Source organism: Salvelinus alpinus, chromosome 23 (assembly GCF_045679555.1).
Source record: "Salvelinus alpinus chromosome 23, SLU_Salpinus.1, whole genome shotgun sequence".
Taxonomy (NCBI): Eukaryota; Metazoa; Chordata; class Actinopteri; order Salmoniformes; family Salmonidae; genus Salvelinus; species Salvelinus alpinus.
Genome location: NC_092108.1, coordinates 567204 through 711382, shown reverse-complemented (window position 1 = coordinate 711382; position 144179 = coordinate 567204). Strand labels below are relative to the sequence as shown.

The following is a 144179-nucleotide window of genomic DNA, read 5'->3' as shown; positions in this document are numbered from 1 at the left end:
TGGTAGAACAGATCCAACCCAACGAGCAGTTTAGTGGTAGAACAGATCCAACCCAACGTGCAGTTTAGTGGTAGAACAGATCCAACGTGCAGTTTAGTGGTAGAACAGAGCCAACGAGCAGTTTAGTGGTAGAACAGAGCCAACGAGCAGTTTAGTGGTAGAACAGATCCAACGTGCAGTTTAGTGGTAGAACAGATCCAACGAGCAGTTTAGTGGTAGAACAGATCCAACGAGCAGTTTAGTGGTAGAACAGATCCAACGAGCAGTTTAGTGGTAGAACAGATCCAACGAGCAGTTTAGTGGTAGAACAGATCCAACGAGCAGTTTAGTGGTAGAACAGATCCAACGTGCAGTTTAGTGGTAGAACAGATCCAACGTGCAGTTTAGTGGTAGAACAGATCCAACGTGCAGTTTAGTGGTAGAACAGATCCAACCCAACGAGCAGTTTAGTGGTAGAACAGATCCAACGAGCAGTTTAGTGGTAGAACAGATCCAACGAGCAGTTTAGTGGTAGAACAGATCCAACGAGCAGTTTAGTGGTAGAACAGATCCAACCCAATGAGCAGTTTAGTGGTAGAACAGGTCCAACGAGCAGTTTAGTGGTAGAACAGATCCAACGAGCAGTTTAGTGGTAGAACAGATCCAACGAGCAGTTTAGTGGTAGAACAGATCCAACGAGCAGTTTAGTGGTAGAACAGATCCAACGAGCAGTTTAGTGGTAGAACAGATCCAACGAGCAGTTTAGTGGTAGAACAGATCCAACGAGCAGTTTAGTGGTAGAACAGATCCAACGAGCAGTTTAGTGGTAGAACAGATCCAACGAGCAGTTTAGTGGTAGAACAGATCCAACGAGCAGTTTAGTGGAAGAACAGATCCAACGAGCAGTTTAGTGGTAGAACAGATCCAACGAGCAGTTTAGTGGTAGAACAGATCCAACGAGCAGTTTAGTGGTAGAACAGATCCAACGAGCAGTTTAGTGGTAGAACAGATCCAACGAGCAGTTTAGTGGTAGAACAGATCCAACGAGCAGTTTAGTGGTAGAACAGATCCAACGAGCAGTTTAGTGGTAGAACAGATCCAACGAGCAGTTTAGTGGTAGAACAGATCCAACGTGCAGTTTAGTGGTAGAACAGATCCAACGAGCAGTTTAGTGGTAGAACAGATCCAACCCAACGAGCAGTTTAGTGGTAGAACAGATCCAACGAGCAGTTTAGTGGTAGAACAGATCCAACGGGCAGTTTAGTGGTAGAACAGATCCAACCCAACGAGCAGTTTAGTGGTAGAACAGATCCAACCCAACGAGCAGTTTAGTGGTAGAACAGATCCAACGAGCAGTTTAGTGGTAGAACAGATCCAACGAGCAGTTTAGTGGTAGAACAGATCCAACCCAACGTGCAGTTTAGTGGTAGAACAGATCCAACGTGCAGTTTAGTGGTAGAACAGATCCAACCCAACGAGCAGTTTAGTGGTAGAACAGATCCAACCCAACGAGCAGTTTAGTGGTAGAACAGATCCAACGAGCAGTTTAGTGGTAGAACAGATCCAACCCAACGAGCAGTTTAGTGGTAGAACAGATCCAACGAGCAGTTTAGTGGTAGAACAGATCCAACCCAACGTGCAGTTTAGTGGTAGAACAGATCCAACGAGCAGTTTAGTGGTAGAACAGATCCAACGTGCAGTTTAGTGGTAGAACAGATCCAACGAGCAGTTTAGTGGTAGAACAGATCCAACCCAACGAGCAGTTTAGTGGTAGAACAGATCCAACGAGCAGTTTAGTGGTAGAACAGATCCAACGGGCAGTTTAGTGGTAGAACAGATCCAACCCAATGAGCAGTTTAGTGGTAGAACAGAGCCAACGAGCAGTTTAGTGGTAGAACAGATCCAACGTGCAGTTTAGTGGTAGAACAGATCCAACGAGCAGTTTAGTGGTAGAACAGATCCAACGAGCAGTTTAGTGGTAGAACAGATCCAACGTGCAGTTTAGTGGTAGAACAGATCCAACCCAACGAGCAGTTTAGTGGTAGAACAGATCCAACCCAACGAGCAGTTTAGTGGTAGAACAGATCCAACGAGCAGTTTAGTGGTAGAACAGATCCAACGAGCAGTTTAGTGGTAGAACAGATCCAACGAGCAGTTTAGTGGTAGAACAGATCCAACGTGCAGTTTAGTGGTAGAACAGATCCAACATGCAGTTTAGTGGTAGAACAGATCCAACGAGCAGTTTAGTGGTAGAACAGATCCAACCCAACGAGCAGTTTAGTGGTAGAACAGATCCAACGAGCAGTTTAGTGGTAGAACAGATCCAACGAGCAGTTTAGTGGTAGAACAGATCCAACGTGCAGTTTAGTGGTAGAACAGATCCAACGAGCAGTTTAGTGGTAGAACAGATCCAACCCAACGAGCAGTTTAGTGGTAGAACAGATCCAACCCAACGTGCAGTTTAGTGGTAGAACAGATCCAACGTGCAGTTTAGTGGTAGAACAGAGCCAACGAGCAGTTTAGTGGTAGAACAGAGCCAACGAGCAGTTTAGTGGTAGAACAGATCCAACGTGCAGTTTAGTGGTAGAACAGATCCAACGAGCAGTTTAGTGGTAGAACAGATCCAACGAGCAGTTTAGTGGTAGAACAGATCCAACGTGCAGTTTAGTGGTAGAACAGATCCAACCCAACGAGCAGTTTAGTGGTAGAACAGATCCAACGAGCAGTTTAGTGGTAGAACAGATCCAACGAGCAGTTTAGTGGTAGAACAGATCCAACGAGCAGTTTAGTGGTAGAACAGATCCAACGAGCAGTTTAGTGGTAGAACAGATCCAACGAGCAGTTTAGTGGTAGAACAGATCCAACGAGCAGTTTAGTGGTAGAACAGATCCAACGTGCAGTTTAGTGGTAGAACAGATCCAACGTGCAGTTTAGTGGTAGAACAGATCCAACCCAACGAGCAGTTTAGTGGTAGAACAGAGCCAACGAGCAGTTTAGTGGTAGAACAGATCCAACCCAACGAGCAGTTTAGTGGTAGAACAGATCCAACGTGCAGTTTAGTGGTAGAACAGATCCAACGAGCAGTTTAGTGGTAGAACAGATCCAACCCAACGAGCAGTTTAGTGGTAGAACAGATCCAACGTGCAGTTTAGTGGTAGAACAGATCCAACGAGCAGTTTAGTGGTAGAACAGATCCAACCCAACGAGCAGTTTAGTGGTAGAACAGATCCAACCCAACGTGCAGTTTAGTGGTAGAACAGATCCAACGTGCAGTTTAGTGGTAGAACAGATCCAACGTGCAGTTTAGTGGTAGAACAGATCCAACCCAACGAGCAGTTTAGTGGTAGAACAGATCCAACCCAACGTGCAGTTTAGTGGTAGAACAGATCCAACGTGCAGTTTAGTGGTAGAACAGATCCAACGTGCAGTTTAGTGGTAGAACAGATCCAACGAGCAGTTTAGTGGTAGAACAGATCCAACCCAACGAGCAGTTTAGTGGTAGAACAGATCCAACGAGCAGTTTAGTGGTAGAACAGATCCAACGTGCAGTTTAGTGGTAGAACAGATCCAACGTGCAGTTTAGTGGTAGAACAGATCCAACGTGCAGTTTAGTGGTAGAACAGATCCAACGTGCAGTTTAGTGGTAGAACAGATCCAACCCAACGAGCAGTTTAGTGGTAGAACAGATCCAACGAGCAGTTTAGTGGTAGAACAGATCCAACGAGCAGTTTAGTGGTAGAACAGATCCAACGAGCAGTTTAGTGGTAGAACAGATCCAACCCAACGAGCAGTTTAGTGGTAGAACAGGTCCAACGAGCAGTTTAGTGGTAGAACAGATCCAACGAGCAGTTTAGTGGTAGAACAGATCCAACGAGCAGTTTAGTGGTAGAACAGATCCAACGAGCAGTTTAGTGGTAGAACAGATCCAACGAGCAGTTTAGTGGTAGAACAGATCCAACGAGCAGTTTAGTGGTAGAACAGATCCAACGAGCAGTTTAGTGGTAGAACAGATCCAACGAGCAGTTTAGTGGTAGAACAGATCCAACGAGCAGTTTAGTGGTAGAACAGATCCAACGAGCAGTTTAGTGGTAGAACAGATCCAACGAGCAGTTTAGTGGTAGAACAGATCCAACGAGCAGTTTAGTGGTAGAACAGATCCAACCCAACGTGCAGTTTAGTGGTAGAACAGATCCAACCCAACGTGCAGTTTAGTGGTAGAACAGATCCAACCCAACGTGCAGTTTAGTGGTAGAACAGATCCAACCCAACGAGCAGTTTAGTGGTAGAACAGATCCAACGAGCAGTTTAGTGGTAGAACAGATCCAACCCAACGAGCAGTTTAGTGGTAGAACAGATCCAACGAGCAGTTTAGTGGTAGAACAGATCCAACCCAACGTGCAGTTTAGTGGTAGAACAGATCCAACCCAACGTGCAGTTTAGTGGTAGAACAGATCCAACGTGCAGTTTAGTGGTAGAACAGATCCAACCCAACGAGCAGTTTAGTGGTAGAACAGATCCAACCCAACGAGCAGTTTAGTGGTAGAACAGATCCAACGTGCAGTTTAGTGGTAGAACAGATCCAACCCAACGAGCAGTTTAGTGGTAGAACAGATCCAACGAGCAGTTTAGTGGTAGAACAGATCCAACCCAACGTGCAGTTTAGTGGTAGAACAGATCCAACCCAACGTGCAGTTTAGTGGTAGAACAGATCCAACGTGCAGTTTAGTGGTAGAACAGATCCAACCCAACGAGCAGTTTAGTGGTAGAACAGATCCAACCCAACGAGCAGTTTAGTGGTAGAACAGATCCAACGAGCAGTTTAGTGGTAGAACAGATCCAACCCAACGTGCAGTTTAGTGGTAGAACAGATCCAACGTGCAGTTTAGTGGTAGAACAGATCCAACCCAACGAGCAGTTTAGTGGTAGAACAGATCCAACCCAACGAGCAGTTTAGTGGTAGAACAGATCCAACGAGCAGTTTAGTGGTAGAACAGATCCAACCCAACGAGCAGTTTAGTGGTAGAACAGATCCAACGAGCAGTTTAGTGGTAGAACAGATCCAACCCAACGTGCAGTTTAGTGGTAGAACAGATCCAACGAGCAGTTTAGTGGTAGAACAGATCCAACGTGCAGTTTAGTGGTAGAACAGATCCAACGAGCAGTTTAGTGGTAGAACAGATCCAACCCAATGAGCAGTTTAGTGGTAGAACAGAGCCAACGAGCAGTTTAGTGGTAGAACAGATCCAACGTGCAGTTTAGTGGTAGAACAGATCCAACGAGCAGTTTAGTGGTAGAACAGATCCAACGAGCAGTTTAGTGGTAGAACAGATCCAACGTGCAGTTTAGTGGTAGAACAGATCCAACCCAACGAGCAGTTTAGTGGTAGAACAGATCCAACCCAACGAGCAGTTTAGTGGTAGAACAGATCCAACGAGCAGTTTAGTGGTAGAACAGATCCAACGAGCAGTTTAGTGGTAGAACAGATCCAACGAGCAGTTTAGTGGTAGAACAGATCCAACGTGCAGTTTAGTGGTAGAACAGATCCAACCCAACGAGCAGTTTAGTGGTAGAACAGATCCAACGAGCAGTTTAGTGGTAGAACAGATCCAACGAGCAGTTTAGTGGTAGAACAGATCCAACGTGCAGTTTAGTGGTAGAACAGATCCAACCCAACGAGCAGTTTAGTGGTAGAACAGACCCAACGAGCAGTTTAGTGGTAGAACAGATCCAACCCAACGAGCAGTTTAGTGGTAGAACAGATCCAACGAGCAGTTTAGTGGTAGAACAGATCCAACGTGCAGTTTAGTGGTAGAACAGATCCAACGAGCAGTTTAGTGGTAGAACAGATCCAACCCAAAGAGCAGTTTAGTGGTAGAACAGATCCAACCCAACGAGCAGTTTAGTGGTAGAACAGATCCAACCCAACGAGCAGTTTAGTGGTAGAACAGATCCAACGAGCAGTTTAGTGGTAGAACAGATCCAACGTGCAGTTTAGTGGTAGAACAGATCCAACGTGCAGTTTAGTGGTAGAACAGATCCAACGTGCAGTTTAGTGGTAGAACAGATCCAACGTGCAGTTTAGTGGTAGAACAGATCCAACGTGCAGTTTAGTGGTAGAACAGATCCAACCCAACGAGCAGTTTAGTGGTAGAACAGATCCAACGAGCAGTTTAGTGGTAGAACAGATCCAACGAGCAGTTTAGTGGTAGAACAGATCCAACGTGCAGTTTAGTGGTAGAACAGATCCAACCCAACGAGCAGTTTAGTGGTAGAACAGATCCAACCCAACGAGCAGTTTAGTGGTAGAACAGATCCAACGAGCAGTTTAGTGGTAGAACAGATCCAACGAGCAGTTTAGTGGTAGAACAGATCCAACGAGCAGTTTAGTGGTAGAACAGATCCAACGTGCAGTTTAGTGGTAGAACAGATCCAACCCAACGAGCAGTTTAGTGGTAGAACAGATCCAACGAGCAGTTTAGTGGTAGAACAGATCCAACGAGCAGTTTAGTGGTAGAACAGATCCAACGTGCAGTTTAGTGGTAGAACAGATCCAACCCAACGAGCAGTTTAGTGGTAGAACAGACCCAACGAGCAGTTTAGTGGTAGAACAGATCCAACCCAACGAGCAGTTTAGTGGTAGAACAGATCCAACGAGCAGTTTAGTGGTAGAACAGATCCAACGTGCAGTTTAGTGGTAGAACAGATCCAACGAGCAGTTTAGTGGTAGAACAGATCCAACCCAACGAGCAGTTTAGTGGTAGAACAGATCCAACCCAACGAGCAGTTTAGTGGTAGAACAGATCCAACCCAACGAGCAGTTTAGTGGTAGAACAGATCCAACGAGCAGTTTAGTGGTAGAACAGATCCAACGTGCAGTTTAGTGGTAGAACAGATCCAACGTGCAGTTTAGTGGTAGAACAGATCCAACGTGCAGTTTAGTGGTAGAACAGATCCAACGTGCAGTTTAGTGGTAGAACAGATCCAACGAGCAGTTAAGTGGTAGAACAGATCCAACCCAACGAGCAGTTTAGTTGTAGAACAGATCCAACGAGCAGTTTAGTGGTAGAACAGATCCAACGAGCAGTTTAGTGGTAGAACAGATCCAACGTGCAGTTTAGTGGTAGAACAGATCCAACGTGCAGTTTAGTGGTAGAACAGATCCAACCCAACGAGCAGTTTAGTGGTAGAACAGATCCAACGAGCAGTTTAGTGGTAGAACAGATCCAACGAGCAGTTTAGTGGTAGAACAGATCCAACGAGCAGTTTAGTGGTAGAACAGATCCAACCCAACGAGCAGTTTAGTGGTAGAACAGGTCCAACGAGCAGTTTAGTGGTAGAACAGATCCAACGAGCAGTTTAGTGGTAGAACAGATCCAACGAGCAGTTTAGTGGTAGAACAGATCCAACGAGCAGTTTAGTGGTAGAACAGATCCAACGAGCAGTTTAGTGGTAGAACAGATCCAACGAGCAGTTTAGTGGTAGAACAGATCCAACGAGCAGTTTAGTGGTAGAACAGATCCAACGAGCAGTTTAGTGGTAGAACAGAACCAACGAGCAGTTTAGTGGTAGAACAGATCCAACGAGCAGTTTAGTGGTAGAACAGATCCAACGAGCAGTTTAGTGGTAGAACAGATCCAACCCAACGTGCAGTTTAGTGGTAGAACAGATCCAACGTGCAGTTTAGTGGTAGAACATATCCAACGAGCAGTTTAGTGGTAGAACAGATCCAACCCAACGTGCAGTTTAGTGGTAGAACAGATCCAACCCAACGAGCAGTTTAGTGGTAGAACAGATCCAACGAGCAGTTTAGTGGTAGAACAGATCCAACGAGCAGTTTAGTGGTAGAACAGATCCAACGAGCAGTTTAGTGGTAGAACAGATCCAACCCAACGTGCAGTTTAGTGGTAGAACAGATCCAACCCAACGAGCAGTTTAGTGGTAGAACAGATCCAACGAGCAGTTTAGTGGTAGAACAGATCCAACGAGCAGTTTAGTGGTAGAACAGATCCAACCCAACGAGCAGTTTAGTGGTAGAACAGATCCAACCCAACGAGCAGTTTAGTGGTAGAACAGATCCTACCCAACGAGCAGTTTAGTGGTAGAACAGATCCAACGAGCAGTTTAGTGGTAGAACAGATCCAACCCAACGAGCAGTTTAGTGGTAGAACAGATCCAACGAGCAGTTTAGTGGTAGAACAGATCCAACGAGCAGTTTAGTGGTAGAACAGATCCAACCCAACGAGCAGTTTAGTGGTAGAACAGATCCAACGAGCAGTTTAGTGGTAGAACAGATCCAACGAGCAGTTTAGTGGTAGAACAGATCCAACGAGCAGTTTAGTGGTAGAACAGATCCAACGAGCAGTTTAGTGGTAGAACAGATCCAACGTGCAGTTTAGTGGTAGAACAGATCCAACGAGCAGTTTAGTGGTAGAACAGATCCAACGAGCAGTTTAGTGGTAGAACAGATCCAACGAGCAGTTTAGTGGTAGAACAGATCCAACGAGCAGTTTAGTGGTAGAACAGATCCAACGAGCAGTTTAGTGGTAGAACAGATCCAACGAGCAGTTTAGTGGTAGAACAGATCCAAAGAGCAGTTTAGTGGTAGAACAGATCCAACCCAACGTGCAGTTTAGTGGTAGAACAGATCCAACGAGCAGTTTAGTGGTAGAACAGATCCAACCCAACGAGCAGTTTAGTGGTAGAACAGATCCAACGAGCAGTTTAGTGGTAGAACAGATCCAACGAGCAGTTTAGTGGTAGAACAGATCCAACCCAACGTGCAGTTTAGTGGTAGAACAGATCCAACGAGCAGTTTAGTGGTAGAACAGATCCAACGTGCAGTTTAGTGGTAGAACAGATCCAACGAGCAGTTTAGTGGTAGAACAGATCCAACCCAACGAGCAGTTTAGTGGTAGAACAGATCCAACCCAACGTGCAGTTTAGTGGTAGAACAGATCCAACGAGCAGTTTAGTGGTAGAACAGATCCAACGTGCAGTTTAGTGGTAGAACAGATCCAACGAGCAGTTTAGTGGTAGAACAGATCCAACGGGCAGTTTAGTGGTAGAACAGATCCAACCCAACGAGCAGTTTAGTGGTAGAACAGATCCAACCCAATGAGCAGTTTAGTGGTAGAACAGATCCAACGAGCAGTTTAGTGGTAGAACAGATCCAACGTGCAGTTTAGTGGTAGAACAGATCCAACGAGCAGTTTAGTGGTAGAACAGATCCAACGAGCAGTTTAGTGGTAGAACAGATCCAACGAGCAGTTTAGTGGTAGAACAGATCCAACGAGCAGTTTAGTGGTAGAACAGATCCAACGAGCAGTTTAGTGGTAGAACAGATCCAACGTGCAGTTTAGTGGTAGAACAGATCCAACCCAACGAGTAGTTTAGTGGTAGAACAGATCCAACGAGCAGTTTAGTGGTAGAACAAATCCAACGTGCAGTTTAGTGGTAGAACAGATCCAACGTGCAGTTTAGTGGTAGAACAGATCCAACGTGCAGTTTAGTGGTAGAACAGATCCAACGAGCAGTTTAGTGGTAGAACAGATCCAACGTGCAGTTTAGTGGTAGAACAGATCCAACCCAACGAGCAGTTTAGTGGTAGAACAGATCCAACGAGCAGTTTAGTGGTAGAACAGATCCAACCCAACGTGCAGTTTAGTGGTAGAACAGATCCAACGAGTAGTTTAGTGGTAGAACAGATCCAACCCAACGTGCAGTTTAGTGGTAGAACAGATCCAACGAGCAGTTTAGTGGTAGAACAGATCCAACGAGCAGTTTAGTGGTAGAACAGACCCAACGAGCAGTTTAGTGGTAGAACAGATCCAACGAGCAGTTTAGTGGTAGAACAGATCCAACGAGCAGTTTAGTGGTAGAACAGACCCAACGAGCAGTTTAGTGGTAGAACAGATCCAACGAGCAGTTTAGTGGTAGAACAGATCCAACGTGCAGTTTAGTGGTAGAACAGATCCAACGAGCAGTTTAGTGGTAGAACAGATCCAACCCAACGAGCAGTTTAGTGGTAGAACAGATCCAACCCAACGAGCAGTTTAGTGGTAGAACAGATCCAACGAGCAGTTTAGTGGTAGAACAGATCCAACGAGCAGTTTAGTGGTAGAACAGATCCAACGTGCAGTTTAGTGGTAGAACAGATCCAACGAGCAGTTTAGTGGTAGAACAGATCCAACCCAACGAGCAGTTTAGTGGTAGAACAGATCCAACCCAACGAGCAGTTTAGTGGTAGAACAGATCCAACGAGCAGTTTAGTGGTAGAACAGATCCAACGAGCAGTTTAGTGGTAGAACAGATCCAACGTGCAGTTTAGTGGTAGAACAGATCCAACGTGCAGTTTAGTGGTAGAACAGATCCAACGTGCAGTTTAGTGGTAGAACAGATCCAACCCAACGAGCAGTTTAGTGGTAGAACAGATCCAACGAGCAGTTTAGTGGTAGAACAGATCCAACGAGCAGTTTAGTGGTAGAACAGATCCAACGAGCAGTTTAGTGGTAGAACAGATCCAACCCAACGAGCAGTTTAGTGGTAGAACAGGTCCAACGAGCAGTTTAGTGGTAGAACAGATCCAACGAGCAGTTTAGTGGTAGAACAGATCCAACGAGCAGTTTAGTGGTAGAACAGATCCAACGAGCAGTTTAGTGGTAGAACAGATCCAACGAGCAGTTTAGTGGTAGAACAGATCCAACGAGCAGTTTAGTGGTAGAACAGATCCAACGTGCAGTTTAGTGGTAGAACAGATCCAACGAGCAGTTTAGTGGTAGAACAGATCCAACCCAACGAGCAGTTTAGTGGTAGAACAGATCCAACCCAACGAGCAGTTTAGTGGTAGAACAGATCCAACGAGCAGTTTAGTGGTAGAACAGATCCAACGAGCAGTTTAGTGGTAGAACAGATCCAACGTGCAGTTTAGTGGTAGAACAGATCCAACGAGCAGTTTAGTGGTAGAACAGATCCAACCCAACGAGCAGTTTAGTGGTAGAACAGATCCAACGAGCAGTTTAGTGGTAGAACAGATCCAACGAGCAGTTTAGTGGTAGAACAGATCCAACGAGCAGTTTAGTGGTAGAACAGATCCAACGTGCAGTTTAGTGGTAGAACAGATCCAACGAGCAGTTTAGTGGTAGAACAGATCCAACCCAACGAGCAGTTTAGTGGTAGAACAGATCCAACGAGCAGTTTAGTGGTAGAACAGATCCAACGAGCAGTTTAGTGGTAGAACAGATCCAACGTGCAGTTTAGTGGTAGAACAGATCCAACGTGCAGTTTAGTGGTAGAACAGATCCAACGTGCAGTTTAGTGGTAGAACAGATCCAACCCAACGAGCAGTTTAGTGGTAGAACAGATCCAACCCAACGAGCAGTTTAGTGGTAGAACAGATCCAACGAGCAGTTTAGTGGTAGAACAGATCCAACGAGCAGTTTAGTGGTAGAACAGATCCAACCCAACGAGCAGTTTAGTGGTAGAACAGGTCCAACGAGCAGTTTAGTGGTAGAACAGATCCAACGAGCAGTTTAGTGGTAGAACAGATCCAACGAGCAGTTTAGTGGTAGAACAGATCCAACGAGCAGTTTAGTGGTAGAACAGATCCAACGAGCAGTTTAGTGGTAGAACAGATCCAACGAGCAGTTTAGTGGTAGAACAGATCCAACGAGCAGTTTAGTGGTAGAACAGATCCAACGAGCAGTTTAGTGGTAGAACAGAACCAACGAGCAGTTTAGTGGTAGAACAGATCCAACGAGCAGTTTAGTGGTAGAACAGATCCAACGAGCAGTTTAGTGGTAGAACAGATCCAACCCAACGTGCAGTTTAGTGGTAGAACAGATCCAACGTGCAGTTTAGTGGTAGAACATATCCAACGAGCAGTTTAGTGGTAGAACAGATCCAACCCAACGTGCAGTTTAGTGGTAGAACAGATCCAACCCAACGAGCAGTTTAGTGGTAGAACAGATCCAACGAGCAGTTTAGTGGTAGAACAGATCCAACGAGCAGTTTAGTGGTAGAACAGATCCAACGAGCAGTTTAGTGGTAGAACAGATCCAACCCAACGAGCAGTTTAGTGGTAGAACAGATCCAACCCAACGAGCAGTTTAGTGGTAGAACAGATCCAACCCAACGAGCAGTTTAGTGGTACAACAGATCCTACCCAACGAGCAGTTTAGTGGTAGAACAGATCCAACGAGCAGTTTAGTGGTAGAACAGATCCAACCCAACGAGCAGTTTAGTGGTAGAACAGATCCAACCCAACGAGCAGTTTAGTGGTAGAACAGATCCAACGAGCAGTTTAGTGGTAGAACAGATCCAACGAGCAGTTTAGTGGTAGAACAGATCCAACGTGCAGTTTAGTGGTAGAACAGATCCAACGTGCAGTTTAGTGGTAGAACAGAACCAACGAGCAGTTTAGTGGTAGAACAGATCCAACGAGCAGTTTAGTGGTAGAACAGATCCAACGAGCAGTTTAGTGGTAGAACAGATCCAACCCAACGTGCAGTTTAGTGGTAGAACAGATCCAACGTGCAGTTTAGTGGTAGAACAGATCCAACGAGCAGTTTAGTGGTAGAACAGATCCAACCCAACGTGCAGTTTAGTGGTAGAACAGATCCAACCCAACGAGCAGTTTAGTGGTAGAACAGATCCAACGAGCAGTTTAGTGGTAGAACAGATCCAACGAGCAGTTTAGTGGTAGAACAGATCCAACGAGCAGTTTAGTGGTAGAACAGATCCAACCCAACGAGCAGTTTAGTGGTAGAACAGATCCAACCCAACGAGCAGTTTAGTGGTAGAACAGATCCAACCCAACGAGCAGTTTAGTGGTACAACAGATCCTACCCAACGAGCAGTTTAGTGGTAGAACAGATCCAACGAGCAGTTTAGTGGTAGAACAGATCCAACCCAACGAGCAGTTTAGTGGTAGAACAGATCCAACCCAACGAGCAGTTTAGTGGTAGAACAGATCCAACGAGCAGTTTAGTGGTAGAACAGATCCAACGAGCAGTTTAGTGGTAGAACAGATCCAACGTGCAGTTTAGTGGTAGAACAGATCCAACCCAACGAGCAGTTTAGTGGTAGAACAGATCCAACGTGCAGTTTAGTGGTAGAACAGATCCAACGAGCAGTTTAGTGGTAGAACAGATCCAACCCAATGTGCAGTTTAGTGGTAGAACAGATCCAACGAGCAGTTTAGTGGTAGAACAGATCCAACGAGCAGTTTAGTGGTAGAACAGATCCAACCCAACGTGCAGTTTAGTGGTAGAACAGATCCAACGAGCAGTTTAGTGGTAGAACAGATCCAACCCAACGAGCAGTTTAGTGGTAGAACAGATCCAACCCAACGAGCAGTTTAGTGGTAGAACAGATCCAACGAGCAGTTTAGTGGTAGAACAGATCCAACGAGCAGTTTAGTGGTAGAACAGATCCAACGTGCAGTTTAGTGGTAGAACAGATCCAACCCAACGAGCAGTTTAGTGGTAGAACAGATCCAACGTGCAGTTTAGTGGTAGAACAGATCCAACGAGCAGTTTAGTGGTAGAACAGATCCAACGAGCAGTTTAGTGGTAGAACAGATCCAACGAGCAGTTTAGTGGTAGAACAGATCCAACGAGCAGTTTAGTGGTAGAACAGATCCAACCCAACGAGCAGTTTAGTGGTAGAACAGATCCAACCCAACGAGCAGTTTAGTGGTAGAACAGATCCAACCCAACGAGCAGTTTAGTGGTACAACAGATCCTACCCAACGAGCAGTTTAGTGGTAGAACAGATCCAACGAGCAGTTTAGTGGTAGAACAGATCCAACCCAACGAGCAGTTTAGTGGTAGAACAGATCCAACGAGCAGTTTAGTGGTAGAACAGATCCAACCCAACGAGCAGTTTAGTGGTAGAACAGATCCAACGAGCAGTTTAGTGGTAGAACAGATCCAACGAGCAGTTTAGTGGTAGAACAGATCCAACGAGCAGTTTAGTGGTAGAACAGATCCAACGAGCAGTTTAGTGGTAGAACAGATCCAACGAGCAGTTTAGTGGTAGAACAGATCCAACGTGCAGTTTAGTGGTAGAACAGATCCAACGAGCAGTTTAGTGGTAGAACAGATCCAACGAGCAGTTTAGTGGTAGAACAGATCCAACGAGCAGTTTAGTGGTAGAACAGATCCAACGAGCAGTTTAGTGGTAGAACAGATCCAACGAGCAGTTTAGTGGTAGAACAGATCCAACGAGCAGTTTAGTGGTAGAACAGATCCAACGAGCAGTTTAGTGGTAGAACAGATCCAAAGAGCAGTTTAGTGGTAGAACAGATCCAACCCAACGTGCAGTTTAGTGGTAGAACAGATCCAACGAGCAGTTTAGTGGTAGAACAGATCCAACCCAACGAGCAGTTTAGTGGTAGAACAGATCCAACGAGCAGTTTAGTGGTAGAACAGATCCAACCCAACGTGCAGTTTAGTGGTAGAACAGATCCAACGAGCAGTTTAGTGGTAGAACAGATCCAACGTGCAGTTTAGTGGTAGAACAGATCCAACGAGCAGTTTAGTGGTAGAACAGATCCAACCCAACGAGCAGTTTAGTGGTAGAACAGATCCAACCCAACGTGCAGTTTAGTGGTAGAACAGATCCAACGAGCAGTTTAGTGGTAGAACAGATCCAACGTGCAGTTTAGTGGTAGAACAGATCCAACGAGCAGTTTAGTGGTAGAACAGATCCAACGGGCAGTTTAGTGGTAGAACAGATCCAACCCAACGAGCAGTTTAGTGGTAGAACAGATCCAACCCAATGAGCAGTTTAGTGGTAGAACAGATCCAACGAGCAGTTTAGTGGTAGAACAGATCCAACGTGCAGTTTAGTGGTAGAACAGATCCAACGAGCAGTTTAGTGGTAGAACAGATCCAACGAGCAGTTTAGTGGTAGAACAGATCCAACGAGCAGTTTAGTGGTAGAACAGATCCAACGAGCAGTTTAGTGGTAGAACAGATCCAACGAGCAGTTTAGTGGTAGAACAGATCCAACGTGCAGTTTAGTGGTAGAACAGATCCAACCCAACGAGTAGTTTAGTGGTAGAACAGATCCAACGAGCAGTTTAGTGGTAGAACAGATCCAACGTGCAGTTTAGTGGTAGAACAGATCCAACGTGCAGTTTAGTGGTAGAACAGATCCAACGTGCAGTTTAGTGGTAGAACAGATCCAACGAGCAGTTTAGTGGTAGAACAGATCCAACGTGCAGTTTAGTGGTAGAACAGATCCAACCCAACGAGCAGTTTAGTGGTAGAACAGATCCAACGAGCAGTTTAGTGGTAGAACAGATCCAACCCAACGTGCAGTTTAGTGGTAGAACAGATCCAACGAGTAGTTTAGTGGTAGAACAGATCCAACCCAACGTGCAGTTTAGTGGTAGAACAGATCCAACGAGCAGTTTAGTGGTAGAACAGATCCAACGAGCAGTTTAGTGGTAGAACAGATCCAACGAGCAGTTTAGTGGTAGAACAGATCCAACGAGCAGTTTAGTGGTAGAACAGATCCAACGAGCAGTTTAGTGGTAGAACAGACCCAACGAGCAGTTTAGTGGTAGAACAGATCCAACGAGCAGTTTAGTGGTAGAACAGATCCAACGAGCAGTTTAGTGGTAGAACAGATCCAACCCAACGAGCAGTTTAGTGGTAGAACAGATCCAACCCAACGAGCAGTTTAGTGGTAGAACAGATCCAACGAGCAGTTTAGTGGTAGAACAGATCCAACGAGCAGTTTAGTGGTAGAACAGATCCAACGTGCAGTTTAGTGGTAGAACAGATCCAACGTGCAGTTTAGTGGTAGAACAGATCCAACGAGCAGTTTAGTGGTAGAACAGATCCAACCCAACGAGCAGTTTAGTGGTAGAACAGACCCAACGAGCAGTTTAGTGGTAGAACAGATCCAACGAGCAGTTTAGTGGTAGAACAGATCCAACGGGCAGTTTAGTGGTAGAACAGATCCAACCCAACGAGCAGTTTAGTGGTAGAACAGATCCAACCCAATGAGCAGTTTAGTGGTAGAACAGATCCAACGAGCAGTTTAGTGGTAGAACAGATCCAACGTGCAGTTTAGTGGTAGAACAGATCCAACGAGCAGTTTAGTGGTAGAACAGATCCAACGAGCAGTTTAGTGGTAGAACAGATCCAACGAGCAGTTTAGTGGTAGAACAGATCCAACGAGCAGTTTAGTGGTAGAACAGATCCAACGAGCAGTTTAGTGGTAGAACAGATCCAACGTGCAGTTTAGTGGTAGAACAGATCCAACCCAACGAGTAGTTTAGTGGTAGAACAGATCCAACGAGCAGTTTAGTGGTAGAACAGATCCAACGTGCAGTTTAGTGGTAGAACAGATCCAACGTGCAGTTTAGTGGTAGAACAGATCCAACGTGCAGTTTAGTGGTAGAACAGATCCAACGAGCAGTTTAGTGGTAGAACAGATCCAACGTGCAGTTTAGTGGTAGAACAGATCCAACCCAACGAGCAGTTTAGTGGTAGAACAGATCCAACGAGCAGTTTAGTGGTAGAACAGATCCAACCCAACGTGCAGTTTAGTGGTAGAACAGATCCAACGAGTAGTTTAGTGGTAGAACAGATCCAACCCAACGTGCAGTTTAGTGGTAGAACAGATCCAACGAGCAGTTTAGTGGTAGAACAGATCCAACGAGCAGTTTAGTGGTAGAACAGATCCAACGAGCAGTTTAGTGGTAGAACAGATCCAACGAGCAGTTTAGTGGTAGAACAGATCCAACGAGCAGTTTAGTGGTAGAACAGACCCAACGAGCAGTTTAGTGGTAGAACAGATCCAACGAGCAGTTTAGTGGTAGAACAGATCCAACGAGCAGTTTAGTGGTAGAACAGATCCAACCCAACGAGCAGTTTAGTGGTAGAACAGATCCAACCCAACGAGCAGTTTAGTGGTAGAACAGATCCAACGAGCAGTTTAGTGGTAGAACAGATCCAACGAGCAGTTTAGTGGTAGAACAGATCCAACGTGCAGTTTAGTGGTAGAACAGATCCAACGTGCAGTTTAGTGGTAGAACAGATCCAACGAGCAGTTTAGTGGTAGAACAGATCCAACCCAACGAGCAGTTTAGTGGTAGAACAGATCCAACGAGCAGTTTAGTGGTAGAACAGATCCAACGTGCAGTTTAGTGGTAGAACAGATCCAACGTGCAGTTTAGTGGTAGAACAGATCCAACCCAACGTGCAGTTTAGTGGTAGAACAGATCCAACGTGCATTTTAGTGGTAGAACAGATCCAACGAGCAGTTTAGTGGTAGAACAGATCCAACCCAACGAGCAGTTTAGTGGTAGAACAGATCCAACGTGCAGTTTAGTGGTAGAACAGATCCAACGAGCAGTTTAGTGGTAGAACAGATCCAACGAGCAGTTTAGTGGTAGAACAGATCCAACGAGCAGTTTAGTGGTAGAACAGATCCAACGAGCAGTTTAGTGGTAGAACAGATCCAACGAGCAGTTTAGTGGTAGAACAGATCCAACGTGCAGTTTAGTGGTAGAACAGATCCAACCCAACGTGCAGTTTAGTGGTAGAACAGATCCAACGTGCAGTTTAGTGGTAGAACAGATCCAACGAGCAGTTTAGTGGTAGAACAGATCCAACGAGCAGTTTAGTGGTAGAACAGATCCAACGAGCAGTTTAGTGGTAGAACAGATCCAACGAGCAGTTTAGTGGTAGAACAGATCCAACCCAACGAGCAGTTTAGTGGTAGAACAGATCCAACGTGCAGTTTAGTGGTAGAACAGATCCAACGAGCAGTTTAGTGGTAGAACAGATCCAACGAGCAGTTTAGTGGTAGAACAGATCCAACGTGCAGTTTAGTGGTAGAACAGATCCAACCCAACGAGCAGTTTAGTGGTAGAACAGATCCAACGAGCAGTTTAGTGGTAGAACAGATCCAACCCAACGAGCAGTTTAGTGGTAGAACAGATCCAACGAGCAGTTTAGTGGTAGAACAGATCCAACGAGCAGTTTAGTGGTAGAACAGATCCAACGTGCAGTTTAGTGGTAGAACAGATCCAACCCAACGAGCAGTTTAGTGGTAGAACAGACCCAACGAGCAGTTTAGTGGTAGAACAGATCCAACCCAACGAGCAGTTTAGTGGTAGAACAGATCCAACGAGCAGTTTAGTGGTAGAACAGATCCAACGTGCAGTTTAGTGGTAGAACAGATCCAACGAGCAGTTTAGTGGTAGAACAGATCCAACCCAACGAGCAGTTTAGTGGTAGAACAGATCCAACCCAACGAGCAGTTTAGTGGTAGAACAGATCCAACGAGCAGTTTAGTGGTAGAACAGATCCAACGAGCAGTTTAGTGGTAGAACAGATCCAACGTGCAGTTTAGTGGTAGAACAGATCCAACGTGCAGTTTAGTGGTAGAACAGATCCAACGTGCAGTTTAGTGGTAGAACAGATCCAACGTGCAGTTTAGTGGTAGAACAGATCCAACGTGCAGTTAAGTGGTAGAACAGATCCAACGAGCAGTTAAGTGGTAGAACAGATCCAACCCAACGAGCAGTTTAGTTGTAGAACAGATCCAACGAGCAGTTTAGTGGTAGAACAGATCCAACGTGCAGTTTAGTGGTAGAACAGATCCAACGTGCAGTTTAGTGGTAGAACAGATCCAACGTGCAGTTTAGTGGTAGAACAGATCCAACCCAACGAGCAGTTTAGTGGTAGAACAGATCCAACGAGCAGTTTAGTGGTAGAACAGATCCAACGAGCAGTTTAGTGGTAGAACAGATCCAACGAGCAGTTTAGTGGTAGAACAGATCCAACCCAACGAGCAGTTTAGTGGTAGAACAGGTCCAACGAGCAGTTTAGTGGTAGAACAGATCCAACGAGCAGTTTAGTGGTAGAACAGATCCAACGAGCAGTTTAGTGGTAGAACAGATCCAACGAGCAGTTTAGTGGTAGAACAGATCCAACGAGCAGTTTAGTGGTAGAACAGATCCAACGAGCAGTTTAGTGGTAGAACAGATCCAACGAGCAGTTTAGTGGTAGAACAGAACCAACGAGCAGTTTAGTGGTAGAACAGATCCAACGAGCAGTTTAGTGGTAGAACAGATCCAACGAGCAGTTTAGTGGTAGAACAGATCCAACCCAACGAGCAGTTTAGTGGTAGAACAGGTCCAACGAGCAGTTTAGTGGTAGAACAGATCCAACGAGCAGTTTAGTGGTAGAACAGATCCAACGAGCAGTTTAGTGGTAGAACAGATCCAACGAGCAGTTTAGTGGTAGAACAGATCCAACGAGCAGTTTAGTGGTAGAACAGATCCAACGAGCAGTTTAGTGGTAGAACAGATCCAACGAGCAGTTTAGTGGTAGAACAGAACCAACGAGCAGTTTAGTGGTAGAACAGATCCAACGAGCAGTTTAGTGGTAGAACAGATCCAACGAGCAGTTTAGTGGTAGAACAGATCCAACCCAACGTGCAGTTTAGTGGTAGAACAGATCCAACGTGCAGTTTAGTGGTAGAACATATCCAACGAGCAGTTTAGTGGTAGAACAGATCCAACCCAACGTGCAGTTTAGTGGTAGAACAGATCCAACCCAACGAGCAGTTTAGTGGTAGAACAGATCCAACGAGCAGTTTAGTGGTAGAACAGATCCAACGAGCAGTTTAGTGGTAGAACAGATCCAACGAGCAGTTTAGTGGTAGAACAGATCCAACCCAACGAGCAGTTTAGTGGTAGAACAGATCCAACCCAACGAGCAGTTTAGTGGTAGAACAGATCCAACCCAACGAGCAGTTTAGTGGTAGAACAGATCCTACCCAACGAGCAGTTTAGTGGTAGAACAGATCCAACGAGCAGTTTAGTGGTAGAACAGATCCAACCCAACGAGCAGTTTAGTGGTAGAACAGATCCAACGAGCAGTTTAGTGGTAGAACAGATCCAACCCAACGAGCAGTTTAGTGGTAGAACAGATCCAACGAGCAGTTTAGTGGTAGAACAGATCCAACGAGCAGTTTAGTGGTAGAACAGATCCAACGAGCAGTTTAGTGGTAGAACAGATCCAACGAGCAGTTTAGTGGTAGAACAGATCCAACGAGCAGTTTAGTGGTAGAACAGATCCAACGAGCAGTTTAGTGGTAGAACAGATCCAACGTGCAGTTTAGTGGTAGAACAGATCCAACGAGCAGTTTAGTGGTAGAACAGATCCAACGAGCAGTTTAGTGGTAGAACAGATCCAACGAGCAGTTTAGTGGTAGAACAGATCCAACGAGCAGTTTAGTGGTAGAACAGATCCAAAGAGCAGTTTAGTGGTAGAACAGATCCAACCCAACGTGCAGTTTAGTGGTAGAACAGATCCAACGAGCAGTTTAGTGGTAGAACAGATCCAACCCAACGAGCAGTTTAGTGGTAGAACAGATCCAACGAGCAGTTTAGTGGTAGAACAGATCCAACGAGCAGTTTAGTGGTAGAACAGATCCAACCCAACGTGCAGTTTAGTGGTAGAACAGATCCAACGAGCAGTTTAGTGGTAGAACAGATCCAACGTGCAGTTTAGTGGTAGAACAGATCCAACGAGCAGTTTAGTGGTAGAACAGATCCAACCCAACGAGCAGTTTAGTGGTAGAACAGATCCAACGAGCAGTTTAGTGGTAGAACAGATCCAACGGGCAGTTTAGTGGTAGAACAGATCCAACCCAACGAGCAGTTTAGTGGTAGAACAGATCCAACCCAATGAGCAGTTTAGTGGTAGAACAGATGCAACGAGCAGTTTAGTGGTAGAACAGATGCAACGAGCAGTTTAGTGGTAGAACAGATCCAACGTGCAGTTTAGTGGTAGAACAGATCCAACGAGCAGTTTAGTGGTAGAACAGATCCAACGAGCAGTTTAGTGGTAGAACAGATCCAACGAGCAGTTTAGTGGTAGAACAGATCCAACGAGCAGTTTAGTGGTAGAACAGATCCAACGTGCAGTTTAGTGGTAGAACAGATCCAACCCAACGAGCAGTTTAGTGGTAGAACAGATCCAACGAGCAGTTTAGTGGTAGAACAGATCCAACGTGCAGTTTAGTGGTAGAACAGATCCAACGTGCAGTGTAGTGGTAGAACAGATCCAACGAGCAGTTTAGTGGTAGAACAGATCCAACGAGCAGTTTAGTGGTAGAACAGATCCAACCCAACGAGCAGTTTAGTGGTAGAACAGATCCAACGAGCAGTTTAGTGGTAGAACAGATCCAACCCAACGAGCAGTTTAGTGGTAGAACAGATCCAACGAGCAGTTTAGTGGTAGAACAGATCCAACGAGCAGTTTAGTGGTAGAACAGATCCAACGAGCAGTTTAGTGGTAGAACAGATCCAACGAGCAGTTTAGTGGTAGAACAGATCCAACGAGCAGTTTAGTGGTAGAACAGATCCAACGTGCAGTTTAGTGGTAGAACAGATCCAACGAGCAGTTTAGTGGTAGAACAGATCCAACGAGCAGTTTAGTGGTAGAACAGATCCAACGAGCAGTTTAGTGGTAGAACAGATCCAACGAGCAGTTTAGTGGTAGAACAGATCCAACGAGCAGTTTAGTGGTAGAACAGATCCAAAGAGCAGTTTAGTGGTAGAACAGATCCAACCCAACGTGCAGTTTAGTGGTAGAACAGATCCAACGAGCAGTTTAGTGGTAGAACAGATCCAACCCAACGAGCAGTTTAGTGGTAGAACAGATCCAACGAGCAGTTTAGTGGTAGAACAGATCCAACGAGCAGTTTAGTGGTAGAACAGATCCAACCCAACGTGCAGTTTAGTGGTAGAACAGATCCAACGAGCAGTTTAGTGGTAGAACAGATCCAACGTGCAGTTTAGTGGTAGAACAGATCCAACGAGCAGTTTAGTGGTAGAACAGATCCAACCCAACGAGCAGTTTAGTGGTAGAACAGATCCAACGAGCAGTTTAGTGGTAGAACAGATCCAACGGGCAGTTTAGTGGTAGAACAGATCCAACCCAACGAGCAGTTTAGTGGTAGAACAGATCCAACCCAATGAGCAGTTTAGTGGTAGAACAGATGCAACGAGCAGTTTAGTGGTAGAACAGATGCAACGAGCAGTTTAGTGGTAGAACAGATCCAACGTGCAGTTTAGTGGTAGAACAGATCCAACGAGCAGTTTAGTGGTAGAACAGATCCAACGAGCAGTTTAGTGGTAGAACAGATCCAACGAGCAGTTTAGTGGTAGAACAGATCCAACGAGCAGTTTAGTGGTAGAACAGATCCAACGTGCAGTTTAGTGGTAGAACAGATCCAACCCAACGAGCAGTTTAGTGGTAGAACAGATCCAACGAGCAGTTTAGTGGTAGAACAGATCCAACGTGCAGTTTAGTGGTAGAACAGATCCAACGTGCAGTTTAGTGGTAGAACAGATCCAACGAGCAGTTTAGTGGTAGAACAGATCCAACGTGCAGTTTAGTGGTAGAACAGATCCAACGTGCAGTTTAGTGGTAGAACAGATCCAACCCAACGAGCAGTTTAGTGGTAGAACAGATCCAACGAGCAGTTTAGTGGTAGAACAGATCCAACCCAACGTGCAGTTTAGTGGTAGAACAGATCCAACGAGTAGTTTAGTGGTAGAACAGATCCAACGAGCAGTTTAGTGGTAGAACAGATCCAACGAGCAGTTTAGTGGTAGAACAGATCCAACGAGCAGTTTAGTGGTAGAACAGACCCAACGAGCAGTTTAGTGGTAGAACAGATCCAACGAGCAGTTTAGTGGTAGAACAGATCCAACGAGCAGTTTAGTGGTAGAACAGACCCAACGAGCAGTTTAGTGGTAGAACAGATCCAACGAGCAGTTTAGTGGTAGAACAGATCCAACGTGCAGTTTAGTGGTAGAACAGATCCAACGAGCAGTTTAGTGGTAGAACAGATCCAACCCAACGAGCAGTTTAGTGGTAGAACAGATCCAACGAGCAGTTTAGTGGTAGAACAGATCCAACGAGCAGTTTAGTGGTAGAACAGATCCAACGTGCAGTTTAGTGGTAGAACAGATCCAACGTGCAGTTTAGTGGTAGAACAGATCCAACGTGCAGTTTAGTGGTAGAACAGATCCAACGAGCAGTTTAGTGGTAGAACAGATCCAACGAGCAGTTTAGTGGTAGAACAGATCCAACGAGCAGTTTAGTGGTAGAACAGATCCAACGTGCAGTTTAGTGGTAGAACAGATCCAACGAGCAGTTTAGTGGTAGAACAGATCCAACCCAACGAGCAGTTTAGTGGTAGAACAGATCCAACGTGCAGTTTAGTGGTAGAACAGATCCAACGAGCAGTTTAGTGGTAGAACAGATCCAACGAGCAGTTTAGTGGTAGAACAGATCCAACGAGCAGTTTAGTGGTAGAACAGATCCAACGAGCAGTTTAGTGGTAGAACAGATCCAACGAGCAGTTTAGTGGTAGAACAGATCCAACGTGCAGTTTAGTGGTAGAACAGATCCAACCCAACGTGCAGTTTAGTGGTAGAACAGATCCAACGTGCAGTTTAGTGGTAGAACAGATCCAACGAGCAGTTTAGTGGTAGAACAGATCCAACGAGCAGTTTAGTGGTAGAACAGATCCAACGAGCAGTTTAGTGGTAGAACAGATCCAACGAGCAGTTTAGTGGTAGAACAGATCCAACGAGCAGTTTAGTGGTATAACAGATCCAACGAGCAGTTTAGTGGTAGAACAGATCCAACGAGCAGTTTAGTGGTAGAACAGATCCAACGAGCAGTTTAGTGGTAGAACAGATCCAACGAGCAGTTTAGTGGTAGAACAGATCCAACCCAACGAGCAGTTTAGTGGTAGAACAGATCCAACGAGCAGTTTAGTGGTAGAACAGATCCAACGAGCAGTTTAGTGGTAGAACAGATCCAACGAGCAGTTTAGTGGTAGAACAGATCCAACGAGCAGTTTAGTGGTAGAACAGATCCAACGAGCAGTTTAGTGGTAGAACAGATCCAACGAGCAGTTTAGTGGTAGAACAGATCCAACGAGCAGTTTAGTGGTAGAACAGATCCAACGAGCAGTTTAGTGGTAGAACAGATCCAACGTGCAGTTTAGTGGTAGAACAGATCCAACCCAACGAGCAGTTTAGTGGTAGAACAGATCCAACGAGCAGTTTAGTGGTAGAACAGATCCAACGTGCAGTTTAGTGGTAGAACAGATCCAACGTGCAGTTTAGTGGTAGAACAGATCCAACGTGCAGTTTAGTGGTAGAACAGATCCAACGAGCAGTTTAGTGGTAGAACAGATCCAACGTGCAGTTTAGTGGTAGAACAGATCCAACCCAACGAGCAGTTTAGTGGTAGAACAGATCCAACGAGCAGTTTAGTGGTAGAACAGATCCAACCCAACGTGCAGTTTAGTGGTAGAACAGATCCAACGAGTAGTTTAGTGGTAGAACAGATCCAACCCAACGTGCAGTTTAGTGGTAGAACAGATCCAACGAGCAGTTTAGTGGTAGAACAGATCCAACGAGCAGTTTAGTGGTAGAACAGACCCAACGAGCAGTTTAGTGGTAGAACAGATCCAACGAGCAGTTTAGTGGTAGAACAGATCCAACGAGCAGTTTAGTGGTAGAACAGACCCAACGAGCAGTTTAGTGGTAGAACAGATCCAACGAGCAGTTTAGTGGTAGAACAGATCCAACGTGCAGTTTAGTGGTAGAACAGATCCAACGAGCAGTTTAGTGGTAGAACAGATCCAACCCAACGAGCAGTTTAGTGGTAGAACAGATCCAACCCAACGAGCAGTTTAGTGGTAGAACAGATCCAACGAGCAGTTTAGTGGTAGAACAGATCCAACGAGCAGTTTAGTGGTAGAACAGATCCAACGTGCAGTTTAGTGGTAGAACAGATCCAACGTGCAGTTTAGTGGTAGAACAGATCCAACGTGCAGTTTAGTGGTAGAACAGATCCAACGAGCAGTTTAGTGGTAGAACAGATCCAACCCAACGAGCAGTTTAGTGGTAGAACAGATCCAACGAGCAGTTTAGTGGTAGAACAGATCCAACGTGCAGTTTAGTGGTAGAACAGATCCAACGTGCAGTTTAGTGGTAGAACAGATCCAACCCAACGTGCAGTTTAGTGGTAGAACAGATCCAACGTGCATTTTAGTGGTAGAACAGATCCAACGAGCAGTTTAGTGGTAGAACAGATCCAACCCAACGAGCAGTTTAGTGGTAGAACAGATCCAACGTGCAGTTTAGTGGTAGAACAGATCCAACGAGCAGTTTAGTGGTAGAACAGATCCAACGAGCAGTTTAGTGGTAGAACAGATCCAACGAGCAGTTTAGTGGTAGAACAGATCCAACGAGCAGTTTAGTGGTAGAACAGATCCAACGTGCAGTTTAGTGGTAGAACAGATCCAACCCAACGTGCAGTTTAGTGGTAGAACAGATCCAACGTGCAGTTTAGTGGTAGAACAGATCCAACGAGCAGTTTAGTGGTAGAACAGATCCAACGAGCAGTTTAGTGGTAGAACAGATCCAACGAGCAGTTTAGTGGTAGAACAGATCCAACGAGCAGTTTAGTGGTAGAACAGATCCAACGAGCAGTTTAGTGGTAGAACAGATCCAACCCAACGAGCAGTTTAGTGGTAGAACAGATCCAACGAGCAGTTTAGTGGTAGAACAGATCCAACGAGCAGTTTAGTGGTAGAACAGATCCAACGAGCAGTTTAGTGGTAGAACAGATCCAACGAGCAGTTTAGTGGTAGAACAGATCCAACGAGCAGTTTAGTGGTAGAACAGATCCAACGAGCAGTTTAGTGGTAGAACAGATCCAACGAGCAGTTTAGTGGTAGAACAGATCCAACCCAACGAGCAGTTTAGTGGTAGAACAGATCCAACGTGCAGTTTAGTGGTAGAACAGATCCAACGAGCAGTTTAGTGGTAGAACAGATCCAACGAGCAGTTTAGTGGTAGAACAGATCCAACGAGCAGTTTAGTGGTAGAACAGATCCAACGAGCAGTTTAGTGGTAGAACAGATCCAACCCAACGAGCAGTTTAGTGGTAGAACAGATCCAACGAGCAGTTTAGTGGTAGAACAGATCCAACGAGCAGTTTAGTGGTAGAACAGATCCAACGAGCAGTTTAGTGGTAGAACAGATCCAACGAGCAGTTTAGTGGTAGAACAGATCCAACGTGCAGTTTAGTGGTAGAACAGATCCAACGAGCAGTTTAGTGGTAGAACAGATCCAACCCAACGAGCAGTTTAGTGGTAGAACAGATCCAACGAGCAGTTTAGTGGTAGAACAGATCCAACGGGCAGTTTAGTGGTAGAACAGATCCAACCCAACGAGCAGTTTAGTGGTAGAACAGATCCAACGAGCAGTTTAGTGGTAGAACAGATCCAACGAGCAGTTTAGTGGTAGAACAGATCCAACGAGCAGTTTAGTGGTAGAACAGATCCAACGAGCAGTTTAGTGGTAGAACAGATCCAACGAGCAGTTTAGTGGTAGAACAGATCCAACGAGCAGTTTAGTGGTAGAACAGATCCAACGAGCAGTTTAGTGGTAGAACAGATCCAACGTGCAGTTTAGTGGTAGAACAGATCCAACCCAACGAGCAGTTTAGTGGTAGAACAGATCCAACGAGCAGTTTAGTGGTAGAACAGATCCAACGTGCAGTTTAGTGGTAGAACAGATCCAACGTGCAGTTTAGTGGTAGAACAGATCCAACGTGCAGTTTAGTGGTAGAACAGATCCAACGAGCAGTTTAGTGGTAGAACAGATCCAACGTGCAGTTTAGTGGTAGAACAGATCCAACCCAACGAGCAGTTTAGTGGTAGAACAGATCCAACGAGCAGTTTAGTGGTAGAACAGATCCAACCCAACGTGCAGTTTAGTGGTAGAACAGATCCAACGAGTAGTTTAGTGGTAGAACAGATCCAACCCAACGTGCATTTTAGTGGTAGAACAGATCCAACGAGCAGTTTAGTGGTAGAACAGATCCAACGAGCAGTTTAGTGGTAGAACAGACCCAACGAGCAGTTTAGTGGTAGAACAGATCCAACGAGCAGTTTAGTGGTAGAACAGATCCAACGAGCAGTTTAGTGGTAGAACAGACCCAACGAGCAGTTTAGTGGTAGAACAGATCCAACGAGCAGTTTAGTGGTAGAACAGATCCAACGTGCAGTTTAGTGGTAGAACAGATCCAACCCAACGAGCAGTTTAGTGGTAGAACAGATCCAACCCAACGAGCAGTTTAGTGGTAGAACAGATCCAACGGGCAGTTTAGTGGTAGAACAGATCCAACCCAACGAGCAGTTTAGTGGTAGAACAGATCCAACGAGCAGTTTAGTGGTAGAACAGATCCAACGAGCAGTTTAGTGGTAGAACAGATCCAACGAGCAGTTTAGTGGTAGAACAGATCCAACGAGCAGTTTAGTGGTAGAACAGATCCAACGAGCAGTTTAGTGGTAGAACAGATCCAACGAGCAGTTTAGTGGTAGAACAGATCCAACGAGCAGTTTAGTGGTAGAACAGATCCAACGTGCAGTTTAGTGGTAGAACAGATCCAACCCAACGAGCAGTTTAGTGGTAGAACAGATCCAACGAGCAGTTTAGTGGTAGAACAGATCCAACGTGCAGTTTAGTGGTAGAACAGATCCAACGTGCAGTTTAGTGGTAGAACAGATCCAACGTGCAGTTTAGTGGTAGAACAGATCCAACGAGCAGTTTAGTGGTAGAACAGATCCAACGTGCAGTTTAGTGGTAGAACAGATCCAACCCAACGAGCAGTTTAGTGGTAGAACAGATCCAACGAGCAGTTTAGTGGTAGAACAGATCCAACCCAACGTGCAGTTTAGTGGTAGAACAGATCCAACGAGTAGTTTAGTGGTAGAACAGATCCAACCCAACGTGCATTTTAGTGGTAGAACAGATCCAACGAGCAGTTTAGTGGTAGAACAGATCCAACGAGCAGTTTAGTGGTAGAACAGACCCAACGAGCAGTTTAGTGGTAGAACAGATCCAACGAGCAGTTTAGTGGTAGAACAGATCCAACGAGCAGTTTAGTGGTAGAACAGACCCAACGAGCAGTTTAGTGGTAGAACAGATCCAACGAGCAGTTTAGTGGTAGAACAGATCCAACGTGCAGTTTAGTGGTAGAACAGATCCAACCCAACGAGCAGTTTAGTGGTAGAACAGATCCAACCCAACGAGCAGTTTAGTGGTAGAACAGATCCAACGAGCAGTTTAGTGGTAGAACAGATCCAACGAGCAGTTTAGTGGTAGAACAGATCCAACGTGCAGTTTAGTGGTAGAACAGATCCAACGTGCAGTTTAGTGGTAGAACAGATCCAACGTGCAGTTTAGTGGTAGAACAGATCCAACGTGCAGTTTAGTGGTAGAACAGATCCAACCCAACGAGCAGTTTAGTGGTAGAACAGATCCAACGAGCAGTTTAGTGGTAGAACAGATCCAACGTGCAGTTTAGTGGTAGAACAGATCCAACGTGCAGTTTAGTGGTAGAACAGATCCAACGTGCAGTTTCGTGGTAGAACAGATCCAACGAGCAGTTTAGTGGTAGAACAGATCCAACGTGCAGTTTAGTGGTAGAACAGATCCAACCCAACGAGCAGTTTAGTGGTAGAACAGATCCAACGAGCAGTTTAGTGGTAGAACAGATCCAACCCAACGTGCAGTTTAGTGGTAGAACAGATCCAACGAGTAGTTTAGTGGTAGAACAGATCCAACCCAACGTGCAGTTTAGTGGTAGAACAGATCCAACGAGCAGTTTAGTGGTAGAACAGATCCAACGAGCAGTTTAGTGGTAGAACAGACCCAACGAGCAGTTTAGTGGTAGAACAGATCCAACGAGCAGTTTAGTGGTAGAACAGATCCAACGAGCAGTTTAGTGGTAGAACAGACCCAACGAGCAGTTTAGTGGTAGAACAGATCCAACGAGCAGTTTAGTGGTAGAACAGATCCAACGTGCAGTTTAGTGGTAGAACAGATCCAACGAGCAGTTTAGTGGTAGAACAGATCCAACCCAACGAGCAGTTTAGTGGTAGAACAGATCCAACCCAACGAGCAGTTTAGTGGTAGAACAGATCCAACGAGCAGTTTAGTGGTAGAACAGATCCAACGAGCAGTTTAGTGGTAGAACAGATCCAACGTGCAGTTTAGTGGTAGAACAGATCCAACGTGCAGTTTAGTGGTAGAACAGATCCAACGTGCAGTTTAGTGGTAGAACAGATCCAACGAGCAGTTTAGTGGTAGAACAGATCCAACCCAACGAGCAGTTTAGTGGTAGAACAGATCCAACGTGCAGTTTAGTGGTAGAACAGATCCAACGTGCAGTTTAGTGGTAGAACAGATCCAACCCAACGTGCAGTTTAGTGGTAGAACAGATCCAACGTGCATTTTAGTGGTAGAACAGATCCAACGAGCAGTTTAGTGGTAGAACAGATCCAACCCAACGAGCAGTTTAGTGGTAGAACAGATCCAACGTGCAGTTTAGTGGTAGAACAGATCCAACGAGCAGTTTAGTGGTAGAACAGATCCAACGAGCAGTTTAGTGGTAGAACAGATCCAACGAGCAGTTTAGTGGTAGAACAGATCCAACGAGCAGTTTAGTGGTAGAACAGATCCAACGTGCAGTTTAGTGGTAGAACAGATCCAACCCAACGTGCAGTTTAGTGGTAGAACAGATCCAACGTGCAGTTTAGTGGTAGAACAGATCCAACGAGCAGTTTAGTGGTAGAACAGATCCAACGAGCAGTTTAGTGGTAGAACAGATCCAACGAGCAGTTTAGTGGTAGAACAGATCCAACGAGCAGTTTAGTGGTAGAACAGATCCAACCCAACGAGCAGTTTAGTGGTAGAACAGATCCAACGTGCAGTTTAGTGGTAGAACAGATCCAACGAGCAGTTTAGTGGTAGAACAGATCCAACGAGCAGTTTAGTGGTAGAACAGATCCAACGAGCAGTTTAGTGGTAGAACAGATCCAACGAGCAGTTTAGTGGTAGAACAGATCCAACGAGCAGTTTAGTGGTAGAACAGATCCAACCCAACGAGCAGTTTAGTGGTAGAACAGATCCAACGAGCAGTTTAGTGGTAGAACAGATCCAACGAGCAGTTTAGTGGTAGAACAGATCCAACGAGCAGTTTAGTGGTAGAACAGATCCAACGAGCAGTTTAGTGGTAGAACAGATCCAACGAGCAGTTTAGTGGTAGAACAGATCCAACCCAACGTGCAGTTTAGTGGTAGAACAGATCCAACCCAACGTGCAGTTTAGTGGTAGAACAGATCCAACGAGCAGTTTAGTGGTAGAACAAACGGTTTGACTTTTGTAGGCTACGTCTGAACACTGAAATTCAGTTTATAAAGAACACCACATTGCAGAATAAATTTCTCATTCGTTTTCCGGCCATGAGTTCATATTCCCGAAGTAGCCATAAAACAAATGATTGTGTGCATCCCATGTAATTGGTCCTATCATATTCTAAACAAAAATCTAAACACATGTTTCATGAGCTGAAATGAAAAAACCTAGAAATTAGCATTTCTCCTTTGTCAAAATAATCCATACACCTGACTGGTGTGGCATATCAAGAAGCTGATTAAACAGCATTACACAGGTGCAACTTGTGCTGGGGACAATAAAAGGCCACTTTAATATGTGCAGTTTTGTCACACAACAAAATGCCACAAATGTCTCATGGAGTGTTCAATTGGCAAGAGAATTGAATGTTAATTTCTCTACCGTAGCTGCCTCCAATGTCATTTTAGAGAATTTGGCAGTACGTCCAACTGGCCTCACAATGTAATCACGTCAGACCAGGACCTCCACATCCGGCTTCTTCACCTGCAGGATCGTCTGAGGGGAGGGGGAGTATTTCTGTCTGTAATAAAGCCCTTTTGTGGGGAAAACTCATCATTCTGATTGGCTGGGCCTGGCTCCCCAGTAGGTGGAGCCAGGCCCAGTTTCCCTCCCCAGTCATGTGAAATCCATAAATTTATTTTAATTGACTGATTTCCTTTTATATGAACTCAGTAAAATCTTTGAAGTTGTTGCATGTTGCGTTTATACTTTTGTTCAGTATAATTTCAAGTTTTTTCTCTATGAGGACAGGGTGTACGGTTTATAACAGGTGACCAGACCGGTGATATATTGAACTGTTTAGGCTCCACTGTAAGTAGGCCGACCGTAGTACATGTTCTCCCCTAGTAGATCATGTTGCAGAATTCATGGGCAGTGCAGCATATTTAGGTTCAGGAAAAAGTGAATGCAAAACATTAGGGAGCCGTCAATGTACACAATTTGTTACCAGGAGGAAAATGGAGGGTCATGCTGTTCCAATTTCAATCAAGGGCAGGGTTTGTTTTTGTTTTTTATTCCAGGGGGGGGTCATGTAATTTGTAATTGATTTAAAGTCCTATTGCTCGGGGTTTGAGAATGAGTTGCTTATTTTAGTATTTTGTGTCCCGATGAGGCCCTTCATCCTTGACTGTCTGCTGGGCAGGAATATCAAGTGGTTCTAGTGTGGGCTCAATCAAGTTACACAGCCCATACTATAGACCAGTGGTTCAAAACTGGGGGGGTGTACGAGACCCCCCCCCACATGTACAGTACCAGTCAAAAGTTTAGACACACCTACTCATGTAAGTTTTAAAACTATTTTCTACTTTGTAGAATAATAGTGAAGATATAAAAACTATGAAATAACACATATGGAATCATGTAGTAACCAAAAATGTATTAAACAAATCAAAATATATATTTTATTTTTCAAAGTAGCCACTCTTTGCCTTGACACTAGTCACTCAGCAACAGCACATCCCCCTCCATCCCCACCAGTCACTCAGCAACAGCCTGAGTCAGCAGGTCACAGTAAAATGAATAGATGGTGGCTGCAGTGCAATTTAGAAGTAGCCTAATTTACAGGAAAACTGCAAACATGGAAACCCTGGTTGTGTGCCTTTTTCAGAGAGTAATACTATTACCAACACAACACAACCAGCCATTTAGAGGATGAAAACACTCAACATTTATTATACAGAAAGAACATCTGATCCGGTTGTGTTCTGAAGCGTTCTGGGGTCAGAGGTCAGTGGTCAGACTTCTTGGGGGGGAAGAGAGCGTACTCTACAGTCAGAGCCACAGCGAAGGCAACGAAGCCCCATTTAAAACCCCTCAGCATCACGTCTCCCAGGGATACAGGACGACTGAATCCTCCCACGTACCGCCACACCTCGTTACTGTGGGAGAGAAACATCAGTATCACTCACACAGAGCCTTCGGGAACTATTCAGACCGCTTTCCCACAGTCTACACATAAAACCCCATAATGACAAAGCAAAAATATATTTTTAATTTTTGCTCATTTATAAAAACAAATAAAATGGAAACATTACATTTACACAAGTATTCAGACCCTTTACTCAGTACTTTGTTGAAGCACCTTTAGCAGCGATTAAAGCATTGAGTCTTGGGTATGAAGCTACAAGCTTGGCACACCTGTATTTGGGGAGTTTCTCCCATTCTTCTCTGCAGATCCTCTCAAGCTCTGTCAGGTTGGATGGGGAGCGTCGCTGCACAGATATTTTCAGGTCTCTCCAGAGATGTTCGATCGGGTTCAAGTCCAGGCTCTGGCTGGGCCACAAAGACACTCTTATGGTCGTTCTGTTGGAAGGAACCTTTGCCCCAGTCTGAGGTCCTGAGCTCTCTGGAGCAGATTTTCATCTAGGATCTCTCTGTACTTTGCTCCGTTCATCTTTGCCTCGATCCTGACTAGTCTCCCAGTCCCTCCCACTGAAAAACATCCCCACAGCATGATGATGCCACCACCGTGCTTCACCGTAGGGATGGTTCCAGGTTTCCTCCAGACGTGACGCTTGGCATTCAGGCCAAAGAGTTCAATCTTGGTCTCATCAGACTAGAGAATCTTGTTTCTCATGGTCTGAGAGTCTTTAGGTGCCTTTTGGCAAATTCAAAGCGTCTGTCATGTGCCTTTTACTGAGGAGTGGCTTCCATCTGGCCACTACTATAAAGGCCTGATTGGTGGAGTGCTGCAGAGATCATTGTCCTTCTGGAAGGTTCTCCCAACTACACAGAGGAACTCTAGAGCTCTGTCAGAGTGACCAATGGGTTCTTTGTCACCTCCCTGACCAAGGCCCTTCTCCCCCGATTGCTCAGTTTGGCCGAGTCTCATAGCAAAGGGTCTGAATACTTTGTAAATAAGTTATTTGTTTTTCTATTTTTTATGAATTTGCAAACATTTCTATGGGGTATTGTGTGTAGATTGCTGGGGTTTATTTTTATTTAACCCATTTTAGAATAAGGTTGTATTTTAACAAAATGTGGAAAAAGTCAAGGGGTCTGAATACTTTCCGAAGGCACTTTACATGTACACATCTTTAACGCAAAGCTCTCCCTCTCTCTCACCGTGCCCATGGGTCCTTCAGTCCTCTAGCTGCCAGTCTCTGCTGTGTGAACTCCAGAGGTGTTCCCTCTACCTTCCACTGCTTGAAGTCTGGCAGGTTTAGTTTACTGCCGTGGTCTCCTCCCATCCTGACACACAGCATCAGGGGGGTTGAGTTGTGGAACTAGCTAGCTAAATTAGTTCATGAAAGCATACAGGACACACCACAGATTGTAATAATATTTCATAGTACCATAGAGATGTTAGGTTTCCAAGAGTATCTGATCATGGAAACCTAACATTGTACTGTAGTTAGCTAGATAACGTTAACTAGCACAGCCAGCTAGTTAGCCTGCTATTTAACGTCAGCAGTGTACCTCGGGTAGCAGCAATGACACATTTAACCATGAAACAATACAATCTGTCTTCAGTAGTACAACATATTTATATATCAAACACTTACGTCTTATTTCATGTATTTGTAATAGTATAAACACGTTACAGCTGTACCTGTCTGATTGTGACCTCTGTTGTGGATGAAACACTTCGACAATTGCATCTGATGTACGGCACTGCTACGGTACACTAAAGAGACCACACTTAGTTCGTCTTAGACTTTTGTCGGAGCGCAAACAATCCAGTGTATTTGTAGGTCAGAACCATAGTCTGGACAGAATTAGGGATGTACGTTCCCTTTCAAGACGATACAGGAACGATACGGTTCAGTTTGATTAGAGAACCAATCGATGCAGTAACATCTGTTATATTTATTTAACTAGGCAAGTCAGTTAAGAACAAATTCTCATTTACAATGACGGCCTACCCCGGACGACGCTGGGCCAATTGTGCGCAACCCAATGGGACTCCCAATCACGGCCGATTGTGATATAGCCTGGATTCGAACCAGGGAGTCTGTACTGACGCCTCTAGCACTAAAATGCAGTGCCTTAGACCGCTGAACCAGGGTCTGTAGTGACGCCACTAGCACTAAAATGCAGTGCCTTAGACCACTGAACCAGGGTCTGTAGTGACGCCACTAGCACTAAAATGCAGTGCCTTAGACCGCTGAACCACTCGGGAGCCTGTAGTGACGCCTCTAGCACTGAGATGCAGTGCCTTAGACGAGATGCAGTGCCTTAGACCGCTGAACCAGGGTCTGTAGTGACGCCTCTAGCACTAAAATGCAGTGCCTTAGACCGCTGAACCACTCGGGAGCCTGTAGTGACGCCTCTAGCACTGAGATGCAGTGCCTTAGACGAGATGCAGTGCCTTAGACCGCTGAACCAGGGTCTGTAGTGACGCCTCTAGCACTAAAATGCAGTGCCTTAGACCGCTGAACCACTCGGGAGCCTGTAGTGACGCCTCTAGCACTGAGATGCAGTGCCTTAGACGAGATGCAGTGCCTTAGACCGCTGAACCAGGGTCTGTAGTGACGCCTCTAGCACTAAAATGCAGTGCCTTAGACCGCTGAACCAGGGTCTGTAGTGACGCCTCTAGCACTGAGATGCAGTGCCTTAGACCGCTGAACCAGGGTCTGTAGTGACGCCACTAGCACTAAAATGCAGTGCCTTAGACCGCTGAACCAGGGTCTGTAGTGACGCCACTAGCACTAAAATGCAGTGCCTTAGATCGCTGAACCAGGGTCTGTAGTGACGCCTCTAGCACTGAGATGCAGTGCCTTAGACCGCTGAACCAGGGTCTGTAGTGACGCCACTAGCACTGAGATGCAGTGCCTTAGACCGCTGAACCTGGGTCTGTAGTGACTCCTCTAGCACTGAGATGCAGTGCCTTAGACCACTGAACCAGGGTCTGTAGTGACGCCTCTAGCACTAAAATGCAGTGCCTTAGACCGCTGAACCAGGGTCTGTAGTGACGCCTCTAGCACTAAAATGCAGTGCCTTAGACTGCTGCGCCACTCGGGAGCCCAGACATTATACACATTAAAAGTTATATTCTAAATGACTGCTGCTGATGGAACTCATGAGCTGGGCCTCAATGACTGTGTGTGAGATGTAGTATGTATGTCTACGGTGTATGTACTATTGGTGTGTGTGTGTGTGTGTAAATGATGTATGTACTATGTAGGCACCTGAGCTGAGCCATAGGGGAGACAAGGCCTCTACCACCCCACTAGGGAGGGGGGGAATGTAGCCTGTTTTTGTCCCTCTACTATGTTTCTGAAATCACCATCACCCACTAATTAACTTGTCATTTTTGCAGATTAAATGTTTGAACTGGTAATTAAATCAATATTTATCGTTTGAATTAGCTATGACATAGCCAATGAATATAGAGCACAACTTTGGATTTCACCCCCATCTCAAAGCCGAATAATTTGACAGTCCGGGAAGGTTTTATGGCGTGATTATCTTCGGCCATGCATTGCAGCTCGCAAAAAGTGATTGTATCTTCGTTATGAAATTATCAACTTTACCCTGTATATTTAAAAATGACCCTATGTAACAGTTTAGCTTCTGTCCCTCTCCTCGCCCCTACCTGGGCTCCAACCAGGGTCCCTCTGCACACATCAACAACAGCCACATCGAAGCATCGTTACCCATCGCGCCACAAAAGCCGCGGCCCCTGCAGAGCAAGGGGAACAACTACTTCCAAGGTCTCAAGAGCGAGTGACGTTTGAAACGCTATTAGCGCGCACCACCGCTAACTAGCTAGCCATTTCACACCGGTTACACATATACACTGTTTGTTCAAAGCAAAACTAGCAAAACTAAACAAATCAAATCAAATGGATCGTAAAACCTCGTTCAGCAGGTAGAGACAGAAGAGTTCTCAGGTACTTTTATTCTGGTAAAACACAGTGCAGATAATAACCTAGCAAATTATATAGTTCTTTGCTCAACTAGTAAAGCCTCATGTCACCCAAGCCATTTATATGCTGAAGGTGTTGCGCAGAGCACAGGAGGTTGGTGGCACCATAATTGGGGAGGACAGGCTCGTGGTAATGGCTGGAGTGGAATAAGTGGAATGGTATCAAAACAAATGGGCTGCTCTTTTCCAGCCACTATGAGCCGTCTTCCCCTCAGTCTCCACTGGGGCGGACGTGACTGACCAGGAACGGGCCTGGCGTTGGTCAGAACGTGAACCTGTGCTCAGTTTGACTACACAACTGATGTTGCCTGGGATTGTTCGGCGTGTGAAACACTTGTAGATCGTCAACGGTTACAGGAAGAAGAGGACGCATCACAAAAGGTATTTTCAGAAGGTAGAGTGAAATACGAGCAACAACAACAAATTGTGGACCGGCAATTTGTAACGTTTGGATGGGATTTTCTGACCAATGCGTGCTCCATTTGGATCGGATTGGGGTCCGTGGACTGATGCACTTAAACATTTATAATCGGGGACTGATGCGTATTGGTGAATCATTACATCCCTAGTCAGAACCATAGACCGTCAGATCTGAGGGAGAAGTCAGTGTAAAGGGTGTTTATTGTAAGGCAGAGTTATGTTTCCTTATGAGACAAGAGTTAGTAAAAACATTATGGTTCATATTCAACATTCATCGGCACTGGCTGTGCATTATAAAAACACTAATAACAGCCAATAATCAGGAAAATTGTCACATAGGCCTATTACCATGTTAATAATATCTGAATTATCTACAATTATGTACAATACATGAGATACAGGGCGACACGGGGCGATACAGGGTCACACAGGGTCACACAGTACAGGGTCACACAGGGCGATACAGGGTCACACAGGGCGACACATCGTGACACAGGGCGATACAGGGTCACACAGGGCGACACAGGGTCACACAGGGTGATACAGGGTCACACAGGGTGATACAGGGTCACACAGGGTGATACAGGGTCACACAGGGCGATACAGGGTCACACAGGGCGATACAGGGTCACACAGGGCGATACAGGGTCACACAGGGTGATACAGGGTCACACAGGGCGATACAGGGTCACACAGGGCGATACAGGGTCACACAGGGGGATACAGGGTCACACAGGGCGATACAGGGTCACACAGGGCGATACAGGGTCACACAGGGCGACACAGGGTCACACAGGGGGATACAGGGTCACACAGGGCGATACAGAGTCACACAGGGTGATACAGGGTCACACAGGGCGACACAGGGGGATACAGGGTCACACAGGGTGATACAGGGTCACACAGTACAGGGTCACACAGGGCGATACAGGGCGACACATCGTGACACAGGGCGATACAGGGTCACACAGGGCGATACAGGGTCACACAGGATGATACAGGGTCACACAGGATGATACAGGGCCACACAGGGCGACACATCGTGACACAGGGCGATACAGGGTCACACAGGGCGATACAGGGCGATACAGGGTCACATAGGGCGATACAGGGTCACACAGGGCGATACAGGGTCACATAGGGCGATACAGGGTCACACAGGGTGATACAGGGTCACACAGGGCAACACAGGGCGACACAGGGTCACACAGGGTTACACGGCGACACAGGGTCACACAGGGGGATACAGGGTCACACAGGGTCACACAAGGCGATACAGGGTCACACAGTTGACATCAACCCTTCCATTAATTCATATTGATAGCTTTCTGATCAGCGTTCTCAAAAACAATTCTCTAAACATCTACTGTCTGTCTACAATCATACACCCGTCCGTCCGTTGCCACGGCTGGTCACCGCGGTGCTGGGTTGGTCTTCGTAGCGACGACCTTGTTTCCGTAGTGATAGTTAGAGCTTGGGTTTCAGCAACTCTTTCAGAGTGTCCAGATTCTCTCCCTCTGGGGCCTGGGGCCACGCACTGTGATCTACACACGCATGAGAGGGAGGTTATAAACTCATGTGTATAAGTGTACAAGTGAGTAACTGTGTGTGTGTTACCTACCTGGTATTTCCCACATAGAGTGGTAAAGACTCTGTCCAGCGTCCACCCTCAGAGTGGCTCCAGAGATGTAAGAGGCGCCAGGAGACAGGAGGAAGCACACTGCTGGAGAGATCTGAGAGAGAGACCATCAGTACACACAGAGAGAGAGAGAGACCATCAGTACACACAGAGAGAGAGAGAGACCATCAGTACACACAGAGAGAGAGAGAGACCATCAGAACACAGAGAGAGAGAGAGAGACCATCAGTACACACAGAGAGAGAGAGAGACCATCAGTACACACAGAGAGAGAGAGAGACCATCAGTACACACAGAGAGAGAGAGAGACCATCAGAACACAGAGAGAGAGACCATCAGTACACACAGAGAGAGAGAGAGACCATCAGAACACAGAGAGAGAGAGAGAGAGAGAGACTGTCAGAACACAGAGAGAGAGAGACCATCAGTACACAGAGAGAGAGAGAGACTGTCAGAACACAGAGAGAGAGACTGTCAGAACACAGAGAGAGAGACTGTCAGAACACAGAGAGAGAGACCATCAGTACACACAGAGAGAGAGAGAGACCATCAGAACACAGAGAGAGAGAGAGAGAGACTGTCAGAACACAGAGAGAGAGACTGTCAGAACACAGAGAGAGAGAGACTGTCAGAACACAGAGAGAGAGACTGTCAGAACACAGAGAGAGAGAGACCATCAGTACACAGAGAGAGAGAGACCATCAGTACACACAGAGAGAGAGAGAGACTGTCAGAACACAGAGAGAGAGAGAGACTGTCAGAACACAGAGAGAGAGAGAGACTGTCAGAACACAGAGAGAGAGACCATCAGTACACACAGAGAGAGAGAGAGACTGTCAGAACACAGAGAGAGAGAGACCATCAGAACACACAGAGAGAGAGAGACCATCAGAACACAGAGAGAGAGAGACCATCAGAACACACAGAGAGAGAGAGACCATCAGTACACACAGAGAGAGAGAGAGACCATCAGTACACACAGAGAGAGAGAGAGACTGTCAGAACACAGAGAGAGAGAGACCATCAGAACACACAGAGAGAGAGAGACCATCAGTACACACAGAGAGAGAGAGAGAGAGAGACTGTCAGAACACAGAGAGAGAGAGACCATCAGAACACACAGAGAGAGAGAGACCATCAGAACACACAGAGAGAGACCATCAGTACACACAGAGAGAGAGAGACTGTCAGAACACAGAGAGAGAGAGAGAGACTGTCAGAACACAGAGAGAGAGAGACCATCAGTACACACACAGAGAGAGAGAGACCATCAGTACACACAGAGAGAGATAGAGACTGTCAGAACACAGAGAGAGAGAGACCATCAGTACACACAGAGAGAGAGAGACTGTCAGAACACAGAGAGAGAGACTGTCAGAACACAGAGAGAGAGACTGTCAGAACACAGAGAGAGGGAGAGACCATCAGTACACACAGAGAGAGAGAGAGACTGTCAGAACACAGAGAGAGAGACCATCAGTACACACAGAGAGAGAGAGAGACCATCAGTACACACAGAGAGAGGGAGAGACTGTCAGAACACAGAGAGAGAGAGAGACTGTAGGAACACAGAGAGAGAGACCATCAGTACACACAGAGAGAGAGAGAGAGACCATCAGTACACACAGAGAGAGAGAGAGACCATCAGTACACACAGAGAGAGAGAGAGAGAGAGAGGGAGAGACTGTCAGTACACACAGAGAGAGAGAGAGACCATCAGTACACACAGAGAGAGAGAGAGAGGGAGAGACCATCAGTACACAGAGAGAGAGAGAGAGACCATCAGTACACACAGAGAGAGAGAGAGACCATCAGTACACACAGAGAGAGAGAGAGAGAGAGAGGGAGAGACTGTCAGTACACACAGAGAGAGAGAGAGACCATCAGTACACAGAGAGAGAGAGAGAGAGAGACCATCAGTACACACAGAGAGAGAGAGAGAGACCATCAGTACACAGAGAGAGAGAGAGAGACCATCAGTACACACAGAGAGAGGGAGAGAGACCATCAGTACACAGAGAGAGAGAGAGAGAGAGACCATCAGTACACACAGAGAGAGGGAGAGAGACTGTCAGAACACAGAGAGAGACCATCAGTACACACAGAGAGAGGGAGAGAGACCATCAGTACACAGAGAGAGAGAGAGAGAGAGACCATCAGTACACACAGAGAGAGGGAGAGAGACTGTCAGTACACAGAGAGAGAGAGAGAGAGACTGTCAGAACACAGAGAGAGACCATCAGTCTCACAGCGGTCTGAAGCACTGTGTGTACATAAATGATGTGTGTACCTCCTCTGGGACTCCCAGTCGTTTAGCAGGGCTGAAGGGAATAGACATCTTAAACAGTGTCGGTCCAAACTCCTTATAGTTCTCAACGGCTGTCTTGGAGACGATGGTACCCTGGAAGAGGTGACAGAGTGGCGTGAAACCCGGAGGTTTCTGTGGCTAGGTACCATAAGACTGGGTTAGCCCACTGAGCTTAAGGTAAGGCTTTGAGAGCAAACGCAAGTCTTCAGGTCAGTCATATTGTCACATCTCTGTGAACCCTCCTACGTACCGGTGCTATGGCGTTGACTCTGACTCCAGACACGGCCCACTCGATGGCCAGAGTCTTAGTGAGGTTGTCTACAGCAGCCCGCGCTGCTCCGGTATGACTGGAAAAACACAATGCAGACGTCAGGGGCCCCTCAGTAAGGTAGGTAGGTAGGTAGGTAGGTAGGTAGGTAGGTAGTGTGTAGAGGTGGTAGTAGGTAGGTAGGTAGGTAGGTAGTGTGTAGAGTTGGTGGTAGGTAGGTAGGTAGGTAGTGTGTAGAGCTGGTAGGTAGTGTGTAGAGTTGGTAGGTAGGTAGGTAGGTAGGTAGGTAGTGTGTAGAGCTGGTAGTAGGTAGGTAGGTAGGTAGTGTGTAGAGGTGGTAGGTAGGTAGGTAGGTAGTGTGTAGAGGTGGTAGGTAGGTAGGTAGGTAGTGTGTAGAGGTGGTAGTAGGTAGGTAGGTAGGTAGTGTGTAGAGGTGGTGGTAGGTAGGTAGGTAGTGTGTAGAGTTGGTGGTAGGTAGGTAGGTAGTGTGTATAGGTGGTAGTAGGTAGGTAGGTAGTGTGTAGAGGTGGTAGAGGTGTGAGAGACTCACGCCATGCCTGGGAAGCCCTTCCACATATCAGCGATGATGTTGACGATCACTCCTCCATTCTCCTTCATCCACGCAGCGTACACTACAAAAACACACACGTTACACACACACACACACACGTTACACCCCCCCCCCCCCCATCCTACCTTCCTTGCAGCAGTGGAAGGTTCCTGTGAGGTTGGTGTCTATGACAGCCTTCCACCCCTTAGATGAGGTGTGTTCTGCTGGGCTGCTGAACTGGCCTCCGCCGTTATTCACCAGGTAGTCTATACGACCATACTGCTGCAGGACTGACCGCACCAGAGACTTCACCTACAGCCACAGAGAGAGGTTTCCTTTGATACACCGTGGGATGCTGTGTGTACCCCTTCCTCACTGTGGACGTTACAGGATGCTGTGTGTACCCCTTCCTCACTGTGGACGTTACAGGACGCTGTGTGTACCCCTTCCTCACTGTGGACGTTACAGGACGCTGTGTGTACCCCTTCCTCACTGTGGACGTTACAGGACGCTGTGTGTACCCCTTCCTCACTGTGGACGTTACAGGACGCTGTGTGTACCCCTTCCTCACTGTGGACGTTACAGGATGCTGTGTGTACCCCTTCCTCACTGTGGACGTTACAGGACGCTGTGTGTACCCCTTCCTCACTGTGGACGTTACAGGATGCTGTGTGTACCCCTTCCTCACTGTGGACGTTACAGGATGCTGTGTGTACCCCTTCCTCACTGTGGACGTTACAGGACGCTGTGTGTACCCCTTCCTCACTGTGGACGTTACAGGATGCTGTGTGTACCCCTTCCTCACTGTGGACGTTACAGGATGCTGTGTGTACCCCTTCCTCACTGTGGACGATACAGGATGCTGTGTGTACCCCTTCCTCACTGTGGACGTTACAGGACGCTGTGTGTACCCCTTCCTCACTGTGGACGTTACAGGATGCTGTGTGTACCCCTTCCTCACTGTGGACGTTACAGGATGCTGTGTGTACCCCTTCCTCACTGTGGACGTTACAGGATGCTGTGTGTACCCCTTCCTCACTGTGGACGTTACAGGACGCTGTGTGTACCCCTTCCTCACTGTGGACGTTACAGGATGCTGTGTTGACCTACCTCCTCCTCGTTGCGTATGTTACAGACTATAGGGGTGACAGAGGCAGGGCTAGACTGGGGTATACTCTGTCTCAGCTCGTCAGCTGCAGCCTCCAACCTCTCCAACTTCCTGCTCGCGATCACCACGGTACACCCTGACACAGAGAGACATATGATCACCATGTTACAGCCTGACACAGAGACATATGATCACCATGTTACAGCCTGACACACAGAGACATATGATCACCATGTTACAGCCTGACACACAGAGACATATGATCACTATGATCACCATGTATGATCACATATCATGTAGAGACATGATCACCATGTATATCAGTCTGATCACGCAGAGACATATGATCACCATGTATATCAGTGTGATAGACAGAGACATATGATCACCATGTTACAGCCTGACACACAGAGACATATGATCACCATGTTACAGTCTGACACACAGAGACATATGATCACCATGTTACAGCCTGACACACAGAGACATATGATCACCATGTTACAGTCTGACACACAGAGACATATGATCACCATGTTACAGCCTGACACACAGAGACATATGATCACCATGTTACAGCCTGACACACAGAGACATATGATCACCATGTTACAGCCTGACACAGAGAGACATATGATCACCATGTTACAGCCTGACACACAGAGACATATGATCACCATGTTACAGCCTGACACACAGAGACATATGATCACCATGTTACAGCCTGACACACAGAGACATATGATCACCATGTTACAGCCTGACACACAGAGACATATGATCACCATGTTACAGCCTGACACACAGAGACATATGATCACCATGTTACAGCCTGACACACAGAGACATATGATCACTATGATCACCATGTATATCATATATCATGTATAGACAGACACCATGTATATCATATATCATGTATAGACAGACACCATGTATATCATGTGTAGACAGACACCATGTATATCATGTATAGACAGACACCATGTATATCATATATCATGTATAGACAGACACCATGTATATCATATATCATGTATAGACAGACACCATGTATATCATATATCATGTAGACAGACACCATGTATATCATATATCATGTATAGACAGACACCATGTATATCATATATCATGTATAGACAGACACCATGTATATCATATATCATGTATAGACAGACACCATGTATATCATATATCATGTAGACAGACACCATGTATATCATATATCATGTATAGACAGACACCATGTATATCATATATCATGTATAGACAGACACCATGTATATCATATATCATGTATAGACAGACACCATGTATATATCATGTGTAGACAGACACCATGTATATCATGTGTAGACAGACACCATGTATAGACAGACACCATGTATATCATATATCATGTATAGACAGACACCATGTATATCATATATCATGTATAGACAGACACCATGTATATCATATATCATGTGTAGACAGACACCATGTATATCATGTATAGACAGACACCATGTATATCATATATCATGTATAGACAGACACCATGTATATCATATATCATGTATAGACAGACACCATGTATATCATGTAGACAGACACCATGTATATCATATATCATGTATAGACAGACACCATGTATATCATATATCATGTATAGACAGACACCATGTATATCATATAGACAGACACCATGTATATCATATATCATGTATAGACAGACACCATGTATATCATATATCATGTGTAGACAGACAAATGTATATCATATATCATGTATAGACAGACACCATGTATATCATGTAGACAGACACCATGTATATCATATATCATGTATAGACAGACACCATGTATATCATATATCATGTAGACAGACACCATGTATATCATATATCATGTATAGACAGACACCATGTATATCATATATCATGTGTAGACAGACACCATGTATATCATATATCATGTATAGACAGACACCATGTATATCATATATCATGTATAGACAGACACCATGTATATCATATATCATGTATAGACAGACACCATGTATATCATATATCATGTATAGACAGACACCATGTATATCATATATCATGTAGACAGACACCCAGCTACACCTTCAGAAACCTCTCATCTAGATTTGTAAACTAAACTTGAATATCATATTGTGTGAGTACTAACCTTTACTGCCAATGGTATTCACACATGTAGCTGCTACTAAAACTCTGTGCCAATGTAATATTGTCTTTTGAACAGAGATCAGTGTATCTGGGCCGCCTTTCTTAAAGTATGGGTCGCGACGTGTCAGTGTACATTTCTAATTGTTTCATTACTGTAATTGATTTGGCCAAGTGCGTCTGCGCTCTCTGATCAGTGGCTTTCTGCTTAGCAGCGGTCTCTGCTCAGTTTGGCAGCTGCGCCAGTGGGACAGGGAGATGCCCGTGTGCTTCCCGGTTTACCAGATCTTTTTTCTGCAGTTTTGTTGAAGATCACTCCGTGACCCACACGACGCAGCGCTGTCGTCCAGGCGGCAGGCGATGCGCTGTCGTACAGGCGGCAGGCGATGCGCTGTCGTCCAGGCGGCAGGCGATGCGCTGTCGTCCAGGCGGCAGGCGATGCGCTGTCGTCCAGGCGGCAGGCGATGCGCTGTCGTCCAGGCGGCAGGCGATGCGCTGTCGTCCAGGCGACAGGCGATGCGCTGTCGTCCAGGCGGCAGGCGATGCGCTGTCGTCCAGGCGGCAGGCGATGCGCTGTCCGTTACTGACTTGTCATTCCCACTCGCCATCACTCACCTCTGTCATCAAATGGACTCAAACTAGCCACAAGTTCTGACTGGGCTCAATCATCATGAAACGCAAATACAGCGATCAGTTTCTCTCTTTCATACAAACTTATAACGAGGAGCGCCCACCGTGTGTTTTGTGTGTGGAAGTGCTTAGTAATGAGTCTCTCATAACGAACAAATTAATAAAACGACACGTCCTGACCAAACATCCACAGCATGATGGTAAACCCAGGGAGTTCTTTCAGAACAGGATGCTTCAGGAAACAGGGCTTCGACTGTGGACCAGTCAGTCAACTAGCAAGGCGTTGTTGTCATTTTATAACCGGTGATGATAAGCAGAAATAAGGCAGTACTAACTAACTCATAGTAGTAGATGTGAGTTTCTCTTTCAGACAATCCCCTGGCCTTCTACACAGCTAATAGCTAACGTTAGCCAAAGCAAGCTAGCTACTGATCGTGTAACCATAGTAACAGTACAGATGAAGATCTAGGTTGGAACTGTTGCAAGTAATATTTTTTATTCTTAACTGGAATAAACTGGTTGAAGCAAGATGCTTTTTGAGGCAAACACTCACACAGTTCTGGGTTGTTAATCTACAACAGGAAGTGGTTTCCTGCCTGACTGAGAAAGCAGTAGATGTTCAGGTCCAGTTTGGCACCACATACCAATGTGAGTCTGGGTTCTCAACTCTGACCTACTTATAAAACAAGTTCAGAAACAGTGTCAAGGCTGAGCATCACCTCAGTGTTCTCTGGTCTACAGATGTGATCAATCACTTTATTCCAGTTCAGATAAAAAAAATATGTATTAGATTTTAAACAGCAACAGTTCCAACCTAGACTTTCTTTCAACAGTAATTTCTACAGTGAGATGTACAGTAGGCCTGATCATTGTTCATCTGTACTGTTACTTAGGGTGGCACTATCAAAAAGCCTGTGTGTCTGTTCTGTTACTCATCTGTGTGATGTGATCAACCAGTTTATTCCTGTTCAGAATGAACATTATTTATTGAATTTTAAATGTTTTAAATGGGGGAAAATAAACATTAATACATATTCATATGGATATTTAATTTCATTATTTGTTTTTGTCTATATTGCATTTGTTTGAGGCATAAGGGGCAATGAAATGTACCGATATTTATGTATAGTTGCATATTTTCCTAAGCTTGGGTCGCAGGAAAACACAGAACTTCTCATTTGGGTCCCAGGCTGAAAAAGTTGAAGAACCCCTGATCTGGGGTAAAGTTCACTCAGTACTGCTATAACCTAACTAGCGACTCCCTGCCTGCGTCTAAACGCTGACACACACAGAGAGTAATCGATACGTCTGAACACAACATACTACCTACCCAGCTTCAGCAGGTCGGAGGAGATGGCTTTACCGATGCCGGTGCCTCCTCCCGTTACCACCGCCACTTTGTGGTTGAACAGACCCGCTTTGAACACACTGGAGACGGCCATGTTTCTCCCTGCTCCTGGGTGCTAGTCATGTGATCTGTCGTGTTCTCAGTGCCGTTGTGGCGCCCTCTCCAGGATACAGCGGGTGTTACAGCAACTGATAATGTCCTTCAGTGAAGGGCATTCCGGATCTGTTCAGTGAGACGGTCCAAACGGCTCTTTAAAAAAATATGTTTTGTATTTTTTCAAGTCAAACAGTTTGTGATAGTTTGACTATCATACTCTACCTTAACCACAATGTATTTAAAAATGCACTGGTTTGTTATGAAAATAATCCTATTAAACATTTATATTTAAAGTATAACTTTTTAATGTATATGAACAAAGTGAATATAAATCTAACCATTCAAAACGAATACAATCTGAACAACATACAGTTGAAGTCAGAAGTTTACATACACTTAGGTTGGAGTCATTAAACCTCGTTTTTCAACCACTCCACAAACCCCTGAGAACCAGTCAGTCAGTAACATCAGACCCCTGAGAACCTGTCAGTCAGTTCACAGTGAGTGAACACTCTTTGCACAACAAATGTAGAGTTCTAATTTAGCGTTCTTACAGGGCATAAGGAAAGTATTCAGACCGCTTGACTTTTCCACTTTGTTACGTTACAGCCTTATTCTGTAATGGATTTAATGTCTCAGGATGGTAAGTTGGTTGTTGAAGATATCCCTCTAGTGGTGTGGGTGCTGTGCTTTGGCAAAGTGGGTGGGGTTATATCCTTCCTGTTTGGCCCTGTCCGGGGGTATCATCGGATGGGGCCACAGTGTCTCCCGACCCCTCCTGTCTCAGCCTCCAGTATTTATGCTGTAATAGTTTGTGTCAGGGGGCTAGGGTCAGTCTGTTATATCTGGAGTATTTATCCTGTCTTATCTGGTGTACTGTGTGAATTTAAGTATGCTCTCTCTAATTCTCTCTTTCTGAGGACCTGAGCCCTAGGACCATGCCTCAGGACTACTTGGCATGATGACTCCTTGCTGTCCCCAGTCCACCTGGCCGTGCTGCTGCTCCAGTTTCAACTGTTCTGCCTGTGGCTATGGAATCCTGACCTGTTCACCGGACGTGCTACCTGTCCCAGACCTGCTGTTTTCAACTCTCCAGAGACCGCAGGAGCGGTAGAGATACTCAACTGACATTTACTCCTGAGGTGCTGACCTGTTGCACCCTCTACAACCACTGTGATTATTATTATTTGACCCTGCTGGTCATCTATGAACATTTGAACATCTTGGCCATGTTCTGTTATAATCTCCACCCGGCACAGCCAGAAGAGGACTGGCCACCCCTCATAGCCTGGTTCCTCTCTAGGTTTCTTCCTAGGTTCCGGCCTTTCTAGGGAGTTTTTCCTAGCCACCGTGCTTCTACACCTGCATTGCTTGTTGTTTGGGGTTTTAGGCTGGGTTTCTGTACAGCACTTTGTGACATCAGCTGATATAAGAAGGGCTTTATAAATATATTTGATTGATTTAATTTAAAAAAAATCCTCATCAATATACACACACACACCCCATAATGACAAAGCAAAAACAGGTATAGAAATGTTTGCAAATGTACTCAAAATAAAACAAAAATACCTATTTACATAAGTTTTCAGACCCTTTACTACGAGACTCGAAATTGAGCTTAGGTGCATCCTGTTTCCATTGATCATCATTGAGATGTTTCTACAACTTGATTGGAGTCCACCTGTGGTAAATTCAATTGATTGGACATGATTTGGAAAGGCACACACCTGTCTATATAATGTCCCACAGTTGACAGTGCATGTCAGAGCAAAAACCAAGCAATGAGGTCAAAAGGAATTGTCCATTGAGCTCAGAGACAGGATTGTGTCGAGGCACAGATCTGGGGAAGGGTACCAAAAAATATCTGCAGTAATGAAGGTCCCCAAGAACACAGTGGCCTCCATCATTCTTAAATGGAAGAAGTTTGGAACCACTAAGACTCCTCCTAGAGCTGGCCGCCCGGCCAAACTGAGCAATCGGGGGAGAAGGGCCTTGGTTTGGGAGGTGACCAAGAACCCGATGGTCACTCTGACAGAGCTCCAGAGTTCATCTGTGGAGATGGGAGAACCTTCCAGAAGGACAACCATCTGTGCAGCACTCCACCAATCAGTCCTTTATGGTAGAGTGGCCAGACGGAAGCCACTCCTCAGTAAAAGGCACACGACAGCCTGCTTGGAGTTTGCCAAAAGGCACCTAAAGGACTCAGACCATGAGAAACATTCTCTCGTCTGATGAAACCAAGATAGAACTCTTTGGCCTGAATGCCAAGAGTCACGTCTGGAGGAAACCTGGCACCGTCCCTACGGTTAAGCATGGTGGTGGCAGCATCATGCTGTGGGGATGTTTTTCAGTGTTAGGGACTGGGAGACTAGTCAGGATTGAGGGAAAGATGAATGGAGCAAAATACAGAGATCCTTGATGAAAACCTGCTCCAGAGCGCTCAGGACCTCAGACTGGTGGGAAGGTTCAACTTCAACAGGACACCGACCCTAAGCACACAGCCAAGACAACGCAGGAGTGGCTTTGGGACAGAGCCTGGACTTGAACCCGATCGAACATCTATGGAGACCTGAAAATGGATGTGCAGCGACGCTGCCCATCCAACCTGACAGAGATGGAGAGGATCTGCAGCGAATGGGAGAAACGGCGCCAATAGATGCCCCAAATCCAATCAAATGTTATTTGTCACATACACATGGTTAGCAGATGTTAATGTGAGTGTAGCGAAATGCTTGTGCTTCTAGTTCCGACCACGCAGTAATAACCAACAAGTAATCTAACCTAACAATTCCACAACAACTACCTTATACACACAAGTGTAAAGGGATGAATAAGAATATGTACATATAAATATATGGATGAGCGATGGCCGAACGGCATAGGCAAGATGCAATAGATGGTATAGAGTACAGTATATACATATGAGATGAGTAATGTAGGATATGTAAACATTATATAAAGTGGCATTGTTTAAAGTGACTAGTGATACATTTATTACATCCAATTTATAATTATTAAAGTGGCAAGAGATTTGAGTCAGTATGTTGGCAGCAGCCTCTAAATGTTAGTGATGGCTGTTTAACAGTCTGATGGCCTTGAGATAGAAGCTGTTTTTCAGTCTCTCGGTCCCTGCTTTGATGCACCTGTACTGACCTCGCCTTCTGGATGATAGCCGGGGTGAACAGGCAGTGGCTCGGGTGGTTGTTGTCCATGATGATCTTTATGGCCTTCCTGTGACATCGGGTGGTGTAGGTGTCCTGGAGGGCAGGTAGTTTGCCCCCGGTGATGCGTTCTGCAGACCTCACTACCCTCTGGAAAGCCTTACGGTTGTAGGGCGGAGCAGTTGCCGTACCAGGTGGTGATACAGCCTGACAGGATGCTCTCGATTGTGCATCTGTAGAAGTTTGAGTGTTTTGGTGACAAGCCGAATTTCTTCAGCGTCCTGAGGTTGAAGAGGCACTGCTGCGCCTTCTTCACAACGCTGTCTGTGTGGGTGGAACATTTCAGTTTGTCCGTGATGTGTACGCCGAGGAACTTAAAACTTTCCACCTTCTCCACTACTGTCCCGTTGATGTGGATAGGGGGGTGCTCCCTCTGCTGTTTCCTGAAGTCCACAATCATCTCCTTCGTTTTGTTGACTGAGTGTGAGGTTATTTTCCTGACACCACACTCCGAGGGCCCTCACCTCCTCCCTGTAGGCCGTCTCGTTGTTCGTGGTAATCAAGCCTACCACTGTTGTCGTCTGCTAACTTGATGATTGAGTTGGAGACGTGCATGGCCACGCAGTCGTGGTTGAACAGGGAGTACAGGAGAGGTACCCCTGTGGGTTGAGGATCAGTGGGGTGGAGATGTTCCCTACCCTCACCACCTGGGGGCGGCCCGTCAGGAAGTCCAGGACCCAGTTGCACAGGGCGGGGTCGAGACCCAGGGTCTCAAGCTTAATGACGAGTTTGGAGGGTACTATGGTGTTAAATGCTGAGCTGTAGTCGATGAACAGCATTCTCACATAGGTATTCCTCTTGTCCACATGGGTTAGGGCAGTGTGCAGTGTGGTTGCGTCGTCTGTGGACCTATTGGACCAGTAAGCAAATTGGAGTGGGTCTAGGGTGTCAGGTAAGGTGGAAGTGATGTGATCCTTGACTAGCCTCTCAAAGCACTTCATGATGACAGAAGTGAGTGCTACGGGGCGATAGTCATTTAGTTCAATTACATTTGCCTTATTGGATACAGGAACAATGGTGGACATCTTAAAGCAAGTGGGGACAGCAGACTGGGATGGAGAGATTACAGACGTCTGTAAACACACCAGCCAGCTGGTCTGCGCATGCTCTGAGGACGCCAACAATGATGAGACAGCCTACAGGGAGGTGAGGGCTCTGGGAGTATCCTCAATATTCTTAATTATATTGCTGTGAAATTGTTAGATATTACTGCAGGGTTGGAGCTAGGAACATCTGCTAAACACATGTAACCAATAACATTTTATGTTGAACTCCCCAAATACAGGTGTGCCAAGCTTGTAGCGTCATACCCAAGAAGACTCGAGACTGTAATCACTGCCAAAGGTACTTCAACAAAGTACTGAGTAAAGGGTCTGAATACTTATCTAAATGTGATCATTTTTTATTGATTTATTTAAAACATTTCTAAGCCTTTCTTTGCTTTGTCATTATGGGGTAGTGTGTCGATTGAGGGGGAAAAAACAATTGTATCCATTTTAAAATAAGACTTTAACGTAACAAAATGTTTTAAAGAAGTCTGAATACTTTCCAATGTAACCCATCAGACCCCATCGATGTATCTTTTATCTGCACGTCCAATCCTCATATTTAGCTTCACAATTAAGTGTTTTACCATGTCCTTTTCTGTAATGCTTCCACTGTTTGGATCAGCTTTTCATTGCTTTTAAGAGCTTGTTAAATCATACAGAAAACAAATGGAACAACCCAGAAGTCTGGAGCTCAAACAATATTTCTAAAGGGCTAGAAGTCCAAAACACACTGCCGTTGTTTTGCCGTTACAGTGGGACTGTAGGAGGTAAGACACTCGGCTGAGGTGGCAGGCAACACACAGGGCTGTACTAACAGCAACACAAGCAGTACAAATAGACTCCGGTGTTTCAGCTCCAGAATGATTTTTATTGTGGTAGATGTTCGGCGTCCAGGTCAAACTGTACACAACAGTGACAGTCTGATCCTCCAGTAACAGTCTACTGCTCTTTCAGCTCCTTCAGTCTCCTGATGGCCGACTTCACTGTGACTGCAGACGTCGTGCTGGAACACAGGAACAATGATTTCTTACAGAGACCGAACACAGAGGGTGGTTTAGCACATACAGTGGAAACATACCAAACTCACACCAAGGACCAGGCAGTTTCCCCAGACGCAGGTTAAGTCTAGTCCTGAACCAAGAAGGCCCTTTCCATGAAGAATCTCCATTAAAGTGCTTTTAGACTAGGCTTAAATCTGTGTCTGGTAAACCAGTGGCCAATAGCAACGGGTGTAGATTTTGCCCTTGTGTTTTAGGTCATTGTCCTGCTGAAAGGTGACTTCTTCCTCTAGGATTTTGCCTGTGCTTAGTTTGTAACCTGAAACTCAATTACAAGGATACTCATAACATGATGCAGCCACTACTATGCTTGTAAATATGGAGAGTGGTAGTCAGTGCCCCAAACAGAGCACTTTGTATTCTGGGTAAAAACTTGAATTCTTTGCAGTATTACTTTATTGCAAACGGGACGAATGTTTCAACCCTCCGAACAAGGAAAAGTCAAGGTACATGACGCTGTGAATGTATTTCCAACTCTCAAGATGAATGTTTTCAGACATGGGCATCTCCAAGAGTGAATGAAAGTAGCGTTACTCCGTGGACGGAATACCGATGGTGCAAACTTTAGTTCTAGCCGTGCTGTAACACCAGTGCTGATGGAGAGGAAGCCACTAAACTATTGACATGTAGCCCTTTGCTCATTTCCACACAGGACAGATCATACCAGAGATGCTACCGGCTAATTCCAGCCTGGAGGGAAAATCACCATCATACCAGAGATGCTACCGGCTAATTCCAGTCTGGAGGGAAAAATCACCATCATACCAGAGATGCTACCGGCTAATTCCAGTCTGGAGGGAAAATCACCATCATACCAGAGATGCTACCGGCTAATTCCAGCCTGGAGGGAAAAATCACCATCATACCAGAGATGCTACCGGCTAATTCCAGTCTGGAGGGAAAAATCACCATCATACCAGAGATGCTACCGGCTAATTCCAGTCTGGAGGGGAAATCACCATCATACCAGAGATGCTACCAGCTAATTCCATCCTGGAGGGGAAATCACCATCATACCAGAGATGCTACCGGCTAATTCCAGTCTGGAGGGGAAAATCACCATCATACCAGAGATGCTACCAGCTAATTCCAGTCTGGAGGGAAAATCACCAGCATACCAGAGATGCTACCAGCTAATTCCAGCCTGAGGGGGAAATCACCATCATACCAGAGATGCTACCAGTTAATTCCAGTCTGGAGGGGAAATGCCCATCATACCAGAGATGCTACCAGCTAATTCCAGTCTGGAGGGGAAAATCACCATCATACCAGAGATGCTACCAGCTAATTCCAGTCTGGAGGGGAAATCACCATCATACCAGAGATGCTACCAGCTAATTCCAGCCTGGAGGGGAAAATCACCATCATACCAGAGATGCTACCAGCTAATTCCAGCCTGGAGGGGAAATCACCATCATACCAGAGATGCTACCGGCTAATTCCAGCCTGGAGGGGAAATCACCATCATACCAGAGATGCTACCAGCTAATTCCAGCCTGGAGGGGAAATCACCATCATACCAGAGATGCTACCGGCTAATTCCAGCCTGGAGGGAAAAATCACCATCATACCAGAGATGCTACCGGCTAATTCCAGTCTGGAGGGAAAAATCACCATCATACCAGAGATGCTACCGGCTAATTCCAGTCTGGAGGGAAAAATCACCATCATACCAGAGATGCTACCGGCTAATTCCAGTCTGGAGGGAAAAATCACCATCATACCAGAGATGCTACCGGCTAATTCCAGTCTGGAGGGGAAATCACCATCATACCAGAGATGCTACCAGCTAATTCCATCCTGGAGGGGAAATCACCATCATACCAGAGATGCTACCGGCTAATTCCAGTCTGGAGGGGAAAATCACCATCATACCAGAGATGCTACCAGCTAATTCCAGTCTGGAGGGAAAATCACCAGCATACCAGAGATGCTACCAGCTAATTCCAGCCTGAGGGGGAAATCACCATCATACCAGAGATGCTACCAGTTAATTCCAGTCTGGAGGGGAAATGCCCATCATACCAGAGATGCTACCAGCTAATTCCAGTCTGGAGGGGAAATCACCATCATACCAGAGATGCTACCGGCTAATTCCAGTCTGGAGGGAAAAATCACCATCATACCAGAGATGCTACCAGCTAATTCCAGTCTGGAGGGGAAATCACCATCATACCAGAGATGCTACCAGCTAATTCCAGCCTGGAGGGGAAATCACCATCATACCAGAGATGTTACCAGCTAATTCCAGCCTGGAGGGGAAATCACCATCATACCAGAGATGCTACCAGCTAATTCCAGCCTGGAGGGAAAATCACCATCATACCAGAGATGCTACCAGCTAATTCCAGCCTGGAGGGAAAATCACCATCATACCAAAGATGCTACCAGCTAATTCCAGTCTGGAGGGAAAAATCACCATCATACCAGAGATGCTACCAGCTAATTCCAGCCTGGAGGGGAAATCACCATCATACCAGAGATGCTACCGGCTAATTCCAGCCTGGAGGGGAAATCACCATCATACCAGAGATGCTACCAGCTAATTCCAGCCTGGAGGGGAAATCACCATCATACCAGAGATGCTACCAGCTAATTCCAGCCTGGAGGGGAAATCACCTCACATATTCTAGAATCCACATAAAGAACCAATCAGACTTGTTGTGGAGCAAAATCAGCATGTGATGACATAGTGATGACATAGTGCACAACATCTACTGTTTCATTTTGACGTACCGAATAAATATCTAAACTTAAGTGTTTCACCGCTTATTTTTTTAAGCAAAAACTTGTGTTAAAATAGCCTATTCCAGCCAACAGCAGGCAGATACAGTGCAGGTAGGCTAGTCTACATGAGATCATTATAGATAGACAGAATATTTGTATTTGTCAAATGGCAGTCAAGCATAGATCATCATTTCACCAGAATAAGGAAAAGGAGCATTAAGTTCATGACCTTTCACCACCCTGTGAAGTTCATAACTTATTTCATCTGTAGCCTAATAAACTGCATGCTTTCCCGTGTCGTAGTAGTAGGACCACACACCATATCATCACGTGACTCCAAGTTTACTTCGATATGATGGGTATCATATCAATATTTGGCAAACTGCCTTTTCTCGCATAATTCATTTTACCGACAGAAAAAGATACCATGTCAAACGAACAAATTGTCGCATTTATAAAATTGTACTAAAACTTCCTGTTTCCATCACAGCTGTCGAGATTTTTTTTTTTACCTCACATAAAAACTGTGGATAGAAACGTGGTTACAGACCCCTCGTCTAATCTGAGGGGGAGATTCAAGCAGGGGATAGATGGAGAAGGTACCCACACACAGTCTAGAAACACCGTTCCACTTACTTGTATGTCCAGGCGCCTCCAGCAACAGTCTTCATGCAGGACCCACAGTGCCAGATACCAACAGCCCTCCTCTTCATCTTGGTCTGAAGATTAAACACAAGTAACGTCAGTTCAATACTGGTATTAACCTCTAACAGTCTAAGCCGTCGTCGGGGGGGGCGGGGGGGGTTCTACTAAGCTAACATTTGGAATTGTTTTAAGATGGTGTTAGGAACACTAGTGAAGCTTAACCAAGTTTAATTCTCCCCAGAGGGTCGACACAGCTGTATTCAGACATGTCTTCCCCCGTGGTGGCATTCAGACAGACATGTCTTCCCCCGTGGCGGTATTCAGACAGACATGTCTTCCCCCGTGGCGGTATTCAGACAGACATGTCTTCCCCCGTGGCGGTATTCAGACAGACATGTCTTCCCCCGTGGCGGTATTCAGACAGACATGTCTTCCCCCGTGGCGGTATTCAGACAGACATGTCTTCCCCCGTGGCGGTATTCAGACAGACATGTCTTCCCCCGTGGCGGTATTCAGACAGACATGTCTTCCCCCGTGGTGGTATTCAGACAGACATGTCTTCCCCCGTGGTGGTATTCAGACAGACATGTCTTCCCCCGTGGTGGTATTCAGACAGACATGTCTTCCCCCGTGGTGGTATTCAGACAGACATGTCTTCCCCCGTGGTGGTATTCAGACAGACATGTCTTCCCCCGTGGTGGTATTCAGACAGACATGTCTTCCCCCGTGGTGGTATTCAGACAGACATGTCTTCCCCCGTGGTGGTATTCAGACAGACATGTCTTCCCCTGTGGTGGTATTCAGACAGACATGTCTTCCCCCGTGGTGGTATTCAGACAGACATGTCTTCCCCCGTGGTGGGTGGAGTCTCTTCCGTAGCTCTAAACATTGCATCCTTCTTGTTAAGCAGGGAACTTAGTGATATGAGCCTTCAACAGTTTCTCCCCGTACTGTCACATGCGGTTGTTTTCCCTGCACTCAGCCCCTCCCAAGCTTCATTATGTAACTAATGTTCCTATACTTCTGAGTAAAACCATGTTCAAAGTTTACCCCAGAATCCAACAACAGTCATACCAAGGAGCTGTTTGATCAAATGTAGGACTCCTTCAGGCATCGCAAAACAACAATTATTTGATGAATATTGAAAAAGGTTTTGAAGTGTGTCCTATACCTTAGAGATAAAAAAAACAATATTTCCTGAGCTTTCTTAACACATATTTAAGCACTTATTTCCCCCCGCACAAATCTACCTCCATACTTCTATTAATTTGTATGTGTTACCTTCAGACGAGTCCTGGGACACTTGTGGGGGGCCGTAGAGCAAAATAGAGAATAGTGTTGGTGAGAGTCGTCTTTCCATAGTGGTTATATTAGTATGTAGGCCAAATCTTTTGGACGCTACAAACATTTATGGGAAATAAATACATTTGATCCGTCTCAGTCTGACTAACAGCACTCTAGCTGTCACCACAGATGTGGAAGGCCGACCGAGGCAGAGAAAACTACATCTGCAGTTTAACCTGGCAGAGTTGGATGGGGATTGTTTTTATTATGTTACTTAGATTGACACACCAGTGGATCAACAGACTTAAGGATTAAGACGTCAGTAACCGTTCTGCAGGAACAAAACATTTTCGCCGTCCGTGTGTGAATCATGTATTTGGCATGCTGACTGTGGGTGTGTGGACTGTACCTTGCCACAGAAGGAGCAGGTGTACTTGGCGTGTTGGCTGTGGGTGTGTGGACTGTACCTTGCCACAGAAGGAGCAGGTGTACTTGGCGTGTTGGCTGTGGGTGTGTGGACTGTACCTTGCCACAGAAGGAGCAGGTATACTGGCTGTATGTGTTAGAGGTGTGGACTGTACCTTGCCACAGAAGGAGCAGGTGTACTGGCTGTATGTGTTAGAGGTGTGGACCGTACCTTGCCACAGAAGGAGCAGGTGTACTTGGCGTGTTGGCTGTGGGTGTGTGGACCGTACCTTGCCACAGAAGGAGCAGGTGTACTTGGCGTGTTGGCTGTGGGTGTGTGGACTGTACCTTGCCACAGAAGGAGCAGGTGTACTTGGCGTGTTGGCTGTGTGGACTGTACCTTGCCACAGAAGGAGCAGGTGTACTTGGCGTGTTGGCTGTGGGTGTGTGGACTGTACCTTGCCACAGAAGGAGCAGGTGTACTTGGCGTGTTGGCTGATCTCAATCTTCTTCACCATCTTCCTGAGCGACGCGCCGTAACGCGTGCCGTATTTACCCACAATCCCCACCTTCTTGGTGCGCTTGGCCTGAGGAAGAGGGAGACACCAAATTAACACACAACCTAGTCAAACTAGCAACCCCAATCTTACTGTTAGCCTTTATGGTAGGAAACACCACTCGTCCCATTACATAGACAAAAACCTCAACAAACATTTAGCTAACATTGGCAGTGTTATATATGGCCGGGTTGAACCAGCCTATGACCTGTCACGTGACCGGGCCAAGCCGGAACACACCACTCAAATCTGACACCAATCTGCACTGCTCGGGTTGTTGTCAACAAGGCAACATGATCCATCATTCAAACTGGAAAGGCAAAAAGCGTTTTAAATCAAAAGCAATCAATTTTGCATGTGAAAATACTGAATTCTACTCATTACACCACGTGATAACCTACATCACTTGTTTTGAGCAGACTTCGCCTTCAGCCTGAAAGGGGCATGCCCGAGAGACAGCTCGGTTCCTAAACGAATGCAATCCCTTTCCACCCAGTGCTAACACCTTTTACCCAGGCCAAGTTAATAGAATCCCCTCAATAACTAGCAAGGGAATGACCTCAACCAGCATTCTCAAACAATACACGGTCAAATTTGGCAAGCAAACTACCCAAATCTAGCTAAACATTCACTAGTTTTTATTTTATTTATTTATTTTTATTTAACCTTTATTTAACCAGGTAGGCAAATTGAGAACACGTTCTCATTTACAATTGCGACCTGGTCAAGATAAAGCAAAGCAGTTCGACACATACAACAACACATAGTTACACATGGAGTAAAACAAACATATAGTCAATGATACAGTGAAAAAAAAATAAGTCTATATACAATGTGAGCAAGTGAGGTGAGATAAGGGAGGTGAAGGCAAACAAATATATGTATAAATAAATAAAAATATAAAAAGGCCATGGTGGCGAAGTAAATACAACACAGCAAGTAAAATAAAAAATAAAAACACTGGAATGGTTGGTTTGCAGTGGAAGAAAGCGCAAAGTAGAGACAGAAATAATGGGGTGCAAAGGAGCAAAATAAATAAATAAATACAGTAGGGAAAGAGGTAGTTGTTTGGGCTAAATTATAGATGGGCTATGTACAGGTGCAGTTAGCTTACTACGCCGTTGATTTCTTGGCATATAGATAACATGGTGGATATAACTAACGTCTGCTCTACCATCACACTCGAGAAAACTGTTAGTTACATTTGTGAATCATTAGAGAACGTTAAGTTAGCATTAGTCTAGCTGGCACAGATGACTGCCGGCGAGGACACACCGTGACTAGTAACTAGCCTTTACAGATAGTTAAAGCAACTACCGTAGCTATTGACATAACCAAGCATGGTTTATGGTTGCTGCAGATAACGTTACAAAAACCACAAACACATATCTGTAACTAGCTTGCTAACGGGACCCAATTTTAAGCACTCGGTGCCGGCCAGAGGCCTTGACGCAAAACCGAGTGACATACACATACTGGGCGGCCATTTCTATGACTACCAGGTATGCGAACAGTAAAAACATGTATTTTGGCCATTCCCTTTCAAAAATATCTGCAATAACTTTTGGAGCTAATGGCGAATTATATAAACGGCCCATCAGATAAATTGTTATTCCATCATTCGCTTTGGATTAGTTAGATGGGTGTGGATTAGGAAAGGGACATTTTTGTCTCACCATTGTAGTTCTGGAGACGTAGGTCCAAAAAGGAAGCGCACAGGACGCAGGCGCAATTTACCCCTGTGGAATGTATTGCATTGTGGGATGTTGGCGCTGTTGCCTCTTCCCCTCTCACCAACGCTTCCACTGCTAGAGGTGCACGACTCCAGGATTTTTGGAGTCGACTCCAACTCCTATGATTGGAGTCGAAAGGAGTCGATTCTTGCTCGACTCCCAAAACACACTGAAACGGATGCGCACACACGTACACCATCTCATTATTGCAGTCCTACTAGTAAGACTACATTTGCGTTCTATAAAATGACTATTTTGTTTGAATATGGAAGTTGATGTGTAGGAACTAGAATATTTCAGTGATATTTCTGCTGTGTGCAGACTTGACGGATCCCATGGGATGATGCTGTGCACTCTATTCTGATAAACCTATTGTTTGCCATGTTATAGCCCTAGTTGGACTACTAGAGACGTTGGTTATGTAATTATTATCCAAGCATGTGCCTTATTCCAGAGGATGATACACACAGGATTCGTTTTTCCAAACTGCCCCCTGTAATCATTTTTTTGACTTTTTAGGATGATGTCGCTCCGGGAACAGGGTTGGAGTTTAAACCTACAGAAGGGTGTCTCTCCAGGAACAGGAGAGACACTCCAACCCTGTTCCTGGAGCGACATCATCCTGTAGGTTTTCACTCCAACCCTGTTCCTGGAGAGCGACATCCTCCTGTAGGTTTTCACTCCAACCCTGATCTAGCGCATCTGATTAATAATTAGCCGGTTGATAAACTGAATCAGGTTAGTTACAACTGGGGTTGGTGCAGAAACCTACAGGAAGGTTGGTAGCTGTCCAGGAACAGGGTTGGAGAGCCCTGACCTAGGACATCATCAGCCAGCCATGGACTTCACTGTTGTCCACTCATCGTTGTCAATAAAACTGTACTCGATTTACTTTTTTCATCTTCAAACAACACATCTGCTGCGCGCAAGCATCTTGGGAAGTGATGTTTTATAGAATCCCGCCTTCTGATTGGTCTAAACTAAAACGACGAACTTTGACTCAACACGTGGTTTAAAAACTTGCAGGCTGGCCCGCGGAAATCTGTCAGAGATCTTTCAAGCTGCGCGCACTTTGTAGACGTTTTTAACTTGACTTAGTGTAGTAGCTAATATTTGTCTTTTTCTTATAATTGTGTCTTCTACAAACGTGCACTATAACGTTAGTTAAAACAGCAGTCAGGCAAGTCCCTGCTTTTCGTGGCATATTGTTTCATTAGCTAGCCAACGATAGCGCATGTTTCTGTGTAATATTTCCGCGTTCAAAACATCTGGGAACTCGGAAATCTCCGACTTCAGTGCGTTCAAGACAACTCTTCATCCAACGCAGAATGCCTCATGGTGATTTCAAGACAACTGGGAACTCGGAGAAATACGAGGTCAAATCATGACGCCAGTGATCTTCAGGTCGGAGCTCTAGAAAGAGGCCCGAGGTTTCCGAGTTGGATGACCGTTCAAAATTACTTTTCTGTCGGAGGTTTTTTTTTTCTTTTCAAAGTTCCCAGTTGTCTGGAATGCACTGAAGTCGGAGATTTACAAGTTCCCATTTCCAAGTTTCCAGTTGTTTTGAACGCAGCATCAATTCAAGAGCTCCGAGTTCCCGGTTGTCTTAAACACTATGAGTGTTGTAGGTAGTAGTAGTGATGATGAGCATGACAGTGTGTTTGAAGCGGTGTGGTGATGAACGTGTGTTTCTGTGCAGTATGAGTATATTGGAGGTGAGGTTTGTGGGCGACGGAGATGCACTGGAACACATAGTGGACAAACGAGAAGGTAGGAGTCAGACCACACACACCATCACAAAGACCCACACACACACCATCACAAAGACCCACACACACACCATCACAAAGACCCACACACACACCATCACAAAGACCCACACACACGTACTGCTGACTGACTGACTGATTTGTTGGTTTTGCTGTGTGTGTAGATGTGCAGGGCAGCAGTATGCAGAGGTTGGTGACTCTGAGGAGTGAAGTGGAGAGGAGCGGTAGAGAGGAGGAGGCAGACCTTAGTGAGCTGAACTATGTCCAGGCCCTCGGAACAGACGGTGTGTGTTTTTGTCTCGGTCGGACGGTCTGTCATGACGAACAGCCCTACTGACTGCATATGTGTGTCCTGTCTGACTGTGTGTCCTGTCTGACTGTGTCCTGCCTGACTGTCTGACTGTGTGTGTGTGGGGAGACTGTCTGACTGTGTGTGTGACTGTGTGGGGAGAGACTGTCTGACTGTGTGTGTGACTGTGTGGGGAGAGACTGTCTGACTGTGTGTGTGACTGTGTGTGGGGAGAGACTGTCTGACTGTGTGTGGGGAGAGACTGTGTGACTGTGTGTGGGGAGAGACTGTGTGACTGTGTGTGGGGAGAGACTGTGTGACTGTGTGGGGAGACTCTGACTGTGTCCTGTCTAACTGTCCTGTCTGAAGAGGGGGAGAAGTGTGCAGCAGGAGGAGGGGCATCAGTGTTCCCCTTTCAGACGGTCAAACGCACCAACAGGATGGCCCAGATGGGTAAGTCTCTCCAAACGTTATCTATAATATTGACAACATAGTTGAGTCACTGCTCTAACTGGAATCACATGTCCTCAAAGATGGAAGCCAGGTGAGATCAGGTGGGACCATTCTAGCCAATGAGGTCAGGTGGGACCATTCTAGCCAATGAGGTCAGGTGTGACCATTCTAGCCAATGAGGTCAGGTGTGACCATTCTAGCCAATGAGGTCAGGTGTGACCATTCTAGCCAATGAGGTCAGGTGTGACCATTCTAGCCAATGAGGTCAGGTGTGACCATTCTAGCCAATGAGGTCAGGTGTGTGAACAACAGGCACAACTCCAATATAACGGGGTTTTTTTCTCCAAAGTTACTGAAATACCACGTGACCACTTCTATCAGTACACTGGTACCAACCTACCCATTACCATACACTGGTACCAACCTACCCATTACCAAACACTGGTACCGACCTACCCATTACCAAACACTGGTACCAACCTACCCATTACCATACACTGGTACCAACCTACCCATTACCAAACACTGGTACCGACCTACCCGTTACCAAACACTGGTACCGACCTACCCGTTACCAAACACTGGTACCAACCTACCCATTACCATACACTGGTACCAACCTACCCATTACCATACACTGGTACCAACCTACCCATTACCAAACACTGGTACCAACCTACCCATTACCATACACTGGTACCAACCTACCCATTACCATACACTGGTACCGACCTACCCGTTACCAAACACTGGTACCAACCTACCCATTACCATACACTGGTACCGACCTACCCATTACCATACACTGGTACCAACCTACCCATTACCAAACACTGGTACCGACCTACCCATTACCAAACACTGGTACCGACCTACCCGTTACCAAACACGGGTACCGACCTACCCGTTACCAAACACGGGTACCGACCTACCCATTACCATACACTGGTACCGACCTACCCGTTACCAAACACGGGTACCAACCTACCCATTACCATACACTGGTACCAACCTACCCGTTACCATACACTGGTACCAACCTACCCATTACCAAACACTGGTACCGACCTACCCGTTACCAAACACGGGTACCAACCTACCCATTACCATACACTGGTACCAACCTACCCGTTACCAAACACTGGTACCAACCTACCCATTACCAAACACTATTAGGTCAGATAAGCCTCATGCAGCATATTTTTTGTTCACCAAATTCAACACTCATCGTTATCTTATTTTCTTGGGCAGATTTTGGGCAGTCTTCTTATATTATTGTAAAGCCGCTCGCTTCGCCTTTTCCTGTCTGGTCTCTCTCGCTCTCTGGCTCGTAGAGTAACAACTCGTGTGTGTGTGTGTGTGTGTGTGTGTGTGTAGCGTCTGAGCTGGCTCGGACCCCAGTGAGGAGTGTGACCTTCAGAACAACACCTGACCCTTCTGGCCCTGCCCACAATGGCTGCAGTGAGTCCCTCTTTCATCCATCTCTTCCTTCCTGTTTCCTCATCCTCATTCTCATCCATCTCCTCTTTCCTGTTTCCTCATCCTCGTTCTCATCCATTTCCTTCCTGTTTCCTCATCCTCATTCTCATCCATCTCTTCCTTCCTGTTTCCTCATCCTCATTCTCATCCATCTCCTCTTTCCTGTATCCTCATTCTCATCCATCTCCTCCTTCCTGTTTCCTCATTCTCATCCATCTCCTCCTTCCTGTTTCCTCATCCTCGTTCTCATCCATCTCTTCCTTCCTGTTTCCTCATCCTCGTTCTCACCCATCTCCTCCTTCCTGTTTCCTCATCCTCGTTCTCATCCATCTCCTCCTTCCTGTTTCCTCATCCTCGTTCTCATCCATCTCATCCTTCCCGTTTCCTCATCCTCGTTCTCATCCATCTCCTCCTTCCCGTTTCCTCATCCTCGTTCTCATCCATCTCCTCCTTCCCGTTTCCTCATCCTCGTTCTCATCCATCTCCTCCTTCCCGTTTCCTCATCCTCGTTCTCATCCATCTCCTCCTTCCCGTTTCCTCATCCTCGTTCTCATCCATCTCCTCCTTCCCGTTTCCTCATCCTCGTTCTCATCCATCTCCTCCTTCCCGTTTCCTCATCCTCGTTCTCATCCATCTCCTCCTTCCCGTTTCCTCATCCTCGTTCTCATCCATCTCCTCCTTCCCGTTTCCTCATCCTCGTTTTCATCTCTATATCTCTGGATGTGACCAACACAATTGGATTTGATACACAGTACCAGTCAAACGTTTGGACACACCTCCTACTCATTCCAGGGTTTTTCTTTATTTTGACTATTTTCTACATTGTAGAATAATAGTGAAGACATCAAAACTATGAAATAACACATATGGAATCATGTAGTAACCAAAAAAGTATATTTTATATTTGAGATTCTTCAAAGTAGCCACCCTTTGCCTTGATGACAGATTTGCACACTCTTGGCATTCTCTCAACCAGCTTCATGAGGAATGCTTTTTCAACAGTCTTCAAATAGTTCCCACATATGCTGAGCACTTGTTGGCTGCTTTCCCTTCACTCTGCGGTCCAACTCATCCCAAACCATCTCATTTTGGTTGAGGTCGGGTGATTGTGGAGGCCAGGTCATCTGATGCATCACTCCATCACGCTCCTTCTTGGTCAAATAGCCCTCACACAGCCTGGAGGTGTGTTTTGGGTCATTGTCCTGTTGAAAATCAAATAATGGTTCCACTAAGCGCAAACCAGATGGGATGGCGTATCGCTGCAGAATGCTGTTGTAGCCATGCTGGTTAAGAGTCCCTTGAATTCTAAATTAAACCAGACAGTGTCACCAGCAAAGCATCATCACACCTCCTCCTCCATGCTTCACGGTGGGAACCACACATACAAAGACCATCCGTTCACCTACTCTGCGTCTCACAAAGACACGGCGGTTGGAACCAAAAATCTGACCAAAAGAAAGATTTACACCGATCTAATGTCCATTGCTCGTGTTTCTTGGCCCAAGCAAGTCTCTTATTATTATTGGTGTCCTTTAATAGTGGTTTCTTTACAGCAATTCGACCATGAAGGCCTGATTCACGCAGTCTCCTCTGAACAGTTGATGTTGAGATGTCTGTTACTTGAACTCTGTGAAGCATTTATTTGGGCTGCAGTTTCTGAGGCTCGTAACTCTGGGTCTTCCTTTCCTGTGGTGGTCCTCATGAGAGCCAGTTTCATCATAGTGCTTGATGGTTTTTGCGACTGCACTTGAAGAAACTTTCAAAGTTCTTGATATTATCCGTCTTGACTGACTTATGGACTGTCGTTTCTCTTTGCTTTTTTGAGCTGTTCTTGCCGTAATATGGACTTATCCCTGTTTGGTAAAATACCATCTTCTGTATACCCACCCCTACCATGTCACAACACAACTGATTGGCTCAAACGCATTAAGAAGGAAATAAATTCCACAAATTAACTTTTAACAAGGCACACCTGTTAATTTAAATGCATTCCAGGTGACTACCTCATGAAGCTGGTTGAGAAAATGGCAAGAGTGTGCAAAGTTGTCATCAAGGCAAATGGTGTCTACTTTGAAGAATCTCAAATATAAAATATATTTTGATTTGTTTAACACTTTTTTTTCTGCTTACTACATGATTCCATATGTGTTATTTCATAGTTTTGATGTCTTCACTATTATTCTACAATGTAGAAAATAGTAAAAATAAAGAAACTGGTTCTGTACATCGATGTCTCTCCTAATGTGTGATCAGGTGGATGATTTCTCTGTATGTTCTCCCTGTCTCTAGAGCATGTTCGTGAGAACACGACTCCTCAGAAGGTGAGTATTGGAGAGAACAGATGTAGCCAGTTGTCACCTGACCTTTCATAGACCATATTGGTGCCCGTGCTGAGCTGTGACCTGTGTTACTTCCTGTTTCCTCTCAGGGCAAGAAGGTGCAGTTTGTTTCCACAACGCCCCACAGACTCAGGAAGAGACTCTCAGGTGGGAAACAAACAATCGGCTACTGCGTTGTAACTAAATGTTTGGGACATTCGATAAACTCTTTCAACCGTGGCTGCACGGAATTACAGTTCACAAAAATACACGGAACAAAAATATACTATACGGAATTACAGTTCACAAAAATACACGGAACAAAAATATACTACACGGAATTACAGTTCACAAAAATACACGGAACAAAAATATACTATACGGAATTACAGTTCACAAAAATACACGGAACAAAAATATACTACACGGAATTACAGTTCACAAAAATATACTACACGGAATTACAGTTCACAAAAATACGCGGAACAAAAATATACTACACGGAATTACAGTTCACAAATACACGGAACAAAAATATACTACACGGAATTACAGTTCACAAAAATACACGGAACAAAAATATACTACGCGGAATTACAGTTCACAAAAATACGCGGAACAAAAATGTACTACGCGGAATTACAGTTCACAAAAATACGCGGAACAAAAATGTACTACGCGGAATTACAGTTCACAAAAATACGCGGAACAAAAATGTACTACGCGGAATTACAGTTCACAAAAATACGCGGAACAAAAATGTACTACGCGGAATTACAGTTCACAAAAATACGCGGAACAAAAATGTACTACGCGGAATTACAGTTCACAAAAATACGCGGAACAAAAATGTACTACGCGGAATTACAGTTCACAAAAATACGCGGAACAAAAATGTACTACGCGGAATTAGTTCACAAAAATACGCGGAACAAAAATGTACTACGCGGAATTACAGTTCACAAAAATACGCGGAACAAAAATGTACTACGCGGAACAAAAATATAAGCGTAACATGTAAAGTGTTGGTACCATGTTTCATGAGCTGAAATAAAATATCCCAGAAATTTTCCAAACCTTATTTCTCTCACATTTTGTGCACACATTGTTACACCCCTGTTAGTGAGCATTTCTCCTTTGCCAAGATAATCCATCCACCTGACAGGTTTGGCATATCAAGAAGCTGATTAAACATGATCATTACACAGGTGCACCTTGTACTATGGACAATAAAAGGCCACTCTAACTGTGCAGTTTCGTCACACAAAACAATACCGCACATGTCTCAAATTGAGGGAGCGTGCAATTGGCATGCTGACTGCAGAACTGTCCACCAGAGCTGTTGCCAGGGAATTGAATGTTCATTTCTCTACCATAAGCCGCCTCCAACATCGTTTTAGAGAATTTGGCAGTACGTCCAACCGGCCACACAACCGTATGGCGTCGTGTGGATGAGCGGTTTGCTGATGTCAACATTGAACAGAGTGCCCCACTATGGGGTTATGGTATGGGCAGGCATAAAGCTACAGACAACTAACACAATTGCATTTTATTGATGGCAATTTGAATGCACAGAGATACCGTGATGAGATCCTGAGGCCCATTGTTGTGCCATTCATCCGCCGCCATCACCTCATGTTTCAGCATGATAATGCACGGCTCCATGTCACAAGGATCTGTACACAATTCCTGGAAGCTGAACATGTCCCAGTTATTCCATTGCCTGCATACTCACCAGACATGTCACCCATTGAGCATGTTTGGGATGCTCTGGATCTATGTGTATGACAGCATGTTCCAGTTCCCGCCAATATCCAGCAACTTCACAGCCATTGAAGAGGAGTGGGACAACATTCCACAGGCCTCAATCAACAGCCTGATCAACTCTATGTGAAGGAGATGTGTCGCGCTGCATGAGGCAAATGGTGTTCAAACCAGATACTGACTGGCTTTCTGATCCACGTCCCTACCTTATTTTTTAAGGTACAGTGGGGCAAAAAAGTATTTAGTCAGCCACCAATTGTGCAAGTTCTCCCACTTAAAAAGATGAGAGGCCTGTAATTTTCATCATAGGTACACTTCAACTATGACAGACTAAATGAGAGAAAAAATCCAGAAAATCACATTGTAGGATTTTTAATGAATTTATTAGCAAATTATGGTGGAAAATAAGTATTTGGTCACCTACAAACAAGCAAGATTTCTGGCTCTCACAGACCTGTAACTTCTTCTTTAAGAGGCTCCTCTGTCCTCCACTCCTTACCTGTATTAATGGCACCTGTTTGAACTTGTTATCAGTATAAAAGACACCTGTCCACAACCTCAAACAGTCACACTCCAAAATCCACTATGGCCAAGACCAAAGAGCTGTCAAAGGACACCAGAAACAAAATTGTAGACCTGCACCAGGCTGGGAAGACTGAATCTGCAATAGGTAAGCAGCTTGGTTTGAAGAAATCAACTGTGGGAGCAATTATTAGGAAATGGAAGACATACAAGACCACTGATAATCTACCTCGATCTGGGGCTCCACGCAAGATCTCACCCCGTGGGGTCAAAATGATCACAAGAACGGTGAGCAAAAATCCCAGAACCACACGGGGGGACCTAGTGAATGACCTGCAGAGAGCTGGGACCAAAGTAACAAAGCCTACCATCAGTAACGCACTACGCCGCCAGGGACTCAAATCCTGCAGTGCCAGACGTGTCCCCCTGCTTAAGCCAGTACATGTCCAGGCCCGTCTGAGGTTTGCTAGAGAGCATTTGGATGATCCAGAAGAAGATTGGGAGAATGTCATATGATGAAACCAAAATTGAACTTTTTGGTAAAAACTCAACTCGTCGTGTTTGGAAGACAAAGAATGCTGAGTTGCATCAAGAACACCATACCTACTGTGAAGCATGGGGGTGGAAACATCACGCTTTGGGGCTGTTTTTCTGCAAAGGGACCAGGACGACTGATCCGTGTAAAGGAAAGCATGAATGGGGCCATGTATCGTGAGATTTTGAGTGAAAACCTCCTTCCATCAGCAAGGGCATAGAAGATGAAACGTGGCTGGGTCTTTCAGCATGACAATGATCCCAAACACACCGCCCGGGCAACGTAGGAGTGGCTTCGTAAGAAGCATTTCAAGGTCCTGGAGTGGCCTAGCCAGTCTCCAGATCTCAACCCCATAGAAAATCTTTGGAGGGAGTTGAAAGTCCGTGTTGCCCAGCAACAGCCCCAAAACATCACTGCTCTAGAGGAGATCTGCATGGAGGAATGGGCCAAAATACCAGCAACAGTGTGAAAACCTTGTGAAGACTTACAGAAAATGTTTGACCTTTGTCATTGCCAACAAAGGCTATATAACAAAGTATTGAGAAACTTTTGTTATTGACCAAATACTTATTTTCCACCATAATTTGCTAATAAATTCATAAAAAATCCTACAATGTGATTTTCTGGATTTTTTTTCCTGATTTAGTCTGTCATAGTTGAAGTGTACCTATGATGAAAATTACAGGCCTCATCTTTTTAAGTGGGAGAACTTGCACAATTGGTGGCTGACTAAATACTTTCCCCCCCCCACTGTATCTGTGACCAACAGATGCATATCTGTATTCCCAGTCATGTGAAATCCAGAGATTAGGGCCTAATTTATTTAAATTGACTTTCCTTATATGAACTGTAACTCTTTGAAATTGTTGCATATTGCGTTTCTATTTTTGTTTTAGTATATTAAACTAAGGTCTGTTTTAGTATATTAAACTAAGGCCTGTTTTAGTATATTAAACTAAGGCCTGTTTTAGTATATTAAACTAAGGCCTGTTTTAGTATATTAAACTAAGGCCTGTTTTAGTATATTAAACTAAGGTCTGTTTTAGTATATTAAACTAAGGTCTGTTTTAGTATATTAAACTAAGGTCTGTTTGTCTGTTTTAGCTCCCAGCCTGAGGTCTGACAGCGACAGCGAGCTCTCTCCCTCTGACTCTGGAGAGGACGAGGAGGAGGAGGATGAAGATGATAAGGGGAAGAGAGAGGAGAGGAAGAGAGAGGAGGATAGAGTGAATCAGTCCAGCACACTCAGTAAGCCTCCAGCCACAGCTCTCTATAAGACACCTGCTAAGAAGAGCAAGACTGCCCCAGAACCACCCTGCCAGGTTAGTCACCCAGAACCACCCTGCCAGGTTAGTCACCCAGAACCACCCTGCCGGGTTAGTCACCCAGAACCGCCCTGCCGGGTTAGTCACCCAGAACCGCCCTGCCGGGTTAGTCACCCAGAACCGCCCTGCCGGGTTAGTCACCCAGAACCGCCCTGCCGGGTTAGTCACCCAGAACCGCCCTGCCGGGTTAGTCACCCAGAACCGCCCTGCCGGGTTAGTCACCCAGAACCGCCCTGCCGGGTTAGTCACCCAGAACCGCCCTGCCGGGTTAGTCACCCAGAACCGCCCTGCCGGGTTAGTCACCCAGAACCGCCCTGCCAGGTTAGTCACCCAGAACCGCCCTGCCAGGTTAGTCACCCAGAACCGCCCTGCCAGGTTAGTCACCCATAACCACCCTGCCAGGTTAGTCACCCAGAACCACCCTGCCAGGTTAGTCACCCAGAACGGCCCTGCCAGGTTAGTCACCCAGAACGGCCCTGCCAGGTTAGTCACCCAGAACGGCCCTGCCAGGTTAGTCACCCAGAACCACCCTGCCAGGTTAGTCACCCAGAACCACCCTGCCAGGTTAGTCACCCAGAACCACCCTGCCAGGTTAGTCACCCAGAACCACCCTGCCAGGTTAGTCAGTCACCCAGAACCGCCCTGCCAGGTTAGTCAGTCACCCAGAACGGCCCTGCCAGGTTAGTCAGTCACCCAGAACGGCCCTGCCAGGTTAGTCAGTCACCCAGAACGGCCCTGCCAGGTTAGTCAGTCACCCAGAACCGCCCTGCCAGGTTAGTCAGTCACCCAGAACCGCCCTGCCAGGTTAGTCAGTCACCCAGAACCGCCCTGCCAGGTTAGTCAGTCACCCAGAACCGCCCTGCCAGGTTAGTCAGTCACCCAGAACGGCCCTGCCAGGTTAGTCACCCAGAACGGCCCTGCCAGGTTAGTCACCCAGAACGGCCCTGCCAGGTTAGTCACCCAGAACGGCCCTGCCAGGTTAGTCACCCAGAACGGCCCTGCCAGGTTAGTCACCCAGAACGGCCCTGCCAGGTTAGTCACCCAGAACGGCCCTGCCAGGTTAGTCACCCAGAACGGCCCTGCCAGGTTAGTCACCCAGAACGGCCCTGCCAGGTTAGTCACCCAGAACGGCCCTGCCAGGTTAGTCACCCAGAACGGCCCTGCCAGGTTAGTCACCCAGAACGGCCCTGCCAGGTTAGTCACCCAGAACGGCCCTGCCAGGTTAGTCACCCAGAACGGCCCTGCCAGGTTAGTCACCCAGAACGGCCCTGCCAGGTTAGTCACCCAGAACGGCCCTGCCAGGTTAGTCACCCAGAACGGCCCTGCCAGGTTAGTCACCCAGAACGGCCCTGCCAGGTTTATTACGGATCCCCGTTAGTTCCTGACGAGGCAGCCGCTACTCTTCCTGGGGTTTATTATGGATCCCCATTAGTTCCTGCCGAGGCAGCAGCTACTCTTCCTGGGGTTTATTATGGATCCCCATTAGTTCCTGCCAAGGCAGCCGCTACTCTTCCTGGGGTTTATTATGGATCCCCATTAGTTCCTGCCAAGGCAGCAGCTATTCTTCCTGGGGTTTATTATGGATCCCCATTAGTTCCTGCCAAGGCAGCAGCTATTCTTCTTGGGGTTTATTATGGATCCCCATTAGTTCCTGCCAAGGCAGCAGCTATTCTTCCTGGGGTTTATTATGGATCCCCATTAGTTCCTGCCAAGGCAGCAGCTATTCTTCTTGGGGTTTATTATGGATCCCCATTAGTTCCTGCCAAGGCAGCAGCTATTCTTCTTGGGGTTTATTATGGATCCCCATTAATTCCTGCCAAGGCAGCAGCTACTCTTCCTGGGGTTTATTATGGATCCCCATTAGTTCCTGTTACAGGCAGCAGCTACTCTTCCTGGGGTTTATTATGGATCCCCATTAGTTCCTGTCCCAGGCAGCAGCTACTCTTCCTGGGGTTTATTATGGATCTCCATTAGTTCCTGCCAAGGCAGCAGCTACTCTTCCTGGGGTTTATTATGGATCCCCATTAGTTCCTGCCAAGGCAGCAGCTACTCTTCCTTGGGTTTATTATGGATCCCCATTAGTTCCTGCCAAGGCAGCAGCTACTCTTCCTGGGGTTTATTATGGATCCCCATTAGTTCCTGTCTCAGGCAGCAGCTACTCTTCCTGGGGTTAATTATGGATCCCCATTAGTTCCTGCCAGGGCATCAGCTACTCTTCCTGGGGTTTATTATGGATCCCCATTAGTTCCTGTCGAGGCAGCAGCTAGTCTTCCTGGGGTTTATTATGGATCCCCATTAGTTCCTGCCGAGGCAGCAGCTACTCTTCCTGGGGTCCAAACACATTAAGGCAGGTTACATTACATATAAAACAACAGATAACAGTACATCATAACACCACTACATAGCTACAATACAACATGTTTAATACCAGCATACAACAATATCACAATGTGTGTGTTAGTATACATGTACTGGTGCTGTACTACAGTGCATTTGGAAAGTATTCAGACCCCATGACTTTTCCCACATTGTTACATTACAGCCTTATTCTAAAATTGATTCAATTGTTTTTTCCCTCATCTATCTACACAAACTAAACAATAATATCACATTTACATAAGTATTCAGACTCTTAACTCCGTACTTTGTTGAAGCACCTTTAGCAGCGATTAAAGCATTGAGTCTTCTTGGGTATGATGCTACAAGCTTGGCACACCTGTATTTGGGGAGTTTCTCCAATTCTTCTCTGCAGATCCTCTCAAGCTCTGTCAGGTTGTATGGGGAGCGTTGCTGCACAGCTATTTTCACGTCTCTCCAGAGATGTTCTATCGGGTTCAAGTCCAGGCTCTGGCTGGGCCACAAAGACACTCTTATGGTCGTTCTGTTGGAAGGTGAACCTTCTCCCCAGTCTGAGGTCCTGAGCAGGTTTTCATCAAGGATCTGTCTGTACTTTGCTCCGTTCATCTTTGCCTCGATTCTGACTAGTCTCCCAGTCCCTCCCACTGAAAAACATTCCCACAGCATGATGCTGCCACCACCATGCTTCACCGTAGGGATGGTACCAGGTTTCCTCCAGACGTGACACTTGGCATTCAGGCCAAAGAGTTCAATCTTGGTTTCATCAGACCAGAGAATCTTGTTTCTCATGGTCTGAGTCCTTTAGGTGCCTTTTGGCAAACTCCAAGTGGGCTGTCATGTGCCTTTTACTGAGGAGTGGCTTCCGTCTGGCCACTCTACCATAAAGGCCTGATTGGTGGAGGGCTGCAGAGATGGTTGTCCTTCTGGAAGGTTCTCCCATCTCCACAGATGAACTCTGTCTGTGACCATCGGTTTCTTGCTCACCTCCCTGACCAAGGCTCTTCTCCCCCGATTGCTCCGTTTGGCCGGGCGGCCAGCTCTAGGAAAAGTCTTGGGGGTTCCAAACTTCTTCCATTTAAGAATGATGGAGGCCACTGGTGGACTCCCAAGTTGTAGAAACATCTCAAGGATGATCAATGGGAACAGGATGCACCTGAGCTCAATTCCGAGTCTCATAGCAAAGGGTCTGAAACATGAGGTGATGGCGCCGGATGAATGGCACAACAATGGACCGCAGGATCTCATCACGGTATCTGTGCGGTCAAATTGCCATCGATAAAATGCAGTTGTGTTTGTCTAACTTATGCCTTCCCATACGTTGGGCCACTCCGTTCCCAACGTTGAATCAGCAAACTGCTCACCCACATGACGCCATACACGTGGTATGCGTTTGTGAGGTCGGTTTGATGTACTGCCAAATTCTCAAAAAGAAAATTTAATTATCTGGCAACAGCTCTGGTGGACATTCCTGCAGTCAGCATTCCTATTGCACGCTCCCTCAAAACTTGAGACATCTGTGGGATTGTGTTGTGACAAAACTGCACATTTTAGAATGGCCTTTTATTGTCCCCAGCACAAGGTACACCTGTGTAATGATCATGCTTTTTAATCAGCTTCTTGATTTGCCACACCTGTCAGGTGGATGGATTATCTTAGCAAAGGAGAAATCCTCACTAACAGGGATGTAAACAAATTTGTGCACAAAATGTGAGTGAAATAAGCTTTTTGTGTTGTTGGAAAATGAAACATGAGACCAACACTGTTTGCTCTGTGTAGTACCGGCTCTGTGTAGTACCGGCTCTGTGTAGTACCGGCTCTGTGTGGTACCGGCTCTGTGTGGTACCGGCTCTGTGTGGTACCGGCTCTGTGTGGTACCGGCTCTGTGTGGTACCGGCTCTGTGTGGTACCGGCTCTGTGTGGTACCGGCTCTGTGTGGTACCGGCTCTGTGTGGTACCGGCTCTGTGTCGTACCGGCTCTGTGTGGTACCGGCTCTGTGTGGTACCGGCTCTGTGTGGTACCGGCTCTGTGTGGTACCGGCTCTGTGTGGTACCGGCTCTGTGTGGTACCGGCTCTGTGTGGTACCGGCTCTGTGTGGTACCGGCTCGTTGTAGTACCGGCTCTGTGTAGTACTGTGCGCCTCCCAGAGTCTGTTCTGGACGTGGGGACTGTGAAGAGACCTCTGGTGGCATGTCTCGTGGGGTATGACTTTGCTCTTTCTGTTTTAGGCCAGTCTGGTCGAGGAATACTTTGAGGCTCACGGCAGTTCTAAATTCCTAACATCAGACCGGACCCTGCAGCGCCTACACACACCTAAACTAGACCGGGTGAGTACACACACACACACACACCTAAACTAGACCGGGTGAGTACACACACACACACACACCTAAACTAGACCGGGTGAGTACATACACACACACACACCTAAACTAGACCGGGTGAGTACACACACACACACCTAAACTAGACCGGGTGAGTACACACACACACACCTAAACTAGATTGTGTGAGTACACACACACACACCTAAACTAGACCGGGTGAGTACACACACACACACCTAAACTAGACCGGGTGAGTACAAACACACACACACACACACACACCTAAACTAGACCGGGTGAGTACACACACACACACACACCTAAACTAGACCGGGTGAGTACACACACACACACACCTAAACTAGACCGGGTGAGTACACAAACACACACACACACACACACCTAAACTAGACCGGGTGAGTACACACACACACACTCCTAAACTAGACCGGGTGAGTACACAAACACACACACACACACACCTAAACTAGACCGGGTGAGTACACACACACACACCTAAACTAGACCGTGTGAGTACACACACACACACCTAAACTAGACCGGGTGAGTACACACACACACACCTAAACTAGACCGGGTGAGTACACAAACACACACACACATACACCTAAACTAGACCGGGTGAGTACACACACACACACACCTAAACTAGACCGGGTGAGTACACACACACACACCTAAACTAGACCGGGTGAGTACACACACACACACCTAAACTAGACCGGGTGAGTACACACACACACACCTAAACTAGACCGGGTGAGTACACACACACACACCTAAACTAGACCGGGTGAGTACACAAACACACACACACATACACCTAAACTAGACCGGGTGAGTACACACACACACACCTAAACTAGACCGTGTGAGTACACACACACACACCTAAACTAGACCGGGTGAGTACACACACACCTAAACTAGACCGGGTGAGTACACACACACACACCTAGGAGATGTATGGAAGCTTGTAAACCACGTAAATCATGTTTGTTGTTTGTAGGAGACATTGTTCCGTCTGTTAGAAGGGAAACCGGCGTGTTATTCTTCAGAGATCGAGAAGCTCCACTCCAGTCACCATGAACACTTCAACAAGTGGATGCTGCAGCTACAGTAAGGACCTATCACCATGCAGGACCTATCACCATGCAGGACCTATCACCATGCAGGACCTATCACCATGCAGGCCCCATCTCACCATGCAGGCCCCATCTCACCATGCAGGCCCCATCTCACCATGCAGGCCCCATCTCACCATGCAGGCCCCATCTCACCATGCAGGCCCCATCTCACCATGCAGGCCCCATCTCACCATGCAGGCAGGCCCCATCTCACCATGCAGGCAGGCCCCATCTCACCATGCAGGCAGGCCCCATCTCACCATGCAGGCAGGCCCCATCTCACCATGCAGGCAGGCCCCATCTCACCATGCAGGCAGGCCCCATCTCACCATGCAGGCAGGCCCCGTCTCACCATGCAGGCAGGCCCCGTCTCACCATGCAGGCAGGCCCCGTCTCACCATGCAGGCAGGCCCCGTCTCACCATGCAGGCAGGCCCAGTCTCACCATGCAGGCAGGCCCAGTCTCACCATGCAGGCAGGCCCCATCTCACCATGCAGGCAGGCCCCGTCTCACCATGCAGGCAGGCCCCATCTCACCATGCAGGCAGGCCCCGTCTCACCATGCAGGCAGGCAGGCCCCGTCTCACCATGCAGGCAGGCAGGCCCCGTCTCACCATGCAGGCAGGCAGGCCCCGTCTCACCAGGCAGGCAGGCAGGCCCCGTCTCACCAGGCAGGCAGGCAGGCCCCATCTCACCAGGCAGGCAGGCAGGCCCCATCTCACCAGGCAGGCAGGCAGGCCCCATCTCACCAGGCAGGCAGGCAGGCCCCATCTCACCAGGCAGGCAGGCAGGCCCCATCTCACCAGGCAGGCAGGCAGGCCCCATCTCACCAGGCAGGCAGGCAGGCCCCATCTCACCAGGCAGGCAGGCAGGCCCCATCTCACCAGGCAGGCAGGCAGGCCCCATCTCACCAGGCAGGCAGGCAGGCCCCATCTCACCAGGCAGGCAGGCAGGCCCCATCTCACCAGGCAGGCAGGCAGGCCCCATCTCACCAGGCAGGCAGGCAGGCCCCATCTCACCAGGCAGGCAGGCAGGCCCCATCTCACCAGGCAGGCAGGCAGGCCCCATCTCACCAGGCAGGCAGGCAGGCCCCATCTCACCAGGCAGGCAGGCAGGCCCCATCTCACCAGGCAGGCAGGCCCCATCTCACCAGGCCGATGGCTACTTATGTTGTCTTGTTGCTGTATGACGTTACTAGACCGTATCATAACGCCGCTCTATGGAGTGGAGTATTAAGTGTGTGTGTGTGTGTGTGTGTGTGTGTGTGTGTGTGTGTGTGTGTGTAGGCTGGGTTACAGTGTATTGCTGTACGGGCTGGGCAGTAAGAAGGCCTTACTAGAGGAGTTCCGAGTGTCTATGCTCTGTCAGGAGATGCACCTGGTTGTCAACGGATTCTTCCCTTCCATCACTCTCAAATCAGTCAGTATAACACACACCTATACACACACACACCTATACACACACACACACACACCTATACACACACCTACACACACACCTATACACACACACACACACACACACACACCTATACACACACCTATACACACACCTATACACACACACACACCTATACACACACCTATACACACACCTATACACACACACCTATACACACACCTATACACACACCTATGCACACACACACCTATACACACACCTATACACACCTATACACACACACACCTATACACACACACACACACCTATACACACACACACACACACACACACCTATACACACACACACACCTATACACACACACACACACACCTATACACACACACACACACACACCTATACACACACACACACACACCTATACACACACCTGTACACACACACACCTGTACCCCTCTGATGCTCTCCTCCTGTCCTGTAGATCCTGACTGCTCTGTCTGCAGAGATTCTAGAACACCAAGGAACGTTCCGGAACCCTGCTGACCAACTACAGTACATCACCACCACCCTCAGAGAACGTGGGTAGACCCTGACCCATAGCATACAGGGACCGGTGTGACCTTGACCCGTAGCATACAGGGACCAGTGTGACCTTGACCCGTAGCACACAGGGACCAGTGTGACCTTGACCCGTAGCACACAGGGACCGGTGTGACCTTGACCCGTAGCACACAGGGGCCGGTGTGACCTTGACCCGTAGCACACAGGGTCCGGTGTGACCTTGACCTGTAGCACACAGGGACCAGTGTGACCTTGACCCGTAGCACACAGGGACCGGTGTGACCTTGACCCGTAGCACACAGGGACCGGTGTGACCTTGACCCGTAGCACACAGGGACCGGTGTGACCTTGACCCATAACATACAGTGCCTTGCAAAAGTATTCACCCCCTTTGGTGTTTTCCCTATTTTGTTGTATTACAACTTGCAATTTTAAATTATTTTTATATTTGGATTTCATGTAATGGACATGAACAAAATAGTCCAAATTAGTGAAGTGAAATTTAAAAAATAACTTTCCAAATATTCCACAAAAAACAGAAAAGTGGTGTGTGCAGATGTATTCACCCCCTTTGCTATGAAACCCCTAAATAAGATCTGGTGCAACCAGTTACCTTCAGAAGTCACATAATTAGTTAAATAAATTCCACCTGTGTGCAATCTAAGTGTAACATGATCTGTCACATGATCTCAGTATATATACACCTGTTCTGAAAGGCCCCAGAGTCTGCAACACCACAAAGCAAGGGGCACCACCAAGCAAGCAGCACCATGAAGACCAAGGAGCTCTCCAAACAGGTCAGGGACAAAGGCGTGGAGAAGTACAGATCGGGGTTGGGTTATAAAAAAATATCAGAAACTTTGAACATCCCACGGAACACCATTAAATCCATTATTAAAAAATGGAAAGAATATTGCACCACAACAAACCTGCCAAGAGAGGGCTGCCCATCAAAACTCACGGACCAGGCAAGGAGGGCATTAATCAGAGGCAACAAAGAGACCAAAGATAACCCAGAAGGAGCTGCTAAATTCCACAGTGGAGATTGGAGCATCTGTCCATAGGACCACTTTAAGCCGTACACTCCACAGAGCTGGGTTTTACAGAAGAGTGTCCAGAAAAAAAGCAATTGCTTAAAGAAAAAATAAGCAAACATGTTTGGTTTTTGCCAAAAAGCACTTAGTAGACTCCCCAAACATATGGAAGAAGGTACTCTGGTCAGATGAGACTAAAATGTAGCTTTTTGGTCATCAAAGAAAACGCTATGTCTGGCGCAAACCCAACACCTCTCATCACCCCGAGGACACCATCCCCACAGTGAAGCATGGTGGTGGCAGCATCATGCTGTGGGGATGTTTTTCATCGGCAGGGAAACTGGTCAGAATTGACGGAATGATGGATGGCGCTAAATACAGGGAAATTCTTGAGGGAAACCTGTTTCAGTCTTCCAGAGATTTGAGACTGGGACGGAGGTTCACCTTCCAGCAGGACAATGACCCTAAGCATACTGCTAAAGCAACACTCAAGTGGTTTAAGGGGAAACATTTAAAAGTCTAGTCAAAGCCCAGACCTCAATCCAAATGAGAATCTGTGGTATGACTTAAAGATTGCTGTACACCAGCGGAACCCATCCAACTTGAAGGAGCTGGAGCAGTTTAGCCTTGAAGAATGGGCAAAAACACCAGTGTCTAGATGTGCCAAGCTTATAGAGACATACCCCAAGAGACTTGCAGCTGTAATTGCTACAAAAGGTGGCTCTACAAAGTATTGACTTTGGGGGGGTGAATAGTTATGCACGCTCAAGTTTTCTGTTGTTTTGTCTTGTTTGTTTAACAATAAAACTTCAAAGTGGTAAGCATACTGTGTAAATCAAATTATACAACCCCCCCCTAAAAAAATCTATTTTAATTCCAGGTTGTAAGGCAACAAAATAGGGAAAATGCCAAGGGGAGTGAATACTTTCGCAAGCCACTGTGTGACCTTGACCCGTAACATACACGGACCAGTGTGTGTGTGTGAACTTTGACCTGTGTGTGTCTCATCAGAGCCGGACCTCCATGTGTATCTGTTGATCCACAATATTGACGGCCCCATGCTCCGCGGAGAGAAGACCCAGAATGCACTGGGCCAACTGGCCTCACTACCCAACCTGCACCTTGTCGCCTCCATCGACCACATTAACGCACCGCTCGGTACGGTACAGTTTGTCTATTTGTCCTGTATTACTTGGTCTTACCGCAGATCTACTGTTTATGAAGGTGTGTGTGTGTGTCTCCCTGCAGTGTGGGACCAGTGTAAACTGAGTCGGTTTAACTGGTTGTGGTGGGAGTGCGTGTGTTTCCAGCGATATGTGGAGGAGACGTCCTATGAGAACTCTCTACTAGTTCAACAGACTGGAGCCCTCGCCCTCTCCTCCTTGACACACGTCCTACGCAGCCTTACGGCTAACGCCAGGTACACACGCTACAGCTAACACCTTACAGCTAACGCCAGGTACACACGCTACAGCTAACACCTTACGGCTAACGCCAGGTACACACACTACAGCTAACACCTTACAGCTAACGCCAGGTACACACGCTACAGCTAACACCTTACAGCTAACGCCAGGTACACACACTACAGCTAACACCTTACAGCTAACGCCAGGTACACACGCTACAGCTAACACCTTACAGCTAACGCCAGGTACACACGCTACAGCTAACACCTTACGGCTAACGCCAGGTACACGCGCTACAGCTAACACCTTACTGCTAACGCCAGGTACACACGCTACAGCTAACACCTTACGGCTAACGCCAGGTACACACGCTACAGCTAACACCTTACGGCTAACGCCAGGTACACACGCTACAGCTAACACCTTACGGCTAACGCCAGGTACACACACTACAGCTAACACCTTACGGCTAACGCCAGGTACACGCGCTACAGCTAACACCTTACGGCTAACGCCAGGTACACACTCTACAGCTAACACCTTACGGCTAACGCCAGGTACACGCGCTACAGCTAACACCTTACGGCTGACGCCAGGTACACACGCTACAGCTAACACCTTACGGCTAACGCCAGGTACACGCGCTACAGCTAACATCTTACGGCTAACGCCAGGTACACGCGCTACAGCTAACACCTTACGGCTAACGCCAGGTACACGCGCTACAGCTAACACCTTACGGCTGACGCCAGGTACACGCGCTACAGCTAACACCTTACGGCTAACGCCAGGTACACGCGCTACAGCTAACACCTTACGGCTAACGCCAGGTACACGCGCTACAGCTAACACCTTACGGCTAACGCCAGGTACACACGCTACAGCTAACACCTTACGGCTAACGCCAGGTACACGCGCTACAGCTAACACCTTACGGCTAACGCCAGGTACACACGCTACAGCTAACACCTTACGGCTAACGCCAGGTACACACGCTACAGCTAACACCTTACGGCTGACGCCAGGTACACACGCTACAGCTAACACCTTACGGCTAACGCCAGGTACACACGCTACAGCTAACACCTTACGGCTGACGCCAGGTACACGCACTACAGCTAACACCTTACGGCTAACGTCAGGTACACACGCTACAGCTAACACCTTACGGCTAACGCCAGGTACACACGCTACAGCTAACACCTTACGGCTGACGCCAGGTACACGCACTACAGCTAACACCTTACAGCTAACGCCAGGTACACGCACTACAGCTAACACCTTACGGCTAACGCCAGGTACACACGCTACAGCTAACACCTTACGGCTAACGCCAGGTACACGCGCTACAGCTAACACCTTACGGCTAACGCCAGGTACACGCGCTACAGCTAACACCTTACGGCTAACGCCAGGTACACACTACAGCTAACACCTTACAGCTAACGCCAGGTACACACGCTACAGCTAACACCTTACGGCTAACGCCAGGTACACGCGCTACAGCTAACACCTTACGGCTAACGCCAGGTACACGCGCTACAGCTAACACCTTACGGCTGACGCCAGGTACACGCGCTACAGCTAACACCTTACGGCTAACGCCAGGTACACACGCTACAGCTAACACCTTACGGCTAACGCCAGGTACACACGCTACAGCTAACTCCTTACGGCTAACGCCAGGTACACACGCTACAGCTAACACCTTACGGCTAACGCCAGGTACACACGCTACAGCTAACACCTTACAGCTAACGCCAGGTACACACGCTACAGCTAACACCTTACAGCTAACGCCAGGTACACACACTACAGCTAACACCTTACAGCTAACGCCAGGTACACACGCTACAGCTAACACCTTACAGCTAACGCCAGGTACACACGCTACAGCTAACACCTTACAGCTAACGCCAGGTACACACGCTACAGCTAACACCTTACAGCTAACGCCAGGTACACACGCTACAGCTAACACCAGGTATTCGCTGCGTATGTTTTTCTGCATTGGAATGTTTGGATAAGGTTTGATTTGGTTGTGTAATGGTGGTGTGTGATTGGTCTACAGGGGCATCTTTAAACTGCTGGTGGAGTTCCAACTGGAGAACAAGGACAACCCTTCATACACAGGTACACACACACACACACAAACCCTACTACACCCTTCACACACACACACACACACACACACACGCAACCCCTACTACACCCCTTCATACACAGGTACACACACACACAACCCCCTACTACAACCCTTTCACAGTGATTGTTTTAACATGTATGTGTGTGTAGGCTTGTCATTCCAGGACTTCTACCAGCGTTGTCGGGAGGCCTTCCTGGTGAACTCTGACCTCACCCTGCGGACCCAGCTCACAGAGTTCAGAGACCACAAACTCATCCGCACACGCAAGGTACACGCACGCACGCGCACGCACACACACGGCTACAAACTGAAATGGACTAATTTTCCCATGATCCCTCAGGGTGCTGATGGGGTGGAGTACCTGCTGGTTGCTGTGGACACCAAGACGCTGACTGACTTCCTGGAGAAAGAAGTAGAGTGAGGAGACATCATGTTCCGTCTTTCACTTCAACCCAAGAGAACTGGGCCTCATCGGGTCAGATAACTGGGCCTCATCGATAAAGGGTTGTTTTTCCTTTTAGGGCATAATGATTACAGGGACGACCTGATCCTAGATCAGCACTCTGAGACGCTTTAAGAATACGGGCCCTGATCACGTTGGTGTTCACTAATTACCAGAGGGCCCAGTGTGGGTTAAAAAACACTGTGTAGGTGGCGTCATCTGCTCTTTAGGCCAAAGTCCACTGTGTTGCTTTGACCTTTGACCTTTCCAGTGCAGAGGATGTACACATTTGTGTTTTTGATGACTTGTTTAGTCTTATTGAAAATCTGTAGCACTGTTGTCTGTATTGTCAACTCTTCACATTCAGTAAAAAAAAAAGTTTTGCATTTCAGTATCTTTATTGACACAGCAGTTGGTGAAAAGGCAGACTGGATACATGCTGGCAGGGAATAGAAAGAGACGTGCTGGTTTTACAGCTTCAGCACATCACCTCATTTCTATGAGACAGACCACAGAGTTTCTCAACCCAGAGGCACAACAACGTGAGACTTCCAGGAACTCTTTGTGAAACGGACCCAACGGACCAGGTTTGGGGTTTCGGTAGTCAATGAGATTAGTGGGGAAAAAATCTTCCTTTAGTTAATTTCTCGACATCTAAAGGCACAATCTAGATTGGAGCCAATGTCTGAACGTTGTTACTCCAACTTCCATGAAACTGACAAGTTTTACTTTTCGTCAAAGTCAACTTTATATTTAAGGAGTACCTTTTGATTTGCTGATCCAGTTTCTGGCTCTTGAACCCTGACCTGTTCACCAGATGTCCTGCCTTGTCCTGGACCTGCTGTTTTCAACCATCTCCCTCCCTCTCTACCGTATCTGAATGATCGGATATGAAAAGCCAACTGACAGTTACTCCCGAGGTGCTGACCTGTTGCATCCTCTACAACCACTGTGATTATTATTTGGACGTCTTGAAGAACGATCTGGCCATCCTCCTCTTCAAAGGGGGAGACACTCTAGACCCAAACTGCTACAGACCTATATCTATCCTACCCTGCCTTTCTAAGGTCATCGAAAGCCAAGTTAAAACAGATCACTGACCATTTCGAATCCCACCGTACCTTCTCCGCTATGCAATCCGGTTTCCGAGCTGGTCACGGGTGCACCTCAGCCACGCTCAAGGTCCTAAACGATATCATAACCGCCATCGATAAAAGACAGTACTGTGCAGCCGTCTTCATCGACCTGGCCAAGGCTTTCGACTGTCAATCACGGCGGACCAACCAAGAACATGCAGACTGAATACCAAATGAATTAATCTATTTTTATTTATTTAAATTGAACCTGTATTTAACTAGGCTAGTCAGTTAAGAACAAATTCATATTTACAATGACGGCCTACACCTGCCAAACCCGGACGATGCTGGGCCAATTGTGCGCCGTCCTATGGGACTCCCAATCATGGCCGGTTGTGATACAGCCTGGAATCGAACCAGGGTGTCTGTAGTGATGCCTCTAGCACTGAGATGCTACGCCACTTGGGAGCCAAAATTAACTAAAACCTACACGGAGTGGACAAAACATTAAGAACACCTTCCTGATATTGAGTTCCACCCCCCCTTTGCCCTCATAACAGCCTCAATTCATCAGGGCGTGGGACTCTACAAGGTGTTGAAAGCGTTCCACAGGGATGCTGGTCCATGTTGACTCCAATGCTTCCCACAGTGTCAAGTTGGCTGGATGTCCTTTGGGTGTTGGACCATTCTGGATACACACAGGAAACTGTTGAGTGTGAAAAACACAGCAGCGTTGCAGTTCTTGACTCAAACCGGTACATCTAGAACTTACTACCGTACCACGTTCAAAGCACAGGAGGTTGGTGGCACCTTTAATTGGGGAGGACGGGCTCGTGGTAATGGCATCATTCCATTTGCGCTGTTACAGCCATTTATTATGAGGCATCCTCCCCTCACCAGCCTCCTGTGGTTCAAAGGCACTTAAATCTTTTGTTTTGCCAGTTCTCCCTCTGAATGGCACACATACACAATCATGTTTCAATTGTCTCCAGGCTTAAAAATCCTTCTTTAACCCGTCTCCTCCCCTTCATCTACACTGAATGAGAATACAAAACAGGTTTAAGGAAAGTGGTTCATTTATTAGTGTTAAAACATGGTTTAGTGTCAGTGACAGCTGTATAATACAGCCCCAATGCAGGACGGACAACAATACAAACGATGACATCAGGAAAGAATAGGAAGGACATTTTCCAACATCACATAATGAGTAGTTTGAGCTGCAAGGTGATTAGTGATTCTGTGCAGCTCTTTGCTCAGGCTGATTCCCTCCAACGCTCACTCTGTCAGGACTACACATCCACGGACGCACACCATACTACATTTCCCATGATGCTCCTTTGATCACCAGCCGCGTGTGGGTGTCCACTTTCCCACCAGCCGACCTCCAGAGTGGACGTAGTACACAGAATGCATCATGGCTGTCGCACAAGCCTGGATGAACACACCTATATTAGTCCTGACAAATAGGCTACAATGACAACTTAGAGATACTAACGTGGTAGGGGATGACAGTGGGTAGGGGATGAGTACTAACGTGGTAGGGGATGAGTACTAACGCGGTAGGGGCTGACAGTGGGTAGGGGATGAGTACTAACGCGGTAGGGGATGACAGTGGGTAGGGGATGACAGTGGGTAGGGGATGAGTACTAACGCGGTAGGGGATGACAGTGGGTAGGGGATGAGTACTAACGCGGTAGGGGATGACAGTGGGTAGGGGATGAGTACTAACGTGGTAGGGGATGAGTACTAACGCGGTAGGGGATGACTGAATAGGAGATGAGTAAGGGATGAGTACTCACATGGTAAGGTATAATAGTCAGTAGTGTTCCCAGGGGGTATCTGCTGTAGTCCAGCTGTCCTGAGAGAGGCTCCACTCTGCCATGCTCCTGGGTCATAGACAACAACCTGCAGGGGGACGGACAGAGACGACAGGGGTCAGACTAGTGGTACTGCAGTAGTATAGGAGGAGCAGTACAGTAGTAATATTGTAGTAGGTCAGGATGTCCCTCTATAACAGTCGTAGTATTACCATAGTAGTATTGTAGTAGTACCTGAGGTCAGGATGTCTCTATCAGTAGTAGTAGTATTGTAGTAGTACCTGAGGTCAGGATGTCTCTATCAGTAGTAGTAGTATTGTAGTAGTACCTGAGGTCAGGATGTCTCTATCAGTAGTAGTAGTATTGTAGTAGTACCTGAGGTCAGGATGTCTCTATCAGTAGTAGTAGTACTGTAGTAGTACCTGAGGTCAGGATGTCTCTATCAGTAGTAGTAGTATTGTAGTAGTACCTGAGGTCAGGATGTCTCTATCAGTAGTAGTAGTACTGTAGTAGTACCTGAGGTCAGGATGTCTCTATCAGTAGTAGTAGTATTGTAGTAGTACCTGAGGTCAGGATGTCTCTATCAGTAGTAGTAGTACTGTAGTAGTACCTGAGTTCAGGATGTCTCTATCAGTAGTAGTAGTATTGTAGTAGTACCTGAGGTCAGGATGTCTCTATCAGTAGTAGTAGTAGTACTGTAGTAGTACCTGAGGTCAGGATGTCTATCAGTAGTAGTAGTATTGTAGTAGTACCTGAGGTCAGGATGTCTCTATCAGTAGTAGTAGTATTGTAGTAGTACCTGAGGTCAGGATGTCTCTATCAGTAGTATTGTAGTAGTACCTGAGGTCAGGATGTCTCTATCAGTAGTATTGTAGTAGTACCTGAGGTCAGGATGTCTCTATCAGTAGTAGTAGTAGTACTGTAGTAGTACCTGAGGTCAGGATGTCTCTATCAGTAGTATTGTAGTAGTACCTGAGGTCAGGATGTCTCTATCAGTAGTAGTAGTAGTACTGTAGTAGTACCTGAGGTCAGGATGTCTCTATCAGTAGTATTGTAGTAGTACCTGAGGTCAGGATGTCTCTATCAGTAGTATTGTAGTAGTACCTGAGGTCAGGATGTCTCTATCAGTAGTAGTAGTACTGTAGTAGTACCTGAGGTCAGGATGTCTCTATCAGTAGTAGTAGTAGTATTGTAGTAGTACCTGAGGTCAGGATGTCTCTATCAGTAGTAGTAGTATTGTAGTAGTACCTGAGGTCAGGATGTCTCTATCAGTAGTAGTAGTACTGTAGTAGTACCTGAGGTCAGGATGTCTCTATCAGTAGTAGTAGTAGTATTGTAGTAGTACCTGAGGTCAGGATGTCTCTATCAGTAGTAGTAGTAGTATTGTAGTAGTACCTGAGGTCAGGATGTCTCTATCAGTAGTAGTAGTATTGTAGTAGTACCTGAGGTCAGGATGTCTCTATCAGTAGTAGTAGTATTGTAGTAGTACCTGAGGTCAGGATGTCTCTATCAGTAGTAGTAGTATTGTAGTAGTACCTGAGGTCAGGATGTCTCTATCAGTAGTAGTAGTATTGTAGTAGTACCTGAGGTCAGGATGTCTCTATCAGTAGTAGTAGTACTGTAGTAGTACCTGAGGTCAGGATGTCTCTATCAGTAGTAGTAGTATTGTAGTAGTACCTGAGGTCAGGATGTCTCTATCAGTAGTAGTAGTATTGTAGTAGTACCTGAGGTCAGGATGTCTCTATCAGTAGTAGTAGTAGTATTGTAGTAGTACCTGAGGTCAGGATGTCTCTATCAGTAGTAGTAGTACTGTAGTAGTACCTGAGGTCAGGATGTCTCTATCAGTAGTAGTAGTATTGTAGTAGTACCTGAGGTCAGGATGTCTCTATCAGTAGTAGTAGTACTGTAGTAGTACCTGAGGTCAGGATGTCTCTATCAGTAGTAGTAGTATTGTAGTAGTACCTGAGGTCAGGATGTCTCTATCAGTAGTAGTAGTATTGTAGTAGTACCTGAGGTCAGGATGTCTCTATCAGTAGTAGTAGTATTGTAGTAGTACCTGAGGTCAGGATGTCTCTATCAGTAGTAGTAGTACTGTAGTAGTACCTGAGGTCAGGATGTCTCTATCAGTAGTAGTAGTAGTATTGTAGTAGTACCTGAGGTCAGGATGTCTCTATCAGTAGTAGTAGTATTGTAGTAGTACCTGAGGTCAGGATGTCTCTATCAGTAGTAGTAGTATTGTAGTAGTACCTGAGGTCAGGATGTCTCTATCAGTAGTAGTAGTAGTATTGTAGTAGTACCTGAGGTCAGGATGTCTCTATCAGTAGTAGTAGTACTGTAGTAGTACCTGAGGTCAGGATGTCTCTATCAGTAGTAGTAGTATTGTAGTAGTACCTGAGGTCAGGATGTCTCTATCAGTAGTAGTAGTACTGTAGTAGTACCTGAGGTCAGGATGTCTCTATCAGTAGTAGTAGTATTGTAGTAGTACCTGAGGTCAGGATGTCTCTATCAGTAGTAGTAGTATTGTAGTAGTACCTGAGGTCAGGATGTCTCTATCAGTAGTAGTAGTATTGTAGTAGTACCTGAGGTCAGGATGTCTCTATCAGTAGTAGTAGTACTGTAGTAGTACCTGAGGTCAGGATGTCTCTATCAGTAGTAGTAGTAGTATTGTAGTAGTACCTGAGGTCAGGATGTCTCTATCAGTAGTAGTAGTATTGTAGTAGTACCTGAGGTCAGGATGTCTCTATCAGTAGTAGTAGTATTGTAGTAGTACCTGAGGTCAGGATGTCTCTATCAGTAGTAGTAGTATTGTAGTAGTACCTGAGGTCAGGATGTCTCTATCAGTAGTAGTACTATCTGTAGTAGTACCTGAGGTCAGGATGTCTCTATCAGTAGTAGTAGTATTGTAGTAGTACCTGAGGTCAGGATGTCTCTATCAGTAGTATTGTAGTAGTACCTGAGGTCAGGATGTCTCTATCAGTAGTAGTAGTATTGTAGTAGTACCTGAGGTCAGGATGTCTCTATCAGTAGTAGTAGTATTGTAGTAGTACCTGAGGTCAGGATGTCTCTATCAGTAGTAGTAGTATTGTAGTAGTACCTGAGGTCAGGATGTCTCTATCAGTAGTAGTACTATCTGTAGTAGTACCTGAGGTCAGGATGTCTCTATCAGTAGTATTGTAGTAGTACCTGAGGTCAGGATGTCTCTATCAGTAGTAGTACTATCTGTAGTAGTACCTGAGGTCAGGATGTCTCTATCAGTAGTATTGTAGTAGTACCTGAGGTCAGGATGTCTCTCTATAACAGTAGTAGTAGTATTGTAGTAGTACCTGAGGTCAGGATGTCTCTATCAGTAGTAGTAGTATTGTAGTAGTACCTGAGGTCAGGATGTCTCTATCAGTAGTAGTAGTATTGTAGTAGTACCTGAGGTCAGGATGTCTCTATCAGTAGTAGTAGTATTGTAGTAGTACCTGAGGTCAGGATGTCTCTATCAGTAGTAGTAGTATTGTAGTAGTACCTGAGGTCAGGATGTCTCTATCAGTAGTAGTAGTATTGTAGTAGTACCTGAGGTCAGGATGTCTCTATCAGTAGTAGTAGTATTGTAGTAGTACCTGAGGTCAGGATGTCTCTATCAGTAGTATTGTAGTAGTACCTGAGGTCAGGATGTCTCTATCAGTAGTAGTAGTATTGTAGTAGTACCTGAGGTCAGGATGTCTCTATCAGTAGTATTGTAGTAGTACCTGAGGTCAGGATGTCTCTATCAGTAGTAGTAGTATTGTAGTAGTACCTGAGGTCAGGATGTCTCTATCAGTAGTAGTAGTACTGTAGTAGTACCTGAGGTCAGGATGTCTCTATCAGTAGTAGTAGTAGTATTGTAGTAGTACCTGAGGTCAGGATGTCTCTATCAGTAGTAGTAGTACTGTAGTAGTACCTGAGGTCAGGATGTCTCTATCAGTAGTAGTAGTAGTACTGTAGTAGTACCTGAGGTCAGGATGTCTCTATCAGTAGTAGTAGTATTGTAGTAGTACCTGAGGTCAGGATGTCTCTATCAGTAGTAGTAGTATTGTAGTAGTACCTGAGGTCAGGATGTCTCTATCAGTAGTATTGTAGTAGTACCTGAGGTCAGGATGTCTCTATCAGTAGTAGTAGTATTGTAGTAGTACCTGAGGTCAGGATGTCTCTATCAGTAGTAGTAGTATTGTAGTAGTACCTGAGGTCAGGATGTCTCTATCAGTAGTAGTAGTATTGTAGTAGTACCTGAGGTCAGGATGTCTCTATCAGTAGTAGTAGTACTGTAGTAGTACCTGAGGTCAGGATGTCTCTATCAGTAGTAGTAGTATTGTAGTAGTACCTGAGGTCAGGATGTCTCTATCAGTAGTAGTAGTATTGTAGTAGTACCTGAGGTCAGGATGTCTCTATCAGTAGTAGTAGTATTGTAGTAGTACCTGAGGTCAGGATGTCTCTATCAGTAGTAGTAGTACTGTAGTAGTACCTGAGGTCAGGATGTCTCTATCAGTAGTAGTAGTACTGTAGTAGTACCTGAGGTCAGGATGTCTCTATCAGTAGTAGTAGTATTGTAGTAGTACCTGAGGTCAGGATGTCTCTATCAGTAGTAGTAGTAGTACTGTAGTAGTACCTGAGGTCAGGATGTCTCTATCAGTAGTAGTAGTATTGTAGTAGTACCTGAGGTCAGGATGTCTCTATCAGTAGTAGTAGTATTGTAGTAGTACCTGAGGTCAGGATGTCTCTATCAGTAGTAGTAGTATTGTAGTAGTACCTGAGGTCAGGATGTCTCTATCAGTAGTAGTAGTATTGTAGTAGTACCTGAGGTCAGGATGTCTCTATCAGTAGTAGTAGTATTGTAGTAGTACCTGAGGTCAGGATGTCTCTATCAGTAGTAGTAGTATTGTAGTAGTACCTGAGGTCAGGATGTCTATCAGTAGTAGTAGTATTGTAGTAGTACCTGAGGTCAGGATGTCCCTCTATGACAGCGTATCCAGTGGGCAGTTTCCCAGCTCCATCGAGACTGAAAGTGATATGTGATAATAGTAACAATAACAGTAGTATTACAGTAATAGTAATAACAGTAGTATTACAGTACTAGTAATAACAGTAGTATTACAGTACTAGTAATAACAGTAGTATTACAGTACTAGTAATAACAGTAGTATTACAGTACTAGTAATAACAGTAGTATTACAGTACTAGTAATAACAGTAGTATTACAGTACTAGTAATAACAGTAGTATTACAGTACTAGTAATAACAGTAGTATTACAGTACTAGTAATAACAGTAGTATTACAGTACTAGTAATAACAGTAGTATTACAGTACTAGTAATAACAGTAGTATTACAGTACTAGTAATAACAGTAGTATTACAGTACTAGTAATAACAGTAGTATTACAGTAATAACAGTAGTATTACAGTAATAACAGTAGTATTACAGTAATAACAGTAGTATTACAGTAATAACAGTAGTATTACAGTAATAACAGTAGTATTACAGTAATATGACACTAGTAATATAAACTCAGCAAAAAAAGAAAAAGTCCCTTTTTCAGGACCCTGTCTTTCAAAAAATCCAAATAACTTCACAGATCTTTATTGTAAAGGGTTTAAACACTGTTTCCCCATGCTTGTTCAATAAACCACCTGCGGAACGGTCGTGAAGACACTAACAGCTTACTGACGGTAGGCTATTAAGGTCACAGTTATGAAAACTTAGGACACTAAAGAGGCCTTTCTACTGACTCTGAAAAACACACAAAAAAAGATGCCCAGGGTACCTGCTCATCTGCGTGAACGTGCCTTAGGCATGCTGCAAGGAGGCATGAGGACTGCAGACATTAAATTGCAATGTCCGTGGACCAGACAGAACTGGCAAAAAGTGCTCTTCACTGACAAGTCGCAGTTTTGTCTCACCAGGGATGATGGTCAGATTCTCGTTTATCGTTGAAGGAATAAGCGTTACACCGAGGCCTGTACTCTGGAGCGTGATCGATTTGGAGGTGGAGGGTTCGTCATGGTCTGGGGCGGTGTGTCACAGCATCATCGGACTGAGCTTGTTGTCATTGCAAGCAATCTCAACGCTGTGCGTTACAGGGAAGACATCCTCCTCCCTCATGTGGTACCCTTCCTGCAAGCTCATCTTGACATGACCCTCCAGCATGACAATGCCACCAGCCATACTGCTCGTTCTGTGCGTGATTTCCTGCAAGACAGGAATGTCAGTGTTCTGCCATGGCCAGCAAAGAGCCCGGATCTCAATCCCATTGAGCATGTTGGGACCTGTTGGATCGGAGGGTGAGGGCTAGGGCCATTCCCCCCAGAAATGTCTGGGAACTTGCAGGTGCCTTGGTGGAAGAGTGGGGTAACATCTCACAGCAAGAACTGGCAAATCTGGTGCAGTCCATGAGGAGGATACTGACTGTTACTTTTGATTTTGACCCCCCCTTTGTTCAGGGACACATTATTCCACTTCTGTTAGTCACATGTCTGTGGAACTTGTTCAGTTTGTCTCAGTTGTTGAATCTTGTTCATACAAATATTTACACGTGTTACGTTTGCTGAAAATAAACGCGGTTGACAGTGAGAGGACGTTTCTTTTTTTGCTGAGTTTAATAATAACAGTACTATGACAGTAGTATTATAGTAAAACGACAGTATTTAATACAGCTTTTGTACCTGAGAGCGGACCAGCCACAGTCGAGGAGCAGCTGGTTTCTGTGAGGAGAGTGACCTATAACCCTGCTCAGAACCCTGACAGCCACGTCCTCCAGACCACACGAACCAATCACAGACTGCTGCACGTCTACAGAAAGCACAGCAGCCAATCAGAAAACAACACTGCTTTCTACTACTATAGATCTGTAGAGGTCACACACATACTGACCGAAGAAGACGTAGTTCCCAGGATGCACCTCGCTGAGCTTGGCCATGTCACTGATTGGCTGGCTGCAGGAGGGGGTGGAGCCTATACTGGACTTACAGCTGATTCCCACAGCCTTCAGTCTGGAGAGAGAGAGAGAGACGTGTGTCTTTGTGTGTGTCTTTGTGTGTGTGTGTGTGTGTCTTTGTGTGTGTGTTCTTACTTCTCCATGAACTGCAGTACGAGGGTGGTTGTTTCATGGGCAACAGCATGTATTTGCTCCGCCCCTCTGCAGCCATAGGTGTTCCCACAGTGGGCATACACCCCCGTCAGCTCCACCCCCTCTGACTCAGAGATGGCCTGGGCAAATCTCAGTGCCTCTGGCTCCGAGTGCAGAACACCCGCTACAAAACAAAACCCCGGTATGTTCAGTTCACTTCAACGTTTGCTACGTTACAGTTTGTACTGAACGACGCGTTTCCCCAAAACGGTGCGCATCGTTCTTCAACCCCCTTTAACTTCTCTAGGGTAGGGGGCAGCATTCAGAATTTTGGATGAAAAGCATGCCCAAATTAAACTGCCACCTACTCATCCCCAGAAGATAAGATATGCATATTATTAGTAGATTTAGATAGAAAACACTCTGAAGTTTCTAAAACTGTTTGAATCATGTTTGTGAGTATAACAGAACCTATTTAGCAGGCGAAACCCTGAGGACAAACCATTGATGTTCTTTTTTTTTAGGTCACTCTCTTTTCATTGGGAATCCAGATTTCTAAGGGACCTTCTTGCAGTTCCTACCGCTTCCACTGGATGTCAACAGTCTTTAGAAATTGGTTGAGGTTATTCCTTTGTGTAATGAAGAAGTACGGCCATCTTGATTGAGGGTCACTTGAAGTGTCCTGTTTGTTAGAGGCCGAGATCAGAAAGCTAGCTACAGTTTGTTTTAATCCTGTATTGAACACAGATCATCCCGTCTTCAATTTTATCGATTATTTACGTTAAAAAATACCTAACGTTGTATTACAAAAGTAGTTTGAAATGTTTTGGCAAAGTTTACAGGTAACCTTTGAGATATTTTGTGGTCACATTTCACAAGTTGGAACCGGTGTTTTTCTGGATCAAACGCGCCAAATAAATGGACATTTTGGATATATATCGACGGAATTAATCGAACAAAAGGACCATTTGTGATGTTTGTGACATATTGGAGTGCCAACAACAGAAGCTCGTCAAAGGTAAGGCTTGAATTATATTTTTATTTCTGTGTTTTGTGTCGTGCCTGCAGGGTTGAAATATGCTTCTCTCTCTTTGTTTACTATGGTGCTATCCTCAGATAATAGCATCGTTTGCTATTTGAATTATGACATGTTTGCTGGATTCACAACCAGTGTAGCTTTAATTTGGTATCTTTCATGTGTGATTTAATGACAGTTTGATTTTTATAGTAATTTATTTGAATTTGGCGCTCTGCATTTTCTCTGGCTTTTGGCCAAGTGAGACAGTAGCGTCCCGCCTAAACTCAGATTTTTGGATATAAATATGAACTTTACCGAACAAAACATACATGTATTGTGTAACATGAAGTCCTATGAGTGTCATCTGATGAAGATCATCAAAGGTTAGTGATTAATTGTATCTCTTTCTGCTTTTTGTTACTGCTCTCTTTAGCTGGAAACATGGCTGTCTTTTTCTGTGACTTGGCTCATACCTAACATAATCGTTTGGTGTGCTTTCGTCGTAAAACCTTTTTGAAATCGGACACTGTGGCTGGATTTACAACAAGTGTATCTTTAAAATGGTGTAAAATACTTGTATGTTTGAGGAATTTAAATGATGGGATTTCTGTTTTGAATTTGGCGCCCTGCAGTTTCACTGGCTGTTGACGAGGTGGGACGCTAGCGTCCCTCATACCCTAGAGAAGTTAAAGGTAAATTTGCTCCCCTTTGGTGGGTGTGATGAGGTGTGACCTGATCGATATGTGTGTTCATCTGAAATCACAACACTCACGCAGCACACCATATGGTAACTGTCCTCTGGGCCACCATATGGTAACTGTCCTCTGGGCCACTATAATCCCACCATATGTTAACTGTCCTCTGGGCCACCATAATCTCACCATATAGTAACTGTCCTCTGGGCCACCATAATCCCACTATATGGTAACTGTCCTCTGGGCCACTATAATCCCACCATATGGTAACTGTCCTCTGGGCCACTATAATCCCACCATATGGTAACTGTCCTCTGGGCCACTATAATCCCACCATATGGTAACTGTCCTCTGGGCCACCATAATCCCACCATATGGTAACTGTCCTCTGGGCCACCATAATCCCACTATATGGTAACTGTCCTCTGGGCCACTATAATCCCACCATATGGTAACTGTCCTCTAGGCCACAATAATCCCACTATATGGTAACTGTCCTCTGGGCCACTATAATCCCACCATATGGTAACTGTCCTCTGGGCCACTATAATCCCACCATATGGTAACTGTCCTCTGGGCCACCATAATCCCACCATATGGTAACTGTCCTCTGGGCCACCATAATCCCACCATATGGTAACTGTCCTCTGGGCCACTATAATCCCAACATATGGTAACTGTCCTCTGGGCCACTATAATCCCACCATATGGTAACTGTCTTCTGGGCCACCATAATCCCACCATATGGTAACTGTCCTCTGGGCCACTATAATCCCACTATATGGTAACTGTCCTCTGGGCCACTATAATCCCACCATATGGTAACTGTCCTCTGGGCCATTATAATCCCACCATATGGTAACTGTCCTCTGGGCCACTATAATCCCACCATATGGTAACTGTCCTCTGGGCCACCATAATCCCACCATATGGTAACTGTCCTCTGGGCCACCATAATCCCACCATATGGTAACTGTCCTCTGGGCCACTATAATCCCAACATATGGTAACTGTCCTCTGGGCCACTATAATCCCACCATATGGTAACTTCCGGCGCCGAAAAGAGATGGCCGCCTCGCTTCGCGTTCCTTGGAAAATATGCAGTATTTTGTTTTTTCATGTGTTATTTCTTACATCGGTACCCCAGGTAATCTTAGGTTTCATTACATACAGTCGGGAGGAACTACTGAATATACGATTAACGTCAACTCATCATCGTTCCTACCAGGAATATGACTTTCCCGAAACGGATCCAGTGTTTTGCCTTCCACCCAATACAATGGATCTGATCCCAGCCGGCGACCCTGTGCGACGCCGAAAAAGGGGCAAACGAGGCGGTCTCGTGGTCAGGCTTCGGAGACGGGCACATCGCGCTCCACTCCCTAGCATACTACTCGCCAATGTCCAGTCTCTTGACAATAAGGTTGACGAAATCCGAGCACGGGTAGCATTCCAGAGAGACATCAGGGATTGCAACGTGCTCTGCTTCACGGAAACATGGCTAACTCAAGAGACGCTAACGGAGTCGGTGCAGCCAGCTGGTTTCTTCATGCATCGCGCCGACAGAAACAAACATCTTTCCGGTAAGAAGAGGGGCGGGGGGGTATGCCTTATGATTAACGAGACGTGGTGTGATCATCATAACAACACACAGGAACTCAAGTCATTCTGTTCACCTGATCTAGAACTCCTCACAATCAAATGTCGACCGCATTATCTACCAAGGGAATTCTCTTCAATCATAATCACAGCCGTATATATTCCCCCCCAAGCAGACACATCGATGGCCCTGAACAAACTTTATCTGACTCTTTGTAAACTGGAAACCACACACCCTGAGGCTGCATTCATCGTAGCTGGGGATTTTAACAAGGCTAATCTAAAAACAAAACTCCCTAAATTCTATCAGCATATCGATTGTGCTACCAGGGCTGGAAAAACCCTAGATCATTGTTATACTAATTTCCGCGACGCATATAAGGCCCTCCCCCGCCCCCCTTTCGGAAAAGCTGACCACGACTCCATTTTGTTGATTCCAGCCTACAAACAGAAACTCAAACAACAAGCTCCCGCGCTCAGGTCTGTTCAACGCTGGTCCGACCAATCTGAATCCACGCTTCAAGACTGCTTCGATCACGCGGATTGGAATATGTTCCGCATTGCGTCCAACAACAATATTGACGAATATGCTGATTCGGTGAGCGAGTTCATTAGGAAGTGCATTGACGATGTCGTACCCACAGCAACGATTAAAACATTCCCAAACCAGAAACCGTGGATTGACGGCAGCATTCGCGTGAAACTGAAAGCGCGAACCACTGCTTTTAACCAGGGCAAGGTGACCGGAAGCATGACCGAATACAAAAAGTGTAGCTATTCTCTCCGCAAGGCAATCAAACAGGCTAAGTCCCAGTACAGAGACAAAATCGAGTCGCAATTCAACAGCTCAGACACAAGAGGTATGTGGCAGGGTCTACAGTCAATCACGGATTACAAAAAGAAAACCAGCCCCGTCGCGGACCAGGATGTCTTGCTCCCAGACAGGCTAAACAACTTTTTTGCCCGCTTTGAGGACAATACAGTGCCACTGACACGGCCCCCTACCAAAACCTGCGGGCTCTCCTTCACTGCAGCCGAGGTGAGTAAAACATTTAAACGTGTTAACCCTCGCAAGGCTGCAGGCCCAGACGGCATTCCCAGCCGCGTCCTCAGAGCATGCGCAGACCAGCTGGCTGGTGTGTTTACGGACATATTCAATCAATCCTTATCCCAGTCTGCTGTTCCCACATGCTTCAAGAGGGCCACCATTGTTCCTGTTCCCAAGAAAGCTAAGGTAACTGAGCTAAACGACTACCGCCCCGTAGCACTCACTTCCGTCATCATGAAGTGCTTTGAGAGACTAGTCAAGGACCATATCACCTCCACCCTACCGGACACCCTAGACCCACTCCAATTTGCTTACCGACCCAATAGGTCCACAGACGACGCAATCGCAACCACACTGCACACTGCCCTAACCCATCTGGACAAGAGGAATACCCATGTGAGAATGCTGTTCATCGATTACAGCTCAGCATTTAACACCATAGTACCCTCCAAACTCGTCATCAAGCTCGAGACCCTGGGTCTCGACCCCGCCCTGTGCAACTGGGTCCTGGACTTCCTGACGGGCCGCCCCCAGGTGGTGAGGGTAGGTAACAACATCTCCACCCCGCTGATCCTCAACACTGGGGCCCCACAAGGGTGCGTTCTGAGCCCTCTCCTGTACTCCCTGTTCACCCACGACTGCGTGGCCATGCACGCCTCCAACTCAATCATCAAGTTTGCGGATGACACTACAGTGGTAGGCTTGATTACCAACAACGACGAGACGGCCTACAGGGAGGAGGTGAGGGCCCTCGGAGTGTGGTGTCAGGAAAATAACCTCACACTCAACGTCAACAAAACAAAGGAGATGATTGTGGACTTCAGGAAACAGCAGAGGGAGCACCCCCCTATCCACATCGACGGGTCAGTAGTGGAGAAGGTGGAAAGTTTTAAGTTCCTCGGTGTACACATCACGGACAAACTGAATTGGTCCACCCACACAGACAGCGTTGTGAAGAAGACGCAGCAGTGCCTCTTCAACCTCAGGACGCTGAAGAAATTCGGCTTGTCACCAAAACACTCAAACTTCTACAGATGCACAATCGAGAGCATCCTGTCAGGCTGTATCACCACCTGGTACGGCAACTGCTCCGCCCTACAACCGTAAGGCTTTCCAGAGGGTAGTGAGGTCTGCAGAACGCATCACCGGGGGCAAACTACCTGCCCTCCAGGACACCTACACCACCCGATGTCACAGGAAGGCCATAAAGATCATCAAGGACAACAACCACCCAAGCCACTGCCTGTTCACCCCGCTATCATCCAGAAGGCGAGGTCAGTACAGGTGCATCAAAGCAGGGACCGAGAGACTGAAAAACAGCTTCTATCTCAAGGCCATCAGACTGTTAAACAGCCACCACTAACATTTAGCGGCCGCTGCCAACATACTGACTCAACTCCAGCCACTTTAAAAATGGGAATTGATGGAAATTATGTAAAAATGTACCACTAGCCACTTTAAACAATGCCACTTAATATAATGTTTACATACCCTACATTACCCATCTCATATGTATATACTGTACTCTATATCATCTACTGCATCTTGCCATCTTTATGTAATACATGTACCACTAGCCACTTTAAACTATGCCACTTTATGTTTACATACCCTACAGTACTCATCTCATATGTATATACCGTACTCTATACCATCTACTGCATCTTGCCATGCCGTTCTGTACCACCACTCATTCATATATCTTTATGTACATATTCTTTATCCCTTTACACTTGTGTGTGTGTAAGGTAGTAGTTGTGGAATTGTTAGGTTAGATTACTGTTGGTTATTACTGCATTGTCGGAACTAGAAGCACAAGCATTTCGCTACACTCGCATTAACATCTGCTAACCATGTGTATGTGACTAATAAAATTTGATTTGATTTGTCTTCTGGGCCACCATAATCCCACCATATGGTAACTGTCCTCTGGGCCACTATAATCCCACTATATGGTAACTGTCCTCTGGGCCACTATAATCCCACCATATGGTAACTGTCCTCTGGGCCACTATAATCCCACCATATGGTAACTGTCCTCTGGGCCTCCCAAGTGGTGCAAGGCACATTGCAGTGCCACCAGAGATTCTGGGTTCGAGCCCAGGCTCTGTCGCAGCCGGCCGCGACCGGGAGACCCATGGGGCGGTGCATAATTGGTCAAGCGTCGTCCGGGTTAGGGGAGGGTTTGGCCGGCAGGGATGTTCTTGTCCCGTCGCGCACTAAATCAAATCAAAGTTTATTTGTCACGTGCGCCGAATCGGGTCGTGTTTCGGAGGACGCACGGCTCTCGACCTTCGCCTCTCCCGAGTCCGTACGGGAGTTGCAGCGATGAGACAAGATTGTAACTACCAATTGGATACCACGAAATTGGGGAGAAAACAGGTTTAAAAAATATATATTTTTTATAATAAAAATAGCAAAAAAGTAAAAACTGTCCTCTGGGCCACCATAACCACAAAGTTTTTGAACCGGTCGTTCAGTAAGGTACCGTTTTCATTTAATTCAACGTTGCACACCGTTTTGTTGTACTGAACACAAGCCAGAGCCACGTTCAGTGGCCAAATGTTGTTGAACGTTGCGTATAGAAATTCCATGAATGAAGCTTGACGTGATTGCTTATTCAACATGTCAGAGAGGCATATTTGTTCTACATAGCGTATTCCTATCTGAACGTTTCAAAACGTTGCATCCTACTGAACTTGCCCCTGGGTCAAGTACATGAGTTAAATAGTCCAAATACTTTGAGGTGCACTTGATTTCTAACCAATGGAATAGTAAACACCAAGCCCAATCAAGTGCACCTCAATTACTTTCAAGTATCTCACTTTCAAAATCAAATAAAACTTTATTTATATAGTATATTTCAAACAATAACATATTTGACATACTTTTGACCCAGGTCTGAAGGAACAGAACAGGGAAGCATTCTCAAAACACCATAATAGCATTCTAGAACATTCTAGAACCCCCTCTCACCTCTTCCGTTGTCACAGTCCAGTTTGAGCCAGACGTGCCACACCCGTCCGCCTGTCAGCGGTCTCTTCCTCAGCTGCTCCAGAGCATCTCTGTGGTCCAACAACACCTGGAACAGAGACAGACGCTGTGCCAGCATTGCACAGCGCTCAACCTTACACACACACACACACACACACACACACACACACACACACACACACACACACACACACACAAATCAAATTTTATTTGTCACACACGTGTTTAGCAGATGTTATTGCGGGTGCAATGGAATGCTTGTGTTTCTAGCTCGGACACACAAGCGTACACAGTTTAAGGGTCTGGTGTAGGATACATAGTCGAAGGGCACAGTGTAGGCAACTAGCTGTACAGTTAGTGTGTAGGCAGTGAGGTAGTGGCAACACGCTGGTCGCCGTTGGCAGTAAGTAACGTAACAACTTTTAATGCATTTCTCAGCAAAAGGTAGGTTCATAAAGGTGTGTTAACAGCATTTACCCTCCACTATGGAAGTTAGGGTGTGGAGGGGTTACGGTGTGGTGTGGAGGGGTTACGGTGTAGTGTGGAGGGGTTACGGTGTAGTGTAGAGGGGTTAGGGTGTAGTGTGGAGGGGTTAGGGTGTAGTGTGGAGGGGTTAGGGTGTGTGAACAGCATTTACCCTCCACTATGAACATTAGGGTGTAGTGTGGAGGGGTTAGGGTGTAGTGTGGAGGGGTTAGGGTGTAGTGTGGAGGGGTTAGGGTGTAGTGTGGAGTGGTTAGGGTGTAGTGTGGAGTGGTTAGGGTGTAGTGTGGAGGGGTTAGGGTGGAGTGTGGAGGGGTTAGGGTGGAGTGTGGAGGGGTTAGGGTGGAGTGTGGAGGGGTTAGGGTGGAGTGTGGAGGGGTTAGGGTGGAGGGGTTAGGGTGTAGTGTGGAGGGGTTAGGGTGTAGTGTGGAGGGGTTAGGGTGGAGTGTGGAGGGGTTAGGGTGTAGTGTGGAGAGGTTAGGGTGTAGTGTGTAGGGGTTAGGGTGGAGGGGTTAGGGTGTAGTGTGGAGGGGTTAGGGTGTAGTGTGGAGGGGTTAGGGTGTAGTGTGGGGGGGTTAGGGTGGAGTGTGTAGGGGTTAGGGTGTAGTGTGGAGGGGTTAGGGTGGAGGGGTTAGGGTGTAGTGTGGAGGGGTTAGGGTATAGTGTGGAGGGGTTAGGGTGTAGTGTGGAGGGGTTAGGGTGTAGTGTGGAGGGGTTAGGGTGTGTACCTTGTCAAAGGGCACAGAGTAGGCATACAGGATGTCGTCATATCCGTGGTCGGCATAGAAACCGGCTTCTGCCAGTGTTGACACGACGATACACCTCCTAGACCCACCTGTCATTATATCACCACACTCACAACACACACACACACACAGTTCAGGCCTCTTATTGGGTTAGTGTGTAAATGTGTGTGTGTGTGTGTGTCTTACAGGGTCTTGTGTGTCTTCATGTGGGGTCGAAGTGTGACTCCCAGCTTGGTCCAGTGTTCTCTCATTTTCTCAGCATTCCTCTTCACTATGTCAACATCCACAACCATGACAGGAGTAGACAGGGTGGTTATATGGTCCCCCTCCATCACACTACACACACACACACACACGTGTCAAATCTATCTCTAACCTGTCAATGGGGCAGAGTGTCAAAGGTATAACCTGTAGCCTAAACTGAACCTGAAACTTCAGAAATACGGACAACATTTTGAAAACCTGAACGACACTGGAACGAACAGAGCGATACAATGATAAAAGGCTATCTGAATCTAAGTTACTAGGCTACTTTACTCTTGGAGGATTTCATTCAGATATTGCTGCATAATAACACGCTGTTGCCCAGGCAGCCTCACTCCAAGCTTTCTTCAAAAGTTGGCAGCCCTGCGACAACGCAGATCTAGCGGCTGCCAACTATTGAAGAAAGCTTGGAGTGAGGTTTGGCATTTGAATTTCATTGCCCCCTGGCACAACCCCTAGACAGGGACCTGGGGGTCCTCCATCAGGAACATCTAACTCTGTTATAGATCATTTCCTGCAATTCTACGTATTTTGACATGGCTTAGGCCTGTGACCAGGAAGGAAAATAAAACTCACATGGTCACGTGGTTGGTTTGAACATTACATTACAACATTTGATGACTTTGAGATTTTGGGGGGGATGACATTTAAAGTATGCTAATATTTTATAAACATTTTTTTTAGGTGGTTTGTCACTTTGTTCAGACAGTAATGAAATGAAAGGAAAGGAAGAGACTAATGCTAGAAACAGTGGGAAGGTGAAGCAGGATCCCTGTTCTCTAGAAACAGTGGGAAGGTGAAGCAGGATCCCTGTTCTCTAGAAACAGTGGGAAGGTTGGAAGCAGGATCCCTGTTCTCTAGAAACAGTGGGAAGGTGAAGCAGGATCCCTGTTCTCTAGAAACAGTTGGAAGCAGGGATCCCTGTTCTCTAGAAACAGTTGGAAGCAGGGATCCCTGTTCTCTAGAAACAGTTGGAAGCAGGGATCCCTGTTCTCTAGAAACAGTTGGAAGCAGGATCCCTGTTCTCTAGAAACAGTGGGAAAGTGAAGCAGGGATCCCTGTTCTCTAGAAAGTGGGAAGGTGAAGCAGGATCCCTGTTCTCTAGAAACAGTGGGAAGGCTGGAAGCAGGATCCCTGTTCTCTAGAAACAGTTGGAAGCAGGATCCCTGTTCTCTAGAAACAGTGGGAAGGCTGGAAGCAGGATCCCTGTTCTCTAGAAACAGTGGGAAGGTGAAGCAGGGATCCCTGTTCTCAGGTGGAAAGTTGTATGTGAGACGCGCCAGGAATTGTCAGCAATACACCAAAGATCTGCACAGGAAACGGTCATATTGATGGCAGTGGGTAAACAAATCATAGATTGCAGTGTCCTTGTCCAGACTTCTTTCAAGGTAAGGTCACAAACATTTTGTATTTGGGGTGAACTCTCTCTTTAAAAATAGGGCTAATTTCTCTAAATCACCCAACCTTCAAGACAAATCTATTGAATATCAATATTCAGGTGGTTTATATGTACTAGTTGAAGATCCTCGTACTCTACATAGACAGACTAATCTTGAGGGGCGTTTCTTTAAAACATGCATCCAATCCCCTTGATCCCTTACCAATCATATGCTTCAAAGTGCCGCGGTTCACGGTTACGTTAATTAACCTTTATTTAACTAGGAATGCCAGTTGAGAACCCATCCGTATTTACAATGACGGTACTGTGGCCAGACTGGACAGTGATAGAGGTTCCGCTCGTGATGCAGGCGTACATGCTCCGATTTCAAAACGATTTGTAGCACAGTTAAAAATGAACGCGTTGACTATACAATCTACTATGTAGAAAGAGCGTGAAAAGAGGGTAAAATGCGGCCAATGTGTTTAATTACTTTGTAAACCTACTCACAAAAATGATGTATCAGTCTCTTGTCCAGCGCGGCTGAGATGAACTGCAGACACAAACCTTTATTCCAGATAAAACTAACTAACTCGAACTAGTCAGCACCTAATCAGCTGTGGTCAAGGTTCAATCCTATGGTGTCCCTGCGTGACCAAACATAGCTGAGGGAGAGCGCGTCCTCTTTGACAAATCCGCTCCAGCCGCTCATTCTGACGATCGTGCAATCTGTAGTTCGTTTCTCAGCCAAACGGCAGCCCCGCCACTTTTTTCTTCACATTCATGTCTCTATAACAAAGCCTTGGTCAGTTTGTCTTACTTCCTACAAGGTTCTATATTTTTTACTAAGATATTACTGTGTTATTGCTATACTATGTATGCATTCAATGAAGTGTCAATTGTAACTACTGGTTACTACTACTAGTTAGTGATATTATTACCAGTTAGTGATACTGTTATAGTATTTATAGTGTAGGAGGTGTTTTAAAAGGGAATGGAAACACTTCAAAGTTAAGCAAATAGATGTATTCAATCCACTACTACTAAACATGTGCATTTAACATAGAAACAATAATCTATTTTTTAGGATTTTGATATTGAATAAAGTTTATTAGAGCTAAGGGGAAGCGCCGTCTTGAATTTTCCAGTGTAAAGATTGACACCAATGTTACATTGGCAGGCTTGAGCAAATGGTGTGTTTTGCTGCTTGTATGACCAGACCAAAAGAAGACCTAGGCCTATTTTGGCCTATTTTGTTTCAGACCCACGAAGATGAATGAAAGTTTTATTTTCCCTTATACAAAGTTATGCACAGTAACCAAGACGTTGTCTTAAAGATGCTGTCTTAAAGATGCTGTCTTATAGGCGCTGTCTTAAAGATGCTGTCTTAAAGGCGCTGTCTTGAAGATACTGTCTTAAAGATACTGTCTTAAAGATGCTGTCTTAAAGGCGCTGTCTTGAAGATACTGTCTTATAGGCGCTGTCTTGAAGATACTGTCTTATAGGCGCTGTCTTAAAGATACTGTCTTATAGGCGCTGTCTTGAAGATACTGTCTTATAGGCGCTGTCTTATAGATGCTGTCTTATAGGCGCTGTCTTAAAGATGCTGTCTTATAGGCGCTGTCTTGAAGATACTGTCTTATAGGCGCTGTCTTAAAGATACTGTCTTATAGGCGCTGTCTTGAAGATACTGTCTTATAGGCGCTGTCTTATAGATGCTGTCTTATCATTAAGAGTATCTCTACCGCTCCTGCGGTCTCTAGAGAGTTGAACACAGCAGGTCTGGGACAGGTAGCACGTCCGGTGGACAGGTCAGGGTTCCATAGCCGCAGGCAGAACAGTTGAAACTGGAACAGCAGCACGGCCAGGTGGACTGGGGACAGCAAGGAGTCATCATGCCAGTGTTCAACCAGGAGTTGATGGACAATCGGAAAAGCAAACTAAATGGTAGTAGGGACATCCCAGCATTCTCATCCTACAACACACAGGCTCAGAAAATATACTCCTGTGTCTATGGGAACGAGGACCATTTCTATCTACGGTGTCCGTGGGAACCAGGACCATTTCTATCTACGGTGTCCGTGGGAACCAGGACCATTTCTATCTACGGTGTCCGTGGGAACCAGGACCATTTCTATCTACTGTGTCCGTGGGAACCAGGACCATTTCTGTATACGGTGTCCACAGATCAATTTATAAGCAAAAATGTCGGTCGGGATTTTACATCTTTAAAGGTCTGTGACACTTCTCTGTTTTCTCAATGACATTCAAATGACAAACAGACCTATCTCTAATAATATCAGACTAGTATTAGACATACTTGACTACTCAGACCTAATAAGCGAGGACAGCTTTGTATTATTGTAGATTTTTATAAACCATTTGACACAATAGAGCATCACTTCCTCCATCACTTCCGTAAGAAATTAGGCTTCTGAGACTTTTTCTGTCGTGCTATTAAGACTCTCTATACGAATGGTAACGGCTCTATCAAACTGAAACATGGCACCTCATCTAGATTTGAGTAGAATTAAGCAAGGTTGTCCTATCTCACCGTATCTATTTTTATTAATCGCCCAACTTCTTACAAATTCTTTAAATAATAGTCCTGTACAAGGTATTCCCATAGCTGGTAAATGCATTATTATAAACCAGCTGGCTGACGATACTACACTTTTTCTGGAAGACGCAAACCAAATTCCCATATCGATCAATGTGATACAATCCTGTTCCAAAGCGTCTGGTCTGTATCTAAACATGAATAAATGTGAACTCATGGCTGTCAAAGATTGTGTGACACCTTCATATTATGGTATTCCAGTAAAAGAAGAACTTACATATTTAAGCATAACGATTACTAAGGATCAGAAGTCTAGAGGCTTACTACATTTTAACCCTGTTATTCAAAAATCCCAGAAGACGCTAAATCAATGGCAACAGTGGGAATTATCTTTAAACAGAAGAGTCCTAATAACCAAGGCTGAGGGGGATGTCTAGACTAACATATGCTGCTCTATCTTTACCACTTACTATTTTTAGGAATCATGTCACAGATAAACAGACACCTAATGAGATATCTAGATAGTAGATACAGTGCATTTGGAAAGTATTCAGACCCCTTGACTTATTACAAAATGTGTTACGTTACAGCCTTATTCTAAAATTGATTAAATTGTTTTTTCCCCTCATCAATCTACACACAATACCCCATAATGACAAAGCAAAAACATGTTTTTAGAAAATGAAATATCACATTTACATAAATATTCAGACCTTTTACACAGTACTTTGTTGAAGCACCTTTGGCAGCGATTACAACCTTAAGTCTTCTTGGGTATGACGCTACAAGCTTGGCACACCTGTATTTGGGGACTTTCTCCATTCTTCTCTGCAGATCCTCTCAAGCTCTGTCAGGTTGGATTGCGAGTGTGGCTACACAGCTATTTTCAGGTCTCTCCAGAGATGTTCGATCGGGTTCAAGTCCGGGTTCTGCCTGGGCCACTCAAGGTTTTCAGAGACTTGTCCCGAAACCACTCCTGCGTTGTCTTGGCTGTGTTTTTTTTAAGGGTAATTGTCCTGTTGGAAGGGTAACCTTCACCCCAGTCTGAGGTCCTGAGCCCTCTGGAGCAGGTTTTCATCAAGGATCTCTCTGTACTTTGCTCCGTTCATTTCTCCCTTGATCCTGATGAGTAGAAGGTGTTGACCGCAAGCATATTAAAGTAACTTTGACCTTTTTTTATTTTGCAGAACTTACTCAGAAACATGAGTACTGTTTTTCCGTTGTCAACTTCTGTCTGCAATTGCATTAAGAGGATCCTACCCCAACATGCTTATTTAAGATGGTGAGTAAAGCACTTTTAAATAAAAAACAGGCATCCTCTACTGACGGGATGAGGTCAATATCCTTCCGGGATGCCTGGTCCAGGTTGATTAGAAAGGCCTGCTCGCTGAAGTGTTTTAGGGAGCATTTGACAGTGATGAGGGGTGGTCGTTTGACCGCGGACCCGTAGAGGATACAGGCAATGAGGCAGTGATCGATGAGATCCTGATTGAAGACAGCAGAGGTGTATTTAGAGGGCAAGTTGGTCAGGATGATATCTATGAGGGTGCCCATGGTTACGGATTTAGGGTTGTACCTGGTAATTTGTGTGAGACTGAGGGCCTCTAGGTTAAATTGTAGGACGGCCGGGGTGTTAAGCATATCCCAGTTTAGGTCACATAACAGAACGAACTCTGAAGATAGATGGGGGGCAATCAATTCACATATGGTGTCCAGGGCACAGCTGGGGGAAGAGGGTGGTCTATAGCAAGCGGCAACGGTGAGAGACTTATTTCTGGAAAGGTGGATTTTTAAATGTAGAAGCTCGAATTGTTTGGGCACAGACCTGGATAGTAGGACAGAACTCTGCAGGCTATCTTTGCAATAGATTGCAACACCGCCCCCTTTGACAGTTCTATCTTGTTGGAAAATCTTGTAGTTGGGGATGGAAATCTCAGAATTTTTGGTGGCCTTCCTAAGCCAGGATTCAGACACGGCTAAAACATCAGGGTTGGCAGAGTCTGATAAAGCAGTGAATAAAACAAACTTAGGGAGGAGGCTTCTAATGTTAACATGCATGAAACCAAGGCTATTACGGTTACAGAACTCAACAAATGAGAGCGCCTGGGGAATAGGTGTGGTGCTGGGGGCTACAGGGTCTGGGTTAACCTCTACATCACCAGAGGAACAGAGGAGGAGTAGGATAAGGGTACGGCTAAAGGCTATTAGAACTGGTCGTATAGTGCGTTGGGAACAGAGAATGAAAGGAGCAGATTTCTGGGCGTGGTAGAATAGATTCAAGGCATAATGTACAGACAAGGGTATGGTAGGATGTGAGTACAGTGGAGGTAAACCTAGGCATTGAGTGACGATGAGAGCGGTTGTGTCTCTGGAGGCACCAGTTAAGTCAGGTGAGGTCTCCGCATGTGTGGGGTTGGAACAAAAAGGGCTATATAAGGCATGTTGGGCGGGGCTGGGGGGTTCTACAGTGAAATAAAACAATAACAACTAACCAAAACAGCAGTAGACATATTGGCATTAGGAGAGAGAGGGAGAGACATATTGGCATTAGGGAGAGAGAGGGAGAGACATTGGCATTAGGGAGAGGGAGGGAGAGACATTGGCATTAGGAGAGAGAGGGAGAGACATTTGCATTAGGGAGAGACATTGGCATTAGGGAGAGGGAGGGAGAGACATTGGCATTAGGAGAGAGAGGGAGAGACATTGGCATTAGGGAGAGAGAGGGAGAGACATATTGGCATTAGGGAGAGAGAGGGAGAGACATTGGCATTAGGAGAGAGAGAGGGAGAGACATATTGGCATTAGGGAGAGAGAGGGAGAGACATTGGCATTAGGGAGAGAGAGGGAGAGACATTGGCATTAGGGAGAGAGAGGGAGAGACATTGGCATTAGGGAGAGAGAGGGAGAGACATTGGCATTAGGGAGAGAGAGGGAGAGACAAATTGGCATTAGGGAGAGACATATTGGTATTAGGGAGAGAGAGGGAGAGACATTGGCATTAGGGAGAGAGAGGGAGAGACATATTGGTATTAGGGAGAGAGAGGGAGAGACATTGGCATTAGGGGGAGAGACATTGGCATTAGGGGGAGAGACATTGGCATTAGGGAGAGAGAGGGAGAGACATTGGCATTAGGGAGAGAGAGGGAGAGACATTGGCATGAGGGAGAGACATTGGCATGAGGGAGAGACATTGGCATGAGGGAGAGACATTGGCATTAGGGAGAGAGAGGGAGAGACATTGGCATTAGGGAGAGAGAGGGAGAGACATTGGCATTAGGGAGAGAGAGGGAGAGACATTGGCATTAGGGAGAGAGAGGGAGAGACATTGGCATTAGGGAGAGAGAGGGAGAGACATTGGCATTAGGAGAGAGAGAGGGAGAGACATTGGCATTAGGGAGGGAGAGACATATTGGCATTAGGGAGAGAGAGGGAGAGACATATTGGCATTAGGGAGAGAGAGGGAGAGGCATATTGGCATTAGGGAGAGAGAGGGAGAGACATATTGGCATTAGGGAGAGACATTGGCATTAGGGAGAGAGAGGGAGAGGCATATTGGCATTAGGGAGAGAGAGGGAGAGACATTGGCATTAGGAGAGAGAGAGGGAGAGACATTGGCATTAGGGAGGGAGAGACATTGGCATTAGGGAGAGAGAGGGAGAGACATATTGGCATTAGGGAGAGAGAGGGAGAGACATTGGCATTAGGGAGAGAGAGGGAGAGACATTGGCATTAGGGAGAGAGAGGGAGAGACATTGGCATTAGGGGGAGAGACATTGTCATTAGGGGGAGAGACATTGGCATTAGGGAGAGAGAGGGAGAGACATTGGCATTAGGGAGAGAGAGGGAGAGACATTGGCATTAGGGAGAGAGAGGGAGAGACATTGGCATTAGGGAGAGAGAGGGAGAGACATTGGCATTAGGGAGAGAGAGGGAGAGACATTGGCATGAGGGAGAGACATTGGCATTAGGGAGAGAGAGGGAGAGACATTGGCATTAGGGAGAGAGACGGAGAGACATTGGCATTGGGGAGAGAGAGGGAGAGACATTGGCATTAGAGAGGGAGAGACATTGGCATTAGAGAGGGAGAGACATTGGCATTAGGGAGGGAGAGGGAGAGACATTGGCATTAGAGAGGGAGAGACATTGGCATTAGAGAGGGAGAGACATTGGCATTAGGGAGGGAGAGACATTGGCATTAGGGAGGGAGAGACATTGGCATTAGGGAGGGAGAGACATATTGGCATTAGGGAGAGAGAGGGAGAGACATATTGGTATTAGGGAGAGAGAGGGAGAGACATGGGCATTAGGGAGAGAGAGGGAGAGACATTGGCATTAGGGAGAGAGAGGGAGAGACATATTTTAGGGAGAGAGAGGGAGAGACATATTGGCATTAGGGAGAAAGAGGGAGAGACATTGGCATTAGGAAGAGAGAGGGAGAGACATTGGCATTAGGGGGAGAGACAGGGAGAGACATTGGCATTAGGAGAGAGACAGGGAGAGACATTGGCATTAGGGAGGGAGAGACATTGGCATTAGGGAGGGAGAGACATTGGCATTTGGGAGAGAGAGGGAGAGACATATTGGCATTAGGGAGAGAGAGGGAGAGACATATTGGCATTAGGGAGAGAGAGGGAGAGACATTGGCATTAGGGAGGGAGAGGGAGAGACATATTGGCATTAGGGAGGGAGAGGGAGAGACATATTGGCATTAGGGAGAGAGAGGGAGAGACATTGGCATTAGGGAGAGAGGGGGAGAGACATTGGCATTAGGGGGAGAGACATTGGCATTAGGGAGAGAGAGGGAGAGACATATTGGCATTAGGGAGAGAGAGGGAGAGGCATATTGGCATTAGGGAGAGAGCGGGAGAGACATATTGGCATTAGGGAGAGAGAGGGAGAGACATTGGCATTAGGGAGAGAGAGGGAGAGACATTGGCATTAGGGAGAGAGAGGGAGAGACATTGGCATTAGGGAGAGAGGGGGAGAGACATTGGCATTAGGGGGAGAGACATTGGCATTAGGGAGAGAGAGGGAGAAACATATTGGCATTAGGGAGAGAGAGGGAGAGGCATATTGGCATTAGGGAGAGAGAGGGAGAGACATATTGGCATTAGGGAGAGACATTGGCATTAGGGAGAGAGAGGGAGAGGCATATTGGCATTAGGGAGAGAGAGGGAGAGACATTGGCATTAGGAGAGAGAGAGGGAGAGACATTGGCATTAGGGAGGGAGAGGGAGAGACATATTGGCATTAGGGAGAGAGAGGGAGAGACATTGGCATTAGGGAGAGAGAGGGAGAGACATTGGCATTAGGGAGAGAGAGGGAGAGACATTGGCATTAGGGGGAGAGACATTGTCATTAGGGGGAGAGACATTGGCATTAGGGAGAGAGAGGGAGAGACATTGGCATTAGGGAGAGAGAGGGAGAGACATTGGCATTAGGGAGAGAGAGGGAGAGACATTGGCATTAGGGAGAGAGAGGGAGAGACATTGGCATTAGGGAGAGAGAGGGAGAGACATTGGCATGAGGGAGAGACATTGGCATTAGGGAGAGAGAGGGAGAGACATTGGCATTAGGGAGAGAGACGGAGAGACATTGGCATTGGGGAGAGAGAGGGAGAGACATTGGCATTAGAGAGGGAGAGACATTGGCATTAGAGAGGGAGAGACATTGGCATTAGGGAGGGAGAGGGAGAGACATTGGCATTAGAGAGGGAGAGACATTGGCATTAGGGAGGGAGAGACATTGGCATTAGGGAGGGAGAGACATTGGCATTAGGGAGGGAGAGACATTGGCATTAGGGAGGGAGAGACATATTGGCATTAGGGAGAGAGAGGGAGAGACATATTGGTATTAGGGAGAGAGAGGGAGAGACATTGGCATTAGGGAGAGAGAGGGAGAGACATTGGCATTAGAGAGGGAGAGACATTGGCATTAGGGAGGGAGAGACATTGGCATTAGGGAGGGAGAGACATTGGCATTAGGGAGGGAGAGACATATTGGCATTAGGGAGAGAGAGGGAGAGACATATTGGTATTAGGGAGAGAGAGGGAGAGACATTGGCATTAGGGAGAGAGAGGGAGAGACATTGGCATTAGGGAGAGAGAGGGAGAGACATATTTTAGGGAGAGAGAGGGAGAGACATATTGGCATTAGGGAGAAAGAGGGAGAGACATTGGCATTAGGAAGAGAGAGGGAGAGACATTGGCATTAGGGGGAGAGACAGGGAGAGACATTGGCATTAGGAGAGAGACAGGGAGAGACATTGGCATTAGGGAGGGAGAGACATTGGCATTAGGGAGGGAGAGACATTGGCATTTGGGAGAGAGAGGGAGAGACATATTGGCATTAGGGAGAGAGAGGGAGAGACATATTGGCATTAGGGAGAGAGAGGGAGAGACATTGGCATTAGGGAGGGAGAGGGAGAGACATATTGGCATTAGGGAGGGAGAGGGAGAGACATATTGGCATTAGGGAGAGAGAGGGAGAGACATTGGCATTAGGGAGAGAGGGGGAGAGACATTGGCATTAGGGGGAGAGACATTGGCATTAGGGAGAGAGAGGGAGAGACATATTGGCATTAGGGAGAGAGAGGGAGAGGCATATTGGCATTAGGGAGAGAGAGGGAGAGACATATTGGCATTAGGGAGAGAGAGGGAGAGACATTGGCATTAGGGAGAGAGAGGGAGAGACATTGGCATTAGGGAGAGAGAGGGAGAGACATTGGCATTAGGGAGAGAGGGGGAGAGACATTGGCATTAGGGGGAGAGACATTGGCATTAGGGAGAGAGAGGGAGAGACATATTGGCATTAGGGAGAGAGAGGGAGAGGCATATTGGCATTAGGGAGAGAGAGGGAGAGACATATTGGCATTAGGGAGAGACATTGGCATTAGGGAGAGAGAGGGAGAGGCATATTGGCATTAGGGAGAGAGAGGGAGAGACATTGGCATTAGGAGAGAGAGAGGGAGAGACATTGGCATTAGGGAGGGAGAGACATTGGCATTAGGGAGAGAGAGGGAGAGACATATTGGCATTAGGGAGAGAGAGGGAGAGACATTGGCATTAGGGAGAGAGAGGGAGAGACATTGGCATTAGGGAGAGAGAGGGAGAGACATTGGCATTAGGGGGAGAGACATTGTCATTAGGGGGAGAGACATTGGCATTAGGGAGAGAGAGGGAGAGACATTGGCATTAGGGAGAGAGAGGGAGAGACATTGGCATTAGGGAGAGAGAGGGAGAGACATTGGCATTAGGGAGAGAGAGGGAGAGACATTGGCATTAGGGAGAGAGAGGGAGAGACATTGGCATGAGGGAGAGACATTGGCATTAGGGAGAGAGAGGGAGAGACATTGGCATTAGGGAGAGAGACGGAGAGACATTGGCATTGGGGAGAGAGAGGGAGAGACATTGGCATTAGAGAGGGAGAGACATTGGCATTAGAGAGGGAGAGACATTGGCATTAGGGAGGGAGAGGGAGAGACATTGGCATTAGAGAGGGAGAGACATTGGCATTAGGGAGGGAGAGACATTGGCATTAGGGAGGGAGAGACATTGGCATTAGGGAGGGAGAGACATATTGGCATTAGGGAGAGAGAGGGAGAGACATATTGGTATTAGGGAGAGAGAGGGAGAGACATTGGCATTAGGGAGAGAGAGGGAGAGACATTGGCATTAGGGAGAGAGAGGGAGAGACATATTTTAGGGAGAGAGAGGGAGAGGCATATTGGCATTAGGGAGAGAGAGGGAGAGACATATTGGCATTAGGGAGAAAGAGGGAGAGACATTGGCATTAGGAAGAGAGAGGGAGAGGCATATTGGCATTAGGAGAGAGAGGGGGAGAGACATTGGCATTAGGAGAGAGACAGGGAGAGACATTGGCATTAGGGAGGGAGAGACATTGGCATTAGGGAGGGAGAGACATTGGCATTTGGGAGAGAGAGGGAGAGACATATTGGCATTAGGGAGAGAGAGGGAGAGACATTGGCATTAGGGAGAGACATATTGGCATTAGGGAGAGAGGGGGAGAGACATTGGCATTAGGGAGAGAGAGGGAGAGACATTGGCATTAGGGAGGGAGAGGGAGAGACATATTGGCATTAGGGAGGGAGAGGGAGAGACATATTGGCATTAGGGAGAGAGGGGGAGAGACATTGGCATTAGGGAGAGAGAGGGAGAGACATTGGCATTAGGGAGAGAGAGGGAGAGACATTGGCATTAGGGAGAGAGGGGGAGAGACATTGGCATTAGGGGGAGAGACATTGGCATTAGGGAGAGAGAGGGAGAGACATTGGCATTAGGGGGAGAGACATTGGCATTAGGGGGAGAGACATTGGCATTAGGGAGAGAGAGGGAGAGACATTGGCATTAGGGAGAGAGAGGGAGAGACATATTGGCATTAGGGAGAGAGAGGGAGAGACATATTGGCATTAGGGAGAGAGAGGGAGAGACATATTGGCATTAGGGAGAGAGAGGGAGAGACATATTGGCATTAGGGAGAGAGAGGGAGAGACATATTGGCATTAGGGAGAGAGAGGGAGAGACATTGGCATTAGGGAGAGAGAGGGAGAGACATTGGCATTAGGGAGAGAGAGGGAGAGACATATTGGCATTAGGGAGAGAGAGGGAGAGACATATTGGTATTAGGGAGAGAGAGGGAGAGACATTGGCATTAGGGAGAGAGAGGGAGAGACATTGGCATTAGGGAGAGAGAGGGAGAGACATATTGGCATTAGGAGAGAGAGGGAGAGACATATTGTCATTAGGGAGAGAGAGGGAGAGACATTGGCATTAGGGAGAGAGAGGGAGAGACATATTGGCATTAGGGAGAGAGAGGGAGAGACATTGCCATTAGGGAGAGAGGGGGAGAGACATTGGCAATAGGGAGAGAGAGGGAGAGACATTGGCATTAGGGAGAGAGAGGGAGAGACATTGGCATTAGGGAGAGAGAGGGAGAGACATTGGCATTAGGGAGAGAGAGGGAGAGACATTGGCAATAGGGAGAGAGAGGGAGAGACATATTGGCATTAGGACTATTTCTCTCTATACCATTTGTATTTCATATACCTTTGACTATTGGATGTTCTTATAGGCACTTTAGTATTGCCAGTGTAACAGTATAGCTTCCGTCCCTCTCCTCGCCCCCACCTGGGCTCGAACCAGGAACACATCGACAACAGCCACCCTCGAAGCATCGTTATCCGTTGCTCCACAAATGCCGCGGCCCTTGCAGAGCAAAGGGGAACAACTACTACAAGGTCTCAGAGCGAGTGTCGTCACCGATTGAAACGCTATTAGCGGGCACCCCGCTAACTAGCTAGCCATTTCACATTAGTTACACCAGCCTAATCTCGGGAGTTGATAGGCTTGAAGTCATAAACAGCTCAATGCTTGAAGCACAACGAAGAGCTGCTGGCAAACGCACGAAAGTGCTGTTTGAATGAATGCTTACGAGTCTGCTGCTGCCTACCAACGCTCAGTCAGACTGCTCTATCAAATCATAGACTTAATTATAACATAATAACACACAGAAATACGAGCCTTTGGTCATTAATATAGTCCGGAAACTATAATTTCGAAAACAAAACGTTTATTCTTTCTGATTCACTGGCTTACTGGTGCTCTTTCATGCCGTCCCTAGGAGGGGTGCCTCACTTGAGTGGGTTGAGTCACTGATGTGATCTTCCTGTCTGGGTTGGCGCCCCCCCTTGGGTTGTGCCGTGGCGGAGATCTTTGTGGGCTATACTCGGCCTTGTCTCAGGATGGTAAGTTGGTGGTTGAAGATATCTCTCTAGTGGTGTGGGGGCTGTGCTTTGGCAAAGTGGGTGGGGTTATATCCTTCCTGTTTGGCCCTGTCCGGGGGTATCATCGGATGGGGCCACAGTGTCTCCTGACCCCTCCTGTCTCAGCCTCCAGTATTTATGCTGCAGTAGTTTATGTGTGGTGGGGCTAGGGTCAGTTTGTTATATCTGGAGTACTTCTCCTGTCTTATCCGGTGTCCTGTGTGAATTTAAGTATGCTCTCTATAATTCTCTCTTTCTTTCTCTCTCTCGGAGGACCTGAGCCCTAGGACCATGCCTCAGTCCACCTGGCCGTGCTGCTGCTCCAGTTTCAACTGTTCTGCCTGTGGCTATGGAACCCTGACCTGTTCACCGGACGTGCTACCTGTCCCAGACCTGCTGTTTTCAACTCTCTAGAGACAGCAGGAGCGGAAGAGATACTCTTAATGATCAGCTATGAAAAGCCAACTGACATTGACTCCTGAGGTGCTGACTTGCTGCACCCTCGACAACTACTGTGATTATTATTATTTGACCCTGCTGGTCATTTATGAACATTTGAACATCTTGGCCATGTTCTGTTATAATCTCCACCCGGCACAGCCAGAAGAGTACTGGCCACCCCTCATAGCCTGGTTCCTCTCTAGGTTTCTTCCTAGGTTTTGGCCTTTCTAGGGAGTTTTTCCTAGACACCATACTTCTACACCTGCATTGCTTGCTGTTTGGGGTTTTAGGCTGGGTTTCTGTACAGCACTTTGATATATCAGCTGATGTAAGAAGGGCTTTATAAATACATTTGTTTTGATTAGTAACCGGAAGGTTGCAAGATCGAATCCCCGAGCTGACAAGGTAAAAATCTGTTGTTCTGCCCCTGTCCAAAAATGCCGATTACCGAATGTTATGAAAACTTGAAATCGGCCCTAATTAATCGGCCATTCCGATTAATCGGGCGACCTCTAGTTGAAACCACCACAATTACGTCAGCAGACCAGTCATGATGGATCAGCGGGGCTCCGTGTGGGCAATAAATGGTCCTGGCCAATTGGCAAAAGAGGTATTGTAGCCCAAGAATTAGCTGGTAGACCTCTTCGGCTAGCTGGGAGATGGGCCTAACTTGAGGCTAGCTCAAGGCTAACTGGTGCTTGCTTCGGGACAGAGGCGTTAGCAGTAGCCACTCGGTTGTAATGGTCCAGAGCTCGCGGCAGGAATCCGGTGATGTTGAAAAAGCAGCACGACATGCTCTGTGTTGATATCGCGCTGTGGTAAGTATTGACCAAGCTGAAGCTGGCTATTGTCTGAGTTAACGGTGAAGACCGCTAGCAGTGGCTAACTGACTACTAGCTAGTAGCTAGTTAGCTGGCTAGCTTCTGATAGGGGTTCCGGTTCTAAAGTTAAAAAAATAGCAGATCCGTACCACATTGGGTGAGGCGGGTTGCAGGAAATATATTCAGTCCGTAGATGGAAAGTGAGATTAAAATATATACGAAAAAAACGAGGGAAACGACTATTTACATGGGACAAGACAAACACATGTCTGACTGCTACGCCATCTTGGTTTGTGAGGCGTCTGATATTCAAACTAGACACATTCAAACTAGACACTCTAATGTACTTGTCCTCTTGCTCTGTTGTGCACCGGGGCCTCCCACTCCTTTTTCTATTCTGGTTAGAGACAGTTTGCGCTGTTCTGTGAAGGGAGTAGTACACAGCGTTGTACGAGATCTTCAGTTTCTTGGCAATTTCTCGCATGGAATAACCTTCATTTCTCAGAACAAGAATAGACTGACGAGTTTCAGAAGAAAGGTCTTTGTTTCTGGCCACTTTGAGCCTGTAATTGATACCCACAAATGCTGATGCTCCAGATATTCAACTAGTGTAAAGAAGGCCAGTTTTATTGCTTCTTTAATCAGAAAAACAGTTTTCAGCTAACATAACGGCAAAAGGGTTTTCTAATGATCAATTAGCCTTTAAAATGATAAACTTGGATTAGCTAACACAGCGTTCCATTGGAACACAGGAGTGATGGTTGCTGATGATGGGCCTCTGTGTGCCCATGTAGATAAATCTGCTGTTTCCAGCTACAATAGTCATTTATAACATTAACAATGTCTACACTGTATTTCTGATCAATTTTATGTGATTTTAATGGACAACATGTTTTATTTTCTTTCAAAAACAAGGACATTTCTAAGTGACCCCAAACTTTTGAACGTAGGTAGTTGTGTGCCTTTCCAAATCAATTGAATTTATTTAATTGACTCCAAGTTGTAGAAACATCTCAGTAATGATCAATGGAAACAGGATGCACCTGAGCTCAATTTTGAGTCTCATAGCAAAGGGTCTAAATACTTATGTAAATAGTTTTTGTTAAACCTGTTTCTGCTTTGTCATTATGGGGTATTGTGTGTAGATTTATGAAGAATAAAAGTAATTTAAGACATTTTATAATAAGGCTGTAACGTAGCAACATGTGGAAAAAGTCAAGGGGTCTGAATCCTTTCCGAATGCACTGTAAGTTCTAGGAAGAGTAGCTGCTGCCTTGGCAGGAACTAATGGGGATCCATAATAAACCCCAGGAAGAGTAGCTGCTGCCTTGGCAGGAACTAATGGGGATCCATAATAAACCCCAGGAAGAGTAGCTGCTGCCTTGGCAGGAACTAATGGGGATCCATAATAAACCCCAGGAAGAGTAGCTGCTGCCTTGGCAGGAACTAATGGTGATCCATATTAAACCCCAGGAAGAGTAGCTGCTGCCTTGGCAGGAACTAATGGGGATCCATAATAAACCCCAGGAAGAGTAGCTGCTGCCTTGGCAGGAACTAATAGGGATCCATATTAAACCCCAGGAAGAGTAGCTGCTGCCTTGGCAGGAACTAATGGGGATCCATAATAAACCCCAGGAAGAGTAGCTGCTGCCTTGACAGGAACTAATGGGGATCCATAATAAACCCCAGGAAGAGTAGCTGCTGCCTTGACAGGAACTAATGGGGATCCATAATAAATACAAATACTATCCAGATAAGAACGTTTCTGATAACATTACATTACAGCTCATCTGTATCTATTATATATTGACAGACCAGCTAGATCTACTGTCTCTATTATATATTGACAGACCAGCTAGATCTAATGTCTCTATTATATTATGACAGACCAGCCAGATCTACTGTCTCTATTATATTATGACAGACCAGCTAGATCTACTGTCTCTATTATATTATGACAGACCAGCTAGATCTACTGTCTCTATTATATTATGACAGACCAGCTAGATCTACTGTATCTATTATATTATGACAGACCAGCTAGATCTACTGTCTCTATTATATGATGACAGACCAGCTAGATCTACTGTCTCTATTATATTATGACAGACCAGCTAGATCTACTGTCTCTATTATATTATGACAGACCAGCTAGATCTAATGTCTCTATTATATTATGACAGACCAGCTAGATCTACTGTATCTATTATATTATGACAGACCAGCTAGATCTACTGTCTCTATTATATGATGACAGACCAGCTAGATCTACTGTCTCTATTATATTATGACAGACCAGCTAGATCTACTGTCTCTATTATATTATGACAGACCAGCTAGATCTACTGTCTCTATTATATTATGACAGACCAGCTAGATATTCTGTCTCTATTATGTTATGACAGGCCAGCTAGATCTAATGTCTCTATTATATTATGACAGACCAGCTAGATCCACTGTCTCTATTATGTTATGACAGAGAAGCTAGACCTACTGTCTCTATGTTATGACAGACCAGCTAGATCTACTGTACGTTTATATTATGACAGAACAGCTAGATCTACTGTCCCTATTATGTTATGACAGAAAAGCTAGATATACTGTCTCTATTATATTATGACAGACCAGCTAGATCTACTGTCTCTATTATGTTATGACAGACCAGCTAGATCTACTGTCTCTATTATATTATGACAGACCAGCTAGATCTACTGTCCCTATTATGTTATGACAGAAAAGCTAGATCTACACTCTAGATGACATTACTACATCCCAGCTACATCGACTGTCTTTATTATATTACGACAGACCAGCGAGATCTACTGTCTCTATTATGTTATGACAGACCAGCTAGATCTACTGTCTCTATTATATTATGACAGACCAGCTAGATCTACTGTCTCTATTATGTTATGACAGGCCAGCTATATCTACTGTATGTTTATATTATCACAGAACAGCTAGATCTACTGTCCCTATTATGTTATGACAGAAAAGCTAGATCTACACTCTAGATGACATTACTACATCCCAGCTACATCGACTGTCTTTATTATATTACGACAGACCAGCTAGATCTACTGTCCCTATTATATTACGACAGACCAGCTAGATCTACTGTCTCTATTATATTATGACAGACCAGCTAGATCTACTGTCTCTATTATGTTATGACAGACCAGATATATCTACTGTATGTTTAATATTATCACAGAACAGCTAGACCTACTGTCCCTATTATGTTATGACAGAAAAGCTAGATCTACACTCTAGATGACATTACTACATCCCAGCTACATCGACTGTCTTTATTATATTACGACAGACCAGCTAGATCTTCTGTATCTATTATATTTTGACAGACCAGCTAGATCTACTGTCTCTATTATGTTATGACAGACCAGCTAGATCTACTGTCTCTATTACGTTATGACAGACCAGCTAGATCTACTGTCTCTATTATATTATGACAGACCAGCTAGATCTACTGTCTCTTTTATATTATGACAGACCAGCTAGATCTACCTTCTCTATTATATTATGACAGACCAGCTAGATCTACTGTCTCTATTATATTATGACAGACCAGCTAGATCTACTGTCTCTATTATATTATGACAGACCAGCTAGACCTACTGTCTCTATTATATTATGACAGACCAGCTAGATCTACTGTCTCTATTATATTATGACAGACCAGCTAGATCTACTGTCTCTATTATATTATGACAGACCAGCTAGACCTACTGTCTCTATTATATTATGACAGACCAGCTAGATCTACTGTCTCTATTATATTATGACAGACCAGCTAGATATACTGTCTCTATTATATTATGACAGACCAGCTAGATCTACTGTCCCTATTATATTATGACAGACCAGCTAGACCTACTGTCTCTATTATATTATGACAGAAAAGCTAGATCAACTGTCTGCATTATCCTTTGACAGACCAGCTAGATCTACTGTCTCTATTATATTATGACAGACCAGCTAGATCTACTGTCTCTATTACATTACTACAGCTGAGTTAAATCGACTGTCTTTATTATATTACAACAGACCAGCTAGATCTACTGTCCCTATTATATTATGACAGACCAGCTAGATCTAATGTCCCTATTATATTATGCCTGACCAGATATATCTACTGTATGTTTTATATGACAGAACAGCTAGATATAGTGTCTCTACTATATTATGCCAGACAAGCTATATCTTTCATCTCTATTATATTATGACAGACCAGCTAGATCTACTGTCCCTATTATATTATGAGACCTGGCCTGTATTATAATACCTGGCCTGTATTATAATATACCTGGCCTGTATTATAATAGACCTGGTCAATATTATAATAGACCTGGTCTGTATTATAAAAGACCTGGCCTGTATTATAATAGACCAGTCCTGTATTATAATAGACCAGGCCTGTATTATAATAGACCTTGTCTGTAATATAATAGACCTGATCTTTAGACCTGGCCTGTATTATAAAATACCTTGTATGTAATATAATAGACCTGGCCTGTATTATAATAGACCTGGTCTGTATTATAATTGACCTGGCCTGTATTATAATAGACCTTGTCTGTAATATAATAGACCTGATCTTTAGACCTGGCCTGTATTATAATATACCTTGTATGTAATATAATAGATCTGGCCTGTATTATAATAGACCTGGCCTGTAATATAATAGACCTGATCTGTAGACCTGGCCTGTATTATAATATACCTTGTTTGTAATATAATAGACCTGACCTGTATTATAATAGACCTGGTCTGTATTATAATAGACCTGGCCTGTGTTATAACAGACCTGGTCTGTAATATAATAGACCTGATCTGTAGACCTGGCCTGTATTATAATACCTGGTCTGTATTACAATAGACCTGACCTGTAATACAATAGACCTGGCCTGTATTATAATAGACCAGTCCTGTATTATACTAGACCAGGCATGTATTATAATAGACCTGGTCTGTATTATAATAGACCTGGCTTGTATTATAATAGACCTGGCTTGTATTATAATAGACCTGGCCTGTAATATAATAGACCTGATCTGTAGACCTGGCCTGTATTATAATACCTGGTCTGTATTACAATGGTCCTGGTCTGTATTGTAATAGATCTGGTCAATATCATAATAGACCTGGTCTGTATTATAATAGACCTGGCCTGTATTATAATAGACCAGTCCTGTATTATAATAGACATTGTCTCGAATATAATAGACCTGATCTGTAGACCTGGCCTGTATTATAATATACCTTCTATGTAATATAATAGACCTGGCCTGTATTATAATAGACCTGATCTGTATTATAATAGACCTGGCCTGTATTATAATAGACCTGTCCTGTATTATAATAGACCAGGCCTGTATTATAATAGACCTTGTCCCTAATATAATAGACCTGATCTGTAGACCTGGCCTGTATTATAATATACCTTGTATGTAATATAATAGACCTGGCCTGTATTATAATAGACCTGGTCTGTAAAATAATAGATCTGGCCTGTATTATAATAGACCTTGTCTCTAATATAATAGACCTGATCTGTAGACCTGGCCTGTATTATAATATACCTTGTTTGTAATATAATAGACCTGGCCTGTATTATAATAGACCTGGTCTGTATTATAATAGACCTGGCCGGTATTACAATAGACCTGGTCTGTATCACGTTATACCTGGTCTGTATTATAATAGACCTGGTCTGTATTATATTATACCTGGTCTGTAATATAATAGACCTGGCCTATATTATAGCAGACCAGGCCTGTATTATAATAGACCTGGCCTGTATTATAATAGACCTGGTCAGTATTATAATATACCTGGTCTGTATTATAATAGACCTGGCCTGTATTATAATAGACCAGCCCTGTATTATAATATACCTTGTCTGTAATATAATAGGCCTGATCTGTAGACCTGGCCTGTATTATAATATACCTTCTTTGTAATATAATAGACCTGGCCTGTATTATAATAGACCTGGTCTGTATTATAAAATACCTGGTTTGTATTATAATAGACCTGGCCTGTATTATAAGAGACCTGGCCTGTATAATAATAGACCTGGTCTGTATTACAATAGACGTAGTCTGTATTACAATAGACCTGGTCTGTATTACAATAGACCTGGTCTGTATTTTAATAGACCTGGTCTGTATTATAATAGACCTGGCCTGTATTATAATAGTCCTGGCCTGTATTATAATAGACCTGGCCTGTAATATAATAGACCTGAACTGTAGACCTGGCCTGTATTATAATATACCTTGTTTGTAATATAATAGACCTGGCCTGTATTATAATAGACCTGGTCTGTATTATAATATACCTTGTATGTAATATAATAGACCTGGCCTGTATTATAATGGACCTGGTCTGTATTATAAGAGACCTGGCCTGTATTATAAGAGACCTGGACTGTAAAATAATAGACCTGGTCTGTATTATAATAGACCTGGTCTGTAATATAATAGACCTGATCTGTAGACATAGCCTGTATTATAACAGACTTGCCCTGTATTATAATAGACCTGGCCTGTAATATAATAGACCGGTTAGATTACTTGTTGGTTATTACTGCATTGTCGGAACTAGAAGCACAAGCATTTCGCTACACTCGCATTAACATCTGCTAACCATGTGTATGTGACTAATAAAATTTGATTTGATTTGATTTGATTTGATTTGATTTGACCTGGCCTGTATTATAATAGACCTGGTCTGTATTATAATACACCTTGTATGTAATATAATAGACCTGGCCTGTATTATAAAAGACCTGGTCTGTATTATAATAGACCTGTCCTGTATTATAAGAGACCTGGCCTGTATTATAATAGACCTGGTCTGTATTACAATAAACGTAGTATGTATTACAATAGACATGGTCTGTATTACAACAGACCTGGTCGGTATTATAATGGACCTGGTCTGTATTATAATAGACCTGGTCTGTATTATAATAGAACTGGTCTGCATTATAATAGACCAGTCCTGTACTATAATAGACCAGGCCTGTATTATAATAGACCTTGTCTGTGATATAATAGACCTGATCTGTAGACCTGGCCTGTATTATAATACCTGGTCGGTATTATAATGGACCTGGTCTGTATTATAATAGAACTGGTCTGCATTATAATAGACCAGTCCTGTACTATAATAGACCAGGCCTGTATTATAATAGACATTGTCTGTGATATAATAGACCTGATCTGTAGACCTGGCCTGTATTATAATACCTGGTCTGTATTACAATATACCTGGTCTGTAATACAATAGACCTGGCCTGTATTGTAATATACCTGGTCAATATTATAATAGACCTGGTCTGTATTATAATAACCTGGCCTTTATTATATTAGACTAGTCCTGTATTATAATAGACCAGGCTTGTATTATAATAGACCTTGTCTGTAATATAATAGACCTGATCTTTAGACCTGGCCTGTATTATAATATACCTTGTATGCAATATAATAGACCTGGCCTGTATTATAATAGACCTGGTCTGTATTATAATAGACCTGGCCTGTAATATAATAGACCTGATCTGTATACCTGGCCTGTATTATAATATGCCTTGTATGTAATATAATAGACCTGGTCTGTATTATAAAAGACCTGGTCTGTATTATAATAGACCTGGCCAGTATTATAAGAGACCTGGCCTGTATTATAAGAGACCTGGTCTGTATTACAATAGACGTAGTCTGTATTACAATAGACCTGGTCTGTATTACAATAGACCTGGTCGGTATTATAATAGACCTGGTCTGTATTATAATAGACCTGGCCTCTATTATAATAGACCTTGTCTGTAATATAATAGACCTGACCTGTATTAAAATAGACCTGGCCAATATTATAATAGACCTGGTCTGTATTATAATAGACCTGGCCTGTATTATAATAGACCAGGCCTGTATTAAAATAGACCTTGTCTGTAATATAATAGACCTGATCTGTATACCTGGCCTGTATTATAATATACCTTGTTTGTAATTTAATAGACCTGACCTGTATTATAATAGACCTTGTCCGTATTATAATAGACCTGGCCTGTATTATAATAGACCTGGTCTGTAATATAATAGACCTGATCTGTAGACCTGGTCTGTATTATAATACCTGGTCTGTATTAGAATAGACCTGGTCTGTAATACAATAGACCTGGCCTGTATTATAATAGACCTGATCTGTAGACCTGGCCTGTATTATAATAGACCTGGCCTGTATTATAATAGACCAGTCCTGTATTATAATAGACATTGTCTCGAATATAATAGACCTGATCTGTATTATAATAGACCTGGCCTGTATTATAATAGACCAGTCCTGTATTATAATAGACATTGTCTCGAATATAATAGACCTGATCTGTAGACCTGGCCTGTATTATAATATACCTTCTATGTAATATAATAGACCTGGCCTGTATTATAATAGACCTGATCTGTATTATAATAGACCTGGCCTGTATTATAATAGACCTGTCCTGTATTATAATAGACCAGGCCTGTATTATAATAGACCTTGTCCCTAATATAATAGACCTGATCTGTAGACCTGGCCTGTATTATAATATACCTTGTATGTAATATAATAGACCTGGCCTGTATTATAATAGACCTGGTCTGTAAAATAATAGATCTGGCCTGTATTATAATAGACCTTGTCTCGAATATAATAGACCTGATCTGTAGACCTGGCCTGTATTATAATATACCTTGTTTGTAATATAATAGACCTGGCCTGTATTATAATAGACCTGGTCTGTATTATAATAGACCTGGCCGGTATTACAATAGACCTGGTCTGTATCACGTTATACCTGGTCTGTATTATAATAGACCTGGTCTGTATTATATTATACCTGGTCTGTAATATAATAGACCTGGCCTATATTATAGCAGACCAGGCCTGTATTATAATAGACCTGGCCTGTATTATAATAGACCTGGTCAGTATTATAATATACCTGGTCTGTATTATAATAGACCTGGCCTGTATTATAATAGACCAGCCCTGTATTATAATATACCTTGTCTGTAATATAATAGGCCTGATCTGTAGACCTGGCCTGTATTATAATATACCTTCTTTGTAATATAATAGACCTGGCCTGTATTATAATAGACCTGGTCTGTATTATAAAATACCTGGTTTGTATTATAATAGACCTGGCCTGTATTATAAGAGACCTGGCCTGTATAATAATAGACCTGGTCTGTATTACAATAGACGTAGTCTGTATTACAATAGACCTGGTCTGTATTACAATAGACCTGGTCTGTATTTTAATAGACCTGGTCTGTATTATAATAGACCTGGCCTGTATTATAATAGTCCTGGCCTGTATTATAATAGACCTGGCCTGTAATATAATAGACCTGAACTGTAGACCTGGCCTGTATTATAATATACCTTGTTTGTAATATAATAGACCTGGCCTGTATTATAATAGACCTGGTCTGTATTATAATATACCTTGTATGTAATATAATAGACCTGGCCTGTATTATAATGGACCTGGTCTGTATTATAAGAGACCTGGCCTGTATTATAAGAGACCTGGACTGTAAAATAATAGACCTGGTCTGTATTATAATAGACCTGGTCTGTAATATAATAGACCTGATCTGTAGACATAGCCTGTATTATAACAGACTTGCCCTGTATTATAATAGACCTGGCCTGTAATATAATAGACCGGTTAGATTACTTGTTGGTTATTACTGCATTGTCGGAACTAGAAGCACAAGCATTTCGCTACACTCGCATTAACATCTGCTAACCATGTGTATGTGACTAATAAAATTTGATTTGATTTGATTTGATTTGATTTGACCTGGCCTGTATTATAATAGACCTGGTCTGTATTATAATACACCTTGTATGTAATATAATAGACCTGGCCTGTATTATAAAAGACCTGGTCTGTATTATAATAGACCTGTCCTGTATTATAAGAGACCTGGCCTGTATTATAATAGACCTGGTCTGTATTACAATAAACGTAGTATGTATTACAATAGACATGGTCTGTATTACAACAGACCTGGTCGGTATTATAATGGACCTGGTCTGTATTATAATAGAACTGGTCTGCATTATAATAGACCAGTCCTGTACTATAATAGACCAGGCCTGTATTATAATAGACCTTGTCTGTGATATAATAGACCTGATCTGTAGACCTGGCCTGTATTATAATACCTGGTCGGTATTATAATGGACCTGGTCTGTATTATAATAGAACTGGTCTGCATTATAATAGACCAGTCCTGTACTATAATAGACCAGGCCTGTATTATAATAGACCTTGTCTGTGATATAATAGACCTGATCTGTAGACCTGGCCTGTATTATAATACCTGGTCTGTATTACAATATACCTGGTCTGTAATACAATAGACCTGGCCTGTATTGTAATATACCTGGTCAATATTATAATAGACCTGGTCTGTATTATAATAACCTGGCCTTTATTATATTAGACTAGTCCTGTATTATAATAGACCAGGCTTGTATTATAATAGACCTTGTCTGTAATATAATAGACCTGATCTTTAGACCTGGCCTGTATTATAATATACCTTGTATGCAATATAATAGACCTGGCCTGTATTATAATAGACCTGGCCTGTAATATAATAGACCTGATCTGTATACCTGGCCTGTATTATAATATGCCTTGTATGTAATATAATAGACCTGGTCTGTATTATAAAAGACCTGGTCTGTATTATAATAGACCTGGCCAGTATTATAAGAGACCTGGCCTGTATTATAAGAGACCTGGTCTGTATTACAATAGACGTAGTCTGTATTACAATAGACCTGGTCTGTATTACAATAGACCTGGTCGGTATTATAATAGACCTGGTCTGTATTATAATAGACCTGGCCTCTATTATAATAGACCATGTCTGTAATATAATAGACCTGACCTGTATTAAAATAGACCTGGCCAATATTATAATAGACCTGGTCTGTATTATAATAGACCTGGCCTGTATTATAATAGACCAGGCCTGTATTAAAATAGACCTTGTCTGTAATATAATAGACCTGATCTGTATACCTGGCCTGTATTATAATATACCTTGTTTGTAATTTAATAGACCTGACCTGTATTATAATAGACCTTGTCCGTATTATAATAGACCTGGCCTGTATTATAATAGACCTGGTCTGTAATATAATAGACCTGATCTGTAGACCTGGTCTGTATTATAATACCTGGTCTGTATTAGAATAGACCTGGTCTGTAATACAATAGACCTGGCCTGTATTATAATAGACCTGATCTGTAGACCTGGCCTGTATTATAATAGACCTGGTCTGTATTCCAATAGACCTGGTCTGTAATACAATAGACCTGGCCTGTATTATAATAGACCTGATCTGTAGACCTGGCCTGTATTATAATAGACCTGGTCTGTATTTCAATAGACCTGGTCTGTATTACAATAGGCGTGGTCTGAATTATAATAGACCTGGTCTGTATTACAATAGGCGTGGTCTGTATTATAATAGACCTGGTCTGTATTATAATAGACCTGGCCTGTATTATAATAGACCAGGCCTGTATTATAATAGACCAGCCATGTATTATAATATACCTTGTCTGTAATATAATAGACCTGATCTGTAGACCTGGCCTGTATTATAATATACCTTGTTTGTAATATAATATACCTGGCCTGTATTATAATAGACCTGGCCAGTATTATAAGAGACCTGGCCTGTATTATAAGAGACCTAGTCTGTATTACAATAGACCTGGTCTGTATTACAATAGACCTGGTCGGTATTATAATAGACCTGGTCTGTATTATAATAGAACTGGTCTGTATTATAATAGAACTGGCCTCTATTATAATAGACCTGACCTGTATTAAAATAGACCTGGCCAATTTTATAATAGACCTGGTCTGTATTATAATAGACCTGGCCTGTATTATAATAGACCAGGCCTGTATTATAATAGACCTTGTCTGTAATATAATAGACCTGATCTGTATACCTGGCCTGTATTATAATATACCTTGTTTGTAATTTAATAGACCTGACCTGTATTATAATAGACCTTGTCTGTATTATAATAGACCTGGCCTGTATTATAATAGACCTGGTCTGTAATATAATAGACCTGATCTGTAGACCTGGTCTGTATTATAATACCTGGTCTGTATTAGAATAGACCTGGTCTGTAATACAATAGACCTGATCTGTAGACCTGGCCTGTATTATAATAGACCTGGTCTGTATTCCAATAGACCTGGTCTGTAATACAATAGACCTGGCCTGTATTATAATAGACCTGATCTGTAGACCTGGCCTGTATTATAATATACCTTGTTTGTAATATAATATACCTGGCCTGTATTATAATAGACCTGGTCTGTATTTATAAAATACCTGGTCTGTATTATAATAGACCTGGCCTGTATTATAAGAGACCTGGCCTGTATAATAATAGACCTGGTCTGTATTACAATAGACGTGGTCTGTATTATAATAGACCTGGTCAATATTATAATAGACCTGGCCTGTATTATAATAGACCTGGCCTGTAATATAATAGACCTGATCTGTATACCTGGCCTGTATTATAATATACTTTGTTTGTAATATAATAGACCTGACCTGTATTATAATAGACCTGGTCTGTATTATAATAGACCTGGTCTGTAAAATAATAGACCTGATCTGTAGACCTGGCCTGTATTATAATACCTGGTCTGTATTACAATATACCTGGTCTGTAATACAATAGACCTGGCCGGTATTGTAATATACCTGGTCATTATTATAATAGACCTGCTCTATATTATAATAGACCTGGCCTTTATTATATTAGACTTGTGCTGTATTATAATAGACCAGGCTTGTATTATAATAGACCTGGCCTGTATTATAATATACCTTGTATGCAATATAATTGACCTGGCCTGTATTATAATAGACCTGGCCTGTAATATAATAGACCTGCTCTGTATACCTGGCCTGTATTATAATATGCCTTGTATGTAATATAATAGACCTGGCCTGTATTATAAAAGACCTGGTCAGTATTATAATAGACGTAGTCTGTATTACAATAGACCTGGTCTTTATTACAATAGACCTGGTCGGTATTATAATAGACCTGGTCTGTATTATAATAGAACTGGTCAGTATTATAATAGAACTGGCCTCTATTATAATAGACCTGGCCTGTATTATAATAGACCTGGCCAATATTATAATAGACCTGGTCTGTATTATAATAGACCTGGCCTGGTTTATAATAGACCAGTCCTGTATTATAATAGACCAGTCCTGTATTATAATAGACCAGGCCTGTATTATAATAGACCTTGTCTGTAATATAATAGACCTGATCTGTATACCTGGCCTGTATTATAATATACTTTGTTTGTAATTTAATAGACCTGACCTGTATTATAATAGACCTTGTCTGTATTATAATAGACCTGGCCTATATTATAATAGACCTGGTCTGTAATATAATAGACCTGATCTGTAGACCTGGTCTGTATTATAATACCTGGTCTGTATTACAATAGACCTGGTCTGTAATACAATAGACCTGGCCTGTATTATAATAGACCTGATCTGTAGACCTGGCCTGTATTATAATAGACCTGGTCTGTTTTTCAATAGACCTGGTCTGTATTACAATAGGCGTGGTCTGTATTATAATAGACCTGGCCTGTATTATAATAGACCAGGCCTGTATTATAATATACCTTGTTTGTAATATAATAGACCTGGCCTGTATTATAATAGACATGGTCTGTATTTATAAAATATCTGGTCTGTAATATAATAGACCTGGCCTGTATTATAAGAGACCTGGCCTGTATAATAATAGACCTGGTCTGTATTACAATAGACGTAGTCTGTATTACAATAGACCTGGTCTGTATTACAATAGACCTGGTCTGTATTATAATAGACCTGGTCTGTATTATAATAGACCTGGCCTGTATTATAATAGACCTGGCCTGTATTATAATAGACCTTGTTTGTAATATAATAGACCTGGTCTGTAGACCTGGCCTGTATTATAATATACCTTGTATGTAATATAATAGACCTGGCCTGTATTATAATAGACCTGGTCTGTAAAATAATAGATCTGGCCTGTATTATAATAGACCTTGTCTCTAATATAATAGACCTGATCTGTAGACCTGGCCTGTATTATAATATACCTTGTTTGTAATATAATAGACCTGGCCTGTATTATAATAGACCTGGTCTGTATTATAATAGACCTGGCCGGTATTACAATAGACCTGGTCTGTATCACGTTATACCTGGTCTGTATTATAATAGACCTGGTCTGTATTATATTATACCTGGTCTGTAATATAATAGACCTGGCCTATATTATAGCAGACCAGGCCTGTAATATAATAGACCTGGCCTGTATTATAATAGACCTGGTCAGTATTATAATATACCTGGTCTGTATTATAATAGACCTGGCCTGTATTATAATAGACCAGCCCTGTATTATAATATACCTTGTCTGTAATATAATAGGCCTGATCTGTAGACCTGGCCTGTATTATAATATACCTTCTTTGTAATATAATAGACCTGGCCTGTATTATAATAGACCTGGTCTGTATTATAAAATACCTGGTTTGTATTATAATAGACCTGGCCTGTATTATAAGAGACCTGGCCTGTATAATAATAGACCTGGTCTGTATTACAATAGACGTAGTCTGTATTACAATAGACCTGGTCTGTATTACAATAGACCTGGTCTGTATTTTAATAGACCTGGTCTGTATTATAATAGACCTGGCCTGTATTATAATAGTCCTGGCCTGTATTATAATAGACCTGGCCTGTAATATAATAGACCTGAACTGTAGACCTGGCCTGTATTATAATATACCTTGTTTGTAATATAATAGACCTGGCCTGTATTATAATAGACCTGGTCTGTATTATAATATACCTTGTATGTAATATAATAGACCTGGCCTGTATTATAATGGACCTGGTCTGTATTATAAGAGACCTGGCCTGTATTATAAGAGACCTGGACTGTAAAATAATAGACCTGGTCTGTATTATAATAGACCTGGTCTGTAATATAATAGACCTGATCTGTAGACATAGCCTGTATTATAACAGACTTGCCCTGTATTATAATAGACCTGGCCTGTAATATAATAGACCGGTTAGATTACTTGTTGGTTATTACTGCATTGTCGGAACTAGAAGCACAAGCATTTCGCTACACTCGCATTAACATCTGCTAACCATGTGTATGTGACTAATAAAATTTGATTTGATTTGATTTGATTTGATTTGACCTGGCCTGTATTATAATAGACCTGGTCTGTATTATAATACACCTTGTATGTAATATAATAGACCTGGCCTGTATTATAAAAGACCTGGTCTGTATTATAATAGACCTGTCCTGTATTATAAGAGACCTGGCCTGTATTATAATAGACCTGGTCTGTATTACAATAAACGTAGTATGTATTACAATAGACATGGTCTGTATTACAACAGACCTGGTCGGTATTATAATGGACCTGGTCTGTATTATAATAGAACTGGTCTGCATTATAATAGACCAGTCCTGTACTATAATAGACCAGGCCTGTATTATAATAGACCTTGTCTGTGATATAATAGACCTGATCTGTAGACCTGGCCTGTATTATAATACCTGGTCTGTATTACAATATACCTGGTCTGTAATACAATAGACCTGGCCTGTATTGTAATATACCTGGTCAATATTATAATAGACCTGGTCTGTATTATAATAACCTGGCCTTTATTATATTAGACTAGTCCTGTATTATAATAGACCAGGCTTGTATTATAATAGACCTTGTCTGTAATATAATAGACCTGATCTTTAGACCTGGCCTGTATTATAATATACCTTGTATGCAATATAATAGACCTGGCCTGTATTATAATAGACCTGGTCTGTATTATAATAGACCTGGCCTGTAATATAATAGACCTGATCTGTATACCTGGCCTGTATTATAATATGCCTTGTATGTAATATAATAGACCTGGTCTGTATTACAATAGACGTAGTCTGTATTACAATAGACCTGGTCTGTATTACAATAGACCTGGTCGGTATTATAATAGACCTGGTCTGTATTATAATAGACCTGGCCTCTATTATAATAGACCTTGTCTGTAATATAATAGACCTGACCTGTATTAAAATAGACCTGGCCAATATTATAATAGACCTGGTCTGTATTATAATAGACCTGGCCTGTATTATAATAGACCAGGCCTGTATTAAAATAGACCTTGTCTGTAATATAATAGACCTGATCTGTATACCTGGCCTGTATTATAATATACCTTGTTTGTAATTTAATAGACCTGACCTGTATTATAATAGACCTTGTCCGTATTATAATAGACCTGGCCTGTATTATAATAGACCTGGTCTGTAATATAATAGACCTGATCTGTAGACCTGGTCTGTATTATAATACCTGGTCTGTATTAGAATAGACCTGGTCTGTAATACAATAGACCTGGCCTGTATTATAATAGACCTGATCTGTAGACCTGGCCTGTATTATAATAGACCTGGTCTGTATTCCAATAGACCTGGTCTGTAATACAATAGACCTGGCCTGTATTATAATAGACCTGATCTGTAGACCTGGCCTGTATTATAATAGACCTGGTCTGTATTTCAATAGACCTGGTCTGTATTACAATAGGCGTGGTCTGAATTATAATAGACCTGGTCTGTATTACAATAGGCGTGGTCTGTATTATAATAGACCTGGTCTGTATTATAATAGACCTGGCCTGTATTATAATAGACCAGGCCTGTATTATAATAGACCAGCCATGTATTATAATATACCTTGTCTGTAATATAATAGACCTGATCTGTAGACCTGGCCTGTATTATAATATACCTTGTTTGTAATATAATATACCTGGCCTGTATTATAATAGACCTGGCCTGTATTATAATAGACCTGGCCAGTATTATAAGAGACCTGGCCTGTATTATAAGAGACCTAGTCTGTATTACAATAGACCTGGTCTGTATTACAATAGACCTGGTCGGTATTATAATAGACCTGGTCTGTATTATAATAGAACTGGTCTGTATTATAATAGAACTGGCCTCTATTATAATAGACCTGACCTGTATTAAAATAGACCTGGCCAATATTATAATAGACCTGGTCTGTATTATAATAGACCTGGCTTGTATTATAATAGACCAGGCCTGTATTATAATAGACCTTGTCTGTAATATAATAGACCTGATCTTTATACCTGGCCTGTATTATAATATACCTTGTTTGTAATTTAATAGACCTGACCTGTATTATAATAGACCTTGTCTGTATTATAATAGACCTGGCCTGTATTATAATAGACCTGGTCTGTAATATAATAGACCTGATCTGTAGACCTGGTCTGTATTATAATACCTGGTCTGTATTAGAATAGACCTGGTCTGTAATACAATAGACCTGATCTGTAGACCTGGCCTGTATTATAATAGACCTGGTCTGTATTCCAATAGACCTGGTCTGTAATACAATAGACCTGGCCTGTATTATAATAGACCTGATCTGTAGACCTGGCCTGTATTATAATATACCTTGTTTGTAATATAATATACCTGGCCTGTATTATAATAGACCTGGTCTGTATTTATAAAATACCTGGTCTGTATTATAATAGACCTGGCCTGTATTATAAGAGACCTGGCCTGTATAATAATAGACCTGGTCTGTATTACAATAGACGTGGTCTGTATTATAATAGACCTGGCCTGTATTATAATAGACCTGGCCTGTAATATAATAGACCTGATCTGTATACCTGGCCTGTATTATAATATACCTTGTTTGTAATATAATAGACCTGACCTGTATTATAATAGACCTTGTCTGTATTATAATAGACCTGGTCTGTAAAATAATAGACCTGATCTGTAGACCTGGCCTGTATTATAATACCTGGTCTGTATTACAATATACCTGGTCTGTAATACAATAGACCTGGCCGGTATTGTAATATACCTGGTCATTATTATAATAGACCTGCTCTATATTATAATAGACCTGGCCTTTATTATATTAGACTTGTGCTGTATTATAATAGACCAGGCTTGTATTATAATAGACCTGGCCTGTATTATAATATACCTTGTATGCAATATAATTGACCTGGCCTGTATTATAATAGACCTGGCCTGTAATATAATAGACCTGCTCTGTATACCTGGCCTGTATTATAATATGCCTTGTATGTAATATAATAGACCTGGCCTGTATTATAAAAGACCTGGTCAGTATTATAATAGACGTAGTCTGTATTACAATAGACCTGGTCTTTATTACAATAGACCTGGTCGGTATTATAATAGACCTGGTCTGTATTATAATAGAACTGGTCAGTATTATAATAGAACTGGCCTCTATTATAATAGACCTGGCCTGTATTATAATAGACCTGGCCAATATTATAATAGACCTGGTCTGTATTATAATAGACCTGGCCTGGTTTATAATAGACCAGTCCTGTATTATAATAGACCAGTCCTGTGTTATAATAGACCAGGCCTGTATTATAATAGACCTTGTCTGTAATATAATAGACCTGATCTGTATACCTGGCCTGTATTATAATATACTTTGTTTGTAATTTAATAGACCTGACCTGTATTATAATAGACCTTGTCTGTATTATAATAGACCTGGCCTATATTATAATAGACCTGGTCTGTAATATAATAGACCTGATCTGTAGACCTGGTCTGTATTATAATACCTGGTCTGTATTACAATAGACCTGGTCTGTAATACAATAGACCTGGCCTGTATTATAATAGACCTGATCTGTAGACCTGGCCTGTATTATAATAGACCTGGTCTGTTTTTCAATAGACCTGGTCTGTATTACAATAGGCGTGGTCTGTATTATAATAGACCTGGTCTGTATTACAATAGGCGTGGTCTGTATTATAATAGACCTGATCTGTATTATAATAGACCAGGCCTGTATTATAATAGACCAGCCATGTATTATAATATACCTTGTCTGTAATATAATAGACCTGATCTGTAGACCTGGCCTGTATTATAATATACCTTGTTTGTAATATAATAGATCTGGCCTGTATTATAATAGACATGGTCTGTATTTATAAAATATCTGGTCTGTAATATAATAGACCTGGCCTGTATTATAAGAGACCTGGCCTGTATAATAATAGACCTGGTCTGTATTACAATAGACGTAGTCTGTATTACAATAGACCTGGTCTGTATTACAATAGACCTGGTCTGTATTATAATAGACCTGGTCTGTATTATAATAGACCTGGCCTGTATTATAATAGACCTGGCCTGTATTATAATAGACCTTGTTTGTAATATAATAGACCTGGTCTGTATTATAATATACCTTGTATGTAATATAATAGACCTGGCCTGTATTATAATGGACCTGGTCTGTATTATAATAGACCTGGCCTGTATTATAAGAGACCTGGCCTGTAAATAATAGACCTTGTCTGTAATATAATAGACCTGATCTGTAGACCTGGCCAGTATTATAATATACCTTGTATGTAATATAATAGACCTGGCCTGTATTATAATAGACCTGGTCTGTATTATAATAGACCTGGTCTGTATTATAATATACCTGGCCTGTATTATAATAGACCCGGCCTGTATTATAATAGACCTTGTTTTTAATATAAATGACCTGGTCTGTATTATAATATACCTTGTATGTAATACAATAGATCTGGCCTGTATTGTAATATACCTGGTCAATATTATAATAGACCTGGTCTGTATTATAATAGACCAGTCCTGTAATATAATAGACCTTGTCTGTAATATAATAGACCTGATCTGTAGACCTGGCCAGTATTATAATATACCTTGCATGTAATATAATAGACCTGGCCTGTATTATAATAGACCTGGTCTGTATTATAATAGACCTGGCCTGTATTATAATATACCTGGCCTGAAATATAATAAACCTGGCCTGTATTATAATATACCTGGTCTGTATTATAATATACCTTGTATGTAATATAATAGACCTGGCCTGTATTATAAAAGACCTGGTCTGTATTATAATAGACCTGGCCTGTATTATAATAGACCTGGTCTGTATTACAATAAACGTAGTCTGTATTACAATATACCTGGTCTGTATTACAATAAACCTGGTTGGTATTATAATAGACCTGGTCTGTATTATAATAGACCTGGCCTGTATTATAATAGACCTGGCCTGTATTATAATAGACCTGGCCTGTATTATAATATACCTTGTTTGAAATATAATAGACCTGGCCTGTATTATAATATACCTGGCCTGTATTATATTATACCTTGTATGTAATATAATAGACCTGTCCTGTATTATAAACGACCTGGTCTGTATTATACTAGACCTGTCCTGTATTATAAGAGACCTGGCCTGTATTATAATAGACCTGGTCTGTATTACAATAAACGTAGTCTGTATTACAATAGACCTGGTCTGTATTACAATCAACCTGGTCGGTATTATAATAGACCTGGTCTGTATTATAATAGACCTGGCCTGTATTATAATAGACCTGGCCTGTATTATAATAGACCTGGCCTGTATTATAATAGACCTGGCCTGTATTATAATAGACCTGGTCTGTATTATAATAGACCTGGTCTGTATTATAATAGACCTGGTCTGTATTATAATAGACCTGGCCTGTATTATAATAGACCTGGCCTGTAATATAATAGACCTGATCTGTATACCTGGCCTGTATTATAATATACCTTGTTTGTAATATAATAGACCTGGTCTGTATTATTATAGACCTGGTCTGTAAAATAATAGACCTGATCTGTAGACCTGGCCTGTATTATAATACCTGGTCTGTATTACAATATACCTGGTCTGTAATACAATAGACCTGGCCTGTATTGTAATATACCTGGTCAATATTATAATAGACCTGGTCTGTATTATAATAGACCTGGCCTGTAATATAATAGACCTGATCTGAATACCTGGCCTGTATTATAATATACCTTGTTTGTAATATAATAGACCTGGCCTGTATTATAATAGACCTGGTCTGTATTATAATAGACCTGGCCAGTATTATAAGAGACCTGGCCTGTATTATAAGAGACCTGGTCTGTATTACAATAGACGTAGTCTGTATTACAATAGACCTGGTCTGTATTACAATAGACCTGGTCGGTATTATAATAGACCTGGTCTGTATTATAATAGAACTGGCCTCTATTATAATAGACCTGGCCTGTATTATAATAGACCTGGCCTGTATTACAATAGACCTGGCCTGTATTATAATAGACCTGGCCTGTATTATAATAGACCTGGCCTGTATTATAATAGACCTGGTCAATATTATAATAGACCTGGTCTGTATTATAATAGACCTGGCCTGTATTATAATAGACCAGGCCTGTATTATAATAGACCTTGTCTGTAATATAATAGACCTGATCTGTATACCTGGCCTGTATTATAATATACCTTGTTTGTAATATGATAGACCTGACCTGTATTATAATAGACCTTGTCTGTATTATAATAGACCTGGCCTGTATTATAATAGACCTGGTCTGTAATATAATAGACCTGATCTGTAGACCTGGTCTGTATTATAATACCTGGTCTGTATTACAATAGACCTGGTCTGTAATACAATAGACCTGGCCTGTATTATAATAGACCTGGTCTGTAGACCTGGCCTGTATTATAATATACCTTGTTTGAAATATAATAGACATGGCCTGTACTATAATAGACCTAGTCTGTATTATAATATACCTTGTATGTAATATAATAGACCTGGCCTGTATTATAAACGACCTGGTCTGTATTATAATAAACGTAGTCTGTATTACAATAAACCTGGTCGGTATTATAATAGACCTGGTCTGTATTATAATAGACCTGGCCTGTATTATAATAGACCTGGCCTGTATTATAATAGACCTGGTCTGTATTATAATAGATCTGGTCAGTATTATAATAGATCTGGTCAGTATTATAATAGACCTGGTCTGTATTATAATAGACCTGGCCTGTATTATAATAGACCAGTCCTGTATTATAATAGACCTGGTCTGTAAAATAATAGACCTGATCTGTAGACCTGGCCTGTATTATAATACCTGGTCTGTATTACAATATACCTGGTCTGTAATACAATAGACCTGGCCTGTATTGTAATATACCTGGTCAATATTATAATAGACCTGGTCTGTATTATAATAGACCTGGCCTTTATTATATTAGACTAGTCCTGTATTATAATAGACCAGGCCTGTATTATAATAGACCTTGTCTGTAATATAATAGACCTGATCTTTAGACCTGGCCTGTATTATAATAGACCTGGTCTGTATTATAATAGACCTGGCCTGTATTATAATAGACCTGGCCTGTAATATAATAGACCTGATATGAATACCTGGCCTGTATTATAATATACCTTGTTTGTAATATAATAGACCTGGCCTGTATTATAAAAGACCTGGTCTGTATTATAATAGACCTGGTCTGTATTATAATAGACCTGTCCAGTATTATAAGAGACCTGGCCTGTATTATAAGAGACCTGGCCTGTATTATAAGAGACGTATTCTGTATTATAATTGACCTGGTCTGTTTTATAATAGACCTGGCCAGTATTATAAAAGACCTGGTCTGTATTATAATAGACCTGGCCAGTATTATAAAAGACCTGGCCTGTATTATAAGAGACCTGGTCTGTATTACAATAGACGTAGTCTCTATTACAATAGACCTGGTCTGTATTACAATAGACCTGGTCGGTATTATAATAGACCTGGTCTGTATTATAATAGAACTGGCCTCTATTATAATAGACCTGGACTGTATTATAATAGACCTGGCCTGTATTATAATAGACCTGGCCTGTAATATAATAGACCTGATCTCAATACCTGGCCTGTATTATAATATACCTTGTTTGTAATATAATAGACCTGGCCTGTATTATAATAGACCTGGTCTGTATTATAATAGACCTGGCCAGTATTATAAGAGACCTGGCCTGTATTATAAGAGACCTGGTCTTTATTACAATAGACGTAGTCTGTATTACAATAGACCTGGTCTGTATTACAATAGACCTGGTCGGTATTATAATAGACCTGGTCTGTATTATAATAGAACTGGCCTCTATTATAATAGACCTGGCCTGTATTATAATAGACCTGGCCTGTATTATAATAGACCTGGCCTGTATTATAATAGACCTGGCCTGTATTATAATAGACCTGGCCTGTATTATAATAGACCTGGTCAATATTATAATAGACCTGGTCTGTATTATAATAGACCTGGCCTGTATTATAATAGACCAGGCCTGTATTATAATAGACCTTGTCTGTAATATAATAGACCTGATCTGTATACCTGGCCTGTATTATAATATACCTTGTTTGTAATATGATAGACCTGACCTGTATTATAATAGACCTTGTCTGTATTATAATAGACCTGGCCTGTATTATAATAGACCTGGTCTGTAGACCTGGCCTGTATTATAATATACCTTGTTTGAAATATAATAGACATGGCCTGTATTATAATAGACCTGGTCTGTATTATAATATACCTTGTATGTAATATAATAGACCTGGCCTGTATTATAAACGACCTGGTCTGTATTATAATAAACGTTGTCTGTATTACAATAAACCTGTTCGGTATTATAATAGACCTGGTCTGTATTATAATAGACCTGGCCTGTATTATAATAGACCTGGCCTGTATTATAATAGACCTGGTCTGTATTATAATAGATCTGGTCAGTATTATAATAGATCTGGTCAGTGCTATAATAGACCTGGTCTGTATTATAATAGACCTGGCCTGTATTATAATAGACCAGTCCTGTATTATAATAGACCTGGTCTGTAAAATAATAGACCTGATCTGTAGACCTGGCCTGTATTATAATACCTGGTCTGTATTACAATATACCTGGTCTGTAATACAATAGACCTGGCCTGTATTGTAATATACCTGGTCAATATTATAATAGACCTGGTCTGTATTATAATAGACCTGGCCTTTATTATATTAGACTAGTCCTGTATTATAATAGACCAGGCCTGTATTATAATAGACCTTGTCTGTAATATAATAGACCTGATCTTTAGACCTGGCCTGTATTATAATAGACCTGGTCTGTATTATAATAGACCTGGCCTGTATTATAATAGACCTGGCCTGTAATATAATAGACCTGATATGAATACCTGGCCTGTATTATAATATACCTTGTTTGTAATATAATAGACCTGGCCTGTAAAATAATAGACCTGATCTGAATACCTGGCCTGTATTATAATATACCTTGTTTGTAATATAATAGACCTGGCCTGTATTATAATAGACCTGGTCTGTATTATAATAGACCTGGCCAGTATTATAAGAGACCTGGCCTGTATTATAAGAGACCTGGTCTGTATTACAATAGACGTAGTCTGTATTACAATAGACCTGGTCTGTATTACAATAGACCTGGTCGGTATTATAATAGACCTGGTCTGTATTATAATAGAACTGGCCTCTATTATAATAGACATGGCCTGTATTAGAATAGACCTGGCCTGTATTATAATAGACCTGGCCTGTATTATAATAGACCTGGCCTGTATTATAATAGACCTGGCCTGTATTATAATAGACCTGGTCAATATTATAATAGACCTGGTCTGTATTATAATAGACCTGGCCTGTATTATAATAGACCAGGCCTGTATTATAATAGACCTTGTCTGTAATATAATAGACCTGATCTGTATACCTGGCCTGTATTATAATATACCTTGTTTGTAATATGATAGACCTGACCTGTATTATAATAGACCTTGTCTGTATTATAATAGACCTGGCCTGTATTATAATAGACCTGGTCTGTAGACCTGGCCTGTATTATAATATACCTTGTTTGAAATATAATAGACATGGCCTGTATTATAATAGACCTGGTCTGTATTATAATATACCTTGTATGTAATATAATAGACCTGGCCTGTATTATAAACGACCTGGTCTGTATTATAATAAACGTAGTCTGTATTACAATAAACCTGGTCGGTATTATAATAGACCTGGTCTGTATTATAATAGACCTGGCCTGTATTATAATAGACCTGGCCTGTATTATAATAGACCTGGTCTGTATTATAATAGATCTGGTCAGTATTATAATAGATCTGGTCAGTATTATAATAGACCTGGTCTGTATTATAATAGACCTGGCCTGTATTATAATAGACCAGTCCTGTATTATAATAGACCTGGTCTGTAAAATAATAGACCTGATCTGTAGACCTGGCTTGTATTATAATACCTGGTCTGTATTACAATATACCTGGTCTGTAATACAATAGACTTGGCCTGTATTGTAATATACCTGGTCAATATTATAATAGACCTGGTCTGTATTATAATAGACCTGGCCTTTATTATATTAGACTAGTCCTGTATTATAATAGACCAGGCCTGTATTATAATAGACCTTGTCTGTAATATAATAGACCTGATCTTTAGACCTGGCCTGTATTATAATAGACCTGGTCTGTATTATAATAGACCTGGCCTGTATTATAATAGACCTGGCCTGTAATATAATAGACCTGATATGAATACCTGGCCTGTATTATAATATACCTTGTTTGTAATATAATAGACCTGGCCTGTATTATAAAAGACCTGGTCTGTATTATAATAGACCTGGTCTGTATTATAATAGACCTGTCCAGTATTATAAGAGACCTGGCCTGTATTATAAGAGACCTGGCCTGTATTATAAGAGACGTATTCTGTATTATAATTGACCTGGTCTGTTTTATAATAGACCTGGCCAGTATTATAAAAGACCTGGTCTGTATTATAATAGACCTGGCCAGTATTATAAAAGACCTGGCCTGTATTATAAGAGACCTGGTCTGTATTACAATAGACGTAGTCTGTATTACAATAGACCTGGTCTGTATTACAATAGACCTGGTCGGTATTATAATAGACCTGGTCTGTATTATAATAGAACTGGCCTCTATTATAATAGACCTGGACTGTATTATAATAGACCTGGCCTGTATTATAATAGACCTGGCCTGTATTATAATAGACCTGGTCAATATTATAATAGACCTGGTCTGTATTATAATAGACCTGGCCTGTATTATAATAGACCAGGCCTGTATTATAATAGACCTTGTCTGTAATATAATAGACCTGATCTGTATACCTGGCCTGTATTATAATATACCTTGTTTGTAATATGATAGACCTGACCTGTATTATAATAGACCTTGTCTGTATTATAATAGACCTGGCCTGTATTATAATAGACCTGGTCTGTAGACCTGGCCTGTATTATAATATACCTTGTTTGAAATATAATAGACATGGCCTGTATTATAATAGACCTGGTCTGTATTATAATATACCTTGTATGTAATATAATAGACCTGGCCTGTATTATAAACGACCTGGTCTGTATTATAATAAACGTAGTCTGTATTACAATAAACCTGGTCGGTATTATAATAGACCTGGTCTGTATTATAATAGACCTGGCCTGTATTATAATAGACCTGGCCTGTATTATAATAGACCTGGTCTGTATTATAATAGATCTGGTCAGTATTATAATAGATCTGGTCAGTATTATAATAGACCTGGTCTGTATTATAATAGACCTGGCCTGTATTATAATAGACCAGTCCTGTATTATAATAGACCTGGTCTGTAAAATAATAGACCTGATCTGTAGACCTGGCCTGTATTATAATACCTGGTCTGTATTACAATATACCTGGTCTGTAATACAATAGACTTGGCCTGTATTGTAATATACCTGGTCAATATTATAATAGACCTGGTCTGTATTATAATAGACCTGGCCTTTATTATATTAGACTAGTCCTGTATTATAATAGACCAGGCCTGTATTATAATAGACCTTGTCTGTAATATAATAGACCTGATCTTTAGACCTGGCCTGTATTATAATAGACCTGGTCTGTATTATAATAGACCTGGCCTGTATTATAATAGACCTGGCCTGTAATATAATAGACCTGATATGAATACCTGGCCTGTATTATAATATACCTTGTTTGTAATATAATAGACCTGGCCTGTATTATAAAAGACCTGGTCTGTATTATAATAGACCTGGTCTGTATTATAATAGACCTGTCCAGTATTATAAGAGACCTGGCCTGTATTATAAGAGACCTGGCCTGTATTATAAGAGACGTATTCTGTATTATAATTGACCTGGTCTGTTTTATAATAGACCTGGCCAGTATTATAAAAGACCTGGTCTGTATTATAATAGACCTGGCCAGTATTATAAAAGACCTGGCCTGTATTATAAGAGACCTGGTCTGTATTACAATAGACGTAGTCTGTATTACAATAGACCTGGTCTGTATTACAATAGACCTGGTCGGTATTATAATAGACCTGGTCTGTATTATAATAGAACTGGCCTCTATTATAATAGACCTGGACTGTATTATAATAGACCTGGCCTGTATTATAATAGACCTGGTCAATAT

At 44.2% G+C, this 144179-nt stretch overlaps 5 protein-coding genes across 7 annotated transcripts; 1 reads left to right on the top strand and 4 right to left on the bottom strand.

Annotated features, from left to right (window-relative positions):
- Positions 1–31949: 31949 nt before the first annotated feature.
- ndufb3 (NADH:ubiquinone oxidoreductase subunit B3) lies at positions 31950–34448 on the bottom strand. Of its 2 annotated transcripts, none has more exons than XM_071360602.1 (3): positions 33858–34448; positions 33371–33496; positions 31950–32184 (listed from the first exon to the last, which is right to left on the bottom strand). In XM_071360602.1, the coding sequence occupies exons 2-3, from the start codon at positions 33493–33495 to the stop codon at positions 32034–32036; spliced, it is 276 nt and encodes a 91-aa protein (XP_071216703.1). In that variant the 5' UTR covers position 33496; positions 33858–34448; the 3' UTR covers positions 31950–32033. The 2 variants fall into 2 exon arrangements, with proteins under 2 accessions (XP_071216703.1, XP_071216704.1); XM_071360603.1 differs by having other exon boundaries at positions 33811–33915.
- A 2331-nt stretch (positions 34449–36779) lies between these two features.
- On the bottom strand, positions 36780–46833 carry pecr (peroxisomal trans-2-enoyl-CoA reductase). The gene is made up of 8 exons (XM_071360611.1): positions 46601–46833; positions 42472–42605; positions 41508–41673; positions 41362–41443; positions 40794–40890; positions 40526–40636; positions 38218–38329; positions 36780–38140 (listed from the first exon to the last, which is right to left on the bottom strand). Exons 1-8 carry the CDS (start codon positions 46710–46712, stop codon positions 38064–38066), a joined length of 891 nt encoding a protein of 296 aa, XP_071216712.1. The 5' UTR covers positions 46713–46833; the 3' UTR covers positions 36780–38063.
- A 4998-nt stretch (positions 46834–51831) lies between these two features.
- LOC139550041 (large ribosomal subunit protein eL43-like) lies at positions 51832–59591 on the bottom strand. Its single transcript, XM_071360620.1, has 4 exons — positions 59337–59591; positions 57562–57690; positions 55406–55488; positions 51832–51987 (listed from the first exon to the last, which is right to left on the bottom strand). The coding sequence occupies exons 1-4, from the start codon at positions 59337–59339 to the stop codon at positions 51924–51926; spliced, it is 279 nt and encodes a 92-aa protein (XP_071216721.1). The 5' UTR covers positions 59340–59591; the 3' UTR covers positions 51832–51923.
- Positions 59592–60370: 779 nt separating this feature from the next.
- Positions 60371–83057, top strand: orc2 (origin recognition complex, subunit 2). Its single transcript, XM_071360607.1, has 17 exons — positions 60371–60573; positions 61093–61163; positions 61327–61446; positions 61821–61904; positions 63282–63365; positions 65673–65704; positions 65812–65869; positions 69627–69844; positions 74432–74530; positions 75561–75670; positions 76964–77096; positions 77561–77657; positions 79686–79832; positions 79923–80094; positions 82155–82216; positions 82379–82497; positions 82570–83057. Exons 2-17 carry the CDS (start codon positions 61094–61096, stop codon positions 82648–82650), a joined length of 1686 nt encoding a protein of 561 aa, XP_071216708.1. The 5' UTR covers positions 60371–60573; position 61093; the 3' UTR covers positions 82651–83057.
- Positions 83058–84805: 1748 nt separating this feature from the next.
- Positions 84806–103541, bottom strand: LOC139550035 (D-serine dehydratase). Of its 2 annotated transcripts, none has more exons than XM_071360608.1 (10): positions 103386–103541; positions 101420–101569; positions 101216–101345; positions 99987–100137; positions 92654–92834; positions 92455–92573; positions 92247–92373; positions 90522–90584; positions 85547–85652; positions 84806–85178 (listed from the first exon to the last, which is right to left on the bottom strand). In XM_071360608.1, exons 2-10 carry the CDS (start codon positions 101563–101565, stop codon positions 85089–85091), a joined length of 1113 nt encoding a protein of 370 aa, XP_071216709.1. In that variant the 5' UTR covers positions 101566–101569; positions 103386–103541; the 3' UTR covers positions 84806–85088. The 2 variants fall into 2 exon arrangements, with proteins under 2 accessions (XP_071216709.1, XP_071216711.1); XM_071360610.1 differs by having other exon boundaries at positions 103382–103525.
- Between the last annotated feature and the right edge of the window lie 40638 nt (positions 103542–144179).

Excerpts from the sequence above, each read along its gene's own strand:
- ndufb3 (XM_071360602.1), bottom strand. The coding sequence starts at position 33,495 with ATGGGAGGAGACCACGGCAGTAAACTAAACCTGCCAGACTTCAAGCAG. Across the intron at positions 32,185-33,370 it reads CTGAAGGACCCATGGGCACG|TAACGAGGTGTGGCGGTACG; the intron begins GTGAGAGAGAGG and ends TCTCTCCCACAG.
- pecr (XM_071360611.1), bottom strand. The coding sequence starts at position 46,712 with ATGGCCGTCTCCAGTGTGTTCAAAGCGGGTCTGTTCAACCACAAAGTG. Across the intron at positions 42,606-46,600 it reads CTCCGACCTGCTGAAGCTGG|GGTGTACCGTGGTGATCGCG; the intron begins GTAGGTAGTATG and ends TCTCTGTGTCAG. Across the intron at positions 40,637-40,793 it reads GAGTCAACGCCATAGCACCG|GGTACCATCGTCTCCAAGAC; the intron begins GTACGTAGGAGG and ends CACCTCTTCCAG.
- LOC139550041 (XM_071360620.1), bottom strand. Across the intron at positions 55,489-57,561 it reads CCTGCTCCTTCTGTGGCAAG|ACCAAGATGAAGAGGAGGGC; the intron begins GTACAGTCCACA and ends TTTAATCTTCAG. Across the intron at positions 51,988-55,405 it reads GGAGGCGCCTGGACATACAA|CACGACGTCTGCAGTCACAG; the intron begins GTAAGTGGAACG and ends CCTGTGTTCCAG.
- orc2 (XM_071360607.1), top strand. The coding sequence starts at position 61,094 with ATGAGTATATTGGAGGTGAGGTTTGTGGGCGACGGAGATGCACTGGAA. Across the intron at positions 75,671-76,963 it reads AAGTGGATGCTGCAGCTACA|GCTGGGTTACAGTGTATTGC; the intron begins GTAAGGACCTAT and ends GTGTGTGTGTAG. Across the intron at positions 80,095-82,154 it reads AGCCTTACGGCTAACGCCAG|GGGCATCTTTAAACTGCTGG; the intron begins GTACACACGCTA and ends ATTGGTCTACAG.
- LOC139550035 (XM_071360608.1), bottom strand. The coding sequence starts at position 101,565 with ATGGAGGGGGACCATATAACCACCCTGTCTACTCCTGTCATGGTTGTG. Across the intron at positions 101,346-101,419 it reads ATGAAGACACACAAGACCCT|TGAGTGTGGTGATATAATGA; the intron begins GTAAGACACACA and ends GTGTGTGTGTTG. Across the intron at positions 92,835-99,986 it reads GGACTGTGACAACGGAAGAG|CGGGTGTTCTGCACTCGGAG; the intron begins GTGAGAGGGGGT and ends TTTGTTTTGTAG.